Genomic DNA, 144,179 nt, shown 5'->3' with positions numbered 1-144,179 from the left:
TCCACTTTTCATTGTTTAAATAGGGGGGTCCACTAGAGGCTATCATAGGTCGCCTAGCCTCCTTTGATTCCAGTCAGATTAGGCATTTAATAAGAGCTTAATTAGTTTTTTTATTGGATTAATAAGTATTCCCTGTGTATATGAAATGAAGAGGGCCTGAGACTTACCAGTGACCGCTGGCATATAGCCTCTCTATGCTGAGCCATCTGATCGCGATGTAGCAAGTCCAGGCCTGGCAGGTGGGTTTGGTCCCTGACATCCTTCCTAGGATTGACTGACTCTCCACCTTAGGCCTTCTAACGTGACACTGAATGCTGACCTACAATCCCTGAAATAGCACACTGTGCAGCGTGATGTTCATCTTGCCCTGGATTTTTTCATTACTTTGTCCAGCCGCTATGATAGGATACTTGGTGACTTGGAAGCTTCAAAACAGAGTGAATGAGCCAGGATGAGGCTGGTGCATCTTTTCCAACCTGCACCAACTGATGCTGCAGCACCAGACAGACCCATAGCACAGCCCTTCTAAGTCAGTAAGCAAATCTCCTGAAAGGTCCTAAATACAGAATCCCGCTCTCCCACCCTTTCTCTGATTGTCTACTTCCTGGCCCTACAAGAAACTGAAATAGTTCATTTTTCACTTCCATGTCTATAAATATAAGTATATTTATGAAATATTTAAAAAATTTCTTCACAAAGAGTCACTCATTTGCTCCCATGTTAGATATATCACTGAAAAGATAAAGTGATGTTCCTTAATTTCTTCCTTGTCTTCTTTAGTAGGAGAAACGATTAAAGCATCACCCAGGTTTGTTCTTCCTCACTTCTGCTCATTGGTGTAGCCTCAACAAGATATTCCATCGTGTTGACCTCCTTTGCTTTCAAATAACTACTTGACTGTGGGTAACAGTAATCAGGGCGGTGCAGTCAGAGTGGAGCTGATTCTGAAAATACCTAGCTGCATACAATTAGCACTGACATGAATAGGGAATATTACCTAAGCCAAACCCCTCTTTTTAAAAGCAGGTAACTGAGCTCCATAGAGGTGTTTTCTTTTTTTTTTTTTTTTTAACGTCTTTATTGGAGTATAATTGCTTTACAATGGTGTGTTAGTTTCTGCTTTATAACAAAGTGAATCAGTTATACATATACATATGTTCCCATATCTCTTCCCTCTTGCATCTCCCTCCCTCCCGCCCTCCCTATCCCACACCCATAGAGGTGTTTTCTTTTATGATTCTAACAGTTTATGCTAGGATATAGAGAGGAGATGACACAGACTGTGTTATGACTGCAGTGGTGCAAGTACAGGGAATGTGGGCTAGCTTACGAGCTCTGGGAAGTTTGTATTAGATCGGTGCTCCAGCACCCATGTGCCGCCTATAGGGTGAAGCTTAATGTCTGCCACCACTCTTGGGCCCTTGTTGTCACCTATGGCAGTGGCAGGTGCCTCCTGTCTTTAAAATAAATTAGAGCTGCATGAACTGCGTTCAGCAGCATCTCACATTAAAATCTCCTCTTCCTGTCAATTCACAATGCAGCGCCTGGCACCCAGTGGGAACTCAATAAATGTCACGTCAAGGACAAATGACAAGGTTTATGGAATCAGCAACATAATATAGACAAGATTTTGAATAAGCTTCTCGGTGGCAGATTATTTTTATAAATGGTGATTTGAATGTAAAAGCCCAAACTTTAAAACATACAATGATTAAGAATAGTGACAGTTATATATGTATCTGTGGTTCAATACCAAGTTAATTCACAAGGTATATACTGATAATGCAACTGAGGGTCTAATTGCGCTTTCAAACACTAATTGTTGTATGCTCTTGTATAATGACGATATGTCTGTCTGTGTAGTATTTATCCACTGCCTTATAGTAAGCTCACAAAAATCAGCTCTGTTAAAGAGAAAACAAACGAGCTATATAATACTACGAAGATCATTATTAGTATACATCTCCTCTGTATTTACTTGGCTCTAGGCTTTACTTAAAGGCACTTTTCAAACACAAAAATGACCTTCATATATCTTCAGACTATGGGAAATGAGTAAAAATTATTTGAGTGATTAGCCAATTAACACTAAGTACTCATGCTTACTCATCTGCATATTAAAAACCCATTAATAGATCATGGTAGAATTTAGCACCTATAAATTAATCAAAAGAAAAAAACTGTCAAAAGAAAAAAAGATATTTTCAGAAGCAATCATGTTAAGCAGGATAAAAGTGAAAATAGAGATACAGTCAGTGTAGGGACTTGAAAGAGTACTAAATTTAAGAGTCACCCAGACTCCACGGGAATCAGGAATTAAAACTCCCCTTCCTCTGCAGCTCCATTATCAGTAAAACATGGTTTAAAGCACCAGAATGCCAAGATTTTACACTTGCATTTATGTTGGAATAGTAAGTAATGGTGACTTTGGTAGAATGACTTGATTTAATTTTCCCTTGTACGCTGTTCCAGCTTCAATGATTTCATCCATCTCATTATCAGTCTCTGTTTACCTTGGATTCTTTTATTTATTCTCTTTAATATAGAATGAAACATGGGATAGTGAATTATTCACAACTCCTATTCCAGAATCTTTATTGATTCATTTATTCACTTAACACTTGGTTGGCTTGAGGCAGTTATTTAACTTTCTGATTCTCAGTTTCTGCATACATAAACTTGTATTTGCAACACCTTTCCCAGAGAATTTATGTAATAATTAAGTGAAATCGTTCATGTAAAGCACTTAGTACTGTGTTTAGTATGAAGTCATATGTTCATAAATATAATTGCATTCTTTTATTCTCACTTGCATTTTTATTTGTATTCATTTTCTTCATACCTATCCATTGAGTTCTGTGTGTGTGTTAAGCATTCTACTGAATTTGGGAGATAAGACATGAAGTAAAAACTGGGTTCCTACTTCCAAGTACAGTAAGTCCCCTACATACTCACAGTTAAGCAATAAAACATTAAATAAAATAATTCTATTATTAAAAATTGAACACATAGAGAAAAGTTGAAAGAATGATACAATGAACATCTGTCTACCCATCACCTAGATTCTACAATTGTCAATACTTTAAATTTTGCTTGCCTTTTCTATATGTATATATGTATTTGCTCAACCATTAAACTATGTAATTCTACAGTTTTCATATTTTATCATCTGTCAACAGTAGCAAACCTCTTTATAATAATGAGAAACATAATAAAATATATGTGGGATCATCACATTTCTGGAAGACAAAATCCATTTCCTAAAAGCCAAGTGAAAGAAAACATAGGTAACAGTTCATGACTTCCTATAAACATCATAAAGACAATAAAATTAAAAGAAAAACACCACCATTCATAAGCAAAACTATAGTTTTCATTAAATTTGAATGAGCATTTTTAGATACTGAAATATGTTTTATCACTTCTGTATTTAAAAATTAATAGAAATAAAAATTAGTTCAACCGCTTCTTACCCTATATGTGTTTGGGACATTTTGACTTCTTGGAAATCTACTCTACATCTAGAAATAATGTCATCTATTTGTTTTGGAACTAAGCTTTTTTATAAAAGATATTTACCTAATTAGTTGATGTTCCCATATGAGCCTTCAATTTACTGTTTTTTTAGTCAGAAGCATATTGACACATATTGCATTTTCTAAATAATTTGATATAAATTTTCTGTTTCATTGTGTATATGTATATATTTAGGGCCAGTATTGAAACAGAAAATATAGACAGTGCTTATAGCAAAACATTGTGCACTGCAGAGATAAACAATAATTCTGCCTTTTGTTTTAGAGTCCATTCATCCACCTATCACATTGCCCTTCTGGATATTCAAAGCCCCTTGAAGAGCTATGTAATACCTTCAGATTTCTCTTAGAAAAAGATGCCTACAAATGCATATATATGAATATATATTGTAAACATGTTATAAATATGAAAGGTGCACATATTAAAGAATTTAACAAGGGAAGCTTCCTTATGGATTAAAAAGTGCACTGATATTCATATCCTAGGTTACTCTTAATATCACTGATAAGAGTCAACTGAGAATGCTGTTAACTGCATTTAAGTCTTACCTGGATTCAACTATAGCCTTCATTGAAATCAGCCACATTTAAGTCTTTTCTCATTATTTTTCCACTTTTATTTTCCTCATTAAAAAAAATAAAATTGATTAAGAACAAAGTAGGTAAATTGCAAAAAAAAAATTTGCTTCTTTACTCTGCCATCATATCCCCTTCTCTCATCCTCAGTATTTTGGACTGTGTTTTATCTGCTATTTCCGCTCACCTACCTGCTTAAGGCACACTCTCTGTATCTCTAGGAATAGTAAGATATGAAACAACTGTGCTTTGACTGATCAATGTTGGAACTTCACTTCAAAATTGTTACTCTGTGTGGACCCTGATCCTCACTATACCCATTTTTGCTCTGTTATTTGGTTACTTAATCAGTCCTTCAGTTCTTTTCATCCATAAAATGGAAATCATCATATTACATACCTCCTAAGGTTCTGCTCATTGAATGAATCAAAGCATATAAATCATTTAGAACAGTGTCTGGCAGATAATAACTATTCAAAATTGGCATTTTATTCTTATCATCATCATCTGCTCATTATTATTATTATTCCTTGTATCTCCATCTACCATATTTTATTAATTATATAAATAAGAGTGGTTTACTTTTTGTCAGCCCAATAAAATGAAAATTATGAGTATGAGAATCATTGTATGAATTGTTCACCACGGTAACCCCTGTGATTGAAACATGCCTGACTCAGTGAATATTTGCAGAATAAATGAGTATAATGTATATTTTTATAAGTACATATGAATTTTAATACTTAATTTTTATATAACATTTTTTTTTTTCTCCATGGGACTCAGAATTAATCTCTTACCTTAACCCTCAGTTCACATCTGGATCCTGAGTCTCTCTGAACGTCTGTAGCCAAAAGCCCAGCCCTCATCATTCTTAGAGCAAAGCCCAAGCAGAAGTCATCAACTGAGTCCTGGGGGAGAGGGAAAGGAAAGCTTCAGTACAAAATTTACAAAAAAAGGTGATTTACCTACTTGACCACTGAATGATTCATAAATGTATTCCGTATATACATATTTGTCATAAAACGTATCACTGAAGAGCATTTAGGGTTTCCACATCTGCCACTTCCATAACAGTTGTTTTTCATGTGCCCTGAGAATCTATACACTATAAAAATTACCTAATCTTTACACAGAAATTTAAGCTGTTCTCCCTAAGTAATAAATATAAATCAAATATAAGTTTCTACATGTAGGTAGCTAGTGCTAAAATTATGTTAACTCACAAATTTAGATATTAGAGAATTAAGAACTTAAAATAAGATAAAAGGGATACTACGATTTTGAAGCTACTTGAAAAATAGAATAAAAGGTTTGTAAAAACTTAAAAATAATGATGGTAACCATTAAGAAAACAGAACATATTTTGGAATGCATTCAAATTGGGTAGGATGAATATGATTGTATACCATTCTTTAGATGGAAATCAAAAAAGCAAACATTTGGAAACTCCTTTAGTTCCAAGGGGTGAAGAAAGTGTGATGTAATGGAGTATATTTATAATAAAACTTTTTGATAAATAGTATGTAAAATAACAGGGCCCCCTAGGAATTTAAAAGGAATTCATCTCTTACATTACAGGAAATTATAAGACAAAGTGGGACTGAATTTTCAGGATAACAAACATGATATATTGCAGAAGAATGAACATCGGCTTTAGACTCTTGGCTTAGCCACTTACTAGTTATTTAACCTTTCTGACCTTCCTGTGCCACGGTCTAATTGGGAGCCTAATCACATGTAGTGGGCTTCAAGCAGCAGGACAACCAGAAGAATGAGAAGGAACTTTACAAAGAAAATGTCATTGCTCTAAAAATATATGGTTGTAATGGGAAATTAAATTTAATTAGTGTTGCTAACACTTATTTAATGGTTTAGCATTTCTTTTTAACTGCATGTGGAAGTACACACAAAATCTTTTCATGGCTTAGAGCTCCTAAACATCATAAGCCTTTGCTTTGACCTTCAGTGACCTCACATATAAAATTGAAGAAATAACATCCACCTTGCACATTTGAAATAATAACTAAGTAAGCCAAATAATTTGCACTGTGTTTAGCCTATAGTATATACCTAACAATTTATACTTTCCTAAATATCTTGGGCTACAGAAGAATATTTGTAGAATAGAATTGTAGAATATTTAACAAGAGTGGTCTGAGTTTGGTTAAAATTATAGTTTAGGAAAAGGTTGGGGTTTTTCGGGTTTAATAGCAATGTCTATCTTTTCCTTTAAGTTCAGAATTGAGACAGAGGTGGCAATCTGCCTTACGGGTATGAATTTTTAATTTTTTAATATAAAAATCTGGATTGCAGGATATGACTTAGATGTACAGGCATTTTAGGCTTCACTATACTTGAAACTACTGCCAAAATACAGGTGACGGTTGCAGGACTAGGGTCTTCCTCTGGGAGTTTACCTGGTGGGAAAGTAGAGATATTTTCCCCTCTGTGCCCTGAGCATAGACTGGGAGACAGAGACAGACAGACAGAAAGGGTCTACATTAGAAGAAGCTCCTTAGGTCAAAAGAAGCTGTCATCAGTCCTGCTGGATTTCACAGTGGGCTTAAAAATTAGCTTGTTTTGGAAACTCAGATTGCATAAGTATGGGAATCCAAGCTTTATATTAGAAAACATAAAATGCTTTTTTCCTAATAATTTTGTTATGTATTTTCTTGCCAGTGGTTGACATCATTTACTTTTTTTTTTTTTAACATCTTTATTGGAGTATAATTGCTTTACAAGGTTGTGTTAGTTTCTGCTTTATAACAAAGTGAATCAGTTATACATATACATATGTTCCCATATCTCTTCCCTCTTGCATCTCCCTCCCTCCCACCCTCCCTATCCCACCCCTCTAGGTGGTCACAAAGCACCGAGCTGATCTCCCTGTGCTATGCGGCTGCTTCCCACTAGCTACCTATTTTATGTTTGGTAGTGTATATATGTCCATGCCACTCTCTCACTTTGTCACAGTTTGCCCTTCCCCCGACATCATTTACTTTTATGCCAATTCCGGTCACTACAATTCAATTGAATACAATGTGAAATGGATGATACAAGTAATAATCCTTGCTGCTGGGGTGAATCATAGTGTTTTGTGAAACTGGGATTGCACAATGAATTTGTGAGTTTTAATCTTCTCAAATTTATTCTAGAAACATCAAGAGTTTTACTTGAAGACAAGTTTTGAGATTTTTTTCTTTGAAAGAGGCAAATGTCTTTTATTATAAATGATTTATTTTAGCTTATAGATATAGCAAGATATCTTATTTGAATCTAATTTTAGTTTTGATGTCTTGCTGACATTGCTATAACTGAAGAGTATCATTTCTTGCTCATTAAACCTGCAAGGAGGGTTCACAATACTTGCGAGTCCTACCAATCTGTTTATCATACAAATGATTAAACAATTGAGAAATGGTGACTTGCAAATAATCAAATACCTGCACCTGTTTGGCAAAAGATCAGCTGACTGACTCAGTGCAGTGCAGTTTCTACCACTATCTTTATCCTTTATCCCTCCTTCCTGTTATATAGATATATATAGTTGTGTGAATGTATAAAGATTTACTGCAGCAGTAGGTTCGTTTTTGTACATCAAATTTCCGTGTAACAGAAGATCACAGTTCCTTTTCAGCTTACTCAACCCTCAAAAAGAAAATGCATGGCTAAATAGCAAGCATAATTTTCTAGTTATAAAGGCTTAATGAGAGCTATCAAACAAACCTGTGGTGGAAATTATCCTCTTTCCTTATCATGAACTTCCACTTTTAACCTATTATGTTCCCTGTAAGCGGTAAAGTCTGGAATTTGTAGTGAACTTCTAGAGAAAGAATTCAAGGAGTTAATTCCCTGTTTTGTGTCTAAGTTTCAGGTCATTGCAGCTTAAGCTTGGCCATCCCTATGCAGTTCTACCAACCTTTTATGTAGACTACTTTAGGGCTGGGGAGTAAATCTTCATATGGCAAGAATATTCTTTAGAGAAGAATATTTCCTGGGTCTTTAATTTCCCAATATGAAAGAGGAGAGGACAGATAACTTGGCGAACTTTAATTTCTCTGTAGTTCAAGGGTTTACATAAAGATGCACGGACGTTTATTTGCTCAGGGATGTAGTGTAGTAGCAGGTTATGGACATTTAACAGGAACCATATCACTTAAGCTATGCTATCTTGAGTTGCACATTGTATAATCCAATAAAATTGTTAAAGTAATTGCTTCACTTAATTAGAGAAGAACAGAAAGAATGGAATTACTCCTTTTTCTGTTGTATTATATGAAGTATAATTTTAAATAAATTTAAGTTCGGTCCAAATGGAAATCAGACTTTCTTCAGCCAGGATCAATATGACATTTATAAATACATTAAAGGGCTAGGCTTCCTGTTTTTATTATTTGTAGAAAAACACATGAGAGCCATGAGGATAATTATGTACATGATTCCATTAAGGTAACAAAGCATCTCTTACATTTCTCCTTGGAAACATCAATATCCCTGTAGTCTGAATGTTTGGTTGTTAAACTCACTGAATTAAAAGAAAACAAGAAAATAAAAACAGAAAGTGGTGAACTGTTGTCAGTTATTAAATTACTCTCTTTTTGTGCTTTCCGTGCTCACTCTCAAGGAGGGGGAGTTTTTTGTATAGATCAGTTATAGTTAAGACATTAATGAGGTCACCTATAACAGGAATGGAACCTTTGCACAATTTGTATAGATTAGCATATATTTAGAAAATCTTCTTCTCATTTTCTCTTTCATGAATGTGATGTAAGGTGGTGTTTGGGAGATTTGCTTGCTTATTAAGTGGAGCATATTGCCAATTTATTATAAATCCATGAATTGAGTCTGGAACAAAGGTTCAGCCAACTAATCTAAGAAGACCAAATAGGTTCTCATTTCTCCAGGTAGTCTAGGTCTGTTCATAAGAAATCAAGTTTTGTATTGGATCTTAGGGCCAAAGAGACAACCAGTAAGGAGAGATTTCTTTGCCTACCCATGTCCTGAATATATATATCCTACTTGAGATTCCTGAGAATTAGAAGGTGGCTGACAAGATATATATGTAGATATAATATAAGATATATCTATATCTTGATGAGTCCAGTTCCATATGCCAAATCCTTCTCACCTTTTGAGACTCAGCTTATAATTACTGTACAAAGCTTTCAAAATTTCTGATGCATAATCTGATAAAGGAGTTCTTAACTTGGCATTCATAGATCTTTTGGTGCTCATTGAGAGTATTTTAGGGGTTAATGGATCTCTGTAAACAATACGTAAAGATTTTTTTCTGTACATTTTTCTAGAAAGAAAGTTGAGCCTGCATTAGAACATCAATAGGTTGTGCCTTCCCCCTCTTAAATATAAGAACAATCATCTGCTAACAATAACATAGAATCCATTGTCAAGTAGAATCCACAGATGTGTTGCTGAGTGACTGCTTCTTGAGACTCTCCAGGCTAGTAATGGTAGAACTTGCAATTTTCAGACTAGCTGTCCCACAAATCATTCAGTGACTGTTATTGCTAAATATCAAATCCTTTCAAGGTAATACAGGTTTTGGGGGGTATAGTGAGGAATCAGACTCAGGATTGTCAACACATTTATTTTAGTGGTATTATTATTAATAGTAGTAGTTACATTAATGTGATCGTTTAAATGGTGTTTAATCTGTAGCATCTCAAGGCCACTTATATATATTTGTCATATATTGAGATAATATACATGCAGATGTTGCATGATTAAATCGTGTAATAGGTATGACTAGTAGTAAGACCTCTAAACCTTGGTTTCCGCATCTTTAAGATAGAGTAAATAATACATTTTTAAAGGATTGCTAAGAGGCTAAATTAGAAAATTAAGGGGGACTTCCCTGGTGGCAGAGTGGTTAAGAATCCGCCTGCCAATGCAGGGGACATGGGTTTGAGCCGTGGTCCAGGAAGATCCCACATGCCACGGAGCAACTAAGCCCGTGCGTCACAACTACTGAGCCTGCGCTCTAGAGCCCGCATACCACAACTACTGAGCCTGTGTGCCACAACTACTGAGCCCGGGTGCCTAGAGCCCGTGCTCTGCAACAAGAGAAACCACCGCAGTGAGAAGCCTGCGCACCGCAACTAAGAGTAGCCCCCGCTCGCGACAACTAGAGAAAGTCTGCGCGCGGCAACGAAGACCCAATGCAGCCAAAAAATAAAATTAATTAATTAATAGAAAAAGAAAATTAAGGTAATTTGTACAATTTTTGACACAAGGATTTAATAAATAGTAGACATTCTAAAGTTAATCATAATATTGGGGGAACATAATTTACTTTATTATCAGAAGTAATCATTCCATTATGCACTGCTCTTCCAAAATAATAATTTAATTTTAATTAATGCACTGGGCTGAGCTTTCAATACTTTTATGTTAAGATTGTCCCCAAAATGTATTATGAAATTTGAAAGATGAATTTGTAAAACAGAAATGACACCTAGTTTTACTATTGAATTACTTGGTGTATGGAAAGCCCCAGCTATTTTTCCATTTAATAGCCATTTAAATTGTTTGATGATAGAAGTGGATATAGTTGCAGAGACCCAGGAGAGTGAGGAATTTGTGGAATAGATCTGCATTTCAGTGTCAATTTGCTTGAATTAGGAAGAAAAAAGATTAATGGAGGGATTTAGAATTCTATTAATAGTTATATTAAAGGTAAAAAGCAAGTATTTGCAGTAAGCTTCTCGTATGTAAATCCTATGCAAAAATATCAATGATAAATTATGAGAAAGCTTTTATTTTGTGACAAAGGATCTAGTCCTCTTCTAAGAACATAAAGTCAATCACTTATGCCACATCAATTTCAAAGGTCATTTTTTTTCTGACTCTTTTAATCGTGTTAGTCGAAAAACTAAACTCCTCTTCAACACAAAAAGGTGCACACATGCACACACACACTTCCATGCACCATGAGTGATTTTCCTAAAAACACTTCATAAAACGTGTCTGTTTTCAAGAATGTGCTTTAATAACACATCATATAGAAAGGCAATATCAGAGAAGAATTTATTTATGAGAGTTTCTTGGACGAATGACATGAGAAGATGGGAAGGAAATCAAAGATGTCACAACAATGATTTTTGAACAGAGAAAAGAGATGGTTGTCATCATAAATCAAGTTATCTTCTCCACTGGAAATATACCAAAACTTCCAGTGACAAGAGAATGTCAAGTCAAAAGAAAACTGAACATAATAAGTATAACAAGATTTCTACAATCTGTGGGTCCCAAAATATTTCTGAAAAAAGAATTATCTCTCCAGCCCTCAGAAAGGTAAAGGAAAGGTAGCAGTTTAGTTAGAACATATCTGAAAGAAATTTCTTACACATTTATAAATTTCTATGTGAGCTGCACTTTGAACTAGCAGTAACAATGGGGTACCTCCTTCTCTTCCCTGCCATCTATAGCATAAACCTGACGAAAGCAGATACATATAGTTGAGTTCTGGGAAGCTGAGAGTTTGTACATTTGAAGAATGTACAAAAGCAAAAATCTGGAGAGGACCAACAATGCAGGTACATTACATACACAAACACACACACACACACACACACACACACCTCTGCTTACCAGTAAAACACTGTATGTGTGTGAGTGGAAGATTTAAATACTTTGGGTTATCCAAATTCATCATAATCCAAAGTGAGAGAGAAATGGGTATTTGAATACTTTGTACCTCAGAACATTTAATTTCCCTTTGGTCTTTTACAATGCACATGTTGCTCTCTGTCTATGAATATTGCTCAAAATGTAACTCTACGTGTACATTGTGTCCTTCAAACCCGGGTCAAGTATATCACTCAGGACATATTGAAAGAAATAACAATCTGTTTTGGAGAAAAATTTGGCTGTACAGTACTTGGAATTATTGCTAGATGATGTATTTCATGACATGCATTTTGGGTGATTTAATAGACTTCCTAGGGTAATTTTGTCTAGAAAAGGTTTTTGCTTTATACATCAATTAAAAAATACTGCTGTCACCATCCATTCTGCATTAAGACTCAAACATATCAGTAAAATGGAATAGTAAAATGAACGTTTCCTAAAGACTATGATTATCTGGGAAATTTTAGTGCCTGTTTACAATCTCTCACATAGTTTTGGATATATGTGATGCATTATATGCTTTGTTAATTCAGTGTCTAAGTCTTTATATTTAGTAAGTATTCTTGTTTGTTATTTAGAATAGTTCCAGGTGCCTAGGGAAATGCAGGGATAAGATAGGCTGACCCAGTAATTTCCATGAAATCAATTACCTATAATAATTTCTGTAAAAATAATTATGAATTATTTTTGTACTAATTATGTGCTAATACTGTTTAGAAGCAAAGAAGATGGTTATTAATGACTTGTGCTATTATGGAGATAACAGTAATAAAAGATAATATTTAGGTAACGGTCCCATTAATACATCAAAACTCTCCTTGACAAAACACTCTTCTCAATCAACTCTCCAAAGAAAATTTAAACACAAAAGAAAAAGCTAAGAAACATTTTAATGCTAGGTGGGTCTTTCACTGATTGCAGGGGGTGAGAAGTCTATTTTGACCTTGGGTGCAAGTGCAGCTGTCTGATCCATTTTTAACAGCAACCAAGATGGTATTTTAAACTCTGTATGACTCTTCCATTTTTTTTTTCAATTGGTTTAGAGTTCAAAGGGAAAACTGTAAGTGGCTTTCTACTCTAATGTGCAGAACTACAGTGGAATGGGCTATACCATACCAAAAAGTGGGCTCTTTTTACTGTCATATAAGTTCAAGGAGCATAAAATTAAGACAAGTCAAAAGGTGATGATTTTTATCTTCAATGATATATCAAAAACAGTGTGTTCAATTTTGTAACTAAAAAGGGACAAGAGGCACACAGACACACCAATATCAGAAGACAGAAACAAGACAGAAAAGGGAGGTATTGCCTGACTGCGTAGGGGAAGCTATTCTGGTCACAGATCCAGATATTTGCTCAAGTGAGGTTGAAGTTTCCTATTCAATCTCCATTTTCCGTAGAAAAGAGAAAACAAAAAAAGAAAGGGAAAAATTAAGAAAAACAGCTGGAAAGCCATCACCTGTGCAGGCACCTCCAGTCTGACTTAAGTCTCCTTTGAAAAGGAAGCTCTTGTGCGTGCAGGTATCATCTCCTTGGCCAGCAGTGGCAAGAAGGGAGAAATATCTCTCCTTCATATTCTAACCATCTTGAACTTGCAAAAGGTCATACCCCCAAAGAATGACAACCACTAACTGATCATAAACAAATAAAAGAAATTTCAGCACCCTTGAGCTGCTCTTAAAGCTCATAATGGGTATGTTAAATAGGACTGATTCATAATAATTTGAAATGACTAATTTTATCATTTGTATTGGTTACTTGGATTTTGAGACACATAATTTTATTTAAATAGGAATCTTATTTCCTAACTGTGTATAAGAAAGTGATATTGGAAAACTGGGCCTCTTGATTGGACAAGGGAAATGAGTCAAATTGAATATTTAGATAAAGTAAATTCTTTGTTAAGCATACAAAAGAGGCAATTTGAATGGCAAATTGTTTAATTGTTTGATACCCTTAATGATCTATTTTTATCTATACTTTTAAAAAATAAACAAATTTGTGTTTAAAATAGAGTACTGAAGCTATGCTGTGAATGTTCATCATTGGTAAGAACAATAAAATTCCTAAAACAAACACACAAGCTTTTAAAACAAATCAAAATGATCCATGATGCCAAGGGTTGTTTAAGAAAGAAAAGAGTTGTGACTCAGCAGTCACACTTGTTACCTATGCTCTCAAGATATATAGGCACAAATAGTTAACATCCCCTAAACATCTTTAGATGGTATTCAGATAATGGGCTGTGATACTAATATGGTCAAGAGTTAAAAAAAAAAAAAAAAAAGGAATCTGTAGGTATAGAACATGTAATGTGACAAGACAATATAATACCTTAAAATGTAGGTTCATATATTTAAAAGAATTAAGGACATTCTAAATCTGAAAATTATTTTAAAACAATAAAATGATTCTTTACTTAAATGATTTTAAACACATAAAACCGTACCGTCAAAGTTTAACAAAATATATATATGATGAATTGGTAAAGAATTTGAGTATTAAATAAATAAAATTTCAAGCTAATGTAGATAAACATTTTGGTGGAAAGCCATATAAGACTAATACAGAGTAATTTAGGTTTCTTCTGAGTGCCACTTTTAATTAAATATATTTGTTAGTTTTAAGATGACTTTTAATTACATAAAATTAATTTTAGATTAATATGTCTTATGATTTTCTTTCAACTAAAAAGGCAAATAGTTTAAAGGTCAAATATGCCTCAAATATGAAACTGATTCAAATATTTCATTCCATGCAACACAACCAACAGTTTAATGGATCTATTTTTTTAAATGCTTTAAATAGTAATATTTACTTTTCAATGAAATTAAAAGGCATCTTTCACAATATGGTGTTAGACTAAATTTAGACTTTTTTACTGTTAAAACTGATTTTTTAAATTTATATAAAATCACTTTGGATACCTGTACTCAACTGCTAATTCAGATAATTCTAAAGAATCAATATCAAAATTATTCAGACCATATATTTCCAACCTGTTCTCTGTAAAGGACATGATTTCATAGATTATGTACACCCTTCTGAGTTTTCATGTTTAAGCCTTAACTAGAAATGAGGCAACCCTTTTCCTTTTACTTTAGAAGGCTGAATGAAAAGTTCAGAATTTTCATCATGTTGGGCAGGTCTTGACCTTCTGCTGGTCCAAGACGCTGATTTCTAATGGAAAATAGTAACAATGGAGGGTGGGCGGGGGAGGAACATTTTGAAGGGAGGTACTCTATCTCCCTCTTGTGCTCCACTTAAAAAAAAAAAAAAAATTCTAACAGTTATTGATTCTTTGGTTTCCAGCCTTAGACAACTGCAATCTGAGTGGCCAAAGAAAGCCAGTTGCTGTTGTTCCTGCTGACATCACTTGAATAGCATCACAAAAGCAATTAGAGACATGCTGAACAGTTTACAGTTCACTTTGTGTTTGTATCCTGAGATGTTTGGAAGCTAATAAGCAAGAAAAATAGTATTGACTCTTTGTTCTGCTCCTGTTCTCACTAAGCTCATTTATCAGACAAAATCTGAGAATGTGCCAGAAATATGTTCTATTAGTAAAACAAACTGAAAGCCTGGCTTAGGTCACCCTGCAGAATAAATGATCGAATTTACTACAAGAAATCTAAAGAAATAAATTACTTTTCAGTTGAGGACCATAACAGGGAAAATAGTGGTCCCACGTTCGCATGATAAAACTGCTACCACTGGAACTAAAAGGGATTATGAGGCTTAATAAACATTCCACTAGTTATTTCAACTTAAGTGTAAGTTCTTTGACATGGAAAATTTTAGCACATGAATTTTATTTTTTAAGATTATTTTAAATGTGGGAGTTCAATGTTTTATTAACCTCTCACTAAAAAAACCGCTTAGTTCTGAAAAGAAACAGATGAATTTAGATATTTAATATTTTAAAATAAGATTGAATAAATGCATACACATACATTATTCATGTAATATCAATCTAAATATTCATACTTGCTCTAGAATTGAGAGAAATTTAAATTGGTATATACGTTGATGAACCAAAAAACAGGTCATTGCCTGGTGATCCTTCCATGTATTTGTAATCAACTAATATTATTCACAGTTGTTTATTGTTCCAAGATATTTTTTAGCGAGTGTACCTGTCAAATTTCCTTTATAACAAATTATCCCAAAAATCTAAGGCTGAAAGGAACAGGAACAGTTATTTATTCTTGTTCATGTGTCTGAACAAGACATAGGTCAGCTGGGGCTCAAGTCAGCTCCTCTGCTTCAAGCTGCTCGTCCAGAGCTTGGTTCTTGCTATAGTTTGGGCTCAGGTCTGCTGGTGTCTGCTTAGTAGGAGCTCAGAGTGAAGAAGCAGTGGTCATGGGGGAAAGTTCTTCTCCTGGCAATGGCTAAGGCTCATGACAGCAAGCTCAATCACACAGGCACACTCTGGGCTTCTGCTCTTATCACAACTGTTAAAATCCCACTGGTTAAAGCAAGTCACATGAGCCAGCTTATACTCAAGGGGTGGGAATCCTCTGCCTCTAATGGGAAGAAATTCAAGGTCACATGGCAAAGGACCCAGTTGCAGGAAGTGGTGAAATCTTTGAATACGTGCTTTATTTCCATAGAAAAACATTGTGCTTACTAAATGAGGAGAGCATCTTCTAATGAAAAACACAAAAATTAGAGTCTATTCTTCATGACAATTGAGAACTCTTTTCACGTATGCATTGGACACTGTAAAGTAGCTTTTAAACACTATTTTATCTTCATTTCATCAGTTTTGATATACTATATCTTAATTTTCATTCAGTTGAAAATATTTTATAATTTCTTATTTTTTTCTTTGATTAGTGAATTATTTAAAACTATATTGCTGAATGTTCAGACAGCTGGGTATTTTCTATTTAGATTTTTATTATGATATCCAGCTTAATTACTCAGTGGTTAGATATATATTCTGAGTAATTCCAGCCCTTGGAATCAGTAATTCCAAGTATACTGATACTTCTTATATGCATCAACACATCAATATATTAGGTAAGGGTATATATTCCATATATCTTTTAAAGATTATATACTTTGCAATTATTAATATCAGGTCAAATTTTTGAAATGAGTTTTTAGGTCAATGATCTTTTTCTGTTTTCTTTTTCCAATAGATATTAAGATGTAATTTTTCTCCTTTTGTCTTCTTAAATTTTTTGCTTTATATACTTTGAAGGCATAATATTAGTCTACTGAAAACTTTCTGGTAAATTATTCCTTAATCACTATGACATACGCATTTTTAATCTCAAATTACATTTCTTGCTGTAAAGTCTGCATTTTCTGCTGTTAATATAGCTACATCAGCTTGTTTTTGGTTAATGTTGCATGATGTATGTTATTTCATTCTGTTACTTTCAACAACTTTTTGTGCTTATATTTAAAAAGCATCTCTTTTCAGTAGAATTTAGTAGGGTATATTTTTATCTAATCTCAAAATCTTATTCCCTTCATTTAGTCCATTTAAATCTAATGTGATTACTGATTTATTTGAATTTTTATTAGCTATTTTACTATTTTTTTATTCCATGATTCTTTTATATTGCTTTATTGCTTCTTTCTTGCTTAATTTTGATTAAACAAATGTTTAACAATGATTATAATGCCCTCTATTTACTTGTTCTATATACATACATTCTCTATTATTTTGTGATCACACTAGAAATTACAGCACGCATGCTTGACTTCTTACTTTACCATTATCCTGATAAGGATAGAAACCCTAGGCATTGTAACTTGTTTTACCTTATTCCTATTTAACTTGTTTTACCTTATTCCTATTTTATGCATTTAACTTTAAATATAATTTTTGTATTTATAAATTTAATTTAAATATGCATTTAAATTTTGTATTGTATTATAACATATTTTAAACTTCATAATTAATAAATGATATATGTGTGTGTATGTGAATATATATATATATATATATTTTTTAATTTTACCACATCGTTACCTTTATAGTACTATTTACTCCTCCCTGATTTTTATGCTTCCATTGGGGTTCTTTTTTTTTTGCCTTCAGGATTCCTATTTGTACATTTCTTAACTTATACTGTTGAAGATGAATTGTCTCAGTTTTGTCTGTTAGAATATATCCATATTTCTCTTAATTTTTAAAGACGGCATTATATATAGAATTCTAGGTGGGAAGTTTTCTTTCAGCACCATACAGTTACCATATTATTGCGTTCTGGCTTCTATCATTTCTTTTATGATGTAAGCAGTCTGATACTGTTGAATCATAGAATGTACAGGTATTAGTTATTTTTAAACCACGTTATTGAGGTATGATTGTCATATAAAAAGGTGTTTATACTTAATACATGCAACTTGATGATTTGGGGATAAGTATACACCCATGACACCAAGACCACCATCAAAGCCATAAACATATCCATCACCACCCAAAATTTCCTTCAGCCCCTTTTATTATTATTATAATTATTTTTAGTAGTAGTAGTACTAAGAACACTTAACATAAGGTCTACCATCTTAACAAATTTTAAGTGTACAATGTGGTACTGTTAGCTATAGGCACTGTGCTGTATAGTAGATCACCAGAACTTATGTCATATATCTGAAACTGTACATTTTGACCATCACATTCCCATTTCCCCTCACCCCAGGCCCTGGCAACCATCATTCTAGTTTCCGTTTCAATGAGCTTGACTATTTTAGATTCTATGTATAAGTAAGATAATACAGTAGTTGTCTTTCTGTGTCTGTTTACTTCTCTTAGCATAATGTTCTCCAGGTCTATCCATGTTGTCATAAATGACAGAATTTCTTTTTTAAGGCTGGAAAATATTCCATTGTGTGTATCTACCACATTTTCTATATCCATTCATCCATCAATGGATATTTAGATTGTTTCCTAAAATATTGTGATAATGCTGCAATAAACATTGATGTGCAGATATATCTTGCAGATTCTCATTTCAATTGCTTTGGGTATATACCCAGAAGTGGGGTTGCTGGATCATACAGTAGTTCTATTTTTTAAAACATCTATTTACCTTTAAGATTTTATCCCTTCCTTCCTCCCTTTCTTCCCCTCCGCCCCCCATTTTTTTTTTTTTTTTTGTTCCTATGTTTAAAGAAGTGCTGTTAGAATATTTCTGACTGGAATACCCATAGGTTTTTTTTTGTTTGCTTGTTTTGACTCTGTGAGTTGATGTCATTAATTTGTTACAAATAATTCTTACCAATTCATTTTTCAACTAATTTTCTGGTCCATTCTTTCTTCTTCTGAGATTTAAACTGTATAACTTTTGAGAGTGGCTCACATGTCTCATGATTTTTGTCTATTGTGTATGCATATTTTCTATCTGTATTATATATTATCTATATTTTTCTATCTGTATTCAATTTGGATATTTTCTGTGGACAACTTTTTCATTTTATTAATCCTGAATTCTATAGTACACAATCAGTGGTTAAGCCCATCCATTGATTTCTCAATTTCAGATCCTGTGTTTTGCAATTTCCAAATTTGTTTATAATAACTTTATATTTCTTAAAATTTCAATTATCTGGCTACATTTCCCCCATCCTTTTATCTAGTTTGCATTTTCTCTTTTCTGGAATATATTACTCATATTTATTTTAACTCATTAACATCCTCATCTACCAGCATCACTATGAACACCACCTCTTGTCTCGCTCCTATTCTAGAGTTTTCTTTTGATTCTTGTCCGTACGATGCTACCTGTCAGCATTCATAGTGCATTTTTATGACATGCTCCGTAGACTGTTTACACCGCAGTGGTGCCGACGGCGATAACCTTCCGCCACAGCCCGGGGGCAGTGAGCGCAGGGTCCGTGCTGCCTCCCCAGCGTACTTCTGGCCTGTCCCTATTCCTGAGGCACGTCCGGCTCTCCAGAGCTTTCAATTCAGAATCTGACGAATTATTCGGACCTCCACACTGATAGGCTGGAGGAAATTCCACTCTGATTTTCAGAGATTTATTCCTCAAATTCTCACGCTCTTTGTTCTGCATAGCTTGCTGAAGGACCTTCCAGCTCTGCAACAAGCAACCGCGCTGCTGATGCCAGACTCATCCAGGGACGGGACCTGGCCTCAGAAGGGCACGTCCAGGGAACAATGGCTACGGAGATTCTTCTAGGTTCACGTTTCCTACTAGGGTCTTCAACTCTCCTCTGGTGTTTCTCTCGGGCAGATATTTGTTCGTACAGCATTAAATGGGAATGAGGGAAAATCTACTATGCTTTTCAGAGTTTTTCAGCCTAACTCTTCAGTCTCTGACCTCCTCCAAATGCAGGTTTCACCAAGGGATTTTGGTAGAAACTGAACATGTGTTTGTGACAACTTAAGTTTCTAATATTTCACTGCAGTCCCATAAAGCTCCCTGAAGGACTGCTGGGTAGTTTGTCCCCCAGCAGCGACCCTTTTCTGGTGCAAGCCTGGATTCCCAGCCTACAGGCCATGCCAAGAATTGATAAGTTGCTCTCAGGGGGAAAAAGGGATCTGCACATTCCCAGCTCATACATTGTCCCATCCATAGAAATAGAAATCTTCGTCTCCTTAGTCCTTGTACTCCCTCAGCAATTTGATATATTGAAAAAATACGAGGTTTGTACTTTATTCACCTGTTCTATTTGTTCTCTCTGGGAGCAACGAGCTGAAAGAAATGACTCTATCTTATCCAGAAGCAAAAACTAATTCTGTTCTAACAACTCTACTGTAATTTAGCCACATCTTAGATATACACAATTTTATTTTCCCCAGTTATATTATGACATTAGCTACAGAATAGTATTTAGTATGTAGACTAAATACATAACAAATCCTTTGGTCCTCTCTGAATTCTCTGGAAGTGAGGCTGATACAATCTGGTTCCCGGGTGTCTGTTTTTTGGGGTAGGGGGTGCTACCATACTTTCCTATGGAGACATTAAACCTTATTATATCTCTAGTTTCCCATACTCTGCTGCTTCCTCCAGACACTGGGCTCTCCCAATCTACAGTCCTCTCAACAAGTGAAAATCTTCCCCACCCCTTCCCTCTAGGAGGGGCATGTAGGCACATAGAAAATTCTCTTTTTCACACTATTTCGTGATCCAGCACCCACCTAGAAATCCTCCTCCGTTTAAGCTGCGCTTGCCTGGGACCGCAGATGGCAGGGAGGCAGAAGGCTGACGGGTGTTCTCAGTTTCTTTCTCAAGCTACCCTGGTTTCCACAGAACTTCCCTGCCCTATCCCGCTGCACTGTCCCTTTCTAACCCTGAGGCTGTGGGCCAGGTGGGCTTGGCAGTGGGTTTCCTGAGAAGGACATCGACCCATTTGTATCCTCTGAAGATCTCTCTCTGCCCCAAAAAGTCCTTTCCTCTTGCTGTCACTGAAATCTCTCACAAGCTGTATTGTGACGTGGACTCTCCACTTCCTGGTTTAAGAGACTTATCTAGTTCTTGACAGATAAAGATATTAGGAACTGAGCAAATATCATCTTCCTGTAAGAAGCTTGGTTAAAATTATTGTTCCTATACATATGAAAAATGTCAAAATTTAGACTCAGGGCTAAAATACGTACTCTTATGTAAGGTTTTTTCTTTTCATGTTTATTATTCAACAATCTAGCACAAATGCTCAAATAGTCGTATATTTTTGCCTTAGGTAAGACAGGGCAAATATTAGAAAGTGCATATATTTCAAGTAAAACATACTTCTGCTATGAAAAAGACTTGGAAATGTTGTGAATATAATTATTTTAACTTCAGTTAGGCACTGAAATAGAGAAATAGTGTTTCAGAACTGGAAAGGAACATAAAAATCTCTTGCTCTACATTTTTTATGGATAAGAAAATTCAAACAAACACTGAGCTTTTAGGTGATTTCCCATCTCAGTTCTGTTTTCTTTTTCAAGAACTGTTTGTCTCATTTGGAAATATATACTTGGTGTAGTTTATAAGTCTTATCTTCCTAAGCTTCTTACCAATTTGCCAATGTATGATTTTTTGTTGTTGTTGTTGTTGTTTTTTAATTAATTAATTAATTATTTTATGGCTGTGTTGGGTCTTCGTTTCTGTGCGAGGGCTTTCTCTAGTTGCGGCGAGCGGGGACCACTCTTCATGGCGGTGCGCGGGCCTCTCATTATCGCGGCCTCTCTTGTTGTGGAGCACAGGCTCCAGACACACAGGCTCAGTAGTTGTGGCTCACGGGCCTAGTTGCTCCGCGGCTTGTGGGATCTTCCCAGACCAGGGCTCGAACCCGTGCCCGCTACATTGGCAGGCAGATTCTCAACCACTGTGCCACCAGGGAAGCCCCCCCCAATGTATGTTTTTTAAAAGGATCGTGATATAATCTTTAATACCTAATGGTATGTGTCATCCAATTTTCATTTTAGTAATAAACTGACAGTAAGAAAACATTTTACAGGATTTAAAAATATTAAATGAATTTTATAGAATTAGTGAGTCATGCTATATTTTAGTTCCTTACAGTGATGCACAAAGTAACATATACATATATTATTAATACTATCATTAAATATATATAGTATTACCTATATATACATTTAAAAGTACTGAACATATAAATTTAACAATTACATGGCACAGCATAAAAATACCTAATATTCACCAAACAATATGTGTCATGTATTTTTCTTTGGGTGTAAACATATGTGAAGCGATTTAGTTTAAGAGGTAAACATATCATCCTCATTTTTCAGATGGGGAAAATTATGTAGTAGTATATATATAGTATATAAATATAGTTGTAATTTGTCCAAGAGCACACAGAATATGATTCCTGAGTCCACACTCTTCATACTGAAATATATCGCCTATATACCAATTTTAATGATGAATACTATTGAGAACAGGACAGAAGACAATCTGGATCAAACAACTGGTTCATTTTGGGGTAGGGAAATATAGGAGGCTGTGACTAATGATTCCAGGAAAGTAATTTGCCAGGGATAGATAGGTTTAAAATGATTGAGAAAGAATAATCTGATTTTTACTCTTTCTCACCATCAGAGACCATAGTACCATTTGCAAATGTAGACATATTTTCTGTAAATATACATACATTTCTTGCATAGTATTTTGTCTAATCTAGTTTAAATAAGACCACAAAGCTGTCCCATAGATTTATAGACTGCTTCTGTGCTACACTGTTTCATGTTGTTATTGAGTTAAACTTTACAAAGAATCTCTTTAAAGATATTTCATCAAAGGTAATTTGCATTTTTTTTTCAAGTCTCTCAGGATATATAATTTAGTACTATCCTTCTCAAATGTATCTTCTGAAAAGCTCAGGAAACACAGAGGTCAGAAGTGAGGTCAGAGAAAGAGTGACCAGGCTGCTGAGCCCGGACTGGCTTTGGCAAAACAGATTCACTTGTATGTGGCATATTGGTTTCCTAAGGATGCTGTGACAAAGTAGCACAAACTTGGTGCTTTAGGAGAACACAAATTTATCCTCTCATCATTCTGGAGGCTGTAAGTCCGAAATCAAGATGTGGGCAGAGATGACTCTTTTGCAGGGCTACTAGAGAGAAGCTGTTCCCTCCTGTGTCCCAGCTTCTGGTGCTTTGTCTGCAATCTTTGCCATTCCATGGCTTGTAGATGCATCACTCCCATCCTCTACTCCACAGGATGGGTTCATGTGATAAGCTAGATCCAGAAAATCTCCTTATTTTAAGCTCAATTGATTTAGGACATTAACTACATCTGCCAAATCCCTTCACAGCAGTACCTAGATTAGTTCTTTAACATCATAGTTGGGAGACGGTATGTGTATATAAGAAGCTGGAAACTTTGGGAACTCTATTAGCTTCCTAGGGCTGAAGTAACAAAGTACCACAAACTTACTGGCCTAGAACACCAGAGATTTATTGTCTCAGAGTTCTGGGGCCTAGAAGTCCAAAATCAAGGTTTTGGTAGGGCCGTGCTCCCTCTGAAACCTGTAGGGGAATCCTTCCTTGCCTCTTTCAGGTTTCTGGTGGCTGGCCAGCAATCTTCGGCACTCACTGGTTTATAGAAGTATCACTCCAATTGTCCATCTACACGTGGCTTTCTCTCCGTGTCTCTTTCTATCTTTTTTCCTCTAGGGGTGTCTGCCTCCATGTCCAAATTTCCCCTTCTTATAATGATACCAGTCATATTTGATTAAGACCCACACTAAGGACCTCATTTTAAATCGATTACTTTTGTAAAGACCCTATTTCCAAATGAGGCCATATTCTGAGTTACTAGGAGATAGGACTTCAGCATATCTTTTTTCGGTGGACACACTTTACCCCACATCATCTAGTTTGTGTGTTGGCCTTTTGACTGCATTTGGTTTGAAGCAAAGAATCCATGCTGAAAATATAACAACTTCATTGACAACATTTTAAAATTTTGTCTTAAAATTTAATACCAAGTGATAACAAGTTTAAAACAATAATATTTGTTTTAGAAGAAAAAATATTGTAATGTATATCATATACTTAAGCTTTGAACCAGAAATTCCATTTCTAAGTACTTACTCAAAAAAAAAAAACCCAAAACAAAACAAAAAAACACCCCACCAAACTCTTACATATGTTTACAAGTAAATAAGCACAGCAATATGTTTTATCATTTCTGTAAAATGGAAATTAGGTCAAATAATCATTAACAAGAACATCTATAATTGTTTTATAGTTGTAAAAGAAAATTTTATAACTTCCTAAAATAGGAAAATAGAGTTACACGTATCGACTTGAATAAAATTCACCGACTATGTTATGTAAATAAATGAAAGATGCAGAACCATACATGATACAGTAGCATGATACTATAACAAAATCCATACAATTTATTAATGTGGAATATGAAATTGTATTATAAAACTTGCACAAGAAATAAATGCCCCACATAGAATATTGACTACTTTCAAAGTATCACCTCTAGAATGGGAGGAAAGGGAACCAGTTTGGGAAGGTTTAATTGGGCTTCAATTCTTTCCGTAATATTCACTTAGAAATAAAAAATCTGAAGCAAATAGGGCCGTTGTTAAGATTTGATAAAGCTAGGTGCTAATCATTATTGCTTTATTTTCTACATTTTATTTTCTGCACTTTTAAATATTTTAAGAAGGCACATTGTTCTAGGATTGAATTCTGCAGATTATAATTCTGAAAGTAAATATATTACTTAAACAAGGCATGCAACCTCCCTGCGGTTCCTTTTTCTTATTAATACAACAATATCTGCCTCTAAGGAGTCTTATGAGGGGAAAATGTGGAGGAAAGTGTTTTGACACTTTGAAAGTCTTATTCAAAACTAAAGTATTCATGGACGCATAGAAACAATTGGCCAGAATTATTTAAATTAAATGATGTAGATTGGTGATCTGAAGTATGGAGAATTATGGTGAGATTAAGGTTATGTTTTGGAGCTATTTTCTTTTCAATTATGATTAATTAATATTGGCTAAAGTCAATTCAAAGTCAAATTAGAAAGAAAACCATGTTTGTAAAAAAATCAAAAGTATTTAGAAATAATTTTACTTGTTTCAATATATGATTGATGTTACAGTATTTTCTTCCAAAGAAGACTTCTATTGATGGGATGATTTTCATCCGGAGTAAATGTTAGTGTCAGGGCATGGTTGGCTGATTACTAGTGAAAGCTTGCCATCTGGTGGACAATCTAAAGACTGCGGCACAGTCTCCGATTAGAAAAACTAGTAAATCCTTGTAAATCCCTTTTAGTTTAAGCACTTGCTTTCCACATATTTATATCTCATGGCTGAATCGTCCGAATTACTGTTCACATACACACATACACATTTACACACATATACCCACCCAGCAGTTCTAATGAGTTTCATTTTGTTTTCAACGAATAATATGAAGTGCTATAGTGAGGAGGATTTAGATTAATTTTTGCCCAACAAGATGTGACATTTCTTGAGATCTATTATTTCATCACATCTACTTAGACGTTTCATTTGAAGTAATTCAAAGAACACGAATTCACAGCCATTTGCAAATATCAATAAATGTGTCATGTATATCTCATATTTTTTGGGTGCACCCTCCCTTTCTAACTCCTGAATAATTCATCTAAATGTTATATTCACACCCCAACCCGCACCCTTGCCAAACTCACATACACACGTTAGCCATAAAAGTAAGTAGAGTGAGTTCTGTTTTGTCCTCTAGACTACAGTGTGTCAGTGGAGATTCTGTAGAAACTTAAGATCCCACACACTTTCTCTAAGGGGTTCTGCAAGAAATTATGATTAAAAAAATGCTCTTTTTCTTTTTTACTTTGCATGCCACATGCCCATGGGGTGATAGAGCATTCACTCTTTCGTTTGAGGTCTCTCAGCACCACATAACAAGGCGCAGTAGGACTGTGTTGCTTGCCTAAATCCAATCTCAGTTTTTGGAGAGAAACAGAGATGTCCGTTGACAGATGGTGAGTACTGCACTGTACAGAGATGTTCGTAGCCTGGCAACGTCGGTCTCTTCCTGCATTAACTCTTCCAAACTCTTCTTACACACCTCTAACTAATTTTTATGAGACAAATAAGGTCTTTAAGTGTAAAATAATAGAGGGGGATTTACAAACTAAAAACGGCATTTTTTTTAAACATCTTTATTGGAGTATAATTGCTTTACAATGGTGTGTTAGTTTCTGCTTTATAACAAAGTGAATCAGTTATACATATACATATGTCTCCATACTCTTCCCTGTTGCATTTCCCTCCTCCCACCCACCCTATCCCACCCCTCTAGGTGGTCACAAAGCACCGAGCTGATCTCCCTGTGCTGTGCGGCTGCTTCCCACAAGCTATCTATTTTACATTTGGTAGTGTATATACGTCCATGCCACTCTCTCACTTTGTCACAGCTTACCCCTCCCCCTCCCCATATCCTCAAGTCCATTCTCTAGTAGGTCTGTGTCTTTTTTCCTGTCTTACTCCGAGGTTCTTCATGACCTTTTTTTTTTTTTTTTTTCTTAGATTCCATATGTATGTGTTAGCATATGGTATTTGTTTTTCTCTTTCTGACTTACTTCACTCTGTATGACAGACTCTAGGTCCATCCACCTCACTACAAATAACTCAATTTCGTTTCTTTTTATGGCTAATATTCCATTGTATATATGTGCCACATCTTCTTTATCCATTCATCTGCTGATGGACACTTAGGTTGCTTCCATGTCCTGGCTATTGTAAATAGAGCTGCAATGAATATTTTGGTACATGACTCTTTTTGAATTATGGTTTTCTCAGGGTATATGCCCAGTAGTGGGATTGCTGGGTCGTATGGTAATTCTATTTTTAGTTTTTTAAGGAACCTCCATACTGTTCTCCATAGTGGCTGTATCAATTTACATTCCCACCAACAGTGCAAGAGTGTTCCCTTTTCTCCACACCCTCTCCAGCATTACTGTTTCTAGATTTTTTGATGATGGCCATTCTGACCGGTGTGAGATGATATCTCATTGTAGTTTTGATTTGCATTTCTCTAATGATTAGTGATGTTGAACATTGTTTCATGTGTTTGTTGGCAATCTGTATATCTTCTTTGGAGAAATGTCTATTTAGGTCTTCTGCCCATTTTTGGATTGAGTTATTTGTTTTTTTGTTACTGAGCTGCATGAGCTGCTTGTAAATTTTGGAGATTAATCCTTTGTCAGTTGCTTCATTTGCAAATATTTTCTCCCATTCTGAGGCTTGTCTTTTGGTCTTGAAAAACGGCATTTTTATATGCTGCCATTCAGCTGCTTCCACTTTGTCATTTTGTTGGTATTGTAGGACTTAGAAACACAGATGGTATGGGTCAAAGGTGAACTGTATTGTAAAATGTTTAACTTTTAAATTTTTTGGAGCTTCCTCATTTATTTATTATTTCCTTCTGTTTGTATTTTCTTAGGAGCTGTGTTTTGCAGACGTGTGAATTCCTGATATGGTGATTTTGTTTTAATTGGGATATAGCTGCTTTACAATGTTGTTAGTTTCTACTGTACAACGAAGTGATTCAGCCACATGTATACATATATCCCCTCCCTCTTGGACCTCCCTCCCACTCCCCCCACCATCCCACCCATCTAGGTGATTTTTGAGACAAGATGTGACATGTAAAAGGATGGCTACAGTTGTTGGCCAATGGACAGTTCAAATGAGGTTACTGATGCGGAGTTATGATCATCTGAGGCACTTGAGCTCATGAGTGTGACAGAAGACACAAGAGAAGGCCAGATGCACAAAAAGAGCTACTTACCAATGGGGTTTACAGGGGCTAGTGCCCCATGTTGCCCTTTTCCATTATGAAATATCTGTGAAAAACAGTGTACAAAGACAACAATGCCTTCTGCAAATCCAAGAAGGACTTAACTACAAATCAGAGCTTTTGAAGGAGTAAAGGTGCTGATTATTTTAAGTGGCTATTGGGAATCTCAAACACAGTTAAGATTTTGTTAAACAAAAAAGTCACATTCTTTAAAAAGTCTCAGGAAACAAGATCTTTATTAGCAGAACTTTTTGCCCAGAAGAAGAAAAGGCCCACAACTGGTAAAGACCTAATAGCATTTGCCTGTAAATTTAGAGTGAAGTAACATGCAAGGACAGAATGCAGAATGAGAACTTGAAAAGATCCCTTTCTCCAACAGGACCACGAGTGTAAGTGCTGAAGACACATACGTGATGCCAAGGAAGCTGAGTGTGAGAAGCTGGAGAACAACTTTTTTCTCTCCAGATTGATTGTATCAAGATACGCGATGTGTAGCATTGTAAGTGTTGGGGCTCAAGACAGGACATTCCAAAATATGTCAAAGTGAAATATTGATTATTTTGGATTAAAGTTAACTGAGAAACAGCTGATATCGACTCTCTGTCTGACCATGTCCATCCCCTCCATCTCCCTGAAAACAGGAAATAAATCTCCCATGTGAAAGGCACCCTCCTTATATCAGGAGGTAGAGAGACATCCTTATCATCAGAGATAGGGAATCCAGGGCTGAGAAAGCTGTGCAGACAAACCTTGATATGACTGACCCTTCAACAAGTGGCTTTGAATTGTGTGGGTCCAATTATATGCAGATTTTTTTTTTCAAGAAATACTACATGATCTGTAGCTGGTTGAATCCAGGGATATGGAGGGTGGACTATGGGATTTGAGCATCTGCAAAGTTTGGTATCCTTGGCGGGTCCTGGAACCAATTCCTTGTGATACTGAGGGCCAACTGTACTTCTTTACTAATTTACTACCCCAAGCCCAAATTCTGTTTTGATTCTTCAATAATTAAGCACCCAAGTCCAAGTTTCTTTGTCCTGCCAATTCCTCACAAATTTTAAATTTCTTTGTCTAAAAAGTATTTTTTTAAAAAGTGTAAAATGGTGTAAAACCTGCCTGCTTTGGCCATTTCTTAGGTCTTATTTCTATGAGCCCTCAGTACATATAAATTAAATTTGCTTTTTCTTTTTTTCTCCTATTAATCTGTTGTGTCAATTTAATTATTAGACCAGCCAAAAGAACCAAGTGGGCTAGGTGGGAAATCATTCTCCTCAACATAAGATTTGCAAATAATGGTGACATTCCACAACATTATATTATTCTTCCAGTAAGCTGCCCCAAACTAGCAGAAGTTTAAATATATTTAGTGTTTTGTCTTCATCTGGAAACAAAAAGTTTATCTCGGAGGTACTTTGTTGGTGTCTGTACTGATGATGCCCATTAATCAATGTTTGGGTTTTAAATGTTTCACTCCTCTCATTGCAAACAAACAATGAAAATTCTGATGTTTCATAACACACTGCCTTCTTCACAGAGAGAAATTTTTGGTAAAAACACTTGGATAGGAAATGAAAAATAGTTCTGGAAGATGTTACATAATGGCTGGTGCTGTAGGGCTAGTTCAACTGAGGATGTTCAAAAGTATATGGAAACCAGAATAACAGATGCCTAATTCTCCTGCGACAGTGAGTAATCTAGTGGCTTAGCAGAGAAAGACTTCTCACCAGGATATTTGAAGTGAAAGGTGAATTGCAGGAACACTCCTAAGAAAATAGGAGGCCATATATTCTGTCTGCTGTGGAGAGGAAGGACAGCTGACGAGCATAGCCTACTAAGAAGAAGAGCCTCACCGCATGAACCAGACGGACAGGAATCTACACGACCAGAGGGCACATGTTTTGTCTTCAAGTGATTGAGAAGGAAACAGATCTTTGGAAAGACTGTGTCGCAAAAGGAAATTCTGAAATGTTTCCATTCTCACAGGAGATTCAGAGCGAGAAAGCTATCAGAAAATCTCGAGTCTTATTGAAAACCACCTGGATGAACTGCAGAACCAAAATTGAAAAAGTTTCCCTCCCTTTCGACACAAATGCGGGACCAGATGACAGACCTGTTCAGGGGAACTTATGTTCAGCCTCATAAATTGACTTTGTGAGAAGAGGAAGAATTCTGTGAGGTAAAGGCTGGTTGTGGAGTCCAGATGCGAAATATTGATCTGCCCCTAGACACACTTTGGGTTTCAGTGAAAACAATAAATGTTTTGCTGCAGTGTTCAACTTCTTACACATGAAAAGCTTCCTCTTATCTAACAAGCACTGTGAGCCAGGACAGATATTGACTTATTTCACTTGAAAATGAAATCCATGTGAGATTCTCTCTACTTCTACCAAGAATTGAGTCTTCATTCAGCTAAAAGCAAGTTTCATATTAAAATGAAAATGTTATTATTAGGTTAGGTCCCAGCTGGAAATTGATGACCCATTTGATTCTCTTTTTGAAAGATACCGTGGACAAAGATGACGGTGTGGGAACACCAGAGATGGTGTCTAACTTCTAGCTTAGAAGCACCTAGTGGTTAATGCTCATAAACCTGAAGGATAAATAGGAGGGGACTTTCATGGAGAAAGTCCCATAGAGCTGGGCTTCTCAAACCGTGCTAAAGAATCAGGTTTAGTTCTTTGCTTGTTTGTTTTCAACATTTCCAGTCTGTTGAAGATCAATACTTGAAAATTAAGGTCAATTAAAAAGAAAATAAATGACTAGAAATTTGTGAAATTAAATTTTGGAAAATGAAAATCAATCGCTAGAAAAATGCAGCAAAAAGATACTTTAAATACAAGTCTAGTTTTGGTATTATTAGATTGGACAGATATAAATTTACCCTGTGAAACTGCTATAACATTTTCTAAACTCTGCTCACCATTTTTGTGCATAGTTCATTGCAGGCTTGTAACAATAACTGGCAGAGCCATGCTGGTCAGCAAAGCACAATTTGAGCAGCAATGCCATATTGTTTGCCCCTCGGGAGGAGTAGTAACCTTCGCCATGGACAGCACAGCACCAGGCTGCTGAGAGGGGATGGGGATAAATACGCTGACCACACTTTTCCCTCTTAGTCTCTCTGGGGCAGCCCATTGACCTAAGCCAACTGAAAGCTACATGCATGAGAAACTACAGCAAACAGAGTGGAGAAGGTGGAGAGAGAGGCATCATGACAAAAAGACAGCTGATACCAGCTATATTTTTTACTACAAAATGACTGCTAAATGCCTTGATATGAAGGGAATTTCTTGCTAATCTTTTTATAGAGTAACTAGGGTTAATTGTGGCCTTCTTTGCCTTTATTAATTTCTCATTTTTTTCTTTTCCCTTAACCGCTAATACGTGTTTAACTGGTTTTTGCTAACTGTATCAACAAAAATACTGGAAAAAAAAAAAAGAGAGAGACATGAATAGATTTGAAATATATCAATTCACGACACGTGCACCAAATCATCTTAAATATCCAGGGAGGAAGGAAGTGAGAAGAAGATGTCTAACAACCCTATAGGTTTATTCTGTTACACTCACTATATTATTCACAAAAAGATAATTAAAAACGTCCCATTCCAGTTCCTTATTCTCTACATCTACATCACGTTAAATGAAATGCAACTTTCCTTCTTTATCATGATCTTTTTCACTCTCTACCAGATATTTCAAATTGGAAATTCTTTCTATTATTTTCCTCATCTAAAAAAGAAAAATGTTCCTTCTTCCCAACCAGTATCCAATATTTTTTTGTACCATTCCCATCTCCATTCAGCAAACTCCTCAAAGGCATTGGTTATACTTGTCTCTACATGTTTCCTCCCACTCCCACTTGAAATCAAGCCCTTCAAATTTTCTTTTGTCAAGTCTACCAATGGCCTCCATGTTGAAAAGCCAATGGTCATTTCTCAGTATGTATCTTAATTGACCCAACAGAGGTATTTGTTAAAGATGGTCACTACTTCTTTTGTTTTTTTCCCAAAATTCATCAAGCTACAAACTTAAAATTTGTACACTTTATTATATGTTATACCTCAATTTTTAAAAGTGGAAAAATAAACCTTGGAAATAAAGCAACAAAGTAATATGTACTCATTATAGAACCACACTGTCCAATACAGCAGCCACTAGCCACATGTGGTTATTTAGATTTAAATTTTAATTAATTAAAATTAAATGAAATGAAAAATTCAGTTCCTCAGTCACACTAGCCACGTTTCAAGTGCTCAATAGCCACACATTGTTAATGGCTACTGTATATTGGACAGTAGAGAGATAGAACATTTCCATCATCACAGAAAGTTCTATTGGTAGGGTCACCACTTCTTGAATAATTTTCTTCACCTGGTTTCAGAAAGTCTTCACTCCTTGTTTTCCTCCATTTTTTTTGGCTGCTTTTTCTCAGTCTCCAACAACTTAAAGTTGAGCTCGAGGACTCTGACTTTTTTCTTCCCTATCATCATTCACTCCTTTGGTGATTTTTATTCAGTCTCATGTGTTTTATGCCATATACATGCCTGCAACTCCTAAATTTGTATCTATACCCTAAAGCTTTCCCCTAATTTACTAATTCATATAGGCAACTGTCTACTTGATCTCTGTACCTGGATGTTTAATAGGTAGCACATATTTGCATGTTACAAGCTTAAATCCTGACCTTGCTTTGGAAGCCTAATTGTGCTGTCTCTCTATCTCATGTATTGGCATTTCAGTTCCTCAGGGCAAACTTAGAATCATTCTTGACATTGTTTTCCTCAAAGCTTACTTTCTCAATCAGATAATCCTCAGGGTATATCCAGTGTCCATGCACTGTTAATGATCTAAACGATACATCTTGTGTCAAGACACCATCTTCTCTTAGCTGAATAATTCAATTCCTGTCCCTATCTGTGCCCTCTTTTAGTCTGTATTCAACACAACCACGTCCTGTCAAATGTACTTATTTATTTCTTTTTCTAAAAACCTTCAGTGGCTTCCCATATTACTCAGATGAAAAGCCAAAGAACCTATCATCCACTCCCGGTATTTTTCTCCTAATAACACCCCCTTCCATACTCCCTTCATCATACTGCTCTTCTTGGTGTGTCATCAGAAAACACCCCCTCCCCCTGAAGGCACATGCACTTGCTGTTCCCTCTGCATCGTTCTCTCCTCTGAAGACCTCATCTCACTTCCTCACATTCTTCAGATCTTTCCTTAAATGTCATTTTCACACCTTCCCTAACCCATCCTTTGAAACTTACAACTTCTCTCAACACATATTCGCCTTCTATATTTTATTTTTCTCCAACTCACATGTTACTTTCTATCATACTATATATTTCCATTTTTATTTTGTTTGTTGGCTATTTCCACAAGCTAGAATATAAATTACATGAATGCTTAGTTAAATGATATATCTCCCATATTCAGAACAGACTCTGCATATAGTAAGGGCTTAAAAAACTTTTGTTGAATCTAAAAAATAAATCTCCTGTTCAACCTTACAATGTTTTTCAATTAGTGGTGATTTATATTATGAGTTCTTGCTTGACCGCAAAATTGGGTATTATAAATTTTACAAAATTTTTTCTAATATCCACATATATAAAAATCACCATTATTATTCAAAAATAAAGCATAATAACTCTTAGGGAAACAAAAAGGCTAATTTTCCACGGGAGTTAAAACTTTCTTTTGAAAAAAAAAAAAGAATTAATTCTGACAGTTCGTTTTCACATGCTGGTAAATAGAAAGAATTAACTATTTTTGTATTGCTACCAAATTTTTAGATATAAGACTTTTTAGAAATTTTGAGATCTTTCTTCTCTTCTGCTTCCAGAGCTATAGCTCGAAGGATAAGCAAAATATTAGAAGTTAACCTGTCATATTCAATTTAGCAATATATTTTTGATTTATAAAATTTTGACATCTATGCTCCATTTAACTTTTTCTCATGAATCATTTCTCATGATATTAGCCAAATATATAGTTTAATCACTTAAACTCAATATTAAAATTAAGTACTTAGACAACAATTAAGATCATTCTGGATCATAAAGATACACTCATCCATGCACGTAGCCAAATATTTTAATTAACTGTGATATCTGTATTGTAGCTAATTACCTCCAGTCATTAAATTTAATCAAGAGATCCATTATAAAAATAGTTTATTAAAAGTAACACTAAATAATTTATTCAATATAATTATCCATAAAGGTAACTAAACATGAGTAGTATCTAAATGAGGGTTAACTTATTGTTGATTTTGGCTGTAATTGTGCTTCATTATTCTCGCTTCTAACCCATACTCCCTGCCAAATTTTACATCAACCACTAAAAAGGAAGTCAAAGTAAATCACAAAGAAGATCAACTTATAGCCTTATGAATATTTATGATTTACTTTAATTCACCATTCATAGCATATTTCCAAAATCTTAAAACAACTGAAGAAAAAGTCAGATTTTACATTGGTCTCCCATCAGTACCTTGGCCTTAATTTCTTTTAATTTTTAAATATTTCCAGTATTATATCTTTATATATGTAATGGAAATTTACTGAAAATTCTAACAAAATTATATAAGAGTAAATGAATGGATTTAAAAGGAAAGAAAAATATATCATATTATTTTGTATGATATAATATAGACTACAAAAAATACTATTAAAACATCATTGCTGAGCTATAGGATACTGCCCTGAATAAGAAAATACTGGTGACATCATTATAAATGACTTCCATACCAAAAGTTTATGATTAGACTATTCCAGTTTTCTTTAAACTAAAGCATTTCAACCAAATTAGGAAATCTTGAAAACTATGTAGTAAAGAAAATAGGGAAAGAAGGAAGGAAGAAAAGATGGAGGAAAAAGTGGGAAAAGGAGGAAGAAATTTTTTTAAAAAAAGGAAAGTGATAAAAGGCTTGGAAGATTTCCACATTCTGGAGGATATAGTAGATTTGATATTCTTTCTCAGTAAAATATGGGGGAAAATAAAACATCAAATCTACTTGGGCTTGATGTCTTATTTGTTGAAAGAGTTTTATATATGGATTCAATTTCTTTAGTAACAGGATTATTCAGGTATGTATTTGAATATTTTATCTATTTTTATCAGGCTTGCCAGGGATTCATTAATTAGTCTTTTCAAATAAATAACTTTGTTTTTAACTATTTCCTTCATTCTGTTTGTTTCTATTTTATCAATTTCAGCTTTTTAAAAAATGAGTTAAGCAGTGGTAAAACAATTGGTAGGACACTTGTCTATGGTAACTTGTAAGCATACTCACTGAACTTGTGGACTTGGACAAGATATTTTTCAGATAGAATGCTAGAAAGTTAAGCTGGTTCCTATACCTATAAGTGATAAAGTATAGTAAGGAAGTATCCAAGCAGAATTAGAGGAAGTATAGAGATTTAGGATAGAAAAATGAACTGTTTCACATTTTTATCATTTGTAGGTGGTAAAAGATTATTAACTTGACATATTGATGGGGCAAAAAATTCAAATTATAAGCCTGACCATTAAGACATACCTTTTGGCCTGAATCAATTTAAGTGCATGGCCATTATTTCTTTGTTAAAAATCTTTGAGTTAAGTATCAAGACCCTTGCTGCTTCAGGAAAGCCCTTTTTGACTCTATAATCTAACCAGTCAGACACATTTCCTTCTAAAAGAAGGAAAACGTTTTCTTAAATCTGTTTTTGAAAACTTATCTCCTTTTTGCTGAAAATGTTTTAAGGTAGACTGGCCTACTGAGAAAGAAATTTTGACTATTGGCTAAAGAAAGACAATCTGAAGCCCCATTGTCTGGTCCTGGCAATATTGCCCAGATTAAGTAATGGGTTTGGTCACAGCTTTGGGAATAATAACATTTAAAAGAACAATAAGCTTACTGGTGCATTTACAAATTTAATTTATAAATTGTAAAAGAAGTTAATGTAGTACTACGCAAATTAAATTTCTGATTTTTGTTGCAGCCATAACAAAAACCTTGGCAAACTCTCATTTTACCAGTTCAAAAGTTTTGGGAACAAATCCAATACAAGAACAGTATCAAATAAGAAGCATTCCAATCATAACTATAATTGTTTCTCTCTGCATTTAAACAGCAAGGGAGTACATATATCATACTATTTTAATTTATCCTAATTTTTCTAAATGTAAGGAGAGTTTCCTAAAAGAGTACAGTTCAGAAGGGGCCTTGTTGGAAGAAGACAAAAAACACCAATTATCTTTCCTTCCATTACCACATTAATTATGCCTGAACTCACATGGTCTAGACCAAATATAAGGTTCAAACATTCAGAAATATTTAGATACAGTATTAGAGGTAATCTGTCTATTAAAAAATTAGAAGTGCAACTACTTTAAACTTTAGAAATTATGAGAAAAGAGTCATGAAAGTTTGATGACTTGCTCTAATATTATATGATATATTGAAAAAAAAGGAATCAAGTAATTTTTAGGGTGGTTTCCCTGTCTCTGTACTTTTATAACTGATTTATTACAATCATGTGCACGGGAAGAAGCCAAACTTAAATGGATAGAGCATAGCATAAACTGGTGACCACTGAAAAAACACAGCCTGTGAAAGTGCCCCAGCAAGGACAGTGTCAATGTAAACATTTACATACTTAATGCCAGCAGAAGTAATTCAAGCCAAAACTACCTATAGGGAGTTTGACAAAATGAAGATAATTGCATCTGTGCTTCTCTGAGAAATCAATATTCCTTTTACTTATGGATGTCTGCTAAGACATGACAAACAGTAGGTTTTCAATATCTATTTGTTGAATTGATGAACTCTTATTTAAGCCACAGACTTGGATAATCAAAGGACAGATTGATTCTAGAGGTTATATTAGTAAACACAATTTAATTGACATGATTAAGATCTTACAGAGATTGAATATATATTCATCTTTTGCTCTAAATTGCTAAAAATGACATCTTTGCTGTTTGGGATAGTGAACAATAGCTGCAAAGCCCGAGAGAAAGCCGCAAGCCTTCTTTAGCACACATCACCTAGAAACAACTCTGAATATCTCAGGTGTCTATTTCATGTCATAGAGCCTTTGAATGGCCCATGTAGGGGAAATATAAGGCCCAAATTTGTAATTCAAGAACTATCACTTCCCTAAATCTGTTATATGAAATACTAGTCCCTTTGAAAGTCAGTTGCTGGATTCTCACTGTGACTTAGTTGGAGAAAAACAAATTTTAACGATCACTACCACTATCACCATACAAAAACAATAATAAAAAGAGTCATCAAGGGACCTTATGTCCATCCAGAATCCAAAATCCCTATATGAATTGGATCCTTTCCAACTTGGCAAATGAGAGCTGTATTGGGAAATGGAAATAGGACATAAGGGCTTGCATTACAGTTGGCTCTAGCTCCTAAATTTCCCCCATAAACTATTTGGATTTTGAGTGAGAGCAGATCTTATGTTAAGTAGTCTAACCACAAAAAAGTACTACTAATAATGGAAGTTGGCAGAAACTTTGTGAGGTGATTGGTTATGTCTGTGACCTTTATGGTTGTGATGGTTTCATGGGTGTGTACTTCTCCCCAAACTCACCGAGTTATATATATTAAATATGTACAGATTTTTTACATGTCAATCACACTTCAATAAACTAATTTAAAAAAGAAATCTGAAAATACTAGATCATTATTTGGAAGATACTTTAGAAAAACAATCAAGATTAAATTTAATATCAGGATGGAGAATATATTTTTTCCTTTATCTATGACAATATAATGGCAAAGTAATTTTTCAATTATATGATGAATATGTTAAAGAAAATATCCCAGTTGTTTGGCATCCTATCACTCTCTAAACATAGTACAATTTAAATAAATAAAAATCAATGATTGTGCAATACAAATAAAGTATATTTAATTCCCTGTATCACTTTGTATGTGTATATAATACCACAAGTTGAAGTTTTCAGTCATCTAGAATATTCAAGAAAAAAATTTTAAAGATTTTTACTCTTCTTGAAAAATTTGAAAAATAAGAACAAAGCTGAAGGGCTACCTCTGTCTTGGTATCTTGTTTTTGTTGTTCCCTTCAATTTACTAAATCATGGATGTCATGTCTTTGTTCCATTTTTTCCTGAAGTGCTATGGGAATTATATACCTTATTTCTGCTTCTTACTTCTAACAACTTGCTCTGTGTTCTAGATTTACTTTAGTTAATATAACAGGTTTCCTTTTCAATTATATTTGCTCTGCTCTTCTACGCTATTAATTTTTAGTTAGATGATCACATTATGATCACTTTGTATTCCCAATATTATTGATATTAATTATTCATAGGAAGTTATTATTTTATAGGTATAATATCTTATCCATTGAAATTGACTATAGTGATTATGACTACATTATATGAGTTTCCTCTGGTTTTAGCTTTTCTCTGTTTATTGTAGTGACTGGATAAACTATTTATTGATTTTTGTATACTCATATTTGAGAAATGTACATTGGCTCCTTAGTACTGTAGTCAGCTTCTTCTGATTGTGGGGGAGGATAGCTGGGTAGGATGTATTTATAAGCGTAGGTTGTTTCTGGATGAAACACTACTCTCCAGCCCTGGGTCATGTTTACTTACACTGCCATATCTTGGAAGCCGATACTGCACTTTTTTGCCATTCAGCGAGATGGATGGAGTATGAACACACAGTTCCTAAAAGAGAGTTCCCTCATAAATTATGCTTCTGGTTACTTCAGGAATCCTACATACTCCATAGCTGTGCCACCTCTAAGTTAGTGATTTCTGGAACTGTCTTACCTCCTCAGCTGTCTGCTCATGTGCATCTATTGGGTTTTAGTTTGTCTTTCTACTTGCTTTTTAAAAAATAAACCTAATAATGTTGGCATTTAAACTATTTCAGCAATTCTTAAAATTGGAAATGTACTCTTAGAAGCCTTTCTAGTTTCACTGCATTCTTAAGGATTGATTGATTTAAATTCCATTTTCATTCTTTCATGACATTTTTGTCTGAAGAAGAGATAAATGCTGATGCTGATACTGATCTGATCATATTATCATAATTTTAATCATGGAGTTGCTCCTTTGAGAAGGGATCATGATTTATTCATCTTTCTATTTCATCAGGCATTTAGAAATGGATCTTGCATATAGTATAGTTTTAATAATAATGTTGATGATAATAATGATTAAATTTACTGCGTTTACCATACACAGGCCTTTGACAAGTCCTCAGTAATCCTCACAACAGAATTATAAGGTAGGTACTGATAGTATTCACGTGTTTAGATAAGGGAACAGAAGCACAGAAAGATTAAATAACTTGCTCACAGTTAAATACCTACTGGATGTCTGATTTAGAATTTGAATCCTAATATTTTGACCCTAGAGCCTGTACCATAAAATATTTTAACCTAAGTGCTCTTTTTCAAGGCCAGGCCTCTAATTTCCAGCCTTTTCCTCACCTGCATGATATACTTATCAAACATATAGTCTTGTATTCAGAATATCTCTCCTAGTCCTATCAAAATATGATCTGCAGACAAAATGATTTATTATTTATTTTTATTTGCTAATTTGTTAATAGAATACTTCACCTACAACTATATAAGACCAATACCTGACTCTAGAATTAAAAGTTAATAGTCCTTAAAACTAACTTTAAAAATGAAAATCCATATGTTTGATAAGATGCAATACACAGCTTTATCCAAGTTTATAGTCTTGATTTAGTTTTCACATGTTCTATAGTCATAACACAAACATATAAACAAATGATAAGCCCAGGAAAATAATATTTATATTAACAACAATCTAGAGACTAACTTTGTTAAATAAAGTTAGTGTTAAACAGCCGAAAACAGCAAAATGGAAACTCACAATACTTCTAATGCACTATTCAAATGATTATCAGTTAAATATGACTCAAACTTGTGAAGACATGACCTTTCATTTTACCAAAGCATTCACATTTATGGTAACTCTTTATAAAATATTTTAAATTGCCACACTCTGAGCCTCGTCATTTACTGGTCTACAGATTAATAGCATTGGTTTGGTGTCACACTTTCCTCGCATAATTCACCATCTCACTAGGAATCCAAAAGTAATACTCAGAAATATAATTCACAGCTCATTATATTTTAACACAACATATTTCAACACATACACCAAGTTGTCTGCATCTTCATCTCCCCAAGTCACAATTAAAATGAGTTAATGAAATCATTATCCAACTTGCTCATTCTCATCATTTATATATGACACAACTTGTTATTTCTGATATTATTGATCTTCTACTATACACCATAAAAGTAAATTCTTCTTCTCTTTTGAATGGTTGCAGTAATGAAATATTTTTTAAGGAATGTTACATGTACCTAAAAATAAGATGAATCAATTTACATAAAATGTATTTAAACATCAAGCTGATTTGGTAAGATGGAAAAATGTCTTGCTTCCATTTAAGCAACATTTCAGTTCCCTATTATATTTGATAATATACTAAGGAGAACCATCACATTATGAATAATTTTCTGTGACTGGCCCAAGAAGATAAACTCAAATTATTCTATAAATGGAATAAATAAATATTATGAAATATTGAAAAGACAAAAATTAAAGGATAAAATTTTATTAAAAATATGAATTAGTTTGAACATATTTCCTCAGTCATATTTGAGCTTATTTGACAAACAATGAGATCTTAAGTTTTGAGAATAAGCTTTGGCTTGATGTTCTGCCTTCTGGACTCACTGAGGTGGCAGTTCTGATCCCAGGATCTACTAGAGCAGGTGGTATATTAACAAAAGATGTCAAAAAGCAAAAAACAGGCATAGGCTAGACTCCAAGGAGAACTTCATGGGTGTACTGTACAGGAGTACAAGAGTGGATATGACCATGACAGATGAAGTGGTCTGGGAAAAACTAAAAGAGTAATTATTTTATTTATTAATTTTATCATTCACACAGGTGTCAATCAATCAATTAGTCAGTTAGTCTTTGATGAGTATAGGCAATGTATCAGACACTGTTTAGGGGGTGGTGCAGTCTTCAGAATGAATCCTTATACTAGAATGGCAGCTCCAGGACAGCAAGAATTTTCATTTATTGTGTTTACTGCTATATTCCTAGTGCCTACAACAGTGATTGACACGTGGTAAAACTCAATAAACAGTGATGTAATAAATATTGTTGAATGAAGAGATGTAATTTCTTTTTCAGAGTCAAGAAATGTGTAGCTTTCTATGTGCACTCAAAACCAATAATTCTAGTTTTTTGAAAAACGGTTTCTATCTAGACTTACTCAATAATTCTATTTGAAATTTAATTTTACAGCCACTTGTTATATTATTATTATTGGACTCTTTTTATTCTGATACTATATCCGTATATCATCATATATATCAATCCCACTCCTTCCAAACTCCTTTTAATAGTGTGACTTTAAATTATATAATATATGAAATCAAAATAATATCACTATTTTTAGCAGTAAATCATCATCATATTTTGTGTTTAAAAATAGAGAAAGTAAGGCAATTTTCAGTAGTAGTCACATTTAATAAATCTAAAATAACTTCAAGTATTTACTTGATATAACACGCTCATTGAAAAAGCTCATTGAAAAGTAGAAATATTTTTCTCTCTATCTGTATTATTAAAAAGCAATTCAAGTGAAATGAATCAGATCTCAGAAGAAATAGACTTTGTTTATTTAACAATTTTCTAAATATTAATTCTTAGCTTGTACACTCTGAACATCAGAATTATGACAGTCAAATGAATGCCAATAAACAGACACCCATGTTAAAAAATACCCAGACATATTTATTAACTTTTGCTTTATAACTGTTCAAACTTCAGATTGATTGCCTTTCCTTTGGATAAGATGCCAGTTATATTAATGAAAAATAAACTTCATCTGTTCATAGTTAATGATAGAGTTGCTCTTATCATAAATAATGAGGAATGTTGGAGATTAACACACAAAACAATTTCACTTCAGACATGATTACAAGAAACTATTTGCATTTGATGATGTAAAGGTGTCAAGCTATGCATCAACACTTTTGTCTGCATTTGTAGATTTTTATTTAGCTGAGGAATATTTTCTTCTATTATATCTTTATTTATTTCTTCTGCAGCACCATTCAAGACCAATCATTTAGTTGTTGACTCTTCCTTGTCTGACTTCCATGCTATCTTTATTTTCAGCTCATAATTTTATTTAACAATTTTCTTTATTAAGTGAAGCATGCTTTTTATTTCATGTATCCAGCAATATGTATTTTTCATTCTTACATACTCAAGCAAAGCTTGAGAAAACTACAAGGCTCATTGTATTTCTACCAAAGTTGTTCTTATTTATGCTGCTACATAAAATGATTTCCACGGAGATTTTAATCTCTCATAAAACAGATCACTGCTATCAGATTTTTCTCAGTTCCTTTCAACTTTTTGACCTTTAGTTTTCTTATTCTTCCTCTGAATAGGTAAATATAGAAAAAAGAAGATAGGGAGAGATATACACTTTTCTGCATCATTTTCAATGTGCCCCAGAAGTCAGAGCAGGGCATGAGTTTCTGGTTCCTTAACTGTTCATACACAAATCTATGATTTAGGATTTGATGGTGAGGGTGCATAATGCTTTATTTTTGTTTTTCTTTTTTTTTTTTTTTTTCATGCAAACTTAAGACTGCAGTACTCTGAAGTCTGTATGGATTTTTCTCAATCTGCCTCATAGTTATTTCACCCTATCAGAGATCTAGATAAATATTTGTCAGTCTTCATTTTCAGTCTTGTGAGCTACAACTTTGCTTGCATCTGATTTGAAATTTAAAAAGAAGTAGAGCACTGCTAAATTTAAGATGCTAACCAAATTCTATTTTTAAATAGAAAGCTCATATATGTTATTACTTTACACAAACAAAATAGATTTTTTCCTTTAAAATATCAATTACAAATTTTGATAAATGAATAAATAAATATATATATATATATATACATACACAAATTAGCATTGTTAAAATATAGCAAAAAATAATACTTGATTTTCATTCTGGAACTTAATGTGACTTTGTGCATGTAATTTATCTCTTGCTGAACTCCACTAAGCCTTTATAAAATTAGAACTCACCTCATAGGGTTTCATGAAATTTATAGCCTGCCACTTATTAGTATTAAATTAGTGGAAATTATTATTGTAATTATTAATAACCATGTACTGTTTTATTCATTGTTATTAATTACTTTTGAAACAGTGTTTTAGACTGTTTTAGACACAAATTATTCTCAATAATTTCTAAGGTCACTTTATGAAATGTCATATTGTAGCAACAATTTATGTAATTGGAAAAATGAGTTATTTTATGACTGTCAGCAGAGACTTAGATATGTCCTCATTCCTTAAAACTTAGTATGGAAATTGTGTTTAAATATATATAAGTTGTTTTCTTATTATTTTGCAAATTTACCTTCAATATTTTCTTTTATTTCATTATGCATCATAAAAATATTTATTTGATGAATTCATAATTTCCAATGTCTATTATAACATAAATTTCATTTGATATAAATTAACTCACCCAAAATATTAAATGAAAGTCTGTAATACATCCAATAAATACATATAGAACATTTATTAAATAAATTGCATTGCAATAATTGTAATTGTTACTATTAAATCTAATATTTATTATTTGAAGGATTTTCTCTCCCTTAGCATGGATATGTTCTAGGTCAGATAAGCACTTATTTAAATGTTGCTTTGGAAATTTACTTCATAGGCATGGAAAACTTTGTGTTTCACCAAAGGCAACTTGTCATATGTTGTCATATGTTTTATGTTTTGAAACTGATCCTCATTATTGATGCTATGGATGCATTTTTTGAAGAACGATCTAGCTTTTTCCTAACTTAATGTTGATATAGAATGGTACAGCATTTATAAATCTGATAAACCAATATGAACAATTACATGGTGAAATGGAATATTGCGGAAAGACCACCAGATGTCTCCACACTACACTTTTTGGAAAGAATCTCCCTCAGACTCACTGCTAAATGAATAAATGGACAATAATAGTGACAGGGCACAAAAAATAAGTGCAAACAAAATAAATATTTTTTTTCAGAATAACAGTTTAAGAAAATTGACAATAGGGATGCAATCATACGGATTTTATTTTCTCCAAACAAACATATTTATGGTAGAAAGTGCCTAAGGCCTCAGTCACCATGAATATTGTCCTTCAACAGCAATGATTGAAGGACAAGTTCTCTGGGGAAGGAGTCCTTAGGAGAGTGCCTGCATGTTGCGACAATCAAGGATATGGTAAGTGACCGCCGAGGTACAACCAAAGCCAGATGTGGAAGAGCAGCCTGATTCCAGGCCGGCATGGATAATCAAGGGGGTGTTGTAAAGGCTTTGGTAGGATATCAAACAGGTCTACATGGAACAGTGAGGATGGTGCCAGTTTACAACTTAATATGAGAACACACGCAAGGACACACACACACTCTGGTAGGAGACAAGGCGTGGAAAAGGAGAAACTGGCCTGATTATGGGGACCAGATCTAGAAAGAATTAGTCAGGAAAATAAGACCATGGCAAGGCACCTGGCACAGGAGAAATCTCCCCCAGCACCTTCACATTCAGAGCTTTTCTCATTCAGGTGGCAGGGACCATCCAGGCCAGTAAAAGAATCAACTCAATACTACCCTCAAATAGCTCCACCAGCACAAGGAGCTGTTGGTCTTAGAAGTGTCCATATTACTTCAAACATGGGATACGGCTCACAGGGTACTTCTTAGAGTACAGAGCACTAGAAGGCTTGTTTGACCCACTCCAAATGCCTCCAAATGCACTGGTAATACAGCTGAGGGCTGCTTGCTCATTGGAAAAATAAGGAAAAAATATGGAATGGCTCTACAATTGTAAACAGTGACTGACAATCTCATTTTAAAGAACAAATGCATACTAGAAAGAGTAACAAGACTTTGTCTGAGGTACATTACCAGAATGTAAGTTTCTTATATAGTATGTAAGTTTATTTTAGGGCCATGTGGTTGTCAAGAGATTTGGTTATCATTTTATTTATTTTATTTTATGTTCATCAGTTTATTATACAAGATGAATCCCACATTTCCCTAAAGTTATAAAAGGCATGTTAGTCACTTATGTTTTGAGCTGAAAAGATTTCTCATAATGGAGGGTGGATAGCCCTGAAAGAGAAAATCTTTACAACATGGTATTCGAAATCTGAAGGCCTAATTCACTACTGTGTCTATAAACATGAATTTTTAAATTGGATTTAAAAAGCCTAACTTTATTTTTATAGCAACCTCATTCACAATTTCAGATTTTACCAATAGCCAGAAGAATTCACCAACAGCCAAAACTTTCAAAAGCCAGAAAATAATTATTTTGCTAAAATCACTGCTAAACGTGGATAAGTTTCAGTATAATAAGATTCTGTAGGGTATGCCAATTTCTCATTTGTCTCACATAATTAAAAAGATACAGGCAACAGAATGTAGGTGTTAAGAAGCTCTCTATGGAGATAATCTTTTCTCATGTGAATGAGGTAAACATATTTCTCTAGACTACTCTTTGTAGATAGTTCTGCATCTACAGATTCTCTTTTATACTGTTCATTTATTTATTTACCAAGACATTATTATTTCTGTGTTTAAAAATAATAAGTACTGATTGATTATAATATTTGAAAATGCTCAAAGTTTATTAATGTGGTTTTACTGAACTACAAATAAAAGTAATGTAAGGTTTTCTGTTTTAGGCCATATTCTATATGCATCACTCCAAACACATAGAAAAGATAAATAGAAATAGAAAAATCAATTGTAAAAAGAGAAGATTAAAAACATGAACACTTTTCAAAATGTGAAAGAAGCAATGAGGGTCTTTTGCTCACAGAAAAATAGAAAGCTGCTGCTCTCCCTCTGTTTCTTGTATGTTACTTCCTAGGGAGAAGACACAGGCACTGCCCAGGAGTAGGGTCTGAACCCACCCATCCGTGAACCAGCTCTGTAACTAGATCTGGGATGTCGCCAATTTCAGCAGAAGACAACTCCAAGCTGAAAATGTAAGACCTAACTGGCAACTAGGAATCGAGAAGATTTAAGGAAAATAGACAATGATTTTAGAAGGAATGTCTGAGCTGACGGAAGGATAGGCAAAAACCTTGGTAAATAAGCAGATAAACCTAAAAAAAAACAAAACAAAAAACAAAACAAAAACCTCCAGTGCTTATAGCTACAACACCGAAAAGAGTGTTTGATTTGGAGATAATGAAAAAAATATAACTGAAGACAAGAACACTAGTTAAGTCAGAGAGAGGTACCAAGAGCCAAGGCTCTAAAGTTCATATCTTATTCTGGGGGAGGACCCAATGTGGGTACAGTTTTTTACAAATTGTTAAGGTAAGTATGCATGTAAAACATTAAAAGTGATCAGCAATGGGAGGGAAATATATTGATTCCAAATGTGTACGGGAAAAAATGGGCATCTTGTCATTTGAATACAATAACAAACAAAAATGCAGTAAAGAGGAGTGACAATGCCAAAACTTGGTACTCTACAACAGTTAACAAAAAATATTTTAGACAAAAATATTGAAAATGAAAAGGGAGCATCACAGCATAAATCAGCTTTTTAAATGACTGAAAAAATGGTAGTCAGTGAATAACCAACTCCATGTCACTTCATTAGGGAGCTGCGCCAAACACACAACTTTCTACACAAAAAAAATTAGCCCACGACAGCTGGTTGAAGGAGGAAATAGGTTGGATAAGTCTAGCACATATTAGTTACATGTGAACCACTGGATTTAAAAAAATCTTCCCACAAAACACAGGCCCAGATGTTTACAGAGGTGAATGCTGCCATAAACTTTCTGATAATGGAGAAAGAGAAACCATTTCCCAATCGATTGTTTAGTCTCTTGACCCTTTGAACACAAATCCAAAAAATATTTTAAAATTACAGACATGTTCATCTATAAATATAGGTGTAAAAACTCTCAGCATAGTATTAGGAAATTAAATTTGGCATTTTATAAATAAGGAATATATATATATATATATATATATATATATATATATATATATATATCCTTTCTATACATCAGCAAAAGACTTAGAAAAGCAATTTAAATAAAGATAGCAAATCTAATAGCAACAGCAAGGTAAAAAGTGATAGTACAATATAAGGTATCTGCAAATATTGCACTGATAGTTTGCCAGAATTTTTGGAAGCAGTATGAAAGTTTTATAATACATTAAAGACCTAAATATATGAGAAGGTAAATGCAAACATAAGTATAAATATTATATGATAAACATGATCAATCTTTCCAAATTTATCTGTATATTTAATAAAATTTCTTTTTTTATATAAATTTATTTATTTATTTATTTTTGGCTGCATTGGGTCTTCTTTGTTGTCCGCGGGCTTTCTCTAGTTGCGGCGAGCGGGGGCTACTCTTCGTTGCAGTGCGTGGGCTTCTCATTGTGGTGGCTTCTCTTGTTGCGGAGCATGGGCTCCAGGCGCGCGAGCTTCAGTAGTTGTGGCACGCAGGCTCGGTAGTTGTGGTTCGTGGGCTCTAGAGCGCAGGCTCAGTAGTTGTGGCGCATGGGCTTAGTTGCTCCACGGTATGTGGGATCCTCCTGGACCAGGGATAGAACCCGTGTCTCCTGCATTGGCAGGCGTATTCTTAACCACTGTGCCACCAGGGAAGCCCCTTAATGGAGCTTCTATAAAAATTATGATGAATACTGACAAACATATTTTAAAATTATATAGATGAGCAAAAGGATGAGAATAGCCAAAACATTTCTCAAGAAACATAAACTGGGAGGTGTTTCCCAACACATATCATGGCTTATGATAAATCTGTAGTGTGGTTTTAGAACACAAGTTGAACAAGTAAGAAACAGAGGCCTCCTGTTTATGAACCGTTGATTAATAGAAGAAAAACTTGAATTGCTCACAAAAAATGTAAAAAAAAGATTCTCAATCCACATTGAATTCTGACTTCATTTTACTGTAATTTCACAAGTGTTAAGGGTTTTAATGGACTGTTCTTTTATCACAAAGCAGTAGTATTCCTCTTTAAATACACACACACATACAGGTAGAAATATGCATATATCTATGTATTAAAAACTATTTCAATTTTTTGCTTAATATTTTTCTGATTAATTTTTTTAAATTGCTTTATTTTTAATGATATGAAATCATCCATGGCTTATGTCTACTTTTTCCAAAGTATCTAATTAGATTTTTGCTATATTTAAATCCTAATTTGACAGATGTTCTAAAAGATTAATTAATTTATTGAGGATTATTATGATTAATATTTCTAAATTTTAATTACATATAAGATTTATAAGTACTAAAGAATAATTGTAACATTTTGGTTAGTTTAAATGTAATAATAATAAAGTGCACACATATCAACCAGAAGTCAACTTATCAGTGGTCATAAGTTGAGTTTGTTTTTAGAACCCAGGCATATATATTTGTGAAGGGATATTGGACCAATTTTTGACTGTTGGCCAAAGAAGACAGTTATGTGGGTATTAAGCCTGATGTGAACAGCTTAGTGAGAAGGTCCAGAAGGGAGCAGGCCCAGGAATATGGGCTTGACACTTGAGGGAAAGCACAGCATTTGGTAGTTGTGACTTACTGTGGGCAAATGTCCAGGGAGAAATTGTTGTTGCAGACAGAGTTCTTTTAATTTATAACACTGATTTACAAGAGGATTTTTTTTTTAAAGATGATTAATGGTACTTCTTTCAGTTGCATATTTGGCAACAGTCGCTGGATTACTCTCCATGTTTTATAAGTCATTTTAGTTGACAGATCCCAGAGAATATATGTCTCTCATGCTCAAACTATATCTCAGTTTCCTCCTGCAATACCCTTTCCTTTTTATTTCATTAAGATCATATTGTTATTTTATTTTTATATCATTTCTATATATCGGTTTCTCCAGAGAGTAAAGGCTTATGAACTTTTTCTCTCTTTTTAAAAAGTTTTCTCCAAATTTTGAGAAACAAAAGAGATCAGTGTGGATTACATTTCCACAGAACTGGGAGGGTGATGTGATCAATACCATCAAATGTATGAGGTCAGGGACACTGAGACAGTCCCTGCAGAGTGTGCTGTGTGACAGGGGGCAGGTGTCTTGGAAGCAGATAAGCCAAACTAGAATCTGACTTTCCTACTTTCTGTTTAGCCTGGTGTAAATCTCATCTCTCACCATGTTGCCCTCATTAAAAAATATACAGGGCTTCCCTGGTGGTGCAGTGGTTGGGAATCCGCCTGCCAATGCAGGGGACACGGGTTCGAGCCCTGGTCTGGGAAGATCCCACATGCTGCGGAGCAACTGGGCCCGTGAGCCACAACTACTGAGCCTGCGCGTCTGGAGCCTGTGCTCCACAACGGGAGACGCCGCGATAGTGAGAGGCCCGTGCACCGCGACGAAGAGTGGCCCCCGCTCACCGCAACTGGAGAAAGCCCTCGCGCAGAAACGAAGATCCAACACAGCCAGAAATAAATAAATAAATATATATATATTTAAAAAAAAAAAAAAGAGTGACTTTTGAAAAAAAATATACAAAGTGCAATATTTACTTTGCTAGATTGTTCTGAGGTTAAATAATAAAGGTGGAAAGTTTTTAACGTATGGTAATCCCTCAAAGCACCATTTAGCAAACTCCTTTTCCTCCTAGTTCTCCTGCTCCCAAACTCTCCAGTCTCCTCGTTTCTTTCTCTCCTCCCTCCCCCTCCCTCCGTCCCTGTCTCTTTCTCTTCCTTTTCTCCTTCTTTCTGTCCTTTCTTTTCTCCCTCCCTCCTTTTCATATGTTCCAACTCTCTGCTTTACTTTCAGGCAGCCTAATATATTTCAATATTTTTTTCAGCAAAAAGGAATGAGTTGAGTTACCATATAATCCAGCAATTCCCCCCCCCGGGCATATATCTGGAGAAAAATATAATTAGAAGAGATACATGCACCCCAATGTTCATTGCAGCACTATTTATAATAGCCAAGACATGGAAGCAACCTAAGTGTCCATCAACAGATGAATGGATAAAGAAGATGTGGTACATATATACAATGGAATATTACTCAGCCGTAAAAAAGAATGAAATAATGCCATTTGCAGCAACATGGATAGATCTAGAGATTATCATACTAAGTGACGTAAGCCAGGCAGAGAAAGACTGCTATCATATGATACTGCTTATATGTGGAATCTAAAAAAACATGATACAAATGAACTTATTTGCAAAACAGAAATAGACCCACAGACATAGAAAATAAATTTATGGTTACCAAAGGGGAAAGGGGTGGTGGAGGGATAAATTAGGAGTTTGGGATTAACATACACACTACTGTATATAAAATAGATAGCCAACAAGGACTATAGCACAGGGAAATATGCTCGATATTTTGTAATCATCTGTAAAGGAAAAGAATCTTAAAAAAGAATATATATATGATTGTATATATATAAATGTGTGTGTATGTATGTGTGTGTGTATATATATATATATATATATATATATATATCCAAATCACTGTGCTGTACACCTGAAACTAACACAACATTGTGAATCAACTATAGTTCAATAAAAAAATATATATATATAAAATGAATGAGTATCAGAATCCACAGAATTTGCATAACATTTGAAAAATATATTGGTGAGGCTAAGTTCTGTTAGTATTTGTGTGTGTGTATGTGTGCTGTGTTGTATGTATGTGATATGACTATAGAATGTAGAGTTCTTCAGGCCAGAGATTATAAATTGTAAGTTATAAGATGAATAAGTTCTGGGATCAAATGTACAGCATGGTGATTACAGTGAACAATTCTGTATTGCATACTTGAAATTTGTCAAGAAAATAGATCTTAAATGTTCTCACTACACATATACACACATAAAAACCAAAATCATAGTAACTATATGAATTGAGGGATGTGTTAATTAACTTGATTGCGGTGATCATTTCACAATGTATACACAAATCATCACATAGTACAACCTAATTTATGCAATTTTAATTTGTTAATTATGTATTAATAAAGCTGGAAAAATAAAATAAAAAATTATGTTTGTGTAAACAAAAACAAACAAGTGAACAGCCAATAAACAGTCTTTTAGTTTATTAATAAATAGCCAATGGACACTAAAAGATGTATCACTAGCCATTTTTTTAGGTGGTATATTTGCTTGATTGTTTAGTTGCTTTCTTCAGAAAGCTAATTCTCAAAATTCTCACTCTATAAAAAAGATATAGTAACACCTACCTTATGAAAAAAAATTTAATCTAAAATTTTGCTCATATTTTTTAGTTACTTCGCTTAGTGTCTGACAATTCAAGAAGCTCACTATTTCTGTAAGTGGACTCATGATGAGGAATGCTGCTATAAAGAGCAGCATGTAATCAGTATCTCCAGTCTGATGCATCTCAGCCTCCATCCCTTAACCAGGCTGAATGATAAATGTCATTGTGTGAAAGCTTGAGGGTGACTGCCCTAACTGGTGAAGAATCCATATCTCCTGAACCTGCAGCTCTTTGCTATGACTGCTTTACGGGTCACTTTCACACCTGGTTTCCGTTTAACCTTTCCAGCTCTGATGTAGATCCATTTACTTGCTTCTGGCTCTCACACTTTGGCTCTATTCTGACTCCTTAGTTTGGGGAGCATTTTCAGGCTTGATGCTTTGAAATGAAATCCAGAAATAATGACTATGTGTTTCCCTCTTCTTTATATATTTACAGGAAAAAGCCTAGTCAAGGGCCCAGATCATTGTAGATTCATAAATGCTGATGTATTAGCCAAACAGAAAAAAAATGTGTCTCTTTGGTTTGGAAAGGGATTTGAAAAGCATTATGAAGATGAAGACTGCACAAAAAAGAGACCCAAATTCACAAATCCTAGTGTGTCTTTATTGCCAAGAATTTTTATCCCAAATAACTTCTTAGGGGGCAAGAATAGAAGTTTATATCAAAGAAAGACAGGAACTAAAATTATCTGATTTATTATACAAACCATATATATAAACATAAAGTTATATAATTACTGTAGTATAATCACGTATTTTCAAAGAAAATACTCATTTCAACTACACATCTACTAAATTTGAGTATTTCTTTCAAAATTTTTGAGTTGATCTATAAGACAGCCTTGGATTGATTTACACAACACGGTACAAGTTATGTATTTATATAACTGGATAACTACAGATGAAATTCTCCTTGCCCATTATTTTTTATCATTTCTAAGTATGTGAGGAGTGATGTAAAGGAAAAGAGAATATAAACAATGAAAATAAATGATCTAATGTGCTGTTTGACAGAGTTTATAAGAAGTAAAGATATACAAAGTACAGTGAGAACACTTATATAGAAATTAAAAGTTGGGATCCAAGAAGATTTTTCCCATGATGAATTAGCATTATGTAAAGAGTATAAACATGTCAAATCGTTAAAAATAATCAGGGCAGTGATGCTTCAAGAATTCTTATATTTTTGAAGAGAACAAAACTTTTAACTTGAAACCATTATATCAGTTTATCATCCTCTGGTGCTATATTAACCTTTAAAAATTATCATATAGAGTGAAATATAGTTTTTATCCAACTGAAACAGGCCAATTTTATCTCTCCTTTTATGAAAAACATGGTATTATTTTTAAATGACTTTCATCCACAAATATCTTTAAAATATTGGAAAGGAATCATTTGCTTTTTAGATTCATAAAAAGGTTTGGATATCTCCATGGACACATCTAGACTATCTACCATGTCTTCCTTCATTAACCATGTTACATCAGCTGACTTATGAGCTATACAATTTATTAGAAAGTAGAAAGATGTGTGTTATTTATAAACCTGAAAAATAACTACTTTCAGTCTGTTTGTATCTTTAATATGTAGCCTACAACAAAGTGTCCTAGGTGAAGTAATTTTGATTTCTTCTTTACTTTTTATTAAAGAGCAAACTTGGCTTCAATGAATGTGTTTTTAAAATCTAGTGGCTTTGTCACCTGCAATCTGTTTCTATTGAATTCTTACCCCTCCATTTTCAACAAGGAGGAAGTTCTCAGAAAAAGGATGCGAAACTGGATGTATACTCACTGCACCTGGCTGGTGACAGAACTGCTGTTCTGTTCATCTGATTGAGGAGAAACCTTGAAAAATCTCAACCCCCTACTTTCAGGCTCTGCTGAAAACTATTTCCCTTTCGAGTAACAGCTAAGGTGGTATTATGTAATAAATAACAGAACAATTACAGAAGACATGCATTTTTCTGTCTCCCTAGGCAGATGTCTCTTCTTCCCTTTTAAGCTTCAGTTGAAATATTTCTTTTTCTTTAATGTGCACATTCTTGGACCTGAATCCTGAGAGATTCTCTGTTTTCACACTGGTTTCAAGCTACCTAAGTCAGCCACTCCTTCTCTTATGTGAGTCTTTTATTTTTCTAATCTGGTAAAATCAGCATGCTACACACAAATACTGGTATGGAGAAATATCCACAGATTTTTAATGATAGCTGAGATTGTCTTCTCTTTTTATTTGAAAAGAGAAAAACTTTAAATTATTATATTTGTCACTATTAATAAACAGTTTGACTTGCAAAGCTTAATCAGACTTGACATTTAAACCCTTAAAATTTCATAATTAATTTGAATTTGAGATGAATATGAGATGCATATATAGAATATGCATATATAATAAAGGACGATTGAACATTTGAATATGATATTATTTATCTGTACTGGATTATCTATTACCAACTTGGAATCATCCCCAAAGCCTTCTAAGTTTTTCTCTGCATTTCAGAGAATAAGCTAAGGACTTCACTTCTCAGAATCCCCTTCCCTCTGTGCTCCAGGTTACGATTTGCCAACACAATAAACTCATGTGATATTTGGAAGGGGTTCTATTTGGAAGGTGCTGCATTTGTAGGTAGAATTGCCTCCAGACTCTCCTGCAGGCCTGAGACTCCCAGCAGATTCGTGGTGAGTCCTTGGGAAACACTCATTTTGAGGCTGCATGAGGAGAGACAGGGTGGGAGTTTGAGAGCTTCCTGAAAACTGAAGCAGCTTTCTGGTGGTCTTCTTAGAACTACACATTTTAAATAACATATTTGAGTGTGAAATTACAGTTCCCTTACTGATAGCCTATGGTGGTCAGTTTTGTTTGCGCCAAAGGCAAGACAAGGCTCTCCAGCCGCTCCTGAGTGCCACGCAAGCTCACGTGCTAGCTGGGCCACATGATCCATCCAAGAAAACGGTGATTATAGGAGTGAAGCATCTGTGTCATTCCATTTGCAGGCTTTGGTAGGTTTTCATGAGAGGTTCTCCTATCACTGACTTGCTGGGTTGGGGGTGCCAAGATCACCGGCACGTTCAGTGTTTCACTACAAGGACTCACTGTACTCAGCATATGATTGTACTCACAGGTAAGGTTTACTACAGGGACACAGTGAGGCTATGCCACTGGGCCAGTCAGGGAAAAAGACACATCAGGTAGAGTCTGGAGAAATCCATGCGTTGACTTCCTATGCTTTCTCCCACTCCTTGGAGGGTGTCACGACCTTTTTTCAAGCAGCAACATGCATCAATGTGTGCGCGCAGTATTTTTGTCCAGGGAAGCCCTGTTGTGACATAAATGCCTGAGTTTTACTGAGGACTAATCACACAGACACTTTCCACCCACCAAAATTCTGGACTTCTAGAAGGAAATCAAATATTCACATGGTAGAAACACTGTGGACAGACTGGCACCATCCTGTAAGTAGGCCCTTCTTAGATCAGGCCTGCATATTCTTTCCTGCACACACACGTGCAGATACCTGAAAATATATGCGAACATCTGCAAACATTTAGTATCCTATTGAAAAACGGTTTCTGGCTGGCTGTTGATCCCTGGTATAGATTGAACACTTGATCATGGGGTGCCCTGAGCTGCCCATCAAGAAACTGATGTGGATGTGGTCATAGTACTACAAGGTAGGTCAGATTTAAGACAATTCTGAAGGACAGAAGCACAGCAAGTAGTTTAGATTATTAGCGTAACTATGACTATTACGTTAAATCCTATCCCTCAACCCATATCTATAGCATCATAGGGAAATCACTATGACTCATTGACTCTAGAAGAAGGTATTATTTTTCCGGTGTTTGGATGATTCTACACATGAAAGTGGAACACATGAAACTAGATAGCTTGAGGATTATAAACTTCACCTAGTCATGGCTCCAAAAGACAATGACAGGAATTCTTTTAGCGAACAAAACTTGAAACAATGAATGTGGAATTTTCCACTCTATCTGGAAGAGGGTATGGAAGAAGTGTAGACTGATGCTGATTTTTTAACAATTTTACTGAGGTATGATTAACACACAATAATCCGTACATATTTGCACTGTGCAATTTGATAAATTCATACCTACATTTGTGAATTTATCACCACAGTCAAGAAAGTGAACAAATCTATCACCCTCATAAGTTTCCATGTGACCTTCTGTTATCTCTCTTCCCCATCCCTCCCCAAATCCCCCTCCTAGATGACTACTGATCTGTTATCTGCCACTACAAATTAGATTTTTTTAAAGTTTCTAGTGAACAGAATCATAGTATATACTTTCTTTTTTGCCTTTTTTCACTTATAATTATTTATGACATTGTATGTTTCAATAATTATTTTTCCTGAGTAGAACCCTATTGTTCGTATACACTACAATTTGTTTATACTTTTACTGATTGATAAATTTTGAGTTATTTCTAGATTCTGTGATTACAAACACAACTGCTATAAACATGTACAAAACTTATATGAACATATGACTTCTTTCCTCTTGGGGTAAATTCTTGGGAGTGGAATGGCCGGATCATATGGGATTTGCTCTCTACCTAATTGCTGAGCTGGAACATTGATCTTCTCCAGCCCTCAGCACTCCTGGTGCTCAGGCCTTTGGACTCAAACTGGAACCTAGACCGTCAGCTCTCCGGCTCTCGGGCCTTCAAACTTCACCTTGGGCTTTCCTGCATCTCCAGTGCAGACTGCCAGTCCTGGGACTCTCAGCCTCCACAATCACATCAGCCAATACCTTATAATAGTTTCTCTCTACGTAGATACTATTGCTTGTTTCTTGGGAGAACCCTGACTAATATAACTTTTTGATAAGCTGTCAAACTCCTTCCTCATGTGACTACACCATTTTACATTCCACCAGGATTGTATGAAAGCTCCACTTCTACTACAGCCTTGTCAAACTTCCAAAAACAGAAAAGGAGGGAACATTTCCTAATTAATTCTATGTTACCAGTATTACTCTGTTACCAGAACCAGATGAAGACACCACAAGAAAACTACAGACTATCCCCCTTATGAACACTGATGCAAAATGTCAACAAAATACTAGCAAAGTGAACACAACAGCATATTAAAAGGATAATACCCCATGATTGCATGGGATTTATCTCAAGAATGCAAGGTGTTTCATAAGAAAGTCAATTAAATAATACACTACATTAGAGGAATGAAGGAATGAAATATATAACCATCCCAACTGACACAGGAAAAGACATTTCTCAAAATCCAAAACCCCTTCATGATAAAATTGCCCAGGAAACTAGGAGCATAAAGTAGCTTCCTCAACATGATAAAGGGCATTCACAAAAAATCCACAGCAAACATTTTACGCAATGGTGAAAAACTGAAAGCTTTCCCTAGGATCAGAAAGTAGACAAGAAAGCTCACTTTCATCACTGCTATTCAATATTATACTGGCAGCTTTGCTCAAAATAATGAATCAATAAAAGGAATAAAAGGCATCCAAATTAGAAAGGAAGATGTAAAATTGTCAAGAATGGCAATGTCTGAGTAAACACTTAAGTGGAAGAAATTTTAGGTTAAGGGGCAGGAATTTTCATTGTGTGGCTGCTTCAAATACCAGGAACCACAGTCCTAGAGAAGCTACTTATTTTTCTGACAGTCTCAGAGCCCTGCTCAGGACCTGGGGTGAGGGAAAAAGAATATTTGCCTCTTTCAGCATTAACTTTTTTGCTGGATAACTATTGTGATTTCCAACTCAGTTGCACTGACGGTTATTTTCTCTCAGTGTCTGGCACATTTTGGCTTTTTGATGTTTTCAAGTATTTTTTTTCTATATATATATTTTACAAGGATTATTTTTAGATGCTTTTAGGTAGTAGCTACTTGAAAACAAGTTAGGGGACTGGTGACAACACAGGTAAGCAAGTGAAGATTATTAACTCCTCTCATCTTAGTAAGAAGCATATTAGAATTAGAGATTCCAATATAAAAGTGATTGTAATAATAGAAGATATATATATATTTTTTTAATTTACTGAAATATTTAAAATTGACATTTTTGTAGCTTGGGGTCCTTATTAAAGCAATTTCTTTTCATTAACATCATGTGGAAAATAACAAGTTTTATTTAATTCTTTTAATATATATTAATTATATGATCATAGAATCATGAATTTACAGGGGCAGAGAGGGCATGAAGGATAAGAGTGAATTGAGATTTTGTGAACCTCAGTTCTCTATTTCTTGCAAGATAAAAATACAAAGAAATAGAGAGTTTGCTTAGAGTTCGAACCCATGAGTACTGAATTTGAAGTCTACATTTTTAAAGTGACAATAAGCATTACAGAAGCTACAGAGAGTCCTAGGGTTCATGGAATGAAGGTATTAGGTACAGGGATCTAAACCAGCCTTAAGAGTGTGTAGCCATTAGAAAAGCAGTTAAAGAAGATAAATTGAGTTATTTTCACTTTGTACTATACTTTGATTTACTGTAGTTTTTTCTATTGATATTGGCTCACTCCATTCAATTTAATAAGTTGCATTTAAAATGCTATGCTTTCCTAACAGATATAACCTGGGTATAAGGATCCCCCCCCAACAGCCATTTCTCTGCTAATTATTTAATACCAACAGCATATTGAGTCAATTCTAAAATATAAACACAAACCTAAAATGGCCAACTCAGACACATTTTCAAGAGACAAAAAGCTCATTTTATCAAAAGATTCAATACATTCCCTAGAGCTAGCCACAGCAGGGATTTTCTTTCTTTCTCTCTTTTTTAACATCTTTATTGGAGTATAATTGCTTTACATTGTTGTGTTAGTTAGTTTCTGCTGTATAACAAAGTGAATCAGCTATACATATACATATATCCCCATATCCCCTCCCTCTTGCATCTCCCTCCTACCCTCCCTGTCCCACCCCTCTTTGCAACACTATTTACAATAGCCAGGACATGGAAGCAACCTTAGTGTCCATCGACAGATGAATGGATAAAGAAGATGTGGCACATATATACAATGGAATATTACTCAGCCATAAAAAGAAACGAAATTGAGTTATTTGTAGTGAGGTGCACAGCAGGGATTCTCTATGGCAGTTCACTTACTTTCTCTGGAGCTGAATTATATTTGTTTTTTAGGAAACATGCACAGAATTGTTTAAGACACACACTCAGCAACCTGATAATGGCAGAAATTTTCTTCAGTGTTTCCAAGACTCTTGGTAAACACTTAAATCTTAAGGTAAACCAAATTTACAGAGTATTTGGAGTATGTGTGTTGCCAAATAACTGTGGCAAGGACCCACTATCTATGTCACACATCGGTACACACCACACCATCTCCAAAGGGCAAAAAGTTTTGTCAGTATCATGCCTTAATAACAAGTTTTGCCTTTACATTCGGTATAATAAGGCAACCTCCAGAGTTGGAGTAAATATTTGTAAGCCACACATCTGACAAGAGGTTAATATCCAAAATGTATAAGGAACTCATACAACTCAATAGCAAAACAAAACAAAACAAAATAGCCCAATTTAAAAAAAATGGGCAAAGAACTTGAACAGACATTTCTCCAAAGACATACAAATGGCCAAAATGTATATTAAAAGATGCTCAACATCAATAATTATCAGTAATATGAAAATAAAAACTACAATGAGATATCACTTCATATCTGTCAGGATGGCTATTATCCAAAAAAAAAAAAAAAAATCCAAAGTTAAGTGTTGGTGAGGATGTGAAGAAAATAGAACAATTGTACACTGTTGGTGGGAATGTAAAATAGTGAGGCAACTATGGAAAAACAGTATGGAAGTTCCTCAAAAAATTAAAAGTAGACTCCCATATGAATCACAATCCCACTTCTGGGTATATATACAAAAGAACTGAAATCAGGATCTTAAAGAGATATTTGCACTCCTATGTTTATTGCAGCATTATTCACAATGGCCAAGATATGGAAACAACCTAAATATTCATCCAGATTAATGGGTAAAGAAAATGGTGTATACATACAATGGAATATTATTCAGCCTCATAAAGGAAGAAAGTTCTGTCACTTGCTGCAATGTGGATGAACCTGGAGGACATTATGTTAAGTGAAATAAGCCGGTTACAGAAAGACAAGTACTACATGATTCCACTTATATGAAGAATCTGAAATAGTCAAACTCATAGAAACAGAGAATACAAGTGTGGTTTCCAGGGTCTGGATGTTGGGGGTAAATGGGAAGTTGTTCAATTGGGTGTACCATTTCTGTTAGGACAGATGAATAAGTTATAGAGATGTGCTGTGCAGCATAGCACCTATAGATAACAGTATCGTATTGTGCACTTCACAGTGTGTTAAGAGGGCAGATTTCATGAGAAGTGTTTTACAACAAAAGAAAACAACTCCAAAAAACAAAAACAAAAACACTGCTGGGAGGTGGGAAGGTGTTGTATATATCTATTTCCTTGTTTGTGGTGATGGCATCACTGGTATGTTCATATGTCCAAACTCACTAAACTGCGTGCATTAGATATGTTCAGTTATTTGTATGTCAATTATACCTCACTAAACCTGCGGACAGAAAGCAAAACAAAAAAATCTGCATATTAGAAAACCACATATGAGCATTCTTCCTTGTCTTCCTACTCACTCTAATTACACTGTATTTTCCCTATGTCTCCTCTTTCTTCAGTTATGAATGTTATTTAAATAAGCAAAGCCTTAGTGAATTCTATAAAAGAGTTGTTACTTTTAGCCAGATTCACAACTGAAGTGAGCCTATTGCAGAACACCCTGGGAAAAGAGTAATTTTTTGGAAAACAGAGTTGCATGAAAAATGTCCTGATTGGGAGATTCGTATACATAAAGGTGTTTGGCTATGGCGTTGACTGAATTTTAGAATAATTCTGGACATAGTTTTTATTTCTATTTCTAAAGAGGGAATTAAAGATCTTAGAATTAGGACTTTCATAATGGTTTTATTTGTGAAAATGTTCAGTAATGTTTTATATTTGAGGCTCTCAGAATGAGGAGAGTTCTTTATCCTCTATGAGCACAGAGCTGTCTAGGTTTTTCTGGACAGTTGGTGGGCAAATGCACTGGAAGGTATATTCATGAAGAAATGTGTTTCTAAGGGTCATTTTGGTGTTAACTTTTAATCCTATGATAAACTAAACATATTGTTTGAAATGTATTATTAAACAATCTGCTTATGTATCCTCAAATTTAAGAACACAGAAAGTGGCTTCATATTTCCACAGGGTTAGGAAATTATTTCTTGTGAAACATCAAGTACATTGGGTTTTTTTCCTATTATTATTTTTGAAAGACTGTGTTGAATAATTGCTTTTTTGCTCTAAAGAAAGTACTTGGAATCAAATTCAACTATAATCGTGAAGATTACCTTATTTAAATTAAGCTATTTTATAGATGAAGAAAACTAATGTCAAGAAGGCCAAGTTGATTATAATCACGGATTATTATTGGCATGCGAGATGAGAATCTTGAATACCCACCTTACATCCTATTCCTCCACTGTGCTACTGCAGTTACATGAGATAAGTAGATTTTAATATCTGACTGTTTAATTATTTAAAAAGCCTCAGAATTCCTTCCTCAACGATCTTAATAAGAAACATCGTCAAAATGGAAGTTAAAACATGCCAAAATGCTTTTTAAACTAGGGCACTTGTCACAGGTCTTAAATTAGCCTGCCATTATTGAGATGGAATTCTTGATTAAACCAAAAATTCTGGGCAGGGCCATTGCTTGGCCCGCCTCACAATGAAAACTGACAGTGATTCAACCAAATCTTTCCATTATACCTGTTCTATGACTTCAATATATGACCTTCATCTTTAATTAATCTTAACTCACCAAACCTTCTCCTAAGTACTTAAAATAAAGTTTTCAAAAATAAATCCTTTAATCGATTACTTAGATGAAAGTCTTGCTCTCACCTTCCACTTTGCAGATTATAGATTACACTTATACATCTTAGTAATGTCATCAGATTAATGATAGATTACAGAGGCAAGTAATCAGCATGGTATTTCCTTAATAATGTCTTCCCTCAAGTCATCAGCATCATGGCACTACAGCGGTATTACATCGACAGTGGTTTTCACCAGCCTATCATCTTATGCAATTGTACATCACTCCAGCAATAGGGATGTGAATAAATCATTTGCTGTCACCTTAGTATAGAATATTAACTTAATGCTGCCATGAGTTAACTGAAGGAATGGATTTTTTCTTCTGTTACTCATTACCATTGAGGTAGAACCCAATGTCTGGATGCAACTGAGGTTTAGTGAGGCTTCCATTCAAGCAGGATAAACCCCTAGCACTTTAGAAATTTTTGGATCTGCATTATATCATCTGTTGGGATTAGAAGTTGTTTCAATCAACAAAATGATTTTTAATTTGACTAAAAACATTTAAAATAATTCACCAAACTAGAAAATGCAGATAGGTATAGATAAATAATATATAAATATATTTATAGATAGATATTTCATAGGTGATTATATTCGACTATAACTACACTTTTTTTTAGATTTATTGGTCTGCATGTTTGCATTGTGATTTGGGCAATTTATAGTAATTTAAAAAGCAATTTATGGGTGTCATATGTATTTAAAATGAAGTCTCCTATAATTCAGATATTACTTTAAGGATAATTGTGGTGTGTGTGTGTGTGTGTGTGTGTGTGTGTGTGTGTGTATCTTCACTGTTGTACAAAATGGCATGACTTTTAAATGTTTTGTGTAATGATTACTGGAATATTCTTACATCTAATGGATATTTTAATCTTAAAAGATGGATTCCTTTGTATTGTTGTTAATTGTTCCTCTCCCATCATTTCCCAAGAATTATCTAAATTGTGAAGAAATGCAAAATTTTATACAAAACTTTAGAAACCAGTATTTTGTTATACAATCATATTCAACATTACATATGATGTAATTGCTTTTTACTTCAAATAATTATATTCTTAAGTAATGAATTTTAAGTCAGTATAGTTTTAAAATTTTTATTTAAATTAATTAAATTGAAATAGGTTTATATGTTATGAGGATTATTTCCCAACCCATGTTGTATAAAAATAGTGATTGAAACATCATTTTTTTAAGTTGTGAGAGTGGGAAAACACATACATAGTATAAAGGAATGAGGACATGTTGTTGGAAATGGAAAGAAATCTCACAGAATATTGTGTCAGTCATGTGTTCCAGTATGAGGGATAAGATATTTTCACAAGATTTCTGTAATAACTGAAGTTTTATGTAAGCAATCACTAGTTTATAAAAAAAAATCAGAGTTAAGAAACGAGCTTGAAAGAAAAGAGTGAATGCAAGGGAAACACAGGGAACTCAGGAGGGACTCTGAGAACTTGGGGTGGACTGAACCCTGAGTTCCAGAAAATAGCTTCCAAGGAAGATACACCAGAGATAAGAGGAAGTGATTGATGCTTGTTGAATACTCAGGACTTCAGAAGATGTTATGAGGTATACCCACCCTGATGATTTATATGCAATAGTATTCACTGGGTGCAGGGTGAAGCTGCAGAATTTTAGGGTTGGTGGAATTGAGCTAACGAGCTTGGGGTATCATGGAGGCTCATTTCCAAGAAAAACACATTTGTGACCAGGAAACCTTGGGGTGAGGGCCTCTGTCCTATATGGTAAGGACATGGTATGCATAATCATGTCAGCAAAAGCTTGATGCAGATGGGACCAGGGCTGTGGGCATTGGTTTTTGTTGGTTGAGTTTTCTAACTTACATAGGGGACATATCGAGGAACATGTGAAAGTCAAAAGAAACAGAGGAGAGAAGATTCTGGTCATTGGATTATGTCAGGAGAGAAGGAGTTTCAGCTTGAATGAAGCTTGGACTTAACTTTCAGGAAAAAAAAAAAAAGTTCTCTGGATAAAGGAGAAAAGTTGTCCTGATTCTATGTACAGTGTAAACTTCCAGTGAAACCATGCTTCCTTAATAATGTATGCTTCTTGGTTTTTGTTGTTTATTTTTTTGTAAAATTATCTTAAGACATCAGTGTGATATTGTATTCAATTTATCATTTTAAGATTATGAACATTTAAAAGATTTGAAATGCAGTATTGATATCATAGTGGGGAAATGAGAAGGGGATAATTAATTATTATTGTTTCAATATCAATCAATCCATAATCTTCAGTTAAATTAGTGAAGAAAAATAGGAGGCTTAATGCCAAATCTTTCTTGGCTGGCCGTGCTAAAGAAATCAGGCATATCTTGGTCATATATTAAAAGCAAAAAAAAACTGCTTCATGTTTAAGAAACTACACAGCAGGTGCCTCTCACAGTGGTACTTTATGTTGACTTCTCTGTGTAACAGATTCTATTAGAGCTATTCCAGCAGAGTGGGTAAGGGAACTAGAGTCAAAAGGTTTGGGTTTACATTCTGGTTTGAGGCTTAGTTGTGTGCCTGAGTCAATATTTCTTCATTTATTTCCATACCATCTTTTTTTTTTCTTTTTTACAGTTTTACTAAGGCATAAATAGCATACAATAAACTATACACATTTAAAATGTACAATTTGAAAAGTTGTGTCATCATACCAATTTTCTGGATCATTTTTTTTTTTTAACTTCCATGGCTCTACTTAACTTTCGAACATGTGGAATGTGGTAGGAATAACTTTTAATTTTCTTGTCTCCTAATTATCATATCAGTGTTGATCATGGGTCTATTATGATTTTTTTTTTTATCATTATGGGTTGCTTTTTCTGCTGCTTTTCATACCTGGTGATCTTTGACTGGATGCTAGTCATTATAAATTTTAACTTATTGGTGTCTGATATTTTTATATTCCTATATTCTTGAGCACAGTTCTGGGATGAAGTTAAGTTACTTGGAAATAGTTTGATGCTTTCAGTGCTTGGCTTTAAAGATTTATGGGGGGGCGGTCAGAACTATGTTTAATATAGGACTAGTTATGCAGGACTAGTTAGTGAGGCAATATCTTTCTAAGTGCTCTACCTGTTGCCCTATAAATTATGAGATTTTCCTGTTTGGCTGGTGGAAGTAAGCTCTACTACTGGCCCTATGTGGATCCTTGGCCCTGTTCCCTACATTCTTTATGAAAGTTTGTTTCTCGCCTCTCCAGATCTTGAGGGTTCTTTCTCCTCTGTGATATAGCCTCCTGTGACTTCTACAATTTTGTTCATGGAGTCCACTGAGCTGCAGTCTGGGTTCCCCCTCCTGAACTACTACCTGAAGATGCTCTTAAGGAAGTAGCCTTGAGCAGTTATAGGACTCACCTCATTTGTTTCCCATTTCTCAGGAATCATTATTCATTGCTGCTTGATACTAATGTCTTAAGGTTCATTATTTCAAAAAATATTTTGTCAAAGATTTTTGGTTGTTTCAAGTAGAATTTAAAGCTCTTCTTTGTTGCTCCATTTTGCCTGAGCCTTAAGCAATCTAATTAATACCTCTGTGCCTGTATTTTCTGTCTACAAATTAGAGACAAGGTTAATATTTTCCTAAATGTTTTCTGAGATTACTGTTTAGTTATTATGTGTAAAGCATGTGCAACTTTATTTGATACTTAGTAAGTGCCCAAAAAATATTAGTTTGTATTATCAATGTGAAGAAGTACATATTGTTTGTATTAGTGTAGTTATACAGACTATTTTAATATTTTGTTTCTTTTAGGTCTACAACCTTCAGAAAATAGTAACACCATAGGAGTAGCATGAATATATGTTACAATGCTGTGAGACTTATTAAACCTTTTAAGCTTCTGTAAATTATTTAACCATCTAAGCTTCAATTTCCTCATTTATTACATAGATGTTGAAAAAGCACCTAGCTCACAGAGTCATCATAAGGAGTATATGTGATAGTCAATGCAAAGCACTTGACACAATAAAAAGCCTTTGATTACTCATTGTAATTCTTACTCTTATCCCTAGAAATGAGTTTGTCATATAAACGTTATGAAGTTGCATAAAAAGACTAATAAAATGATTTAATTTGTTGCAAATTAAACCTTCTTTAAATACACATTAAACGTCATTTTGTATGTATATTTTTGTCAATGATTTTTTTAAACATATATACGTTTTTTCAATGGATCGAGAATTCTTGAGTGTATAAAATACGTAAGTATACTTTGGTCCAGAAACTGCTGGTTCTGTCATCTCTTCTTCTTATCCTTTCGTTAGTTTGAGCATCAGTCTTCCTGATAAAAGATAAGAATGCTGCTGCTACAAAAATTCCACAGGTTGACCTATTATCTTAGGAGATGGGGTACATCAACAATCTGTGTGATTTTATTAGCTTGACTCTATTGCAACACATGCAAAGCATTTTATTAAGGTATTTTGTTTAACTGGACTTTCAAATAATTGTGTGCACTATATCAGACATTGAAATTAATTATAAGTGAATCTATTAAAATGCTTTTGACCAAGATTGAAATAGCAGTTACTAAATGACTGAATCATTATTGGATTTAAATGCTTTATGGTTATGACCCATATATATAAAAACAGTTTCAAATTAGCTAAGTGCTGCCTTATTTCACTATTGATGAGAAACTTTTATTTACCATATTCTGAACTTTCAGAAAAGAACAATAGATGAAAATACATACCAACATTTTTACATGTCTTGTTATTAGGAAGCTTTTTATTAGAAAGTAATGCTTATTAGAAAATGTTCACAATCTCCATGGAAAATGAGCATTGTTTATGTACTTAATACCTGTTGTCTCACAATTATATAGAGAAGTTTATTTTAAAACATTACTGAATTTATGGAAACCTTTGTCATTATTCTTTTGCTATTTGCTTTTGATACCAAAAATTCAACTATCATACATGTCGTGGGGGTCCATAAAGTTATCTGAAGTGTGTAAAGAATCTCCATGCCTGAGATGATTAGATATTTCAGCTTTAGATTATGGTAGAAGTTATAGGACAAATCTAGCCTGCTTTGGGGATCCCATAATAGAACTTTCATGGGTATAAAAAACAAGGCCACCCTGACTCTGGCAACTGCCATGGTGTATCTCTTTTTTGATCAGTGGCAGAATTTTGCTAAGAATACTGAACTTACGGGGGTAATTACTTAAAATATCTGGGCTTATTACTAGTAGCCAACATATCGTAAAGTTAGCTATTTCTAACAAATATGAACTAAATCAGAGAGTAAGCATCTTCTGTTTGAGAAATTGACCTACAGTGCAGAAAATAACATAGAAAATAATGATTAAAATCATTTCACAAATTCTATTGGTTAAAGTTTGAAACCACATCATAATTAAAATTATTTTCCCCAGAGACATAATGGGATAAATATGACACACCTTTTAAATCAATTATTTCAGGGTTTTTGATAACATTTGGAAACATTTTTTGCCTGTAACTACTGCTTTTCACTGATGCACATTTGAAATATGGTAGGATGTTATTTTCCCTTATCCAGTTCACCTGGATTTTCAATAGCTTTTCATATCTTGTTCCCTGTAGCTTTTCATTTTCCCCCAATCAAACCCGAGAATGTCTCAGCATGAGAGACTGCTGCTGATTTGCAGGTTCAGCTATTTTCTCTGGTGAAAGTGTTTTTCACTTTGTTTGTTGTTTGGTTCTTCTGGCCCTGATCTGTTGGACTAAGAAATGATGAATGGCAAAATATTAACTTGTGCCATGTTTTATATGATATACTATTATACCTTAACTTATTTAACACAATTCAAATATTTTTAATAGAAGGTTTGATTAACAACCTGGATAATCACTTAAATGATCAGAATAAAGTTATAATTTAGATTGGCTTAATATTGTTGCATCTTCTGAGAACTCACAATATTACGTTTAGATCACCTGCTCTGCCCTTTTTTGTTACATATAGTTAACTGGGTATATATGAGCTTATTTAACTGAATGCAGAACTCCTGAGTACACAGTCTGATTTATATTTTTGTTACAACATAAAGCATATGGACTAGCACACTGAAGGTCGTTGATTGAAAATGTGCACGCACAAACACACACATGCACACACACACACGCACACACAAATAAGACTTAACTATATGTTGCCTATTGGAAGCTTACTTCATATATAAAGACACAAAATATTAAAAGATAATGGACAGACTAAGGTATAATGTACTAATAATAATCAGAAGAAAACTAGAGTGGCTATTAATATCAGACAAAGTAGGTTTCAGAACAAAGAATATTACCAAGGGTAAAGTGGATATTGCCTGATGATAAAGGCATTTATTAATGAGGAGTACATAAAGAATATAAGCATTTTATGTATCTAAAAACAAAGCTTCAATTTATATGAAACAAAGACTGATAGCATTTTTTTAAACAGAGAAATATACAAATATAGTCAGAAATTTTAACACCTCTCTTTCTCAATAACTGAAAGAGCAGGTAGACAGAAAATCAGTGAGAAAATAGAAAACTTAAGCAGTGCTATCAAACAACTTGACCAAGGTGATTTGGATAGAACCCTCTAAACAACATCAGTAGAACGAACGCACATTCTTTCCAAGAGCATATGGAGTATTTATCAAAATGGGTCATATTCTGGCCCACTCACTGAGTCAAAATAAATCTAAAAGGAGTCAGTTCATACACAGTAGGATCTCTGACTACAGTGAAATTAAATTACATATAAAAAACTGTATGGTATTATTCAGCACTAGAAGCAATGAGTTATCAATCCAAGAAAAGACATAGAGGAAACTTAAATGCATATTATTGATACTAAGTGAAAGAATCTGAAAAGGCTACATAGTGTATGATTCAACTGCATGACATTTTGAAAAAGGCAAAACTATGAAGACAGTAAAAAGATCAGTGTTTGCTAGGGATTAAGGTTGTGGGAGGAATGAATAGGCAGGGAACAGAGCATTTTTAGGGCAAAATACTCTGTATGATACCATAATGATGGATACATGTCAATATACATTTGTCCAAATCCACATAATGTGCACACCAAGAGTGGAATGTAGTGTAAACTATGGTCTTTGGGTGATTACAATGTGTCTAATTAGGTTCGTCAACTGTAACAAATGTACCACTCTGATAGGGGATGTTGAATATGGTGGAGGCTATGCTTGTGTAGGGCAGGGGAGATACAGGATATCATTGTATTTTTCCCTCATTTTTGCTGTGACCCTTACACAGCTCTAAAGAAAAAGAATTATACAAAATCTGACCATGTTTGTATGGATAAACACACATTAATAGGTGTTCATTATACTATCTTTTCATTCTTTAAAAGTATTATTGAAATTTTCAAATAAATACTTCTTATATTTTAGTTTATTTATGGATGATCTTAGTATTGATATGGATATATCTATATATTTGCTTTTCTACATTTTCTAAAAGAAATACATTTTATTTTCATTACCAGAACAAATTTGAGTAACATAAAATTTGTATAGTATTAGTTACAAACCTAGAAGCATGCAAGTATAAACTAAATAGTATGGTGAAATTATTGAATAAATTATAGTATTAGATAAAATATAGGACTTTAGACCACTACAATTTTCAACTTTGTTTCTATTTTTATTATTTATAAAAATATTTCTGTTAATTATCCGCAAAGTGACTTAACACATAGCTTAGTATAGTTAAACATAGGGATTGGATCTAGGTTTAAGAATGAGTATGGGAACTAAGAAAATACAAATATCTTTGCAATTGAGGAAGAACAGTGGAGACAATATAAATGTTGGTTAACATGTGTGATTCAATTTTGAAAATATTTAGTAGCTATTATTATGCATTTATAATATATTGATACAGAGAAATGTAACTAATTTCTTGAAGTTCAATACTAGTATCAAAAATAAGTTCAATTAATATATTCAGACAAAATTAGTTCTACAAAAAGGCTTTTAATAAGACACAATTGTTCTCTGACTCAAAACAAAGAGTAGTTTTATATAGAGTGTTCCACAAGTGAAAATGGTAGATACCTTTTTGGTCTAACTGAAATAGTGATTCCTTCAATGGTCTGATGAATCATATCACATCTCATTCCCAGTATAATAGTAACTGAATTCACACAGTGGAAACTGATATAGCAATGTAGGAAGTCAGGAAACTAGGCATTCTTTTCCTTCTTTCCTTCTCTCTTTCTTTTTTTTTTTTCTCCCCCTCTCTGAAGGAACAGAATCCCACTTCTGACTGTGCAGCTAAAAGCTTGTATGGTCGGGCTTCCCTGGTGGCGCAGTGGTTGAGAATCTGCCTGCCAGTGCAGGGGACACGGGTTCGAGCCCTGGTCTGGGAGGATCCCACATGCCGCGGAGCAACTGGGCCCGTGAGCCACAACTACTGAGCCTGCGCGTCTGGAGCCTGTGCTCCGCAACAAGAGAGGCCGCGATAGTGAGAGGCCCGCGCACCGCGATGAAGAGTGGCCCCCGCTTGCCACAATTGGAGGAAGCCCTCACACAGAAACGAAGACCCAACACAGCCATAAATAAATAAATAAAAATAAAATTAAAAAAAAAAAAAAAGAAAAAAAAGAAATTGCCCCAGGTTGATCATAAAAGTGCCAAGGACATGAAGTTTAAAAAAAGCTTGTATGGTCCTGGGTCCCTATGTTTCTCAGAAAATAAACAAACTAAATTTCACCATCTGCTCTATTGCTATATATCTGCTTTTGAAGGCAATGGGTAGTTTTTAATCAAACTCCTCTAATGACATAAAATAAAACAAACCAGGGGAAAAAAATAGAACAGTTCTTTGAATGAACTATAGAGCAACTGAGTTAGCTAGGATGAAATAGCCAAGATCCTTGGAGAAGGGACATGAATTCAGGCAAGTCCATCACTCTCCACTAATTCTCCGTTTGAGAGGATTGACAACCCACAGGCAATAAGGGGCCCAGTGTCACACTTTCTGCAGTCTTACAAAAATGGAAGAATGCTGCTGAGAGTTCCTAAGCATGGTCTGAATTTGAGCAGCCAAAAACATAGAGATTGGGAACCACAGTGAAGTCAGCCTGATATTCTGTTTCACACGTTGTCTCAAAGCATCTGGGGCGCCTAAGCTGTGTAGAGCAAGAGGCCAATAAGAGAGCATCAACTTAAAAGGCCAAAGAGCTAGGCAGGACTTTCAGCCATCTCAGTGCTGAGAAGGGAAGCAGTGTAAACCCAGGATCTACAAAGGGAGAGGTGGCCTGGTTAACAGCCCACACTTTCAAAGGAGACCCCTTGAGGCTAAAACATAATAGTAGGGGCAAACTTATAAATACTGTAACCAGGTTCAAATCATCTCAAACACTGATTAGATAAAGGTGATTTGACCCTAGATTTACAAGTTTCTAGGAGCAAATTTATTCTTACAGGAAGAAGATAACATTAGACTGAACCTCTACAATTTTTCATACACTGTGCAATTTTCAAACAAAGTATTAAGCAATTTTCACATTCTCCTGCAGCCAGAGAGCAGTAAAGCTCATTTTCAAACCCAAGTAAAGGAAGAGTAGAGAGCAGAAGAACAGTAGAGACTAAGGTAAATGATATTTATACCTACCAAAGGGCACCCCTCTTTTTCTGTCAGACTTCTCAACAGGGTGGGGTGTGTGTGTGTGTGGTAATTTAATCCTTTATAGTAGGAAGTAGCTTGACTCACACCGTGCCTATTACAATATACTCTGGCCTTTGCTGACCTCTGTAACCTCCCCCCGTAGACAAACAGTCAATTACCTTTTGCTCCACTATTTTAGAAATTTTTATTCTTATTCTGCCTTTAAGAGGGCATATACTATAGTGCCTAATATATTATTAATTATTTGATTTAGAACACTTTTTTAATGAAACATAGTTCAAACAGTAGAGCTAGAGTTTAAAAATTTCTCAGAGTAAAGGGCAGCTTCAGTTATGCTAAGGAAAAGTCAAGAAATCTCCACTTACAGTGTGACTTACAGTTGGGCCTGTTAAAAGTTGGCATGCTTTGTACCTTCTATTTAATGAAAAAAAAAAAAGTGCAGCTTAACTGGAGTGATAATAGAGCGAGAGGAGAGAGTGAAAAAGAAGAAGGAAGAGAAGAACAATGTTCTGGAAAAGTATTTTGTGACTTGAAGCATTATTGATGCAGTGCCAGCCATTGTCAAATGGGATTATTTTGTGCCATTTTGGCAGTTGAGTGTTCTGACTTCCAAGTAGAAAATTACTTCCTTATCCTCAACTGAACAGTGACATATAGGGAAAGTGTTGGGAAAAAATTGAAAGGGAAAAAATAACCTGTCATAGGGAATCATATTTTACCATTTAGGATCCTATGTCAGAGCGACAAGACAGACTGATGACCGATTAGGAGATAATAATACAGACACATGACCTAATATCGAAGATGGAAGTTTGCTTGATGAAAGATTTTTCTCCCACTAATGTTGAATTATTACAGGCAAAGTTCCCTCTGTGATTCACTTCATGATGTTGCCAATTGCTCTGACTTTTCAAATATCATTTATAAATAAAAGTTTGACCTTAATATTTCAGCAGCGTTAATGAGACTAAGTCAAAGATAATACAATTCAAGAAAGGATATACAATAGGGAATGTCAGACGCAGAACTTTTCTCTGACGTAATATGATTAGGTAGAAAAAGTCATGAGGAGTTTAATAAAGTTTCTAGTTATATACAGGGATGCTAAGAGCTCTCCCAAGCCAAGGGTCCTCAAACAGATATGGAGGTTCAGGCTGGGGACACAGCGTGATACACACGAACAGCTGTCCAAGGACAGTGCATGCACAGGGGTGTCCCTCAGACTTGGAACTCGTGTTCTCTTTCTCTTACTGCATCATATCCCTCACTCTAAATCTCTGTAGACTCTTGTGAGTACTTTTAAATATCTAACTTGGGGAAAATGCACCTAGATATTGTAAAAAAAATTAAATATATAATTAAACCTCTTCAAAAATATCCACGATCAGCAAAAAAGTAATGAACCACAACAGTACTCCAGATCCAGAACAGATTTGCTTGTGTATTCTTCCATATACTTAAGGAAAATATGATCTCCATCTTAAACTTCCAGAAAAAGGAAGAGGAGGTAGAAGTTCTCAAATCATCTTATGGATTCAGTATAACGACTGTACTAAAATCTGAAAAAGATACCAAGGTGGGGGAACTACAGATGTAAAATTCAATAAAAATGTCAACAAATCAAACCTACCAAAATATAACAAAGGATGCTGTATCATAACCATGTAATGATTATGTTTAGAATTGAAAGGTGATTTAGCACTTAAATTTATTAACAATGTGATTTTTCACATTAGCAGAAAGAAGTAGAAAAAACATATGAACAATTCAATGGATGCTGAAAAAATCATTTGCTATAAAACAAACTTTCTTAACATGATAAAGTGTCTAAAATAAATACAAGTAACATCATTCAAATGGCAAATAAATTAAGAATTTTTCTTCTAAGTTCTTTAATAAATCTCTCTGTTTCTATCAACCATTTTGCAGCCTTAGAAGCAGAGCCTACCACGTGGTATATGTTCAATAATTGTTAGCTCTGCAACTATTATTTTTGATGGAATATAGTTATTTTTTATTAAATGATGGACATTAAAATGTTCCACTTCATGTTATTAGGTCCCTATTACTTCATTTCAGATTTCAATATGCAGGGATAATTTTCTATCCTTGCAACTCTTCCCGTTTGCCAAAATAAGCTTGTCCAGAAACTTCCTATGAAATATGATTCCCTCCCCTTTTTTTTTAAGGTTTGTCCTGGATTTGGTAATCTTACAAAGTTTTCACAATCAATTCTTACAAATTCACTTATACTAATTCACTGCATGAACTTTCTGATCCATTTATATTAGTCCCTCCTCCCAAACCCTCCAAATTCTAACCTTTAATGGCTCATGATATTTCCCTGAAATGCAGTGTCCTCCTGGTCTCCTCAGTTTGATTATTACAAATTCTGAAAGCTACAAATCAAGGTCCATCTACACAATAACACCTTCTCTAGCTCCTCTGACACATTCAGATCCTGCTATTGTCAGAACTAGAAAGCAAATTATTTTTATTTTGAACTTGCCATATGCTCATCCCTATAGTGCATTTGCATACTAATAGTTTATGGACACAACCTCACCGAAAACTTCTCAAGCCCAAGACCATGACTCTGATTCTTATTATTCCCCAAGATGCCCATCCTATTTTGGTCCTGTAGATAATGACTGAGTTTTACATGGTTCCCTAATAACAAACACCTTTCTTATTTACAGGGCTGGGGCTCGGAGGAAGTAAATGTGGTACTCACTTTGAGTGCAAAACTAAGGGGAGCACCAAAAAAACCTCTCATGCAGCAAGATAAATAATGAATGTAATATATTTTAAAAATTACAATTAATGCAAAAATTCATAATGAACAAAATATATAATTTTAAATAAATACAGGATCAGTATTACTAATTTTACCTTATGTCTCGGGCCCTAGTATCACTCAGTACGACAATGCTTATTTATAAGGTGAGAAAAAATTACATATATGGGGTCTTTTCATCATTCTTTTAATCTATTGGTAACTGTAAACACAGAGCTGAAATGACAGAATGACACCAGCAATCCTATGGAACATCTAGGTGAATTCAATTTTTAAATACTTTTATCCTGTTAGGACATGAATTGCAGTGGTCAGAGCTCAGATATTGAAGTCATACAGATTTAATTCATAATTGTGGCCCTTTTAAAAATTAGTGTTAACTGGAAACTCTTGAGAAAATACCTAAAATTTAAGATATAGTTTCATGATAAAAAGAAAAAGATATTGATGTCTTTGTAGGGCTATTAGGAAGATTAAGGGAAAGAAATAATACATATAAAACAATTGCTGGAAGAATTGTAATAATCTCTAGATTACAGATATCATGGTTACCACAAACCATTTGTAAGATATGTTAAAAAGAATTCTTTTCTGATCTATAAAAATACAGATGACTCCTGAGGAGAGGAAGAAAAATGATCTGTGCTTTTCGGAATTTATAAGCAGTTCAAGGTAAACAGGAAAGCTGGAATTCATCAAGAACCCAAGAATTCTCTAAATGGGTCATGAACATCTGTAAGACGCCTCTGTCCCTTTCTGATGAAACCCTTCAAAGTTAAAGACTAACACTTTAAAGTGAAAGACTCACGTCCCGAAAGAGCAGGCTGAAGTTGGATAAGACAAGCAGATGGAGCAGGAGGGACACTGCTGCTATGGGTACTGTGGAGCAAGTCTGCTGTGAAGAAATTAAATTTTACTTTCTGTAGAATTGGAAAAAAGAATACAACATTACTGAATCCTTGAAGAATGGTTTAGACTCTTGGGAAAAAAATTTTATTTACACTCTTGCTTAAGAAGGAATCAGTAAGCACATATTATGGGTCAAAAATAAAAGAAACAGATAAATGATTAATTAATAAATGAAAATTTTTTTATATTGTAAAATTCTGATAGAACATGATTTCTATATCCAGGGACTCATAATCCAATGGAGGAACAAACAAATATTAATGACTGTAACTCAAAGAACACTGGAAAATTATTTAAACTATCATAGAAGTATAAAGAAAGAGCCTAAAAACAGTAGGGGGTCTATTTTGCCTGATATGAGAATTGCTACTCCAGCTTTCTTTTGATTTCCACTTGCATGGAAAAACTTTTTCCATCCCTTCACTTTCAGTCTGTATGTGTCCCTAGGGCTGAAGTGGGTCTCTTGTAGACAGCATATATATGGGTCTTGTTTTTGTATCCATTCAGCCAGTCTATGTCTTTTGGTTGGAGCATTTAATCCATATACATTTAAGGTAATTATCGATATGTATGTTCCTATTACCATTTTCTTAATTATTTTGGGTTTATTATTATAGATCTTTTCCTTCTCTTATGTTTCCTGCCTAGAGAAGTTCCTTTAGCGTTTGTTGTAAAGCTGGTTTGGTGGTGCTGAATTCTCTTAGCTTTTGCTTGTCTGTAAAGGTTTTAATTTCTCCATCAAATCTGAATGATATCCTTGCTGGGTAGAGTAATCTTGGTTGTAGCCTTTTCCCCTACATCACTTTAAATATGTCCTCCCACTCCCTTCTGGCTTGCAGAGTTTCTGCTGAAATATCAGCTATTAACCTTATGGGGATTCCCTTGTATGTCATTTGCTGTTTTTCCCTTGCTGCTTTTAATATTTTTTTCTTTGTATTTAATTTTTGATAGTTTGATTAATATGTGTCTTGGCGTGTTTCTCCTTGGATTTATCCTGTATGGGACACTCTGTGCTTTCTGGACTTGATAAATCAATCAATGTGATATACCATATTAACAAATTGGATGAGAAAAAAACATATGATCATCTCAATAGATGCAGAGAAAGCTTTCAACAAAATTCAACACCCATTTATGATAAAAACCCTCCAGAAAGTTGGCATAGAGGTAACTTACCTAAACATGATAAAGGCCATATATGACAAACCCACAGCCAACATCATCCTCAATGGTGAAAAATTGAAATCATTTCCACTAAGATCAAGAACAAGACAAGGTTGCCCACTCTCACCACTACTATTCAACATAGTTTTGGAAGTTTTAGCCACAGCAATCAGAGAAGAAAAAGAAATAAAAGGAATCCAAACTGGAAAAGAAGAAGTAAAGATGTCACTGTTTGCAGATAACATGATACTATACATAGAGAATCCTAAAGATGCTACCAGAAAACTACTAGAGCTAATCAATGAATTTGGTAAAGTAGCAGGATACAAAATTAATGCACAGAAATCTCTTGCATTCCTATACACTAATGATGAAAAATCTGAAAGTGAAATTAAGAAAACACTCCCATTTACCACTGCAACAAAAAGAATAAAATATCTAGGAGTAAACCTACCTAAGGAGACAAAAGACCTGTATGCAGAAAATTATAAGACACGGATGAAAGAAATTAAAGATGATACAAATAGATGGAGAGATATATCATATTCTTGGATTGGAAGAATCAACATTGTGAAAACGACTGTACTACCCAAAGCAATCTACAGATTCAATGCAATCCCTATCAAACTACCACTGGCATTTTTCACAGAACTAGAACAAAAAATTTCACAATTTGTATGGAGACACAAAAGAACCCAAATAGCCAAAGCAATCTTGAGAAAGGAAAACAGAGCTGGAGGAATAAGGCTCCCTGACTTCAGACTATACTACAAAGCTACAGTAATCAAGACCGTATGGTACTGGCACAAACACAGAAATATAGATCAAGGGAACAGGAGAGAAAGCCCAGAGTTAAACACACGCACATATGGTCACCTTATCTTCGATAAAGGAGGCAAGAATATACAGTGGAGAAAAGACAGCCTCTTCAATAAGTGGTGCTTGGCAAACTGGACAGCTACATGTAAAAGAATGAAATTAGAACACTCCCTAACACCAAACACAAAAATAAATTCAAAATGGATTAAAGACCTAAATGTAAGGCCAGATTCTAACAAACTCTTAGAGGAAAATACAGGCAGAACACTCTATGACATAAATCACAGCAAGATCCTTTTTGACCCACCTCTTAGAGAAATGGAAATAAAAACAAAAATAAACAAATGGGACCTAATGAAACTTAAAAGCTTTTGCACAGCAAAGGAAACCATAAACAAGACGAAAAGACAACCCTCAGAATGGGAGAAAATATTTGCAAATGAAGCAACTGACAAAGGATTAATCTCCAAAATTTACAAGCAACTCATGCAGCTCAATATCAAAAAAACAAACAACCCAATCCAAAAATGGGCAGAAGACCTAGACATTTCTCCAAAGAAGATATACAGATTGCCAACAAACACATGAACGAATGCTCAACATCATTAATCATTAGAGAAATGCAAATCAAAACTACAATGAGATATCACCTCACACCGGTCAGAATGGCCATTATCAAAAAATCTACAAACAATAAATGCTGGAGAGGATGTGGAGAAAAGGGAACCCTCTTGCACTGTTGGTGGGAATGTAAACTGATACAGCCACTATGGAGAATAGTATGGAGGTTCCTTAAAAAACTAAAAATAGAACTACCATATGACCCAGCAATCCCACTACTGGGCATATACCCCGAGAAAACCATAATTCAAAAAGAGCCAGGAACCACAATGTTCACTGCAGCTCTATTCACAATAGCCAGGACATGGAAGCAACCTAAGTGTCCATCAACAGATGAATGGATAAAGAAGATGTGGCACATATATACAATAGAATATTACTCAGCCATAAAAAGAAACGAAATTGAGTTATTTGTAGTGAGGTGGATGGACCTAGAGTCTGTCGTACAGAGTGAAGTAAGTCAGAAAGAAAAATACAAATACCGTATGCAACACATATATATGGAATCTAAAAAAAAAAAAAAAAGTCATGAAAAACCTAGGGGCAAGACAGGAATAAAGACGCAGATCTCCTAGAGAATGGACTTGAGGATATGGGGAAGGGGAAGGGTAAGCTGGGACAAAGTGAGAGAGTGGCATGGACATATATACACTACCAAATGTAAAATAGATAGCTAGTGGGAAGCAGCCACACAGCACAGGGAGATCAGCTCAGTGCTTTGTGACCACCTAGAGAGGTGGGATAGGGAGGGTGGGAGGGAGGGAGACGCAAGAGGGAAGAGATATTTGGATATATGTATATGTATAACTGATTCACTTTGTTATAAAGCAGAAACTAACACACCATTGTAAAGCAATTATACTCCAATAAAGATGTTAAAAAAAAAAAACAGTAGAGGGTTCCTGTTTATTTTGATAAGCAGAGTTCAGAACAATGTACTTAATACATGAACATTTGCACTTTTAAGAAGAAGGAAAGAAAAAGGAGGTGGTAGATGTAGTCAGAATACATATTTAAATCCACATGAGTATGTATTTTTTATACTCATATGGAAAACGCAATGACCCTACGGTATAACCAAGAAACCAATACCATTAGTTACCTTTAGTTGGTGAGAGGCTATATGGTCACAAGCTTAAGGGGGAAGGTAAGACAAATTTCCACATAATCTTTGTCTTTGATCAAATAAATACACTCCTAATTCCAAAAAATAAGTATAAAAATCTAAATTATAAAAAAGTTCTATAAATGAATACAAACTGAAACAAATCAACCTAATCTTGGATCAATTTCATAGTATTAACACAGGAAGAAATAACTTATGTCAAGTAATTGAAGGGAAAGGTGTTGACTGTACTGTAAGATTGTACTTTATGTGATGCATGAATGAAAAAAAAAGTACAAGGACATTTAAAATTTCACACTATGTGTTATTTTTAGTAACAAAGTTGATATTTTGTTTTGAAACTACTGTTATATATTGCCAGATTAAGTAATTACTATGTAAACTGTGTTACAAATCAAGATTTTTGGATTCGGAGAAAATATGTACAATTATAAAGCATAACAAAAGAACTAAAATATTAAAATTAAATTAGAACTTTCAATACAAATTCATGGACTTAAGATATATGCATATATAAGCTTTTAGTTCATGAAATGTAATTTTATAATACATGTAATATGTAATATATAAATATATACATATAAAGTAAATACATGTATTTTAATGTTTATATTATATGTTTATTTATAGTTAAAATGTTTAAATACATGTATGCATGTATGTGTACTATTTTTTTTTTAGCTCTGTCAATTGAAATTTCTTGGAAGCAATTTTATCTCAGTAAAATGAGTAACCCTAACATCACATAGATAAAGTAGAGATTTCTAATGCCAATTTACATTAAACAGAATCAGGATTCCTTGAACAACAGCTGATTCCAGGAGTAAAGCAAGAAGGACACAAGATGAACTTGGGATATTATAATATATTGTGGTGGAAGAAAAGGAAACATAGTAATTTAGGGAGCTATATAAACAGGATATAGACATCTGTTTGAAGATAATTCCACTATTAATGTTTGCTAAAATAATAATTATTTTATTGGATAAATATTAATTGAATTATTAAAAATCCATTAACTCCTCATTTTGCTCACAATAGGGAAAGCTGGATAACACCCATATGTTATCATTAGAGATAGTTATTAAACCTGTTTCTTCCTTGAAAATAAGGTAATTAAATAGAGAAAATTAAACATTGATCCAACATTCTCAGTAGAAACTCTATGTCAGGATAACCAAAGGGCATCAGTCAATAAGGGAATGAACTATTTTGAAAATCATAATTTTATAACCCTATATTAGATAGGTAGATAGATAGATAGATAGTGAGAGAGAGAGATATTATTTCAGGTGCCAATAACTGCTTTCAAGACTGTTAAGGGAATGCTTGATGGGAATAAGATATTTGTACGATGCCAAAGAAATATTATGCATATTACTTGCTACTTAGAAGAGGAAAAGTAACTAATATCAATGCCTAAATTATTAATGAATCCTAGCAACAGTATGGTTGGGCATACAGGATGATTAGTATTATGGGATGTGAAGCACTACAAAGTAAATAACCATTAAGATGTATTTTAGCCAAAAACCTGAATCTACATTTTAAGAATTAATTTCTATTTTGCAGAAAATATTGAATATTAGGAGGAAGATAATACCTCAAAAAAGTAGTTAGAAATGTTGAGGAGTTGGAATAATCTGGGGAATAAACAGCCTGATCTTTTCCATAAGTCAGAGATAGGAAAAAATAATAAAACTGTTCTAGATAAAAGGAGCTGTAACAATAAGACTCCATTGAAATGAGAGGTTGTCAGTTGATCTAGACTGGAACAAACCAGCCATGAAGAAAATTTTAGGGACAATGGGGAATTTGAATATGGAATGAGTATTAAAAATTAAATGTATAGAAATGGAAAGGTCAAAATTACTAACTCAAATACATAGGATAAAAATGTAGAACAGGAAAATATTTGGAAGGATCTACACAGATGTGTTAACAGTGATAATCTTTGGGTGGTGAGGCTATGAGTTATTTTCTTAATTTTTTTTTACCTACTTCTGTATGTTTATTGTGTATCCTGTTTTGGAAGTGCAAAATGTATTTTAACTAAAATATGATAAGGTCCATATAGAAACCACTGACAAAGTGCTAGCCTTCAATATCCTTGGAGTACCAAGCAAGATCAAGTCAGGAAAATAACAGAATATGAAACAATAGCAAAAGCATAAAAAGCAAGAGAATTCTGAGGAAAGAGACAAGACTTGAAATGTATAGTAGCATAAGGCCAAATGATTAAAAAAAAGGGTAAAGGACAACAGGGTATAGGACATCACACAGAGAATTGTCTGGTGATTAGAGTATATCTTCTAAAGTTGCTTCTACCAATAACTAGCTAACTGACCTGGACAAGTCAATAGATTTGAATGGGCCTTGATTTTCTCAACAGTAAAATAACAGACCTTAAAAAAATGATTTCTTAGGATTCTTTCATCTTTATCATTATAAAACAATATTCTAAACATGACTGTTACATCTCTATGTCTGGAATACCCTTCTCCTCAACCCAGCAACTCAGCTCAGATTTATCTTTCTAAAACCATGTTGCAAAATAAAAGCTCTCAACAAATTAGAGATAGAAGGAACACACCTTAACATAATAAATGCCATATATAACAAACCCACAGCTAACATCATAGTCGATGTTGAAAAGCTAAAAGCTTTTTCTCTAAAGTCAGGAACAAGACAAGTTTGCTTCCTCTCCACTTTTATTCAACATAGTACTCGAAGTCCTGACCACAGGTATTAGGCTAGGAAAAAAAAATCCAGAAGGAATGAAAAGAAGTAAAATGGTCTCTATTTGCAGATTACACTATCTAATATATAGAAAACCCTAAATTGCACCAAAAAAAAAAAAAAAAAACAAAAAAAAAAAACTGGTAGAGCTAATCAATGAAGTCAGGAAAGTTTCAGCATAAAAAAAAATCAACATACAAAAATCAACTGCATTTCTATAAACTAACAACAACATATCTGAAAGCAAAATAAAGAAAACAATTACATTTACAATAGAATAAAAAAAAACAATAAAATATTTAGGAATAAGTTTAACCAAGAATATGAAAGATTTGTACACTGAAAACTATAACATGTAAATGAAATAAACTGAAGAAGACACAAATAAATTGAAAGATATCCTGTGTCTGTGGATCAGAAGGATTAATATTGTTAAAATGTCCAAAGTACTCAAAACTATCTATAGGGTCAATGTAATTCCTATCAAAATTTTTATGATATTTTTTCATAGAAATAGAAGAAACCTAAAATTTGTATAGATCCACAAAAGACCCCAAATAGCCAAAGCAAGAAGAACAAATCTAAAGGCATTGCACTTTCTGATTTCAAACTATATTACAAAACTATAATAATCAAAACAGTATAGCACTGGCCTAAAAATAGACACAAAGAACAATGGAATAAAATCAAGAATCTGGAAGTAAACCCATGGTCAACTAATATTTGACAAGGAAGCCAAAAATACTCAATGGGTAAAAGAAAGTTTTTCAATAAATTATGCTGGGAAAACTGGATATTCACACAAAAAGAACAAAATTGGACCCCTATCTTACACCACTCACAAAAATTGAAATGGATTAAAGGACTTAAATGTAATGTGTAGAAATGTAAAATTCCTGCAGGAAAATATAGGTAAAAACTCCTTGACGTTGGCCTTGGCAATGATTTTTTGGATACGACACCAAAAGTACAAGCACAAAAGCAAAGAAAAAAAAAAAAAAAAAGTGGAACTACATCATCAAACTAAAAACTTCTGCAGAGCAAAAGAAATAATCAACAGAACTAAAAGGCCCCTACAGAATGGAGAAAACATTTGCAAACCATATATCAGTTTGGAAGTTAATCGCCAAAATATGTAAGAAACTCATACAACTCAATAGCTAAAACAAAGCAAAACAAAATAACCTACAAACGATCCAATTTAAAAATGGACAAAGGATGTGAAATAGACATTTTCCCAAAGAAGACAGGGAAATAGCCAATTAGTACATTAAAAGAAGCTCAACATCACTAATCATCAGGGAAACGCAAATCAAAACCACAATGTGATATCTTCTCACACCTGTTAGAGTGGCTAGCACAAAAAGTCAAAGAGACAAGTATTGGAGAGGCCTGTGGAGTAAGGGAAACCCTTGCACACTATTGGTGGGAATATAAATTGATGCAGCCAGTATGGAAATAGTATGGAGGTTCCTCAAAGAATTAAGACTATAACTACCATATGATCCAGCAAACCACTTTTGGGTATATATACAATGGGGATGAAATCACTATCTCAAAGAGATATCTACACTCCCATGTTCATTGCAGCATTTTTTACAGTAGCCAAGATATGAAGACAATGTAAGTGTTCATTAACAAATGAATATATAAAGAAGATGTTTTATATATATATATATAAATGAAGATGTTTATATATATATATACATAAACAATGAAAAATAAATATATACTTAGCCATAAAAAAAGAAGGAAATTCTGCCATTTTCGATAATGCGGCTAGACTTTGAGGGCATTATGCTAAGTGAAATAAGTCAGACAGAGAAAGACAAATACTAATCTCACTTAGTGGAATCTAAAAAAAACCAAAACCCAGAGAAACATAGAGTAGCTTGGTGGTTACCAGGGGCTAGGGTCGGGGAAATGAGGAAATGTCAGTCAAAGGGTATAAACTTCCAGTTATAAAATGAATAAATTCTTGGGATCTAATATTCAGCATGGTGATGATAGTAAACAATACTGTATTATATACTTGAAAGTTCCTAAGAGATGAATCTTAAATGTTCTCACCACAAAAAGAATCATAATTATGTGATTATGTAACTATGCACGTGTTAACTAATCTTATTGTGATAGTCATTTCACAATATATACATGTATCAAATCATCACGTTGTATACCTTAGACTTACAAAGTGTTATACATCAGTTATATCCTCAATAAAGCTGGAAAAAAAAAACAATGAATATATTTCTGCTTGTAGTTAATCCATAGTGCCTCCAAGCAGATGAAATGACTGCAACCCAAATCTGTGGCCACTTTGTTCGTACTTTGTTGTTTTACTTCTCACAGCGTGTTGCTTTGTCGGCTTGCATACTTGTCCCATCTAGGAGCTTGTCTCTTTTCTGAGGCTGCATGTTCTCAGCTTCACATCTTTGATTCTTGCGTGCCTAGCATGGTATCTAGCTCATAACAAGGATTCAGTAAGTATTTGCAGATAGCACTGAATGATTCTGTAGCTAAACTCCCAGATTGCATTGAATGATTCTGTAACTAAGCTCCCAGCATAAGAGATAGAGTCTGTTGTGATTAAATGATTGATAAGCCGAGCAGATGTAGGGAAAGAAAAGGGGATTCCAGAATCACCACCATGTGTACTACGCTATGTGTACTATGCCACATTATTTCCTCTCACTGGGTTGCCTGGAAGGTTGTTTTAGCTGGTGATAGAGTTTGATTCTTTATCCAACTTAGATCTTCTAAATATACACGTTGTGATTATCTTTGAGGCATTAGAAAAACAAAATAATCCAAAATAAATAAAGCTTAACTTGGGAGTGCTAAGTCAATTCAAATTAGTATTGCATCTGCAGACAGGGAGTGATGAAGTAAATTCTGAGTACAACAGAATGTTCTCTATTTTGTGTCTTTCAACTTCATGTATCCTCTGTTGATCCACTGTGATTTCAAGTGTCCTGTCTCTTCAAACAGATCTCCACTGTTTTTCCACTCTGATGTTAAATTCAGTTCTGGATTTTTGCGTATGTGCTCCATGTTTGAATTTAGTTTAAAAGGGAACTATTATTTTTGCTTTTTTTTTTTCTATTTTGATATGTAAAACTCACCTGACAGGGCTATACCCATTAATTGCAAAACCAAAGCATCCACTCTACCCCATAAATATTTGGGCAGATTTCTTAAATATGTTTTCTTATCTTTACATTTGGAGGCTTTATTTTATCTCTTAATTGGAAAAGTAAATGAAAATGTCATTTTGTAATGCTGATCAGTATAACACTGATTTTTTAAGCTAATTTTACAAGTTGTATTTTCTTTTTTTTTTTTTTAAATATGGTTTTTAAAGGCACAGGCTTTTTATTTTTTTTTAAAGATTTATTGATTGATTGATTACTATGTTGGGTCTTCGTTTCTGTGCTAGGGCTTTCTCTAGTTGCGGCAAGCGGGGGCCACTCTTCATCGCGGTGCGCGGGCCTCTCACTATCGCGGCCTCTCTTGTTGCGGAGCACAGGCTCCAGACGCGCAGGCTCAGTAGCTGTGGCCCACGGGCCCAGTCGCTCCGCGGCATGTGGGATCTTCCCAGACCAGGGCTCGAGCCCGCGTCCCCTGCACCGGCAGGCAGACTCTCAACCACTGCGCCACCAGGGAAGCCCTCAAGTTGTATTTTCTTTTATCCTCTGCTCCTTGGTGACTGAGAATTGAGATATATTGAAGGGTACGAGACAGGAAAACAAAGGTGTAAATCTAAGTGCATTTTTGAAGCAGCAATAGAGATAATTCTGCAAGTGTGATATGCATAGAAATAGTAAAGGCCTCAATATGTTCAGAGCTACTTCATCAAGCAAATACATTTACAAAGCATTGGAGCCAGCGGGTTGGCTCCTTCTATATGAGATGTCTGAATTATGTTGACAATCTAATAATGCGGCTGAGTAGCTAAAGGCTGATGCAGGCCTTCAGAAGTTAGTAATGTCGCTGCAACATTTTACAACATTAATGGCATCATGGAGATAAATGAGACTAATATAGTTTGAAAATCATCATCTCTCTTGTTTTAAAGAAAGATTTAAAATGTATAAATATTATATATTTATACATCTATGACTCCTCATTCACATTATGTGTCCTAGCAAACTGAGCATTGCATATAAAGTAGAAGCAACCAACTGTGGTAGAAAGTCTTTGTGAAATTCAAATCAACTGTGGTAGAAAGTCTTTGTGAAATTCAACTTTTGAAAAGGCTAATTAATGTATAATAAATAATAAAGATTGATTTCGAATTTGAAGATGGTTTTTAAGAGAGAAGAGCATGCACATTTCTTCATTTTCCCCAAACATTGACTATATCCTTATAAAAAACCCCTAAAATGATACATGAAAAAGTAATGAAGTGTGGGTGAACACATCAACAGAGACGATGTACACGATAAGATGTTTATAACTATATGTGATGGCGATTTAAATACAGTCAAAATACTGCTCACACAGTACTTCAAACAAATGGCTGGTGATTTTATTTCATTCAATTTTAAACACTAATATATTAAACCAAAGGAGAATTGGTATAACAGAAGTTAAAGACTATTTATTCTGAAGTGTTTTGTATTCAATATTATTTTCTTAACATAATTTTAATACCTATTAAGAAAAAATTCAGTTAGAAAGTACTATGATAAATATTCTATTTGTCACTTAATCCATTTTAACTAATTACTTATATATTCATTTGCAGAAATAGGCATTTGCTCTGAATAATTACTTTAACAATGCATTGGCTGCAAGTGAAAGATTCTAAGAAAACAAATACAGAAAAACATTGTCCAGGCATGAGATAAAGTGACATTTTTGCCTTTCAGCTGATACTAAAGAAAGGGTTAATGTGACCATTCATTTTCAGGATCTCATGTTTCTTTGTTTCAGAGGCTGGAAAAAAATATATGTCCAAGGGAAAATAAAAAAGTGAAAGTAATAAGCCCCAATGGACATCACCAAGGCGATTTGATACTGGGGAAGGAAGTCTGTAGAGAAAGGGAGGGATTCATAGGATAGTTTGAGCTCTGAAAACCTGCACACGGCAAGAGTCGGGAAGCAGTTTGTAGCACCTAGAATGCCTTGGGCATCTTGTGAAAACTTGCCAAAACAGCAAGAGCATCAGGATTTATTCCGGGACAAACAGAAGGCCACGCACAGTTACCTGGTTCAGAGAGCTCTGTCTTATGATCCACGTATTCATCCATTCAACAATAGTCATTGTGCACCTTTTATTTGGAAAGCATTTTGATCAGATACAGTGAGGAATACAGAGGTGAATAATACAAAGTCTACATTTGAGAGGACCAGATGAACACCAGTCAGTTCTTTAAGTCCAGCCAATCCACCAAGTCTTTGTCATTTCATAAAAACAAACTAAAACCAAATTAGTGATTTTTTTTTTCTTTTCACATCAATCCCTCCACCCTTTGCTTCTGATTCACATCTTCTTGTCCTCATTTCCTTGGCATAGGACTTCTAATTTCCATGCTCTTTTTAAATCTACCGACAATGGGGTTTACCCACCTTCCTTTGGAAGACTCGGCCTACTTGCATGCTTTCTGACTTTGTGTGAACCTTTGTTTTTGGTGTCCTCTGCTATTTCAGTTGACAATATCGACAATACTCTGGACTCTTTTCAGCACCTGTAACTAGCCTGTCCCCAGCTAGTTAAAATATACCCTATCAACTACTCATATCATAATAGAGGGAATTTGGATATTTTATTTCAGATAGAATGAAAGTGGATTAAAATACAATATAATTTGAGGACACAGATGAAAGAAAAACACAAATGCATATGCACTAAAAGAAAATAAAATGAAGCCACCAAAGCATAAACTATGTATATTTATTTAAATTGGAATTACATGTATTTGCTATGCCATGAATTTTTTATTCTTTACATTTTCTTAACCCTGGTTCCTCTACATTAATTTGGTCATATGGGGAAACTTAATATTTCATATGGAATATAAAAGCAACATGAGGAGTAACTGCTGATTAAAACAGAGTTGAATGTGTTTTGGGGAAACATATTTGAGGATTGACATTAAATATTCCAGAAATTTTGGGCAGTTTCCAATAATCATAGACAAAATGTTTGGTTTTAGCATGCGAAACTGGAAGACCAAATCCAGCAAAATACGTATTTGGATCTTCCTAATTCTTTGGGGGATGGAGTTGTTTTTGAAATCTATAAAACCTTAAATAAACCCATGGTTACAGAATTTCCACATTTATTTTTAATTTCTAGCTCTTAATTTTTTCCCCCTGAATGTTAACCATTTCCTGGGTACCTTGATTCCTGGTATTATTGTTAACATGCCTTTGTGTTAGTGACAGATTTTTATGGTGATAACTTGAGGCCATCGATAAAGCCCATCTCTATTTCCTGTGAAATTTTAAATCAGCATTTTAAATTTTATGCTGATATAGAGAAAAACGGGCACAGTATATGAGTCATGTAATAATCAACATTTAATTAGTTATTGAATAAATGACTCATCTGGAAAAATATGATATTAATGTTTAAATATATGCTTTTTATTTATGAGAGCATCTTGGCTGGTCTTATTTTTTCTTGGTAGAAAAATATGACTTGGAACAGTCATTTATCTCAGTAACAAGACCCACACTTTCTATCTGTACCCTATCTTTCTGTTACGGGTAATGAAAACTGGCCTTAAGCAAAATAGGTAAAGAAGAGTAAGTGAAAGCAACAAAGAAAGCAAACTGTCCATTTCCCTCTTACTCCCAGGCCCCCAGTGGCCTCCAGATGCACAGTAGCTGTCCCACGGTGGTGCCTCTCTCAAAGTTGACAGACTGTCCTCCTCCCACATGAATGTACATTAAAGTATTTTAGTGTTGCACCCACAAGTAAAAGTGTAGTTGCCTCAATTTTTACTTCCCATGTATTGATGTCATGGCTTTAGGTACAAAGAAACAGAAGGAGAAGGAGAAGAAAATACAATTAATACAGGAAGGATTTAATCTCTCAGGAGTCCAGGAATGTCTACGTTTCATTTCTTCCCTTTACTTCCTGATTCACATTTGAATTTTTTTGTTATCAGTAAGTCTGCTGATACAGTAAATATAAAGTCTATTAAGAAATATCTATGTACAAAATCTAGGAAGAATTTCTTCCCTGGTTTTTCTTGTTGGATGTAAAGAATGTTCTAAGATATAAAAGTTATGCTTTTATGATGTCATTGTGCTGAACTTCAGCCTGGGCATCAAGTTTCTTACGGTGTGAAATGTATCAATCCCATCTATTTTCAACAGGAGAATAAGAAGTATCTAGCATTTGTAGAGATGTGGATGGACTTAGAGACTGTCATACAGAGTGAAGTAAGTCAGAAAGAGAAAAACAAATATTGTGTATTAATGCATATATGCAGGATCTAGAAAAATGGTATAGAGGATCTTATTTGCAAAGCAGAAGTAGAGACAGACATAGAGAACAAATGTATAGATACCAAGGGGGAAAGGGTGGGGTGGGAGGAATTGGGAGATTGGGATTGACATATATACACTACTGATACTATGTATAAAGTAGATAACTAATGAGAACCTACTGTATAGCACAGGGAACTCTACTCAATACACTGTAATGGCCTATATGGGAAAAGAATCTAAAAAAAGAGTGGATATATGTATAGGTATAACTGGGTCACTTTGCTGTACAGTAGAAACTAACACAACGTTGTAAAGCAACTATACTCCAATACAAATTAATTAAAACAAATGATATATTGGAAAAAAATGGTCCTTCATAAAACCAGCGTTTAAATTCTTACCTAGTGCAAGGAAATTTGATTTACTACAATTTATGCACCTTGATTGCTGTAGGAAAATGTTTACAGAGGTTTTGCAGTATTAAAATTTCATCAAATTTTTTTTTTTTTTTTTTTAAATCACATCTTTTATTTTATTTTTTAATTTATTTATTTATTTGTTTATTTATGGCTGTGTTTGGTCTTCGTTTCTGTGCGAGGGCTTTCTCTAGTTGTGGCAAGCGGGGGCCACTCTTCATCGCGGTGCGCGGGCCTCTCACTATCGCGGCCTCTCTTGCTGCGGGGCACAGGCTCCAGACGCGCAGGCTCAGTAGTTGTGGCTCACGGGCTTAGTTGCTCCGCGGCATGTGGGATCTTCCCAGACCAGGGCTCGAACCCGTGTCCCCTGCATTAGCAGGCAGATTCTCAACCCCTGCGCCACCAGGGAAGCCCTCATCAAATTTCTTTGAACTTAACTGTAAGGAGAATGTAGCGAACGACGATCAATGACTGACTAATGTCAGAAGGTTCTATATTTGTAAACATATGACACACTGATAAGCCTGTGATGTCATTAATCTACTTGATTCATGTGTAAGTATTAACTTTCTATGTTTCTGATGATACATAAAGGAAATTATTATAATAGTAGGGAAGGTTTGTTGACATCAATCCTAATGCTCAAACAATAGTGAGCTCCCTGGGACAGGGAAAACTGTTACTGAAACATCATAGATCAATATTAAATATGAAAACAATAAAGAAAAACTACTTTGCTTTTTCTTTGTAATCAAAAAAAAAGAAATATCTAGCAATTTTAGGAAGATGAGCAAAAAATCATTTACTATTTGCTATACATGCAAAGGGTATAAGTATAAATTTGAATAGTTACATAAGCTACTTTTTAACTTTACTTTAATGATCAGTGATACTGTTTGGAAATTTGAATTTCATAAAAACACATCCTAGACATACTATATATTCTATTTTTTACCTATTCTTTTAAATTTTAATAAAAACAGAAGGAAGGAAGGAAGGGAGGGAGGGAGGGAAGGAAAAAATAGTTTTGGCACTTCTTTTTTAAAAATCCTAACTCTATTTCTACTTATAACTCAATAGGATTTACAACATCCAAAAAGACTTTTGCCTTTTTCTGCAATAATGCTGTACAGAAAGCAACAATAAATCTCATTGTCTTTTAATAACAAATACTGTATTGATTGACTGATTGATCTTCATGGGGGCAAATGGAGTGGCTAGGCTTTATGAGCCATGGCTGGTTAGGTTCAGGTCTACTCCATAATTCTTTGTGATCTGGGATCACAGGCCCCCACTCATCTACAGGATGCCAGAGAGTGAGCAAAAACATGTGCTGTCTCCTAAGACCTATGCTGAGAACGGATATAGTTCTGCCCTTATTGTCTGGGCAAAACACAGTCATCAGACAGCCCAACATCAAAGGGATGAGAGATAACATTCCATCTATTGTGGGAGGAAATAAAAAGCCAAATGTCAAAGAGCACAGATGGATAATTCCAAAACAGTGAAGGTATGAAAATTTGAGAACAAACATCCAATTCACTGCTGATGTCTAGGGATATCAGAAAGGCCATCATCACAGTGAGGTAAATCCAAGCTGAAGTTATTCAACAAATATCAATCAACAAACTTTTCTTAAACACCTGTCTGAGTTAAGGGTTTTGTAATGTGTAGATGTTAGAGTTAGGAAGAGGTATACACCTAAGTTTATATTTGAAAGGCTTATTTTTGGTTGCTTTTGAAAGTTAATATTTAGCTCCTTCCTAGGATTATCTGAAAGGCTTATGGGCTCATCATTCAAACCAAAGTCTTGGATTGAGCAGACAAGAACTAAGTTGTTTTCTGTATGTTGAAAGGAGTTTGTTGTCATTAATCAATATGCTTAAATGTTCCAGATAGATGAACACTTAATCTTTCAATCAAAAGAATTACCTTTTAGTTCTTTTTGTATGTGTAACATTTATAATGAAATGCCCTATACATAGCAGTTGCTTAATAAGTGTTTATTAAATCCATAACTATCTTCTTGCAGCAGATCAATACATATTAATTTATACTACAGTGTATATTATAGTATATTTGAATTTAAATAGATGACATTTTATCATGCAAAAAAGCTTATGTATATTTTCTTTTCAAATTATTTTAAAACACAAAATTATATTTGTGGGTTGTTACATTACACACTATATAACTAAATATTATATATGTATATATATTTACTGTGAAGAAATAATATATATCGTATATACAATATGTATAAGTACTTGTGTTTTTTATATATACATATATATTTTTTAGGTGAAGGAAAGAAAAAACTTGACTTGATTTCTAACACTAATTATTTCAATTGCAAAGTAATATAGAATGGTAATTAAAAGAGAAAAATATTTGTCTTTGTGTTTCCATTTTTGAATATCATGACTAAAATTACTAAAGTTTATTAAATCATGTATTTTACTATTATCATCAGTGTTTTACAATTATGTGTAATTTTATATATTTAAACCTTATATTATTAGCATATTTTTGGTTTGATGTCTAACTTAACAGGCTAAGAAAATTTAGTCATATTACTGTATTGTAATTGAAATACTCTCTTATGCATCAATAAAACTATTATTTAGCTTTTACCTACACTATGCTCCACGACTGCAAAAGATTTCAGAGTAAATAAAACAGTGAAAATTGTCTCTTTTTTTTTGTACACAATGTTAATTTATTTACCACTAGGCAAACATGAATATTCCACAAAGAGCTTTATACGGCAAAACATTTAGCTACTTGTTAGGGTAATATACTATAATCAAATCTAGAATGAAATATTTGTATATATCTTTTATGAAATGGTAATGTTCTACTAGCCAAGAAAACACACATGGTCAACCTAGATTTAAGAGTTAAATAATAGATCCACTTTTGATGAAAAGAGAAGAATTTAAAATTAATTTTGAAATCTACCCTAGTCTTTGTTGCATTCCTCATGTGTAAAATATCACTTCCATCCAAAGACTTCCAAAATTATCATCCAATTATGATATCAAAATCCCAGATTATGATCTACATTACACCCATTATATATATGAAGTTCAGGTGGAAAGGAGATGCTCCCAGTGCAGTTTTTCAAGTGTGGTACCTCTTAATCTCCAGTCCTATAAACTAAGAAACAAATGATCTTTTCACACTTGTAAATATCATGGTGAGACAGCTGGTGGATAACTGTAATAAACCCTCATGTTTTAAGACATGAAGAGTGAGATGTACATGGAGTTACTGGTCCACAGAAAACATGAAATTCCAGTGGGCATCTGGTGCCAGGCCCACCTGCTGAAGCAGCAGTGTATGTCACTTCGCCTAGTTCTAATCTGTGGGAATCCATCCCTAGTTCATTGTTCTACATGTCTTTTGACTCCACCATGTGAGATCTTTACTCTGCCTCCTGAGACATCCCACATTTTCCTTAAGAAATTGCCAACATTTGTAGTTTAGCTTTCTCAATTGCTTTCTCAACAAACTTCCTGCTTGTAGAAAGTTGGCAATCCCGAGGGCCTTTTGAGATTTGATCAATTTCAATTCCTTTTGGTCAAAGCCACCACGTTTCGCTTAAAAACTTTTGTGAGGATATTATCTTTAAGTTTATAATCCATTCATGGCAAAAAAGAAAACAAAAAAACTACAGTTCTTTTTGAGACCTCTCTCTACTTTGCATGTTTCAACTTTGTGTAATGCCTCTTATTGTAGCTGAGAGGGTGTATTAGGTATTGTATTAAATCTCTTGAAGATATTAATACAGATAGCCATATCTTTGATATTAACTATGCTGTTAGTCCTTCTTTTACTTTAAGAATCTTTTACTGACTTGGAGACTAGAGGTGAGTGAGAGTTTATTTTCCAGCCCAATAATTTATGCCTCTTCTGTAACCGTTTTAAATTTTTCTTGCAATCTTAACAGTTTCTTCCCTCTCTCCTAAAGTTCTTTATCATATGTAGTTAGGAACATCCTGCTGACACTTTCAGTATTCTGTCTGGAGGTTTCTTTGGAAAAATTCATGTTTATGAGGTAGATTTTCTATCTGCCAAGTTATTGCAGGGTACAGTTCTGCCAATTGTCTCATGATGACATAAATAAGTTGTCAATTTTTTCCACCCTTCAGTAATAATTTCTGCACCATTTCTCCAGCCTTCTTCAACAGTATGCTTGGCGATTTTTCATTTTCTGACTATCACCCAGCTCCAAAGCCAATGCCATATGCTTTAGGATTTACAAAGACAACACCCATTTCTAGATAACAATTTCTGTTCCATGTAGGTTTTCTCTTTGTAAAAAAAATCTCAAAATTTAGTTACAACAGCAATGTTACATCACAATTTATTTATGTAGAACAACCTGTGACTGCTCTGGCTCATCTGCTTTGTTGCTCTGTGCTGGGTTCGCTCATGCCTCCAAGGTGAGACAGTGAGCTGGAAGCTGCTGTCTGGTGTTCGGCAGACTTTGGTTTAACTGGGACAGCTCGTTATCTGTTCCACGTGGTCTCTCAGTATCTAAAAGTCTTGTCTGGACTTATTAGTGTGTTTGTCTTAGGGTTTGACAGAGCAGCAACTGAGTGAGCTGTCATGTCCAAACACTTGTCAAGCCTCTGTGTGATCGCAGTTGGAAAAGTTCTAACTGGCCTTTGAAAGTCATTGCATGCAAGTCATTCCATCGCCAACCTAGACTCAAAGAGTGGAGACGTAGGTTACATATTTTGATGGGAGGGGAAGAATTCGTGATAATTTTTAACACTGCCAGTGCAAACTTCTGCTACTCTTTTGTTCTTCTGCCCTCAGGAGGAGAAAAGCTTCTCCCAGATACTGGCTGGCCTAACGGGGCAGTGGCAGTGTGCCATTTCCCCAGCTCACCTTAAAAGGGATTGTGTGCTTCCATTTGACTTCCTGCACTTCTTCTATCATGAAGAAAAGCTTTCTTCAGGTAGTGTCTGCCCCCTTAGCTTGGATTCCACAATTTAAAATATGGGAGTGCCAACTACAAATGGGCACCTGCCATCAGCCTCTATAAGGATTAACTCATGGCCAGCTGCAGCTGCTGACCTTCAACACCCAATGCAAGGAGTTCAGGGTGGAGACCAGGAATGAGGCACTCTGTGCTCTGGGACAAACTGGAAGAACAGGTCTTTAGATAGATAATTTCAGAAGAAGATTTTTATGAGCCCAACTCTTGCATTTCCTCATATCTATAAAAGCACTAAAATCATTAATGGTGACATCTGCTCCTCGTGACTGGCAGCAAGCCTCTGCCAAAATGTGTGCTTGAGTGCATGTCCCCCCTTCACTAACATCATATATAACACTGACCTTCACCCTTACCTCTTTGGAGCAGTTCCTCAGAGCCATATGAAATGCTGTCTCCCAGGCTATAGTTCTCATCTTGCCCCAAATAAATCTTAACTCACGACTCTCATGTTGTGCTCTTTTTTTTAGCCAACAAGAGTTATGTTTTATCCAACATGCAGTGGGAATCGGTCCAGCTAGTTCTGCAAGTATCTGAAGTAGATATACCCATTGTACCTCAGCCAACCACAGCACATATGTTGGCTGAGGTACAATGGGTATATCTCACATATGTGTGAGTGAAAATAAATGTAATGTTGTTCTATGCCACTGAGTTTGGGGTGTTTTCTAATGAATCAATAGATGACTAATACATGCACTTTCACTTTGATGACCAGGAAGATACACTGAAGATGTGACCTGTACTAGTGGGTTTATTTCTTTAGATAAGCTGAGAATGTTCATGATGTTTACCTAATTATTTATCTACATGAAACAATACATTTTCTTTTTCATGTTTCATTGATAAGAACTATGTGTTATGTTATTGACAAATGCAGTCAATCTGTTTTCATTGCCATAACTCCTCATAATCATCATGGAACCTGTGGCCAAATCAGTTTTTTTTTTTTTTTTTCTTTTACTGATGAGAAGAATATCTCCAATGAATTCTAAAAATATTAGCTTAATATGTCTACACTCAGACACCTGTTAATGAAGGCAAGGTCACTTCTAAATAACAAAAGGGCAAATTTGGGCCTAATTTTAAAAAACTTGTATTTCTTATGCAATGTGTGCTTGATGCTTTCGCCTAAATAGTTGCTTCAGTCTTCCAGTTTGGGTATCTGTTAACACTAGTTTATAGCAGTCTTTGAAATCAGGACTTTTTTGATACAATGAAAGTTTTGTTGAGAAAAATTTAATGGAGACTATAGAATGAATAATGATGGCTTCAAGAATTACCTTCAGCACATGCTAAACAATCCCCCACCCCCACCCACACACCCCATGCGCTCACACACCAAGACATTCTCACTGGGGCAATGTTTAACCCCCAGGAATTAGAAAAGGGATAAGCATCTACATCAGTTCTTATATTATTAGCTTTACAATCTGCTGATTCATGTCTACAGTACATGATTTTTCAATTACATTTTCCTATATCAAGACACACAAAAAAACTGATTACTTCATGATTCAGTTGTTATACTTATTCAGAGTTCTCTATCTTTATATCTATATTTTCTCCAGATATGATCATTAAAACTTAGGGAATCTATTATTTGAAATAATTACCTCCCTATTTCCTACTGTAAGGACTAGTATGACATGAAGGCCCTGGGGTGAAACCTTTTTCCAGTTTAAATGAACTCCACTAACAAATTCTACAAAAGTTGTTATACAAATTATACTAGACCACATTTTTTGTTTTTGGAGTGATGAGACAGAGTTTATAGAAGTTGATGGCGTCGGAACAGAAATGATTCTTTTGGGGTTTGAATATTGCTTGGGGAATTCCCCACTCTCTCAGAATCAGGCTCTTCAGCTGTATTTACAGCAAAGATTATGGATTATCTGGCTACCTCAGCCAAATGGATGGTGACCTTTTAAATATTTCATGGACATATCACGGTTATGAAAATCCTGAAACATTATCCTAGGTTCTGTCATTTGCTTTGGTAGGAAATCCAGAGATTGATAGGGCACTGGGTAAATTTTATTTTCTTTGGGTGTTTTCTTTCTATTTCTTATTTTATTCTGTAGGTCTTACTCAAGCATTTATTTATGAAACAAGGGAGTCAAATTTTAAGAAGGTGGGAGGCAAGGCTAGAAGGTCAAGTCTCTGAAGTTTTCTAGGCAGTCCAGCATCCCTGCTGCATCTTGTTATTCTTGCCTTCGTGTAACTGCAGGTGCAAGTTGCCTTTGATAAAGTAATTGGATCCAGGAAACTCTCAGGCATGAACATATAATTATTGCTCCTGTTTTCTTTTTGCTCCTCGGACCCACAAAAAGACATCTGGCTCAACTGTACCATTAGGAATAAAGGAAAAAATGGTAGAACAATTGATTCAAATTGTAGTTTTTAAATTCCTTATGAATCTTCTTTTCAACCAAGAAGAAATATAGGAATCTGCTCTTGACAGCCCTTAAGAAACATAACAGGAAACCTAAAATGGAGAATGTAACAATTCAAAACAACAATTTTAATTTTCGAAGTAAAACCATTACACACTTTCATAAGAAATAAAATGGCACTTCAGTTTTTGTGATCAACATGGAATAGAGGGAAATATCTAATGAAATGAAATATTGAAGAATAATCATAGAGCTGTCAATGATTTTTTTTCTTTCTTCTCCAAAATTGTTGTTAGAACTGTTATATCAGCAATTTTCAATTTTAAAAAGAAAAATGCATTCTTAAAATGACACTACTTTGAGGTTTGTTGAGTTGTTCATTCTGTCTTCATGCCAGTGGTAAAACATAGCTAACTGAGGAGGCAGGTGATATTTTCTGATGTTTTCACATGTTTCATTTTTATTATTAAAATGGCACTTTTTAATGTGATAACTAACAGTTAATATAAGCAGATGGAAAATCATGTTTATTTTTCAACTGGTTATTAGGAAGGATTTTAATCACAGATCTAGCATCCAGCAATTCAGATATTGAATATCATTTCCATGCTTTAAAAATGTGCATCAGTATATGTTTACATGACTGGATGTCATGTGGCAGGTTACACACACAGCTTATTGCTTGCTACTGACATGACTTCAATGATCTATTTGTTTTGAAGTTTTTTAAACATTGCAATGCCTTCCCCACTTTACTCCACTCTTATTATATAACATATCCATTTAAACAATGTTATTTTGGACTTTTAGAGACTATTTTAGAATATTAGGACAAAAGTAATACGATAATGAAGGAATGAGAAGCAGTAATTTGATATCCTACACTCTGTAACTCATTTTTCCATCTAACCTCTGGTAGAATATAATGGTTATTTCTGGAGGACTGTCAAGGGTTAAGAAGCAAATTACAAATGATAACTTGATTACAAAGCTTTTTAGAGCAAGAACATTATTGCTATGAAGTCTTAGTGAAAAATTTAGTTTTACTTATAATTTTGTAAAGAAAAAAATACGCACACACAAACCCAAATGACTTTATTTCTACATGTGAATGGAACTATTTATCAAGGCAAGAATTCAGTAGGCTTCTGCCATTGTGGTAAGATGAATGATGAATCAGATGCAAGGCAGGATTCCTTAATAATTTATCAGGTCATGAGTTATGGTTTTGTTCAATTGAAAATTATTAGATGGGTTTGCCTCAGGCGAAGAGCATAGTGTATGGAAAAGGAAAATTGATTAAGCAAACATTCCATGAGTTTAAGCATTTCAAACAGTGTATTGGATAAAGGCCCTGATGCATTTGTCATTAATTCAGGGGACAATTTTACCTCCACACAACATAATCACAAGATGGGAATTGTCAGCACAGTTCTGTAAATGAGATGTTCATAATGAATAGTCAGTATAAGTCATTACTTTCATCCAATGTTCTTCCTCGTGAATGAGGATAAGGAACAGTGCAGAAGTCAAAGCTTGACTTTTTAATTGAAAGGGTTTTTTAAAAAATCTCTAATCACTCATTAAACATTGACTCTCTCATACATCTAACATATATTTACTGAGCACCAACTTTGTGCAAGAGACACTGTTCAGAGCTCATTACAAGAACCACTTTTAAATAAAAGCTTGGTGTCCAGCCCTTCTGAAGTGTAAATACCTTTGCCTGGGCTTTCTTAGACTAGGACATTTGTAAAGTTGCCCAGATTTGGCCAAAATAATGAAACTAATGTAAAGGTAAAGTTACAACCTCAATCTTTATTTAACTAATACCTTTTTACATTTTTTGAGGAGTTAGGATATGTCTGCTCTTATATACAATAAAGCAATGCTCTGCTAAACAACTTAGTATAAATAATATTTAGTTAAACGGTAAAAGTTAATGTTAAATCAACCTCTAACCAATAGGTATTTGGTTTCAGGATTTTGGGTTTCATTTTGGGAGGTTTTTCATGATGCCCTGAATTGTTGTTCTTTATTGGTAACTCCTCATACAATGTATTAGTTCTGGCAAAAAACAAACAGCAATAATAAAATCATAGTAGTCACTTTAGTTTTATGTCTCTCCTTGATAATTCTCCATCCTAGGCCCCCATATACTGGGATGTAGGAATCTCAAAGGAGGAACAGTTTGGTCATATATTTTTATTGTAATGTTTCTCTGGCAGTGAGTTGTCCAAGAAATGTATCTCTTGAGGAATGAAAGTCAAGTTACTATTGGCTTAGAGAGAGACACAACAAATATTTCAGCCACCTGTCACCATTAGGCTTTAAGATAAACTAGTGAGTGACTATCCCATATTGGTCAGATGCAGGTGCCTCTTGTCTGAGGCTGTGAGTGGAATCTGGGTTCATTTATTGTCCCAGCCAGAGGGTATAGGTTCCTTTCTGCAGAGCTCTGCAGAGGAAACCTACAAAAGTTCTTACATAGTTACATACATTTAAAAAAATTAATTTGATTACCTTAAATATTTTGAAAGATCATATGATCCCTCTTCTTCTTTCAGGTATTTATTACATATTTTGTGGAAGAGATTATGAGTTGCTGGTGTATCATAACTGAACATACACCCATCAGGACACTTGTATAGCCTCCTACTATAAACATCCCCCACTAGAGTGGTACCTTTGCTGCAACTGATGATCCTAGATTGACACAGCATAATCACCCAAAGACCATACAGTTCACTGTTGGTGTTGTACATTCTGTGGGTTTGGACAAATGTATAAAGACATGTATCCATCAATATGGTATCATACAGAGTATTTTCAAGGTGTGTGTGCACACATACACGCATCTATTACCTGAAGAAGGTGCAGTGCATTTATCCTCATCATTAGTTGTTATTAAACTCCAGTGTACACAGGAATGTCCTGAGAAGCTTGCCAATACATGCTCAGCCCCATCCCAGAGTCGTTGATCCACTAGTTGTGTGAGGTACAGGAATCTGTATCATGTATAAGTACCCCATTTGATAACAATTCAGGTGATCTGATGACATATACTAAGCTACACTTCTCTAGATGCTATAAACTTTAACTTTAAAATAAGATGCTTTTCTTTGCCTGGATTTCTAGAAAACCTAGAGTCAGATTTATAGTTTAGTCAGGTCTTATAAAATGAAGATAATACATATACTTTCTCATATACATACATGTAATGGATAAATATAAATTGATATATAATTCATGTCCTTTTTTTCTGGAGAAGGCAATGCATAGAAAATAATTGGATATATATGTATATATAGGTATATATATAAATATTATATATATATTTATATAGTAAAAGGACAGCTGATTGGACTATATCATATGGCTGTAATGTTCAAGAATTGCATTTTTAATTATATTTATCAGAGGAAATTTGCAAGTGGATTTACATTTGAAAATTTTAGACACATTTGGTAAATTGTTTGTTAACATTGCACTAAGTTAATTTAGAAAGGTTTCCACAGATATCTTCCCCAAAATAAGTTCATAGGAGGAGAATAGAAAAGTAAAGGTGTTTAGCTCCTCCAAGTTCCTGAACCCTGTATATGTTTAACAAAAAACCTAGCCAGAGAACAGCTCCATGTGTGTCATAATGCATTATGACAGATTTTAGGGATTGCTACATTAACATTCCATTTTTGGGTCCCTCAGTAACTGTGCTGAAAAATTAGAAGGAAAAGTGGAAAAAACACCTCTTCAGGTTAAAAACCAAAACCAAAAACTGATTTTTAGCATCACATTAACAACATATTCTTCTTGATTTCAATAAAGTTTAAGAAAGGAATATTTCTCTAAGGATTCAGAAACTTCTCATTCATATATATTTTTAGTTACTTTTAATAATATGCCTGATAATAATTTTGCAACATATACATATATAAAATCATGATCTTGTACACCTTAAACTTACACAATGTTATATGTCAATTATATCTCAGTAAAACTGAAAAAAAATATTACGCTTGAATCCAATCTAAACGCCTTCTGAAGGTACGGGCGTGTGCTTGCCCATTACAAAGAATATAATGGAGTACAGAAAATGACTGTGAATCTCAAGAAGATTTGGTGTAAAGATGGGGATGTAATTTATTTGAGTAGATGTTATCTCTATTTTATATTTAAAACTTAAGCATGGAAATATAATATTCACATAGTACTTTTTTTAACAAAGCCCGAGGCATTTATTTTGTTTGCTGCGGAGAAAGATGTACTTCTCAAGGAACTTGAATGTATGATTTTATCCAAAATTATGCATTTTCATTTCAGATAGATCAACAATTGTTTATGTCTTCGTGGCCCAACAACCTTGTCCTAAAATAGTCATCATGACATATCTTCCTTCTATGTATTTGTTTTCAGCTCTATGATATTTACATAAAGGAAAAACTGCAGAGGAAAGCTGTCCATTTTAAGATGGGCATATAATGTGTTAGTCTGCATATGATTCTGTGACTGAGGGCATTATTGTTATGCTGAAAGGAGAAACAAAATTCAAGGAGAGGAATCACGCAAACATATCGAGTTATAATATAGAATTAAAAACCTCTCAAAAATGTACCAAGTAAAACTGTCAAATCTTTCAATTTTTAAACTTTTTTTAAGAGCCAGAAGAAATTTCATGAGACTATGACAATCTAATTGCAATCTTGTTTTAATCCCCTTTATTTTTCTATATTTTTAAGGAGTATAAATTAGTTCTATGAATTATATAACTTATGCATTTCTAGATTATAACCAAAGCTGAAATTGTTTTATTTGAAAATATTATATTGGTGTGCCCTTTACCATATATGTATGACAGAGTCCTTATTACTTTTAGCCATTAACTGTTGACTGTATATAGCATTTTTGATCCTAGTATATATCATGCAGGCTCATTAATAATTCAATAAAATGTTGCTAAAATGTTAGACTGCTTTATCCAGAACTGAGATTGTGGTATATTTGTGAGAGTCAGACTCTATTTGCTATGAAATATTCATATCATTGGTTTGCCTTGTTTTGTCACACACTAGAAAGAAAGAGTTCAAAAATAAAAAAACAACAAAGGAAAAATAATTTTTGTTCCATTGATCACAGAAGCAACTTCCCTGGATTCTGAGGTACTGGTAGAGCTGCTGCTGGCTGTGAATGCTGCACACTGCACAATCCAGAAGGCACTGTTTGTGTAACTGTGTGACACAGTATCTCTAAGCCTAGGTCTAGTGGTGAGAACCTTATCTGTGTCTTAGTGCTACATAACTTTTTATCCTGGACTGTAGTATTTGATTCTGAGAACCATGATAATGTGGATTGCATTTTAGAGAAAAGTTAAATAAAAATGTTAGGTAAGCTTTTAAAGTAGTCACTAGTACTAAGGGACAAAATATATAGTCCCGACTTACAATGGTCTGATTTATAGTTTTTTGACTTTATGATTGTACGAAAGTGATACACATTCAGTAGTGACCATACTTTGAATTTTGAATTTTGCTCCTTTCCTCAGCTCTAATCCTCTCAGTGAGCGCTGCTCCCAGTCTGTCACGTGACCACGAAGGTAAACAACTGATACACTGACAGCCATTCTATACCCAGACAACCATTCTGTTTTTCACTTTCAGTACAATACTCAGTAAACTACTTGAGATATCCAACACTTTATTATAAAATAGGTTTTGTGTTAGTTTTGCCCAACTGTAGGCTCATGTAGTAAGTTAAGTAAGTAAGGTGTCCTGAGCACATTTAAGGTAGGCTAGGCTAAGCTATGATGGTGGGTAGGTTAGGTGTACAGTCATCCCTGAGTATCCAAGAGAGATTGGTTCCAGAGCCACCCTGGATACCAAAATCAGCAGATGCTCAAGTCCCTTATATAAAATGGTGTAGTATTTGCATATAACCTATGCACATCCTTCAGTGTACTTTAAATCATCTCTAGATTACTTCTAACACCTAATACAATGTAAATACTGTGTAAGTAGTAGTAAAATACAAATGTAAATTATGTAAATAGTTGCCAAAAGCATGCTGGAAATTCAAGTTTTGCTTTTTAAAACTTCCTGGAATTGTTTTTCTGAAATATTTTTGATTCACTGTTGTTTGAATCTGCAGATGTATACCCATGGATACAGAGGGCCAAGTGTATTAAGTTTGTTTTCAATTTATGATATTTTCAATTTATGATGGATTTAACAGTATGTATCTGGGGAGTTAATGAAGAAATTCAAAAAGGAAAAACCTAAGAACAGTAAAGATGCGAAGTCGTCCTGAGAACGTTGAGTTGGGGAAACAGTCTGTTCTCCAGAAGTTTCTTATTTTAAAGTTACCTGTATCTGTGGATACGGGAAAGGAAAAGCCAATAAAATTGCAAACTCAAGAGTTGACATTTTCCTCAGAAAGTAAACATAGGAAAAGCAGGGCAGATTTTAAATTAACATTTAATGTAATATAAGTAATCAGTAGTAGATACAGCCAATATTGATGTGGGGAAAAATACACTAAAGGGCCAGATACATGCAGGTCATCACTCTTTTTTTTTTTTTTTTTGACGTAAAAATCTTTAATCCAAGAAACAATATTGTGGAAAATGCCTTAGAGAGTCTTAATTAGAGACAATAGCGAACGGAGCACAGTGGCTAAAATAGGGAAGAGCAGAGTATAAAAAAATAACCGAAATATTCCCAGGAACTAATTTTATTCTTAAACTGTTGTAGCTCTAAAGCCTCTTCAGTGTCTAGAACATAGTTTCTGTGAATTGCTGAATGAATGAGTAAATATCCACTGACAGACGTGGGGAAAGTGTCTGGCAAGCCAGTGGCATATGCATGTAAGAGAGTGTGGAAAGGAGTTAGGCAACGTGAGCTGGGTGATTAACTGCAACAGTTTGTAACTCAGGAACAAGAACAACAAAAAAAGCAGAGAAAATTGAGCATTATTGTAGAGTTAGGATATTCTAGTTGGCTAAGGTTTCACAGAAAATACTATGCAAGAGAAACTTAATTAAATATTTTCTTTATAGGATGACATTAAAAAAAAGTTTGCTTCAAATCTGCCGAATCAGAGGTATTAAAAAAGCTTGGAAAATGTTTTTTAAAATAAATCTTTTGCAGAAAATGGACAAAACCAGAAGCTGCTCTGTTGAAGTGGAGGTGTGGGCTCCAGAGCCCTGGTGGGGTTCCTGTTCCTTTCTCACAAGTAGTGGTGATTAATCAGACTCTCATTTAGAATGTTCTAGAGCCCTCTTGATCACAGCTGGCATCTTTGCAATCTCATATGAACAAATTTAATCCTCCATCAAGAGTCCCCTTAACCTCTTACCAAACAACAAAAGCCACAGATGTTGAAAGTATGTTTGAAATGCTGAGCTCTTTAGAACTCTCTATACCTACAGACAGAGCAGACATTGTGCACCAGTTTACCTGTATTTGTTTCATGGCCAACATATAGACCTAAAAACCAAGTGTGAATCACAATCAGCAAGATGAGTAAGTCACCATAAACAAGACAACACTGTCCCCAGTCTAAAGGGTTTAACATCTGTGCATGCTTTGTATAAATTAGGCGTTTCATAGAAACCTGGAGTTCAGTGAAACAATTCTCTGCTATGTAAGAACCCAGACAGTGTGAATTGTAGATTAGGTTTTTATATTTTCATGACTGATGCAAAGTGAACTACATATATAGATTATAGAAACATTTCTTCCAGTTCTGAGACCATAATTCAGAGACTTAATAGCCTACTGCTATATATTACAATTATACATATAGCATTAATATAATATTAGCTAAAAGGCTTGCCATATAGCCATGAAGTTAAGGGAAATTTTTCATCTGTATTTTAATTTTAGCTTTAAACAGACAACTCTGGGAATATTATTCAATCTATATTAACTAAGACTAATAATCAAGGCCTTCATTTAAACAAATACTAATGCATGCAGCAGAATTAAATCCAATGACTTTGATTTTTTTCCCTGGAGCTACTGTGAAATTATTTGATCCATCTTTCTTAACATTTTGAATCTGATCCATTAAGACTTTGAAAAGGCAGAGAAATGCTGCATTAAGATTAAAGCTCATATATTGAGAAGCAGCTAGCTAAACTTTGAGACATTAATACCTAGATGTAATATTTTTATTGTACATGAAGAGAAATAAGCTTCTGTTGTTTCTGACCTTCAGAAGTTGTGCTTCATGTGTAGTTAAAATTAATAAACTCCTGTTTACTGATCAACAAATGAGGCTGTTTATGGGAGTCAGCAGAAATAATTATGTGTATACCTGAAATTTTAGGAAGGTCTAAACTTTGTACCCTACAGCTATTCAGCTCTATCCATTATTATTCTACCTTATTCAATTACAGTCAATTATTTATACACTTTTATCCATCTAAACTAATTAATTTCTGCCCTGTTTTTTTAGCTTACAAGTTTGCTTGACCAGTAGAAAAAAAAATCTGTTGCTTTAGGCACTGGTGAATTATATTCTTTATTAAAATAAAATTATTTGATGCAGATATTTCTCTCACTCTTCTCAGGTTGTGTCATTTTTTAATGCTTATCCTTACATACTTTAACATATCATGTCTATGGTCCTTCCAGAGGTGTCATTTTCAGTCTAGATTTTTAGGATATGATGATGCTTGATTGCATTTACTTATAATGAGCATCTAGAAATAGATTTCCACTTCAGTCCTGTAGACCTTGCCAACCAATTAGAATGAAAAGCCAGAAACCCTGTTACAATTAGTGAACTTACACTTTGGCTAAGCCACTCCTACACACTTTTTATATAATTATCATTATCTTTAGTCTGTCCTTTTCATTCCTTAAGGTGGGGTATCTCAATTTACAATGTAGAAAGTTCAGTGTTTTTTTAAACAATACTGAAAACCATCAAAAGTTAACTCAACGGTTTAATAAACAAATACACCCTACCATGTCATTCCATTTGAAAATATTTCTTTCCTAAGCAATTCTACATTTATTATTATAGTTTGAGGATAATATACTGGTAAGATAATGTTTCAAATGTAAGCATAATTTAACTCATATTTTTAGAAGTTTTAATTGGTTTTGACAGTTCTCTGAAGATTCACAGAGATTTCTTAGATATTAAATATCATGTAAATATTAAGTAATGATTATGGATAATGTATTTTCTAAATGAGGAATATCAAGGTATCTTAGTAATTGACAGTCACTCTGGAAACATGGGCAAAAGCTAAAGGACAGGATACACAATATCATTTTAGCCCTATACATAATTAAAAAAGAATAAAACTGAATATAAAATGTTTCACTCCACCACTCTTTCAGAGAAGGAATTTGTACTCAGGTTTTTAATGTTTGTTTTAAGAATCAAATATCTATTACAATCAGTAATGAGTTTTTACGAGAATGAACAGACACATTTTTTTCATAGGTCTATGTTTAGCTATGAACTTATTTGAGACCCAACAATTCCAAGACTAGATTCTTCACATCTTATGAAGGATAAACTGCTGTCTTGGCATCCTTCAAACTATAGTTCAAGCTGGAGTGGCCTGCCATTTCTTTCTTCTCTTACAATTAATTCATCCCCAAAATAAAGCTAGAGTCATCACAATGATTTGCCACAATCTATATGGAAAGGGATATAAGAAAGTGGCCTCTGGGATCACATTGCTAAAATTTGAATCCCGGATTTGTGACCTCAGGCATTTAGCCTCTATGATCTGTTTCTTCAAGTTAGAAATGGGAAAACAGATATTATACCTATTTTATAGTGTTGCTGTGAATTCTAAATGAGTTACAATGGGATAACTCTTAGTACTTTATTTCACACATAAATATGACCTCTTTATAATATAATCCAAACTCAGTAATATATTTACATAGAATGTCACATTAAAACTATCCCAGAGGCTCTGGTCAGAAGTTAATATGAAAATTATATACCAGTCCTGTATAGATTTTATATACAATTCACACACTCTACATTCCACAGTAATAAACACTGTTCTGTCTATTTTTTAAAAGATCTTCTGACAAGTGTTTTGCAGAAAATATTGTAGATTGGGAAGAAAATTTTCTTGAATCCTACAAGTCCCTTCAATGTTGATAACATCCTTGTTTCTAGTCAAATAATTCCAACGAGATCCACGTTTAACTTACTTTCTTCTCACACAATTGTGCTATATTGTCTTATTATATATTTATATATGGTCACTGATTGCAAATCGATACCAAAAATACCAAATAATCTTACTCTATATATTTTTATGGAATTTTTGTTTCCTTCATCAGAAGAGACTGTTTTATTTCTCCCTAAACTTTCCATGCTGCCTACAGATTCTCAGCTGATGACCTTCCCTTATGCTTCACTTAGAAAATAAAGGCAATTAGTGAGGAACTAATTCATCTTTCCATTGCCAAACAGACACATCTGCCCAGATACTTTGACTTTTATGCAGTTCCAATTAAAAGACTTCTGTTCTACATTTATTCCATTTTCTGGTATTATGGATCCCAAATTCTATCAACTTTTCATAGAAGCCGCTCCAGAAATTATACTCTAACTCTGCATTATTGATTTCACACTCACAACTAATTCTCCAGGGAAGTGAAATGTTGCTCAAAATACTTCCTGCTTCTCTTTATGATCCCTCTAAAAATTCTCGTTCTACAAGAGGATTATGTTGTTTTGACACTCTCATGTATTGGGATTTGCCACGTTACTTTCTTTGGCAAGTGGTATGACAGTGAGAATGATACATGCTGCCTCTTAGCAACAGCTTAAGAGCTATCATACGGTTTGCTTATTGTTGTTTTCCTTCATTATAGGGGGAGTGATGACCCAAAAGGGGTTACTATTTCATCCAGGCTACATACAACCAGGACCATATATCAACTATTCAAATTAACACCAATGAGGCAAATTATATATATATATATATATATATATATATATATATATATATATATATATATATATATATATATATATGGGCTTGAATCTGGAGCCCATGTTCTTAACTTCTGTTCTGAAATATATTCACCATTTTCCTAAAGGATAGAAACTCAAAAGTCACATTAACCTAACATATTCAAAAGTAATATCTAGAGATCACTTCAAAAATTGCTTTTCAGATTGAAAACTAATAATTTCAATCCTCCTAGTTCTTTTGTAATACTAACCAGACTATCTGCTTACTGACCTTCTATCATTGAAATCACATTATGAAGATGAACCTATGCTTGTACTGTCCATAATGTCTTTACAGCTCAATATTGAAAGATAAAAATTCTATATAATTGTTTGAAAATGTTCCCTAAACTCGCATGAAATATGATAGTTTTCAGACCCTGATACTTTCAGGAGATCGGTTAATAAAAACATGAATCCTTTATTCATTCACTCATTCATTCATGCGTTCAACACTTACTAACCTTCTACTGAGTGATATATGCCCTGAGACATATGATAGGAATAAGGATACATAGAAGACACAGTTCTTGCCATTAATTGGCTTTCAGTTACAGGGAGATAAACAGAACTGAAAATAAATTAGTACAATAAAGTGTTACAGGTGTCCTTATAGATTCATACACAGGATGGGACATTAAAGAGTGCATCATCAATTCTCCTAGGAGGAAACAGGACACATAAACAGAGTGCTGTTTTTGAAACTGACAGACCAGAAAGGTGGAGTGGTCCAAGAGCCAAGGAAAAGCGGTACCATAAGCAAAGACAGGAAATAAATATGAAGCATCCTGGAATGTTCTGGGAATCACAAGCATTTCAAATTATCTAGAGTTTAAATGGGTGTGAAAGGAGTGGTGAGCAGGGGAGACTTTAATTAGAACTTGTGGTATAGATTCCTCTCCATTCTAGGAGATAAATAGATCAAAACTGCACAATAAGTGTACAGTTTTAATTGTCTGTATCTGAGAGAAATATGAATCCATATAAATAAATCCATGAATCCATGAATCCATGTAAAATAAGCTACTCTCTTCAGAAGCAGCTTTCATGGAATCATCTCAGTGCCTACAAGATAAGTGACTTTATGGTGTTAATACTGTAAACTTAAGTCGATAAGATGAGGGTAAAAGTTTTAATTACACTCTAAAATTGATTTAATCATAGTACTAGGAAAAAATGACACATGACACTTGTGAAGTTCCAGGATTGGGAGAACAGTGTAGGAATAAAGCTATAGCAAAAGAGATTTGGGACATGCTAGGAAGGCCATTTGACACCATATTAGAAAATATCCCCACTCGCCCTTGAATAACTTTTTAATTGACTATTAGCTTATTAATTAGGCTGAAGAGTAAGATAATAGACTCAGCTCCTTACTGTGAAGATAAAACAAAATGAGTTTTTGAAGTTATGCAAGATATTAAGATGGACTATTTTGCCAAGAGTAGGATTCATTTGTTTTGTTTTGTTACTTGCTTTTGTTTTTAAAGTATTTACTATGCAAAATTTAAAACAAATACAAATACAAAAGAGTACTATACTAAAGCCCCTTTTACTCATCAACCAACTTCAACTTTTTTTTTTTTTAACATCTTTATTGGAGTATAATTGCTTTACAATGGTGTATTAGTTTCTGCTGTAAAATACAGTGAATCAGCTATACATATACATATATCTGCATATCTCCTCTCTCTTGCATCTCCCTCCCACCCCCCCATCCCGTCCTTCAAGGTGGACAAAAAGCACCGAGCTGATCTCCTTGTGCTATGCGCCCACTTCCCACTAGCTATTTTACATTTGGTAGTGTATACACGTCCATGCTACTCTCTCACTTCGTCCCAGCTTACCCTTCCCCCTCCCCGTGTCCTCAATTCCATTCTCTATGTCTGCGTCTTTATTCCTGTCCTGCCCTTAGGTTCTTCAGAACCTTTTTTTTTTTTTTTTAGATTCCACATATATGTGTTAGCATATGGTATGTGTTTTTCTCTTTTTGACTTACTTCACTCGGTATGACAGTCTCTAGGTCCATCCGCCTCACTACAAATAACTCAATTTCATTTCTTTTTATGGCTGAGTAATATTCCATTGTATATATGTGCCACATCTTCTTTACACATTCATCTGTCAATGGACACTTCAGTTGCTTCCATGTCCTGGCTATTGTAAATAGAGCTGCAGTGAACATTGTGGTACATGACTCTTTTTGAATTATGGTTTTCTCAGGGTATATGCCCAGTAGTGGGATTGCTGGGTCATATGGTAGATCTATTTTTAGTTTTGTAAGGAACCTCCATACTGTTCTCCATAGTGGCTGTATCAATTTACATTCCCACCAACAGTGCAAGAGGGTTCCCTTTTCTCCACACCCTCTCCAGCATTTATTGTTTGTAGATTTTTTGATGATGGGCATTCTGACAAGTGTAAGGTGATACCTCATTATAGTTTTCATTTGCATTTCTCTAATGATTAGTGATGTTGAACATCCTTTCACGTGTTTGTTGGCAATCAGTATATATTCCTTGGAGAAATGTCTATTTAGGTCTTCTGCCCATTTTTGGATTGGGTTGTTTGTTTTTTTGACATTAAGCTGCATGAGCTGCTTGTATATTTTGGAGATTAATCCTTTGTCACTTGCTTCGTTTGCAAATATTTTCTGCCATTCTGAGGGTTGTCTTTTTGTCTTGTTTATGGTTTCTTTGCTGTGCAAAAGCTTTGAAGTTTCATGAGGTCCCAATTGCATATTTTTGTTTTTATTTCCATTTCTCTAGGAGGTGGGTCAAAAAGGATCTTGCTGTGATTTATGTCATAGAGTGTTCTGCCTGTGTTTTCCTCTAAGAGTTTGATAGTGTCTGGCCTTACATTCAGGTCTTTAATCCATTTTGAGTTTATTTTTGTGTATGGTGTTAGGGAGCGTTCTAATTCCATTCTTTTACATGCAGCTGCCCAGTTTGCCCAGCACCACTTATTGAAGAGGCTGTCTTTTCTCCATTGTATATTATTGCCTCCTTTATCAAAGATAAGGTTACTGTATGTGCATGGGTTTATCTCTGGGCTTTCTATCCTGTTCCATTGATCTATATTTCTGTGTTTGTGCCAGTACCATACGGTCTTGATTACTGTAGCTTTGTAGTATAGTCTGAAGTCAGGGAACCTTATTCTTCCACCTCTGTTTTTCTTTCTCAAGATTGCTTTGGCTATTTGGGGTCTTTTGTGTTTCCATACAAAATGTGAAAGTTTTTGTTCTAGTTCTGTGAAAAGTGCCATTAGTAGGTTGATAGGGTTTGCATTGAATCTGTAGATTGCTTTGGGTAGTATAGTCATTTTCACAATGTTGATTCTTCCAATCATGAAACATGTTATATCTCTCCATCTGTTTGTATCATCTTTAATTTCTTTCATCAGTGTCTTACAGTTTTCTGCATACAGGTCTTTTGTCTCCTTTGGTAGGTTTATTCCTTGGTATGTTATTCTCTTTGTTCAATGGTAAAAGGGAGTGTTTCCTTAATTTCTCTTTCAGATTTTTCATCATTAGTGTATAGGAATGCAAGAGATTTCTGTGCATTAATTTTGTATCCTGCTACTTTACCAAACTCATTGACTAGCTCTAGTAGTTTTCTGGTAGCATCTTTAGGATTCTCTATGTATAGTATCATGTCATTTGCAAACAGTGACAGCTTTACTTATTCTTTTCCGATTTGGATTCCTTTTATTTCTTTTTCTTCTCTGATTGCTGTGGCTAACACTTCCAAAACAATGTTGAATAATAGTGGTGAGAGTGGGCAACCTTGTCTTGTTCCTGATCTTAGTGGAAATGATTTCAGTTTTTACCACTGAGAACAATGTTGGCTGTGTTTGTCATATATGGCCTTTAATACATTCAGGTACATTCCCTGTATGCCTACTATCTGGAGAGCTTTTATCATAAATGGGTGTTGAATTTTGTCAAAAGCTTTTTCTGCATCTGTTGAGATGGCCATATGGTTTTTCTCCTTCAATTTGTTAATATGGTTTATCACATAGATTGATTTGTGTATATTGAAGAATCCTTGCATTCCTGGGATAAACCTCACTTGATCATGGTATATGATCCTTTTAATGTGCTGTTGGATTCTGTTTGCTAGTATTTTGTTGAGGATTTTTGCATCTATGTTCATCAGTGATATTGGCCTGTAGTTTTCTTTTTTTGTGACATCTTTGTCTGGTTTTGGTATCAGGGTGATGGTGGCCTTGTAAAATGAGTTAGGGTGTGTTCCTCCCTCTGCTATATTTTGGAAGAGTTAGCTCTTCTCTAAATGTTTGATAGAATTTGCCTGTGAAGCCATCTGGTCCTGGGCTTTTGTTTGCTGGAAGATTATAATCACAGTTTCAATTTCAGTGTTTGTGATTGGTCTGTTTATATTTTCTATTTCTTCCTGTTTCACTCTTGGAAGGTTGTGCTTTTCTAAGAATTTGTCCATTTCTTCCACGTTGTCCATTTTACTGGCATATAGTTGCTTGTAGTAATCTCCCATGATCCTTTGTATTTCTGCAGTTTCAGTTGTTACTTCTCCTTTTTCATATCTAATTATATTGATTTGCGTCTTCTCCCTTTTTTCTTGATGAGTCTGGCTAATGGTTTATCAATTTTATTTATCTTCTCAAAGAACCAGCTTTTAGTATTACTGATCTTTGTTATCATTTCCTTCATTTCTTTTTCATTTATTTCTGATCTGATCTTTATGATTTCTTTCCTTCTGCTAACTTTGGGCTATTTTTGTTCTTTCTGTAATTGCTTTAGGTGTATGGTTAGGTTGTTTATGTGAGAAGTTTCTTGTTTTCTGAGGTAGGATTGTATTGCCATAAACTTCCCTCTTAGAACTGCTTTTGCTGCATCCTAGAGGTTTGGGGTCGTTGCATTTTCATTGTCATTTGTTTCTAGGTATTTTTTGATTTCCTCTTTGATTTCATCAGTGATCTCTTGGTTATTTAGTCGTGTATTGTTTAGCCTTCATGTGTTTGTATTTTACAGATTTTTTCCTGCAATTGATATCTAGTCTCATAGCATTGTGGTCAGAAAAGATATTTGATATGATTTCAATTTCCTTAAATTTAGCAAGGCTTGATTTGTGAACCAGGATATAATCTATCCTGGAGAATGTTCCATGAACACTTAAGAAGGAAGTGTATTCTGTTGTTTTTGGATGGAATGTCCTACAAATATCAATTAAGTCCATCTTGTTTAATGCATCATAAATAGCTTGTGTTTCCTTGTTTATTTTCATTTAGGATGATATTTACATTGGTGAAAGTGGGGTCTTAAAGTCTCCTACTATGATTGTGTTACTGTCGATTTCCCTTTTTATGGCTGTTAGCATTTGCCTTATGTATTCAGGTGCTCCTATATTGGGTGCACAAATATTTACAATTGTTATATCTTCTTTTTGGATTGATCCCTGGATCATTATGTAGTGTTCTTCTTTGTCTCTTGTAATAGTCTTTAATTTAAAGTCTATTTTGTCTGATATGAGAATTGTTACTCCAGCTTTATTTTGATTTCCATTTGCATGGAATATCTTTTTTCATCCCCTCACTTTCAGTCTGTATGTGTCCCTAGGTCTGAAGTGGGTCTCTTGTAGACAGTACATATATGGATCTTATTTTTGTAGCCATTCAGCCAGTCTATTTCATTTGGTTGAGCATTTAATCCATTTACATTTAAGTTTATTATTGATATATATGTTCCTATCACCATTTTCTTAATTGTTTTGGGTTTGTTATTGTAGGTCTTTTCCTTCTCTTGTGTTTCCTGCCTAGAGAAGTTCCTTTAGCTTTTTTTGTAAAGCTGGTTTGGTGGTGCTGAATCTCTTAGCTTTTGCTTGTCTGTAAGGTTTTAACTTCTCTGTCAAATCTGAATGAGATCCTTGCTGGGTAGAGTAATCTTGGTTGTAGGTTTTTCCCTTTCATCACTTTAAATATGTCCTACCACTCCCTTCTGGTTTGCAGAGTTTCTGCTGAGAAATCAGCTGTTAACCTTATGGGGTTTCCTTTCTATGTTATTTGTTGCTTTTCCCTTGCTGCTTTTAATATTTTTTTCTTTGTATTTAAATGTTGATAGTTTGAGTATTATGTATATTGGCATGTTTCTCCTTGGATTTATCCTCTATGGGACTCACTGTGCTTCCTGGACTTGACTGACTATTTCCTTTCCCATATTAGGGAAGTTTCAACTGTAATCTCTTCAAATATTTTTTCAGTCCCTTTCTTTTTCTCTTCTTCTTCTACGACCCTTATAATTTGACTGTTGGTGTGTTTAATGTTGTCCCAGAAGTCACTGAGAATGTCCTCAATTCTTTTCATTCTTTTTTCTTTATCCTGCTCTGTGGTAGTTATTTCCACCATTTTATCTTCCAGGTCACTTATCCATTCTTCTGCCTCAGTTATTCTGTTATTGATTACTTCTAGAGAATTTTTAATTTCATTTATTGTATTGTTCATCATTGTTTCTTTGCTCTTTAGTTCTTCTAGGTCCTTGTTAAATGTTTCTTGTATTTTCTCCATTCTATTTCCAAGATTTTGGATCATCTTTAGTATCATTACTCTGAATTCTTTTTAGGTAGACTGCCTATTTCCTCTTCATTTGTTTGGCCTGGTGGGTTTTTACCTTTTTCCTTCATCTGCTGTGTATTTCTTTGTCTTCCCATTTTGCTTAACTTACCTTGTTTAGGGTCTCATTTTCACAGGCTGCAGGTTCATAGTTCCAGTCGTTTTTGGTGCCTGCCCCCAGTGGGTAAGTTTGGTTTAGTGGGTTGTGTAGGTTTCCAGATGGAGGGGAATGGTGCCTTGTTTCTGGTGGATGAGCCTGGATCTTGTCTTTCTGAAGGGCAGGACCTTGTCAGGTGGTGTGTTTTTGGGTGTCTGTGAACTTATTATGATTTTAGGCAGCCTCTCAGCTAATGGGTGGGGTTGTGTTCCTGTCTTGCTAGTTGCTTGGCATGGGGTGTCCAGCACTGTAGCTTGCTGGTCATTGAGTGGATCTGGGTCTTAGCATTGAGACGGAGATCTCTTGCAGAGCTTTCGCATTTTGATGTCTTGTGGGGTCAGGAGGTCTCTGGTGGACCAATGTCCTGAACTCGGCTCTTCCACCTCAGAGGCTCAGGCCTGACACCCGGCTGGAGCACCAAGACCCTGTCAGCCACGTGGCTCAGAAGAAAAGGAGGAAAAAAATAAAAGAAGAAAGAAGAATAAAATAAAAATAAAATCAAGTTATTAAAATAAAAAATATATTAAAAATAAAAAAAAAATAAAGTAATACAGAATAAAGAAAGAAAAGAGCAACCGAACCACACAACAAATCCACCAATGATAACAAGCACTAAAAACTATACTAAAAAAAACAAAAATATGGACAGAGAGAACCCTAGGACAAATGGTAAAAGCAAAGCTATACAGACAAAATGACACAAAGAAGCATATACATACACACTCACAAAAAGAGAAAAAGGAAAAAAAAAATATATATATATATATAAAAAAGGAAGAGAGCAACAAAATCAATAAACAAATCTACCAAAGATAATAGGCTCTAAATACTAAACTAAGATAAACATAAAAACAGAAGTAAATTAGATACAGAAAGCAAACCCCAAGTCTACAGTTGCTCCCAAAGTCCACCGCCTCAATTTTGGGATGATTCGTTGTCTATTCAGGTATTCCACAGATGCAGGTACATCAAGATGATTATGGAGATTTAATCCACTGCTCCTGAGGCTGCTGGGAGAGATTTCCCTTTCTCTTCTTTGTTCTCACAGCTCCCGGGGTTCAGTTTTGTATTTGGCCCCGCCTCTGCATGTAGGTCACTTGAGGGTGTGTGTTCCCGCCCAGACAGGACAGAGTTAAAGTAGCAGTTGATTAGGTGGCTCTGGCTCACTCAGGCGAGGGGGAGGGAAGGGTATGGATGTGGGGCGAGCCTGCGGCAGCAGAGGTCAGCATGACGTTGCACCAGCCTGAGGTGCGCCGTGCGTTCTCCCGGGGAAGTTGTCCTTAGATTACGGGACCCTGGCATTGGCAGGCTGCACAGGCTCCCGGGAGGGGATGTGTGGAGAGTGACCTATGCTCGCACACAGGCTTCTTGGTGGCGGCAGCAGCAGCTTCAGCGTCCCATGCCCGTCTCTGGGGTCTGTGCTGATAGCCGCGGCTTGTGCCCATCTCTGGAGCTCCTTTAAGCGGCGCTCTGAAACCCCTCTCCTCGCGCACCCTGAAAGAATGGTCGCTTGCCTCTTCGGCAGCTCTAGACTTTTTCCCGGACTCCCTCCGGCTAGCTGTGGTGCATTAACCCCCTTCAGGCTGTGTTCACGCCGCCAACCCCAGTCCTCTCCCTGCGATCCGACCAAAGCCCGAGTCTCAGCTCCCAGCCCCGCCCGCCCCAGCGGGGGAGCAGAGAAGCCTCTCGGGCTGGTGAGTGCTGGTCGGCACTGCTCCTCCATGCGGGAATCTCTCCTCTTTGCTCTCCGCACCCCTGTTGCTGCGGTCTCCTCTGTGGCTCCGAAGCTTCCCCCCCACCCAGCCCCCTCTCCACCAGTGAAGGGGCTCCTAGTGTGTGGAAACCTTTCCTCCTTCACAGCTCCCTCCCAGAGGTGTAGGTCTCGTCCTATTCTTTTGTCTCTGTTTTTTCTTTTTTCTTTTGCCCTACCCAGGTACACGGGGAGTTTCTTCCCTTTTGCGAGGTCTGAGGTCTTCTGCCAGCGTTCAGTAAGTGTTCTGAAGGAGTTGTTCCACATGTAGATGTATTTCTAATGTATTTGTGGGGAGGAAGGTGATCTCCACGTCTTACTCTGCCACCATCTTGAAGGTCCCCCCAATTCATTTGTTTTTGACATTGTTAATAGAAGAGTATAATTGCAAATTAAGTTTATTATCATTTTTATGTCAGCATTTTTCTTTTCTCACTGGGAATATTGATGAATAAAGAATTACAAATGTGTGTTTCACTTCAGAAATACATCAAACATTAATGCACTATAGAAAGCTCTTCTGTAAAGTAATATTGGCATCTGTGTTTTGGGAAATCTTTTCAACTACTACCAATTTTATTCTGCCTGATTTATTTTTCTTTTCTTTTGTCCTGATTCCATTTTAAAGAAACAATATGGAGACACTCTGAAATCTGTAAGAAGCTGTTTTTAATAAGAAAATTTGACTTTATACTGATGTGTCCAGTCCAGTGGCCTTTTTCATGTTTTTATTCTCCTATATTTTTCTGCAAAATTCAACATCCATCTCTCTCTCTCTCTACTTTTTGTTTTACTCATTCATCAAATATTTATTGAGTACCTAGAGTGTGTGAAGAACTGTTCTGAGATATGGATTTACAGTGGTAAACCAGGACCTAATGGTTTCTGCTCTCACACATGTTACCTCACTTAAATCTTTAAATTTCACAAGACCTATTGGGAGGCTTCAACTAATGGCTTCAACTCCCATTTTCTAGATGTCTATAATCAGAATGGTGTAAACCTGTCCAAGTTTACAGAGCTGACAGTCTTTTTGCTTTGCTCTCTCATTGATACAATGATTTTCTAACTCACCCATTTCAAAATTTTAATATGTTCTCTTAACTTATCCTTCTTGTTTAATGTCTAGATCAGTCCAGTGTTTAATATCATATGAGTTAATTCTTATAAACCAATTCTTTAAAAAATCGATTCCTTTTTATTACCATGGTGATCACACTGGTCCAGAATTTTATGATTCCATGGTTGGAGTGATACAGAAACTTCCTCTTTAAACTCCCTGAACTCGCTTTTATAAAACTTTCCATTTCACCCTGAGCCACAAGACAACAATAGGTAAGAACAAAATGATGGCCTCCCTTTTTGTTTATGGATAAATCTTAAGGTGGTTTCCTCTTCCTGTGTTATATTTATGTATAACATTTATGTTATATGTTTTGTTTAGCTTCTGACTTTATTCCTGTCTATAATACCATATTTTCAATGGGTCTTTATTCTGTTTCTTGGTTAAAATTTCGTATGTTTATTTCTGGTCACTCAGTGTAACCCAACGTATTCTTGCCTGGTAGCCTTTATCCCAATCCTGTGTTGGCATTCAGAGGTGGTACGACCATATATTTTCCCCAGATAACCCAAAAAATTTTTCTTTCATACATTTAGCCTATTGAATCCTTAAATATTCCTGTGCTCCTCATTTGACTATCTATCAGAAAATTCAAATTTCATGTGTAAAACTGAATTTGTTGCATTACTCTCCAAATCTTGTATCTCTTCCAGTATTCTCTCAGTACATGACACACCCATTTGCACAAATTAGTAATTCAGGAACTATTGTTGACTGCTCCTTTTGCCCCAATCCAAAACTGATTTAAACATTAGTCCTGTCTTATTTTGTTCCCTAATATCTCTTTAAATTGTCCATTTATCTTTATCCCTATTGCTACCACACTTATCTGGATCATAGCTATTTCTCATGTGGCCAATTAACACAGACTTCTAATAGGTCATCCTTCCCTTATTGTGTTGAAAGAAGACAGCCAAGCAGAAGTAATGCTACTCATATGCATAATAATTGTTATATTGTATCTAGTTATATTATGAGGCGTGTTTTACTAAAATGTAAGTTCTTCAAAGAATGAAATCATAGTTTCAATGGAGTTTTACAGTATAGCCAGTGTTATCTTTCAAAATACATAAACATGATTATGGCACCCCTTTACTTATGAGATTACTCATTTTATATTTGCCATATTATTAAACTTTTCAGTGGTTTTTCACAAAGCCCAGATTTTTGATATGACTTATAAACCCCCATATATTCTGATCTTCATCTATCTCCTCTGTTTATTTGCATTTTACTCTTACACACAATGTTCCAGTCCTAATACCCTTCCAGTAGCTTTTATGAAGTGGCAGACCACACCCCTTTAATCTACCACATATATAGATTGTTTTTCTATTGGTTCTGTTGCTCTGGAGAACCCTAACTAACACATTGACTACTGAAAGAGAAGTGTTGTTTTTTTCTAGAATAAGCAATGCTGAGAATTGAAATTTTAAGTTAGTACTTTAAAATATTCTGTACCTGTGCTTGTTCTGTTATTTGAGGTCAAACATAAATATAACACTATTTGTAAAATACATTACTCCTCAGAATTTTAAAATGTCAGTTTTTCCACAGTATTTATATATTAATATTTAAGATAACCTAAAATTAATTTTTTTACTTTATCTATAAATATGCCTGCATTCTTATCAAGGTATTACTTTACCTCAAATTAACAAGTTGAATGGTGAAAATACACACCTTTTGGCAAGTGCATATGCTCCCTATAAATATTGACTGATTCTGATATTTTCGGTGAACTACATATAACTTTTTTTCCAGAATTTTAATGTCAATTTTTTTTCAGTATTAAAACATAGCATTGAAATGAGCACATTTGCCCCTAAAATTTTGGGTGCATAATTCTAGGCAAATTTATGTTGATTGTCCGTGCAATCTCCTTAAGCTGAGTTTATTGACTTTTTTCCCTAGTGGTCCACAAATTTTATCCATGTTATCCAAACTCTTCTATGATAATTGTCCAAATTTTGTCATTCACTGAAAATGATCCTCCTTATGAAATTAAGTCAAATATACAAGTTTTCCTTCTGGTTCATTTAGGGGTTATTCAATGAATGTTCTTGAGCCTCAGACAGACCCCTCTCTCTTGAGCCCTCATTTTCTCCCTGTTATATCAAATGCATGCTCTGTGAACGTCTCCTTTTTAATTAAACTCAGCAATTATGCTCTGTTGCCTTATGCAAGGAACACCTTTACCCTAGATCAATCCATCCAGGTAGCTTCTCTATAGCAAATCCAGGACTGATGAAGTCTACTGGAAATAACTACAACGTCTCAGATTTGATCTCTTTATCAGTTTCCTAACTCAACTTCAACTGAGCCCTAATTAGTGTCTAGAAAACCTTTTGTTTTAATTGGTTTTTCTTTTTTTTCCCATCCTCTCCATAGTGGATGTTTCAAATGTTTTTCTTTTCTTTTTCTTTTTTTTTTGAACCTATAGCACTGCTACTCATGCATAATTTTAATGAACTCAATCTCTACTTCAGTAACAAAAATATAAACCATCAAAAAGGATTTCCCTCAACATTATGCCAACAACCCTAAAAAATGATCTTAACCTATGCCTTTGCTGTTCTCTGAGTGTCAGACTCTAGTTCACAAGGAAAACTTCCTATAAAATAGGGGTTATTCTTCCCCTAGCGCCGGGTGTTACATCCACCTTCCCTCCTCAATCCGTGGAACTCACGTATATTGTAGAGTAGGGAAGGAGGAGGGAGTGACAATATTTACATACATCCTCCACTTTTATGAAACAATAGGTGATCCAGAGAGTGTCTTGTGAGAAAAAAGCATAGAGAATGCCCTTAAAATTATCGAAGGCAGAAGCATCCTATTTCATCCAGGCAAAAGATTATGATGATGTTTTATGCCATATCTCCTTCAAAGAGAAGATAGTTAACACTTTTTTGAAAGTGTGTTGGAAAACCCCATCTCTCTATATTCATCATTCTCAATAATGAGAATGCTTAGGGCACATTCTCAGTCATCCTTGTCTCATCTGGGTTTTAGCTGCATGCTTGCATTTTTTTCAAGAAGGCATATGGGGGCTTCCCTGGTGGCGCAGTGGTTAAGAATCCGCCTGCCAATGCAGGGGACACGGGTTCGAGTCCTGGTCCGGGAAGATCCCACATGCCGCGGAGCAACTAAGCCCCTGCACCACAACTACTGAGCCTGTGCTCTAGAGCCAGTGAGCCACAACTACTGAGTTCGCATGCCACACCTACTGAAGCCCATGTGCCTAGAGCCCGTGCTCTGCAACAAGAGAAGCCCCCGCAATGAGAAGCCCATGCACCACAACGAAGAGTAGCCCCCTCTCGCCACAACTAAAGAAAGCCTGCGTGGCAACAAAGACCCAACACAGTCAAAAAAAAAAAAAAAAAAAAAAAAAAAGGAGGTATATGGATAATTCTCCACTTTTAATTCCAACAGATAAATTATGAATCTTCAAATAAAATATCTGATAGAGTTAAGGTGATGCTTTATAATAATTTAACATCTTTTCAGACTTTAAGGAGACTAATTATTCATTGATTTTGCCAAAAGATTATTGGAAACTGAAGATTCCTATTTTCCACTTACATAGTCTTACAGCACACTCTTCTGTTAAACTGTTTATTCCTATCATATACTTATTATATTTAAATTAACATAATAGGAGTACATGTATATATTATGTGAAGGCAATTAAATAGAAATACGTGCTGTAGGCGTAGAAAGAACAAATTAAAACAGCTGATTTTTAATAGTTGGTAGATGATATTAAATTTCTTTTGGGTACATTTAAAAATTTAAACAGTTTCATTGGCTGATACCAATATGATCAAATAAGTAACTATGTTGAAAATAATAGGAGACATGCTTCTGTAAAAGTAATGACATATATGAAAATTGTTGAAAGTAAATCCTGAGTTCTCATCACAAGAAAACTTTTTTTTCTTTTCTTTTTCTGCTTTGTCTTTTTATTGTTTCTATATGTGATGATGGATGTTAACTAAAGTCTGGTAATCATTTAACAATATACATAAGTCAAACCATTATGCTGTACACCTTAAATTTGTACAATGATGCATGTCAGTCATATCTCAATAAAGCTGGGAAAAGTTTAAAAATATAGTACAAGAGTGGGCAAAGATTTCTGTGTAGCACAAGATAGTAAATATTTCAATTTTTCAGTTGCATAGAATTATTTTGCAAATTCTCTTTTTATTTGTTATTGTTGTGTGTTTTGTTTTATACCACCTTTACAAGTGTAAGAACATTCTTAACGTATGGGACAAAGAAAAACATGCTGTGGGCCAGATATAACCATAAGTTTCTACTCTTAATATAGAGTCCAGAAACAGGCTCAGGCATGTATGATCATTTGATTTTGAGAAAGGTTTAAAATAGTTCATTAAAAAAATTTTACAAATCCTTCTTTATTCTCTGATAAAGAAGAAAATTCCTTCTACATTAAGCTTGGAATATATCTAACAGTATCAATGTTTTTGTTTTTTCATTTTTTTTTAATTGAATGGACTATCTATTTGATTTCATTTAGGGTTTCACTGCATTTGTTTTAAATTACATAGGTTCATTTATTGTTACAATCAGATAGTGTTTTTCTTATACTGTAGAAAATAAATTTTTACTCACATAAAGCATAAATAAAATAACATATTGACTGATCCTTGAAAACAGTTTGAATGCGTTTTCAAACTATAATGTTTAGAAATTTGAGGAAAAAGATGTGTGATAGCACACATTTGTTATGATCATCATAATCATATTGAACTTTTATCTACTATGAAATAATTGTAGATTTAAGCAGCCTACATCATTATTACCTATAGACCTCGCAATTAAAGCTATTAAACATATGCTATACGAAATAACATGTTACAGATATTTACCCATTCTAAGACTTGCATCACATTTAAGGGAGGAGCAAAAAAAAAAAACAGATAAATAATGCTTACTTCCACTCAAATACTATACTCACTGGGAAAAACAAACAAATATATCAAACTTTGTTTAAATCACAAATATCTTGTGGCCTTTCTCTCTATGAATTGTAAATTGTAAAAGGTAGACATAATTTTTTTGAAAATCTATGTAAAATTGGAATGAAAATATTTTTCATGAGACCCATTTTGTATTTGGGAAATTCACTAACTTTTGCACTATTCTAATTTATTTTTATATGTAATTATTTTAAGATAAAATGCTATATCATGATTACTGTAAATTTCCTTTGTTCTTATGTGTGTCAAAGAAAACTTGTAAAAGGCACATTGCTTAAAGTATTTTAATTAAATAGCAAACACATATAGCATGTTTGGTAGATAGTACTATAATTGGATGGAAAAACATCAATATTTTGCAGTTCCGATAACATGTCTTTTTAGACAACTGTATTTAAAGCAGTATGACAGCCCTGCCTTTCTTAAAATTTTCATTAATAAAAAATAAAGCTCACTTTGCTGTACAGCAGAGATTGGCACAACATTGTAAATCAACCATACGTCAATAAAAAATAAAATAAAATTCAAAAAAAAAAAGGTTAAATTCATATAAGAATGTTTGTATCATGCCTGGGCCTTGCTGAAAACTTGAAAATAGAAATGACTGAAATACAATTAATCAGAATGAATCTCCAGCTTTCCCAAACTTAGACTCTAACAATTAATAGGGAAAGAGAGGGAAACTGTCCCAGCAGGCAGGTGACACTTAGCTGATTGCTACTTTGATGGCTACATATGGGGTGGGCGTTCCTGAGACACCAACAATAACTAATAACTAATTCTCATTATAAGCTAACCAAGAAATATTCCAAAGCAAGAAGTTATGAAAATAGCAAAAAATAAAGATTTTTAGAAACCTTACTTATGTTTGCTAACATTTCCTAAACTGCCTTTTACTCACACTTTCGTCTGTTTGCCATTGCTCCTAAAATTAGATTGAAATATCTTTACGATTATAGGCTGTTTATTTTTCTATGAGGTAAATATTTTAGTAAAAAAAAGGCAATAGAATCATTGTAGGAGAAATATCCTATAATTTCATGAAGTGTGTTGATAGGAATCAAGAGAAAGTGAGGGTTAAGAAAACAGCACTGCCCACCTGTGTAGAAGTGAATTCACCCTCCCCCCAATTCACTATGTGTGTAAACCTGTATAATAGACTTCCTTGGGCATTTTCTCATCTAGAAAATCAAAATGATAACTGCATACAATTCATAGGTTTGTGTGAGAATTAAGAGTGTAGATGCATGAGAAAATTCTTAATAGAGTCATCACTGAGCAAATATATCCTTTTTTGATTCAGATTTATATTACCATAAAGAACATATTAATTCAGTTTGTTATTACTCTTTTCCTTTTGAAATAGAGTATCAAGACCTAAATGACAGGTGAAATAAGATCTAAATAAGATCATTCAAATTATTTTAGTAAACCTCCTTAGCAAATTCTATGGTCATGAAAGTTATGGTTTTCACTGCACCTGGGCTATTCCAAAGTATTTATTACAAGAAATACTATCTGAAGTGCTTGAATCAATCACAGAAAGTTTGTAATGGGCTCATTCAGACAGAAGGATGCAGGGGGAGATTTGTCTCCTAGCAGTATGTTGGATATTTAGGACTTTAAGGTCAACAGTTCGTCAAAAGAAGTTTGGGAGAAAATAATACAAGAAAAACAGTATTCTGGAAAGTTATCTTTGGGATAATATCACCTGGAGATTATCCTGCTGAAAATGACATTTTCCTCACACTTCTTTATCGTCTCTCTGTTTCTGGGATAAATAGAAATGATATTTTGACATCAGCAGTTAACATCATAATAATATTGCCAAAAAGAAAAACTGAATGAAGATATGCAATCTCCACAGGAAGAAACTGATGCCAGCAACATGCATGCTGAGAAGGTACAGACTGTATGGAAAGTAACAATTATGAAGAAATCAAATAGTAATACCTAACGTATGGGGAAAGATTATGTAACTCCTGTCATATTTCCTGTTTCTCTCTAGAAGTATCCAATGTCCTATTTGTTTATTTCAATTGATAAATTGGGCTTGATTGGAATAAAAATAAGTTTAACTTGGAAAAGGTGGGTGTTTGTATATTACAATATAAGAAAATGTAGTTGTCAAAATAAAAATGCTGAACAACAGCATTAGTCAAGCTACAGTTAACATGGATTTATCTTCCACATTATGATTCTGCATATTTTCTATTGATTTATTTAGTATTCATGCAGAGACCTTGAAAAAAGATTCATTTTACTGATGGATGTCGGGGGTGGAACTGCATCATTGCACAGAAAATGCATTAACTGATATGATAATATAGTCATAAATGTAATAGGATTCATTACTACCGAGAAATAGTGCTATGATGCCTACGAACTTTTTCTCTAGTTTTCAAAATGTGTATTAAATAGAAAGTTCACCAAGATTTTAAACCTATAGGGATTTACATTATAGTCAATAAATAAACTGAAATTAATCATCTCAAAAGGCAAAGAATTATTTCTGTTCTGCTCTACATGATATCCCTTTTTATTTTTTATATGATTAAGATGTAAAATAAAATAAAGTGTGTGTGTACAAACACGTACCTCTATGCCTACCTATAGTCAAACATCTATACAGTATTTTCCTTGGCACGCAGTTGGAAACATTCCATTGGAAAACTCTCACCTACATTAAGAAACTATGATCCAGCTGTTTTAGTCAGGGTTTTCCAGAGAAACAGATTAGATAGATAGATAGATAGATAGATAGATAGATAGATAGATAGATAGATTCAGACAGATAGATACAGACAGACAGATACAGACAGATAGATAGGTAGATAGATTTATTATGAGGAATTGTCTCATGTGATTACTGAGGCTGAGAAGTCCCACAATCTGCTGTTCGTAAACTGAAGATCCAGAAAAGCCAGTGGTATAATTTGATCCAAGTAGGAAGGCCTGAGATCCAGGGGAGCCGATGGTGTAAATCCTGGTTTACAGAAGATGAGATGAGATTCCCCAGCTCAACAGTGAGGCAGTAAAAAGGGGTTGCTTTCTCCTTCCTCCATCTTGTGCTCTAATTGGAGCCTCAAAAAATTGGGTGAGGCCCACCTACTCTGGGGAGGGCAATGTACTTTACTAAATCCATTGATTCAAATCCTAATCCCATCCAGAAAAACTCTCCTAGACACACCCAGAAATAAAATAATGTTTAATCTGGGCACCCCAAGGCCAGTCCAATTAACACATAAAATCAACCATCATACCAGCTATACTAAATATTTGATTTTTTTTTGCATTATATTTCTTATTGCTTTAGCATGAGTATTGGGGTTAAACTCAGTTTTTGTTTATATGTATATTTTCACCTTTGACTTTGAAAGACAGTCTTTCTGTGCATGCAATTCAGAGAAGACATTGAATTTATCTCAGTACTTTGAACATATTGTATTACCATCTTCTGGCTTTAATGTTTCTTGTTGAGAAAATTATTATTCTAATTGTCTTGACTTTGTAATTGTTCTCTTTTTTCTCTGGTGGCTTTAGGTTTTAAAATGTTGCCTTCAGTGTTTGCAGTGTAAATAAAATGTGTCTAGATGTATATTTTATCTACCTTAATTCAAACAACTTATGCCTTCTGGATCTGTAGAATCGTGTCTTCTTCAATTCTGAAAATGCTTGTCCATTTCTTTCTCCCACACTGTCTGTCTCCAATTTCCTCTACTCCCTCTCCTTATATCCATTTTTCAGTTGCATGTTAGACTTTCATTTCTTTCCCTACCTTTTGATTCTGGGAGTTTCTTTATGGAAGTTATTTGTGTATGAAGTGTCTCAGGATCAGTTCCTTTACTCTGCAGGCCTCTTGGGCTGGTCTTTGATATTTTGTCCATGATAATTCCCAAAATTGATTGCTTCCTTTTGTCAATAGCCATAAGTTTTCCTTTCACTCGCTATTTGGTTAAAATTCACATGTGTGTGTGTGCGCATGTATGTGTGTGTAAGCAGTTCCTTTGCAGATTTTTCTTTCTTTCCTTTGAACTTCAAACTCATAGAAAATAATCTTTAGTGTAATTTATCCCCTAGCGCATTTTTTTCTTTTTTGAGCCTGGAGAAAATTTCAGGAATTTTCATTTTCCATCCTGTCGGAATCAGTATTCCTCTACAAAAATTTGGCTTTGTTGTTATGGTTGTGATTCTGCTTTTTCAACTGTTTTAACCTCAGTGACAAGTACAGTTCCTGCTACATGTAGGCAATCAATATATTGTATCAGATTAATGAATAAATTAATGAATAAGGGGACACATCTCTTTCTGATAATATTGTAGTATATATACTTTGTGGAGGCTGTTGTTTACATAAGAAAGAAAAATGATTCATTAATTTTACATAAGACATGGTAAATATACTGGCAATAACTTCTGGTAGTTTTACTTGATTAGTGGTGATTATTCATATTTTCCTTGATACACCAACTTACAACCCACCAAAAATATTCTAATTGTTGCCATTTAAATGAATAATATGAATGACATTACTTTTGGAAAACTACAAATTTACCTTATTTATCTATGCTTAGATTAAATGAAACCTGATCAAAAATAATGAAGAAAATACTAAGGTGATATTTCACTACCCTCTGAAACTTATTTTTTATAGTGTCTATTAATTGCTGCCATAGTATTTATTTTTAATTGAAGTATAGTTGACTTACAATAATATATTATAATAGTTTCAGCTGTACAAGCTAGTGATTCAACATTTTTATAGATTACAATATTATTGACAATATTCTCTCTGCTGTACATTACATCTCTGTGATTTATTTATTTTATAAATGGTAGTTTGTACCTCTTAATTCCCTTCACCTATTTTGCCCATCTCCCAGCCCCCCTACCCTCTGGCAACCTCTAGTTTGTTCTCTATATCCCTAAGTCTATTTGTTTTGTTAAGTTTGTTTGTTTTGTTTTTTAGATTCCACATATAAGTTAAAACATACAGTATTTGTCTTTCTCTGACTGACTTATTTCGCTTAGCACAATACCCTCCAAATCCAGCCATGTTGTTGTAAATGGCAATATTTCATTCTCTTTTATGGTTGAGTAATATTCCATTGTTTATATATAGGACATCTTTTTATTCATTTATCTGTTGATGGACACTTAGGTTGCTTCCATATCTTAGCTATTGTAAGTAATGCTGCAATGAACATTGGGGTGCATATATCTTTTCAAATTAGTGTTTTCATTTTCTTCCGAGAAATACCCAGGAGTAGAATTGCTGGATCTTATAATAAATAGTTCTATGTGTAATGTTTTGAGGAACCTCCTACTGTTTTCCATAGGGGCTGCACTGATTTACATTCCCACCAACAGTACACGAGGGTATCTTTTATTCCACAGTCTCATCAACTCTTGTTATTTGTTGTCTTTTTTCTGTTGGTTTTTTTCTTGGGTTTTATCTTATTCTTTTGTTTGGAATATATTCCTCTGTCTTCTCGTTTTGTTTGATTTTCTATGTTCGTCTCTATAAATGAAGCAAAACAGTTATTTCTCCCAGTCTTAAAGGTGTGCCCTTGTGTAGAAGTGTCTCCTACAGACTACATATGATGCATGGCTTTGGAGCCAGCCAAAGCCTGGTGCCAGCAGGGGCTTCTCCCACGGTGTGTTGGAGCTGGAGCTGGGGGTGGGCTGGAGGATGTGCTGGGGCAGCCGCACTTTTCAAAGTAAGTTTGTAGGCAAGTCCTTTAAGACTGAGTCTTGGTTTCCTACAGCTCTCCAGATCTCCTGGTCATAAGCCTTGCTGATTTTCAAAATCATTTAAGGGGGCTCATCTTCCTGGTGCCGGACGCCAAGGCTGAGGTGTCCAATGTGGGGCTCAAATCCCTTGCTCCTTAGAAAGGACCTGTGAGTCTGTGATATCCCCTTCCTCTTTTCAATCATCCCCCAGGAATGTGGGTCCTGAATAGGCTGTTTGTCTCCCCCTCCTACCTGTCTTGATGTGTTTTTTTTCTTTATATCCTTAATTATAAAAGAGCTGTTCTGCTAGTCTTCAGGTCATTCCAGGCTTGTTCTATATGTATTCATAGTTTTGGTGTGTCCCTGGGAGGAGGTGAGCTCAGGGTCTTCCTACTCTGTCATCTTGATCCCACCTTCTGCCATAGGTAGTCTTAAAATATCTCTTTATGAGAAATATGTGGGACTTTTCCTATAGTTACTCACAGTAAATAATTTTTAAATATTTTAGGTTGTTTGGGCATTATTGCATTCTCTATTTGTGTGCAGCTCATGTGCTCCTATACTTTGTAATCATTTTTTATTAAAATAATATCTGGCTTTTATCTTTTACTGGGAGATATTGATGTTATTGTCAGTTTGTCTCCATGTATTTCAGACAAAGCTTCTGGTTAAGAAGTAATATTCCTTTATTAGTCTCTGCTAGGATATCTGAACATAGATGGACACCTGGCGTGACACAATAGACACTTTTATTTAAGTCAAAGTGGAAAAAACTCTTTTGGCTGAGAAAAAAAAAATTTTTCCTCACTTTCTTTCAAAGCAACAATAAAAAAGGAAATGAATTTAATGTGTAACTTTCTTTGTGAAATTTATTTCAAATTACTCATCCTTAGTCATAAATTGAGCTTATTTTTGTGGCTCTCTTGTTTTATTCAATGGAAAAATATATAAACATATCAGTATAAGGAAATTCACAATTTTTCTTTTGGCAGATATTTCCATGTACTACTTCAAAAATTCTTATGAGTAAGGTCTGCTTGCTTATGAATCAGATGATAAATGTATTTTGCCTAATGTCCACCCTGTACAATCATGAAATCTTCAATTTAGAAATGGATTAGTAGTTATCTCATTTTATCTTCCATTAGTTAAAATAGTTGCTCCTTTAAGAATCTTTTCAAGCTATTATTCAACCAACACTTCAAGTTAAGTGGAAATTTTTCTTTTATATGGCAAAATGATAAATATCCAATAAATGCTCTGACAAAATATTTGCCTCATATTTTCTGTTGGTTCTTAACCAAATTAAGCAGTAAGTGGTCACATTTTGTCAGTGAATGATTTCAGTCATAGCGCATAAATTCCTCTCCATCTTTAAGTGTTTAATAGACACAAAATCAGAACATTGCAAATTACTATCAAGGAAAAAGTATCTTTACAAATTTATTATGAAAGCACACACTATCTTCTCCTTACTCCTTTCCCCGATATTTTGAAAGAAATAGATATTCATCATTTGTTTAATATTAAAATACCCATCAAATTTACAGCAAAATTGATCTAGTCATATTAAGCCATCTAAATTATATAGCTACATTTATTTATTTTTCCTCCTGGTGATCCATCGTTCCCACCTTGCAAAAGCATGTGCATTTATGTTTCACCCAAATGTATTCTGCAACATAATGGGGAAAAAATATTTCTCTACCAATTTACATCATAAATAAATGTTTTTAGTGTGTCTTTCTAGGAATTCCATTTTCATTGTTTTGACCTATATATAAATTACATGCAGCTATTAATTAATGATCATGTTACTGAAGGTGCATTAGAGTTGCTGAATCCTCTATTTTTAATTAGAGAAATTAGGTATCTTAAAAACAAACTTATTAATACTTACCCAGAAATATTCCCTCTCCACTCTATTTGAAACTTTAAAGTAGACACTATTTGAATGAATCAAAGAGAAATGTATGCAATGCAAAATAGAATTTTTTTACTATTGTAGATGGTAACTAAACATTACAGGTCTAGGATTAGTAGTACATTTAATAACTTATACTAGTATTATTTTTCTTTAAAAATATTTACAGACATTCTATCTATTGATAGTAAAAGAAAAGGTTCACAGCCATCAAACTATTTTTAAGTTCATGTATAAAATGAGCCTTGATACTGTATTTGAGATTTCAACTGCTACTTTCTCAAAGTTTCACATTATAAAGTTGTATACCATTGACATATTTATTTCCTAAAATATATTTGTTGATGCCAAATGGGAAGTTAGCATTGTTGAAATGTCAAATATTTTTTGACTCTAATATTAACTTGTGAAATTCATTTCAGAAAAACTCCATAGAATTCCTTTTTTTAGAAACTTTTCATTAACGGCAGGAGTCGCCTATGCAATATTTTCTTCTAACTTTTCAAAAGAAAGAAAGAAATGTATTAATTATTGGAAGAAAGGTAAAACAACAAATGAATGCATTTTGGTATTGAAAAGTCATGACTAGAATCATGGACAAACCCAGATTGCAATGAGTATGTATAATACATAAAGCAGGATGGGTGAGATTGACGGTATAACTAGATTGAGTTGAGGAATATTCCATTCTGGAAAATCAATAAAAGATTATCATCAACAAGGTAAATTTTCCAAAAAAAATTAATTACAACCTGAAGTGATCTGTAACTTGAGGACAAGAGCTTCAAAGCAGAACACTCTGAGATATTTAACTAGATAATTTATTTATGAAAACAAAGCAACAAGATAATGTCTCCACATGTTACCTTATTCACAGCAACTGGCTTCTGTAGTTTGTCCCTAGGTAATTTAAATACTGCTCTCTAACGTAGAAAATCTTAAAAGTCAGAATTCAGTGTAAACACTGGATATGGAAAAATGGAGTTTGTCACAGGTAACCCAGCTTTCTGGGGAAATACAGGAATCATTACAGGATAGAAAAATTACTGACACACATTGAAGTTAAACCATCCATCACCAACTTCCTCCCTTCCTCCCACAACATCACCAGGATCAGGGCTTAGTCATCAGAATCCCGCATTTAGTGCTGACTCAGGGGTAGAAGTAAAATTTTTACATGGGGTGAGCAAATTAACTCAAATTACCAAATCTTATTTATCTAGCCATTTATCCTTAAGTTTGACTAGTACATTTAAAATTTTACCAAATATCAGAGCATAGCAAAGAATGAATTTAGGAAACAAAACCACAAACCCTAACCACTCATATTAAAAAAAAAAAGTTGATACAAAAATAGAAGGAATATTTTAAATATAATTAGTCACATCTGAGACATCTGAGATACATCTAATTGGAGAAGAGCAGGCAGCTATGAAAAAACAACATTTATATCTTTGAAAACTAAGAATAAAAAGTAATAAAAATGGAAAAATCATTATCATAATGTCCAGAGAAAATTCTTTTGTCTGGGGGTTTGCTTCAACTTCTAATTTCAAATAAGCCTCATTATTTTTCCAATGAAATTTTTACATACTGCAACTGCTAGGCTAGTACTACAGAGCCACTGGTTTTGGAAGCACATATCTTGCAAGCAGGTAATTGGGTATAATTATCTGAAGTGCAATACCTTATGTTAGTTGCAGAAACCATGTTCATTGACTTTGGGGGAAATGTCAAAGATGAGTGGCTAGATCAATTTAGATACAGCAGCTTGTAAATCAGCATACACTTAGACTATAATTGAGCCTTCCGTAGTTGATTTCTCCTTCTACAAGGTGGGCTGGTTTTATATTGCAGAAGGCATATTAAGAGGACAGTCCACTGCCTAATAATTTGTCTGTGAAGTAAGTTCTTAGATTTTGCATGAACAGCCATGAGGGTGGAGAAAGCCATCAGTGAGTTTGTGTTGGGTGGAATTGACTGAGGCAGTGAAATCATATCCAAATGTAGAATAAACAACTCTCCTGGTGATGATGAAAAATAAATATTGAATTTACTATACAAGTAATAGGCAATCGTAGGACTCTTTGTTGTTTGAAGCCCAGTAGGTGGAACCACTTCTTGTTTTCAGGGACTATTCCAGAGCAGTGCTGTCCAAGAGAACTTTGTGTGATGACAGATGTGTTTACACTGCATAGTCCTATACAGTAGCCAGGGGCCAGCTGTGACCTTTGAGCATTTGAAATACGGCTAGTGCGATGGAGGGACTGAACTTATAACAGTTTTTCATTTTAAATTATTTAAAATTAAATAGCCAGGCATAGCTCCAAGAAACACCTGGGCTAGCAGAGGATGTAAGAGGCAAGGAAGGATTCTCCATTAGAATATTCTGTGGGAAATGAAGCCCTGCCAGTGCCTTGATTTTGGACTTCTGGCTTCTACAACTGTGGGAGAATAAATTGTTCTTCTTTGAGCCATCAACCTTGTGGTCATGTGTTACTGCAGCCCTAGAACACTAATACAGATGGCTTCAGTGTGGAATTTGAAACTGGAGCAAGGGGTAAAAAGGGTCAGAAACAATGAAGCATTCATTCATGACAGAGGTCCAGTGGCACCATCTAACTTCCAGGTCTGAGTGGGTGGCAGCCACATTACCCTCGTCAGGCTGTCCTTGTCCTGAAACTTCACTGATGTTCTGAGACCTAGTCTCTATGGTTGCCACCCTCATTATAAAAGCGTGTTCCTTCAATCTTCCCATTAATTGTGTGCGTTACCCAATATGATCTATCATCTGGTTTAGGTTAACCAGAATCTATTTCAGTCATCTACAACCAAGATCTAATACCTCAGTGGCTTTGAACACTTTTCCAAAGCTCATTATGTAAAACTGTATACATTTTATATTCAAATAAATAAATAAATTTATGTGCTTTTTATCTCTCAAAACTTGAGGTCATACAAATAATATGTATCTCAGAAATATGATGCCCTTTTCAAAATAAAGCATATGATGAGTTCTCCTTTTGTCTAGGGAAAAGCAGAGAAGTGCCTTTTTTCATACTGAGAATTATGATTGCCGTTAGAAAGCCAGGAGTGAGAACATAAAAGCTGCCACAATAGAAATGTAAATTGAACTGAAATACTTCTTTTGTCAGCAATTCAATTTTAAAATTATAAACAAAGTAATCTGTGAAAATGTCATATATGTTAGGATTCTTATTTAACAATGACTGTGATTTAAAAAGCTTATTGCATTAGAGAGAAAAAAAGCATGCTTCACACTGTAAAAATTTAACATTCCAGTAAGCTGTAAGAGGTATTATTTCACATTATTGTGGATAATTCATATATTTTAAAAGTATTTCTGTCTTATCAGCTAGAATTCAGAAACTGATTGGGCTAAGTGCACATCTTCATTAATTTCCTAGTCTAACATTTTAAAATCCATTTTGATGTAAATGATTTGATGAACTAAATTGCCCTGAAATATCCAAGAAAGTTATGTATCTCATTCAGTTTATAGACTATAAATGAATGTATAGCTATCTTTTCATTTATTGTACTATTTCTGCTTTTTTTGGTATAGAATTTTCTTTTTTTCCCTATATTTCATATAATTATAGCTCTGTAATATATTAAAACATCTTTCAATATATTTCAGTCACACCACATTTTCATTCTCAAAATTACAGAACTGAGATTAGCACTTTCCTTTCTCCTTTGTGTTTTTTGCATGGTATATGTTCTCTATTGTTCTATAATTATCTGCATCTATCTTCATCTGTGCAATGATCTATATCAAGCCTTGATATGAAATAATGGAGCATGTTAAATTCAGTATTTGATAACTGTAAGATATGAATCTCTCTTTCTTGTTTTTTTCTAAGTGTATGGTTGTCTCATGGTGAAATGGTCTTGTTTTTATCTCACTCTGGTGTGGTCACAGAATGGTCTCATCTGAGGTTGGTGTTTTGTGAAATTATCTGTTTTACATGTAAAACACCATGGTCCAGCTGTGAGTATCCACATAACCACAAGCTGAGAGCTGCCAGGGTTTATTTTTCTATTTCCTTATCTTCCGCTAGCTACATCCTTTGCAAGGGGAGAAATGCTCATATGTGAAGGTTGCCATGGAAATGTCCATCTGATTTTTATACTCATTGCATTTAGATAATATCTTCCATGAAATGTATATGACCAACTGCTACAGTTGTGGTCATTCTCCATCTCTCAGGGTGAGAGGCTCCAGCACACAACACCATGCAACAACACGTAAGGAGATGTATTGCTTTGAGGTATGTTCTGGATATATGGAAGGTACTGTGGGACAAGAAGCACTCTTTGTAATATAGGACATTTTGGATATTTATCCATGCATTGTATTCATGTATTTATTTATTTTCTCATTCACACACTGCTTTATTATTAGGTACTAGTTTTGAATCATATTACTTTGGATATTTTCTGATAGTATTGGTAGTTTCTTTTAGGACATTCAAGTCATGGTACCTCGGGATATGAGATCCCCAACCCAATTAGGATACTTCATTAGGACATTTCTGTAGTAGAAGATAGTGCTATTACAGCCCTCCCAAAGACATAAGGAAAGAGACCCATTTCACCTCTCTGCCTTTATACGTCTGTCCCCCAATAGATAAAACGTCCACTTCACCCAAGGGACAGCCTCCAGGGGAAGTGACAATGGGCATGTCAATGTCATCCTTGCAGTGATACAAGGAAGTTATATATAGTCCCATACTTCATCTGCTTGATGCAGATAATAATGATTCTGCTGATGCATTAAAAAAAGAAAAGCAGCAACAAAAAAGGGAAAGGCATATAGAATATTCAGTATAAAGAAAGAAAGTAAGATGTACAAGTGAGTGCAATTATATATTCAGGCACTTAGATAATCCACACTTAGTTAAGAAGAATAATTCTTCTAACCGGACATTTAAACTTCATCAAACAGTTTATCACTGAGTTGTACTAAGGGCAAAAGTTTGAGATTTTTTTCCTGGCAACTAGACAGATTATCTATAAATTACCTGAGAGAAAATTCATTTCAATTGGGAGCCAAAGAATCTAAGAGCATTAAGGCTTCTGTTATGACAAAATAAACTGGATGTTGAAGTTTACAAAGTTGGAGATATTGCTGTTGGAGCTGAGAATGAAAAAAGTTAAGCTGAACAATTAAAGGAAAATCATGGTAATAACACTCTACTTAACAGACATTGTTATTATTGTTGGATTTAGGAGGGGGCTAAGTATAATCATTGTGTTTGCCTGTCTAACTTTAAAAGGATTTAAAGCATTTAAGAGAATCCAGTATTTGTGACTATATAAAGAGCTAGACCTGTGGAAAACTTAATTTATTAAGTTTACAATCAGTTTTAAATGCTTTGGAAAATCTAATTCATCATATACATACATTTTTAAAATTTATTAGTTTGTGTAAATAATATTTGAGTATTAATAGGTCAGGTCTAAATAGCAATGACTTTACCATTAGGCAAATTACTAAAAAGGGCAAATATTTCTATTCCTGAAATGTTTTCAGAAGATGTATTTTTCACATTAGTGCTACTTATTCTTGACCTTGATTTTGATTCCATTGATTATTGCACCCCTTTTACATTAGAGAACCAGCAAGAATATTCTCTCAGGCACAACATGATGAATTTCAGGCCTTTTAAAACTTCTCCAAATTGTTGTCTTTATCATTCTTTGTCACTCTATTATCATAAACTCCACTCCCTCAAGTGGGCACTTTTTTTTTTTTTTTTTTTTTTTACCATGGCTGGGACTCCATCAAAAGGGAAAAGGGGAATTGTTTCAAAATAATTTTTAAAATTAATCTTTCAAAGAATAAAAGCTTAAAAAGCTCATTTTTTTTTTTTTTTTTTTTTAAAGAGAAGAAATTCATTGGGTAATTACTAAGGGGAAGACTTAGGACTTTTTAAGTGCCAGAAAGGGGAAATTCAGGATGACTAAGCTAATTAAGCATTCAAAAATAGCAGTTGGAATAAGATAGAATTAGTCCTGTGTATACACAGCTGGTTAAAACAAGTCCCTTTGTTCACTGGACAGAAAAGTGTTTTCATTAAGTGCAGTAAGAATCTGACTTCCTGAGGTTACCAAAAGTCTGTGGTCCTTATCCGCTTCACTTTATTAGAACCTGTTGTGAAGAAACATGATGTCAGTTTTGATATCTCCTGGGTAAGAGCTGCTGTAATTGGAGATGTTTACTTTATGATCCCCAGCCTTTGAAAAGCAGTAAAAGAAAAATAAAGCTATGTTTCATCAGTTACTTGGGTCCTTTATATATTAATTTCACAAAGGAAAAAAATACCTGAGCTTTGATTTGGACTCAGAAAGATATTATGTACTTGGAGTGTGGAAAAAAATCAACTGATTAGAAGCATATGGACATTGATGATGATGATGATGATAATGATGATGATGATGAAGATGGTGGTGGTGGTGGTCTCTTTAGCATGTGTTTAGTGATAAGCCCTGTTCTGAGATCTTTGCATATGTTGACTCATATTTTGTCCTTGGAGCAACCTTGTGAATTGAGTGCCGTTATTTTCTCCATTTTGTGGATCATTAAACAAAACATAACAATACTGGGTGGCTGCCCTAGGTTGGTACAGCTGGTAAATGGCAAAGGCTATTCATTAAATCTAATTATTTCAAAACAAGAGGACAGAATCTGTATCCAGGGCCGGCAGCTTATTAAGAAAAGAGATCACCCAAGTTTTCATAATAATAAAGACAATCAGTAGTTTATATGTAGCATTAGTACTGAAAACATATTTTAAACTATTTTAAAACATAATACCTATGCTAGCTTCTACACTATCACTTTTTTAAAAAATTTTTATTTATTTATTTATTTATTTGTTTTTATTTTTGGCTGTGTTGGGTCTTCGTTTCTGTGTGAGGGCTTTCTCTAGTTGCGGCAAGTGGGGGCCACTCTTCATCGCGGTACACTATCACTTTTAACTGAGTATATTTTCTTTAAACTATGCCTACTAAATATTTGTTTTATAGGCAAATCTTGCATAGAAATGCTATCATTTTTATAATAAATAAAATTAAAATAATTTAAAAAAATATTTAGAGTTCCAGAAATGTTTCCCTCCTTAAGATAATACCCCTTTAAGCAGAAAATCAAAGGTACTAAATTGAGATCTGAACTTTCCATTGATAAAGAGTAGGGAAAATAATTTCTTGAGAAAAAAACCCAGAAACTCCCCCATAAATTTATGTGTTAGCTGGACTGTTTAAAGCAGGTCACTGAATTAAATATGCATGAGAAATTAACACTAAAAATGTCATTATTTTCAGAATGATCTCTGATCCTTAACATAGCAATTTAAAATTTGCTTGTGGTAATTTAACGAATGGGTTGACTTTTCTATCTCAGGTAGTTATTGTTCAAGTAAAAACGATCTTAAGTAAAAAAAAAAAAAAAGCAAATCCAGCCTCACTCTCAGAGTCATCACATTTCAGGACTTAAGTTTAGATCAGTTTGGTATTTTGCTGGTGGCCATGTGTCCTGTGGTTTCTGAACTGAGATAGGAAGCAGGCGTGGAGGGCAGTATACTGCTCCTTCCAGCTTTTAGTTGGCAAGAATAACCAGAAAAATAATATTAACAGATTCATCCAAAAGATAGCAGGAATCTTGGTGAGATGAAGGGAACCATGAGGTTGAAGCCGACACAGCAGAAAAAGTGAGGGACCTGAATTTCACCAGATGGTGCCTGTCTACTGTTTCTGCTCAGGTGTAGCCCAAACCCAGGTAGCTGTGAAGGGTATCAGAAATGGGAGAAAATCTGGTGAATACCCAAGTGGAAGAGACAATTATAGAAATAGAGAAAGACTCAGAGAGAGTCTGGTGAAATAAAAGTTGTGCCCTTGAAAGGGAAGGGGCACACAGTTAGGCTCAAGAAAAAAAAAAAAAAATTAAAAAATAGGAGCCCATAGAGGCACAGTTAATCTGTGCCCCATAATTTTAAGGATAAGATGAAGGTATTTTTGCCTTTTCACTAAGGAAGAATAGCAACCCTTCCTGGAATTAAAAATGATAATACCTCCCTAGAAACCATATGATCTCTCTTGAGATCACATAAAGTATGCAGATGGTGTTTTCTTTAGTTAAAACAGTTGCTAATTCCACAAGTAATGTGAAAACACAGGATTACCATGTCCAAAGAAATTGTTAACCTAAAATTATTAAATATTGCTTGGATGAAATGCCATTTAGTTAAAAATACATGAATGGCCCCTTTCAGGTATTTTTTTAAATTTGGATTTTATAAAATTATATACCATATTATTGGATCCTATCAGCAGTGTAGCAAAGTGATGTGTTCACCTTCTGGGTTAATTGTGCAGATACAACAAAATGGGAATTGGGGACCATGATGAGTTTTAATTGATGCAAACAATGACTATTTCCAGTAAACTTTCTATGTCAATAATTGCTAAATTCTGCATTATTTTATGTACAAGTTAAAATGTCCATGCAGGGGCTAAATATCTGAAAGCCATTCATTACATTAAAAGACATCTAAACACAATTCAAATGGAAATTGAAACACAATGTGTTAGTTAAAATATCTTTTAGGAGTTTGTCATTTTGGAGTTGAAAAAATAGTCTATAAATATTGAACTTCAGTACTCTCTCCATTAAACTCTTTCTAGTTTAGTAATGGGCTTCTTTCAACATCCAATACCAATGAGCATGAATATTGTAGGACAATTTTTTTTCAAGTTATGTAAAACCTATCTCCTCATTCAAAATATTTAAATTGAAGTTAATGGGACAATTTTAAATGGCTTGATTCTGTTACAGGTTGTGTGTTCCTACTGTCATTGTCTAAAGAAAATATTTCACTGTTTAGGTAGTAAAACAAATTTGTAAATGTATTGTATGACAGACAATTCCTTTATGTTTTTCACATCCTTATCCATGCTGGAGCAGTTGAGGAAAGAAATAGGATTTTAAAAAATAGGTTGACTAGACTTTGTGTATTAGTCAGTGTTCTCCAGGGAAGTAGAACCAATAAGCTGTATGTATGTGTATATGTATGTGTGTATATATATATATATATATATATATGAGAATATATTTTTATATATTGGAAAATATTTACTATAAGGAAACTGTTCACACAATTACGGAGGCTAAGAAGTCCTACGATGTGCCATCTGCAAGCCAGGAGAGCCAGTGGTATAATTTAGTCCAAATCTAAAGAGCTTCAGACCAGGAGCACCAAGGGCAGAAGAAGATAAATGTCTCAGTTCAAGTAATCAGGCAGGAAGAAAAATGGGCAAATTTCCCCTTCCTCTGCATTTTGTTCTATTCAGGCTCTCAGCTGATTAGATGGCCCCCACACTAGGGAAGGTAGTCTACTCTACTGAGTTCACTGATGCAAATGTGAATCTCCTCCAAAACACCCTCAGAGACACACCAGAAATATTGTTTAACCTGAGTATCCAAAAGGCCAGTCAAGTTGACACATAAAATTAGCCATCACTCTCTGTGACAAGACGAATTCAAATTTGGGTAAGCCACACCATTTATCCTAATGTTGTGGGGAGAGAGCGCACCACAGGGGGCAGCGCTGGGTGGGATTCTGATCAGTCTTCATTTACCCTTCCAGCCTTCTTTAATTGCCAGCCTTGCAACTTTTGTTCACCTGTAAACAGTTTCCAAAAGTTGATATGTCCTTGTTTGCTTTTACTGTAGTCAAATAAAGTTTGGGGGACAATTCCCTTCTGTCTGAAATGTGCTTTATTATTATCTCCTGGGTTAAATACTAGACATTTCACTACTTAGCATAGGCTCCCTTGTCTTACTGAAGCTTTTTCTGAATCCTTCAGGTAGAACTAAATGCTCCATCCTCCATGATCCTGTAATACCTATAGGTACTGGTAATGAAACATTAGTTACATCTTAGCTTTAAATCTCATTTTTATTCCTACCTCCTCCCTGAGGAATATATATATATGTGTGTGTGTGTGTGTGTGTGTGTGTGTGTGTGTGTGTGTGTGTGTGTATAGAGAGAGTTCAATTTTGGATATTCAACACTTAAGAAGAATTAATTAATATTTAGTGAATATGTAAAGAAATGAATAGAGAAGCAAAGGAAATTAATCACTAAGCTAGCACAAATGAACTCTAAACAAAATCAATCAAATAACAAAGGACAATAAAGATAAACTCGGAGGTACAGGAATTTCTTTACCAAAAAGAAATACCTGGAAATTCTCATTCAAGAAAAAGAGTAAAAGATGGCACAGAAGGGAGAATCAGAAATAGAAATCACAAAACATTTATGAACAAGTATAAATAATGCTAAATGAAGAAGAGCAGAGTGGGCATCTGAGAATACATCAGCCTTTGTATTGATAACGTAGGCTGTAAGTGAGCCCGTGTGATAAACTGAATGGATGCTACTATCTATATAAGTTGGATGAGGAAAGTTTTGTAAAAAGAACTCAACTGCTTCTTTATTGCTAATTAAAACTCAGAAGGGTAGTTTGAGATAAACTTTATCTTAGTAGGATAGTGTTACAGGCTATGCAAATTGTAAAGGGTTACCTTCTGCTACACGAGATCAATGAAAGGTGTAACTGCTGATGGTGAACCAGATCCATCCAGTTAATAATGCTTCCCAGGAGACACCTGAGCTGCATTACACTGAACAAACTGCTTTGGGCCAGGGGAACAAGTGGGACAACAAAGGGAATTCTTAAGGTTAAAAAATAACTAATAATAGAACACTTTAAATATATGAAAAAACAACTTGCATTTGAGGAAAATTGTCCATAACAGTAGACGGGTTCTCTGGGAAGAACATAAGTGACAAATTCCTTTACACTAACATGTAGCCTCTTTGCTCATGTATGAGATCCTTCAGGTACACACACAGGTACACACAATATAGAAATATAGAGCCACATAGACCTAAGTTGAATTCTGATATTTAGTACCTGAGCAAAAGACATAATATTCTTCATTTTGTTGTCACATCAGTAAAAATGCAACAGTAGGAAATATCTTGCATGGTTGTGGTGAAAATTAAGTGAAATGCTGCATGAAAAATGCTTACTAAGCATGATGAAATAATGAGTGAAATTTATAGTAGGAGCCTAGCAAATATTAAAGTGTATTAAATGAATTCTCCTTCTGCTGCTATTTTTATTGACCTGTGAGAGAGGCTTACTTGTCTCACTCTTTAGTGCCTCTCCTCACTTAGAAATCTGAATCCTGAGAAAGAAAAAAATACAAACTTCATAGCAATGGCAGATTGTAAAACCTTAAATTCAGTTTGTGATGAAGAAATGTTGGCACGTTGTAAATATATATAAAAAGCAGTCATAATCAACATGTAAATTGCTTTCTATGAGTCCACAAATCTCCAATTCTTAATTATTTCGTGGATATTTTGTGACAAGTAGAACATAAAAAAAGAATTTATGGAAATTAAAAAAGCCTTGCATTATTATTATTACAATAAAAGACTCTTTTGATCAGTAAAGTTATTTAGTTTCTGAGAGTATTACAGATGAGAGAAATTTAAAGAACCTGTAAAACATGGTTAGACCTCTGAACCTTTTAGTGCTGAGCTATTATTTTCACTTACACTAACAGACAACAGAGGAAATTTAGATATGATATACAGAGACTTCAATATTATAATGAACCTGAAATTATTCTCATTGTTTCAATGTCATCTGTTAGACTGGCTACAGTAAAATGGAAGAATCAATTGCTGAGTTCTATCACAGCAAATCTTTGTGCTTCAAATAAAACAACAAACAGAAGCAGAAATAACAGTGCATTATTAATACAAGAGGTTTTTAATCAGCTAAATTTAATTAGACAGCTTATTATATGTCAATGTCCTAAAAGACCAGGAAAGCCTTTGGAACCAGATAGTTGACTCAATTTCTTTGTATGGGTAACTCTTCCTGTTGTATCTGCCCTTATTTGATGGTTTGGGTTTTGGGTCCTGATATTGTTTCTCACCAGCTAACTTTGTTGTACACTCATACCCTCACTTTTTCCTAAATCTCCCAAGATTTAATTGTGTAGAATATCTTTATTGAAATTTATGGGTATAACTGGAATGTAATCTTATTCCATTCAATAAACAACTTCAAATTCAGTGTAACCTCTAAATTTAGTTGCCATTTTTGGATGCACAGTATTTCTCTCTCTTGTTTGTTCTTCAGTATTAAAATCTTGGCATGCTTCTCGGTGCTTAGCATCTTTCTTCTTCCTTTTTTTACTGGGTTCCTCATACTCTCTTTCTCCTTTGCTTCTCCCAGAATTCAGGATTATTCTTATATTAATTTACTCCCTAATCATTTCTCCATACACATAATCCAAACAGAATGAAAATGCTAATCCCCACTATATACTGTCTACCTGAGAAATGCTTTAAATACAAAGATATACATGGGCTGAAGGTAAAGAGATGGAACAAGATATACCATGCAAACAGGAATCTTAGAGCTGAAAGGCCTAAATTAACATCAGGCAAAATAAACTGTAGGACAAGAAATATGACTAGAAACAAAGATATGTTTCACGGTGTTGAAAGAGCCTAGGTGCTAGACAAATGCATCAATTATGAATGTATATGTATCTTGTAACAGGGTTTCAAAATATATGAAGTTAAATCTGATAAAATTAAAAGATACTTAAACAATTTCTCAGTTATACTCAGATATTACAATATGCCAATCTGAATAATTGAAAAAAAAGATTAAAAAATCAGCAATGTTATAGAAGACTTGAGCACACTATCATCTTATAAAACATGTATAAAGTGATCCATCCAACCACAGCCACTGAATGCATATCGTTTTCAAGTACGCATAGAATTGTCCAAGGAGAGAACATATGCTAGGCCATAAAACAAATCCCAATGAATGTTAAAAGGATTGAAATATTACAAAATGTATTACCTAATCACAAAGGAATTTAACTAGGAATCAATAACAGAAAAAAATTTAGGAAATCTCCAAGTATTAGGAAAGTAAATATAAAATATATATTCAAATAACCTATGTGTCAAAGATAAAAATTACAAGGATATGAGAAAATATCATGATTAATTTCAACATATTTGAATTTCTGTGATGCAGCTAAAACATTTGAGGAAGATTTATAGTTTGCAATGCTAATATTAGAAAGAATGTAAGATTTCAAATTTCTAATTTAAATCCAGAGACATTTTATTAAAGCTGCAAGATGTTAAATATAAGGCAAAATCCTTAAGGCAGCTAGGCAAAAGATCAAATAACATGAATACAAAAGGAACTAGACTAGCATCAGACTTTTGAAAACCAACATACCAAGCAAGGCAACAATAGAACAATATTTTAAAATATGAGTCAAAGAAGGTGTGAACCAAGCATTTTATGTCAAGTCAATCTTTCCTTCAAATATCAAAGTTATGGAAGACAGGATTTAATATGTAAGTTCCTAGGGAATTCTGCATCTATCAGTTAGATTCACGCAACCAGATGATAATTGGGAAAAACTAAGCAAAACAATGATGGTTACCATTTCTAACCTTTTTGTGTCTTATGTGTCTATAAATGGACACATATAACTAAAGAATATGTGAAGATGAAGGTGCATGACTAATTTACAAATGTTATATATTGAAATAAAGTACAAAAAATGCAACTAAAATGGAAGGAGAAATAAAGAGAAAATTAGAAAAAATTCATTTGTGTTTGGGTAATAGATGGGTTAAAGGATATCATATAAAATGTATAAACCATTTAGCAGTGCTCAGTGAGTAAACGGGGAACTAATGGCATTAAAAAGTTATAAATATAAAGGTAACTCCAGAACACCAATACAAACTACCTAAATTAAAAATAAATAAATAAATAAAAGAGAATGCACATCTAATAGAGAAAGAATCATAGAAAATATCACAAATGAATCATGAAAAATGTTATAAAATACACATAGGTATAAAATATTATAATTATCATATAGGATATATTATATATAATATATAACATGTTCAATCTATTATGTAATATAGTATTATGATATGTTAAATACTATAATCATATAACACTATGACAATGTTGAGAACAAACATGTGAGTTAGAAGAATAATCGTTAATGGGCTTAACCCACACATTAAAAGACAAAAATTTTCAATGTGGCTTACAAAACAAAATCTACAACAAAGTGATTCAGAAAGGCTGAAACATAAGAGGAACAAATTCTACCAGGCATATGGAAACAAAGAACAAATTCTACCAGGCATATGGAAACAAAGAGAGAACAGAGGTTCTGGTATCAGTAAAAGTGAAAGTCAAGCTTTAAACGATCAAGCATGAAAAGAAGAGCACTTGTTAAGGTGGAAAGCCCAGAATCCACAATGACAATATAATATGTATCA

Source organism: Balaenoptera ricei, chromosome 14 (assembly GCF_028023285.1).
Source record: "Balaenoptera ricei isolate mBalRic1 chromosome 14, mBalRic1.hap2, whole genome shotgun sequence".
NCBI lineage: Eukaryota > Metazoa > Chordata > Mammalia > Artiodactyla > Balaenopteridae > Balaenoptera > Balaenoptera ricei.
Note: the sequence above shows the minus strand (reverse complement) of the source record.